Source organism: Capra hircus, chromosome 12, assembly GCF_001704415.2.
Source record: "Capra hircus breed San Clemente chromosome 12, ASM170441v1, whole genome shotgun sequence".
In the NCBI taxonomy this organism is placed as follows: Eukaryota; Metazoa; Chordata; class Mammalia; order Artiodactyla; family Bovidae; genus Capra; species Capra hircus.
The window spans coordinates 50,708,375-50,838,005 of NC_030819.1; the positions used below are offsets into that span (position 1 = coordinate 50,708,375).

General features: G+C 47.8%; 1 protein-coding gene and 1 pseudogene across 1 annotated transcript; one reads left to right on the forward strand and one right to left on the reverse strand.

The window, feature by feature from the left end:
* On the forward strand, positions 18,056–23,817 carry LOC102170989 (annotated as a pseudogene).
* On the reverse strand, positions 56,998–121,445 carry CRYL1 (crystallin lambda 1). Its single transcript, XM_018056536.1, has 8 exons — positions 121,317–121,445; positions 118,388–118,495; positions 103,254–103,380; positions 73,340–73,501; positions 71,330–71,524; positions 61,539–61,644; positions 57,886–57,992; positions 56,998–57,557 (listed from the first exon to the last, which is right to left on the reverse strand). Exons 1-8 carry the CDS (start codon positions 121,364–121,366, stop codon positions 57,447–57,449), a joined length of 966 nt encoding a protein of 321 aa, XP_017912025.1. The 5' UTR covers positions 121,367–121,445; the 3' UTR covers positions 56,998–57,446.

The window sequence follows — 129,631 nt, forward strand, 5'->3', positions numbered from 1 at the left end:
GGCCATCCAGGCAGACAAACATCGGTCTCGCCCGGGAACAAGGCTGTGCCCACTGCTGCTCTGTTTCATCTTTAATGAAAACCTCTGCACGGCTCCAAGGAGAGTCAGGCATGTTGTCCAGCAGCATCTGGAGGCCTGGCATCTGACTGTCTCACAGCCGGTGACTGGTCACGTCCTGGCATTGACGTCCCACTGGGGCCTGGAGCTTCTGGGGCCCCAGCCTCCGCAGGCCCCAGCCTCCGCAGGCCCCAGTCTCATCCCTGGGGGTCCAGCCTCCCCTTACTGGCTTCAGGGTGTCCCCAGGCCTTTCCCTCCCTAGGGGCAGCACATTGATCTTGCCTCTGGTTTCTCTGTTCTCACCTTTCTGCTGACGGCATTCAGGCCCTTGTCACCTTTTTGTTGGCTGATTCTTCTGTTCACTTCGCCTGTTTGAGGGTTCATGCATGTGGGTAGCGGGGCCCTGGGGACACTGGGGCCTGGACCCTCTGTCCAGGACTGGCTAGGGGCTGAGCAGGCGGAGGGCGGGACCACTTTCTGGTGCCAAGGGGCCTCTGGAGGTGAGCGGCTATGGGCCCCAGGGCTGCGTGCTCACGTGGGCACCTCAGGGAGAGTTTCCAGCAGCAGAGCTGCCCCTGAGGGGGCCCCACCATGTCCCCACTGTGTCCCCGCCCCACCTCACCCATCCACCCCCCGACCTCCCACTGGACCTACCCCACTGGCCGCGGGAACACCTGTGGGGGGTGGCCCTCCCTGCACTTGGTGCTGGTCACTTGGCATCTCTGGGTGGAGCTGTCCCTGCAGTCTGGGTTTCACTTTCTTCATCTGGGAAACTCAGTCCTGCTCTCAGAGCTCAGTTGCTTTCCTTGGTTCTAGGAGTGATAGTCATTTCCCTCTGACTGTTCTGTGTGTTGTTCACACAGTTACTCTGCATTGAGGTCATTCAGTGATATGGGATGCCGAGAGTTTACTTACCTGTTTTTATGGGAAAAGACCCCTGAGGACAGAAATATCATTGCCTCTTCTAGTGCCCAGTATCCAGTACTCAGCACCCAGCACCAGCCTCTGCCAGGTCAAGTACCTTGCCCACAGCAGATTTTCAGGGAATTTTGTTCAGTGAGTGCCCACTTCTATAACCGAGTACTAATTTTAGACTCTTCCTTTATTAAGAAAAGTTCTCTGCAGAGTTACCATCTATGGATGGGATGTCACTGCAAATTTTCTTGCATGTAACTAAAATCACATGTCTTATGATAGCTGACATCCAGGTCCACAGAGTTCAGTATGGGATAAGGAGTAACCCTGATGTGGTTTTTACCCTGAGCCAGGGGGACGCGATTCGGCCCCACAGGGGTGCTGCTAACACAAGTAGGCAGGTGTGGTTGAAAGGTGGGCCTATGCGGGCCTCACATGCTGCATGGGCACAGGTGACATTGAGGCAAAGCCTGGGTCTCCCCTGCAGGTGTGATGGCCAACTCCGCTGGCAGCCCCGGGGCCCACTGGCCGGGAGCCCCCCAATGTGGTTTCTCAGGGTCCTCAGCAGTGGAGGGGGGCCATGCGCTCGCACGACCTGCTGTCTTTGCCCATGGATTCTGCAGCGCCTTCACACATGGGAGCTCACTGCAAAACAGTTCCCAGATGAGGTCAATGTTTGCCCTTACACAGGAGAAAACTCAAAGTTCAGAGACGGTCATTCATTTCTTCATTTCACAAGCATTTATTGGATGGCTGAGCCAGACACACAGGCAGGCACTTGCCCAGACAGGGGATGTGTCAGAATCCAGACTCTTCCTGATTCCCCACCCGAGTTCTTCCCACCACCTCATATGCCTGGAATGAAACGCCTGAAGAAATGGGGGTGGCAGGAATTCTCCCTTCTGTGAAGCGGAGCAGAGATGAGATGCTGGGAACGGAGGTGACTGGGAGAACGTGGACATGGACCAGACGTCTGTTGCCTTTGCAGGAGCCCCTGGGAGACTCCGGTTGTATGAGCTCAGCCCTTCTTTTATGAGCTCAGCCCTTCTTCCAGTTTTTCACAAAATCAGGGTACCTCTCTTCTTGGTTCAGCTCATCTATGACATTGTTTCATCAGCTTCCTCAGTTGAGAGGTGCCCAGAAGGACAGCCACCTGTTCACCCTTCATTTCTGTCCTTTACAACCATCCCCACAGACCTGGCTGGGCAGGGCCGCTGGGGTCCATGACCCTGATTCCTCCAGGTACGGTGTTTGTCTCTGACTTGCTCGTGTTTGTGGCGGCCTGTGTTCAGCAGTGACCTGGAAAACCTGGTCTTTCAGCTGAGCCAGCACTTTCTTAGGACTTGCAGACAAGTGTCACCCATGTGTTGTTCAGGCATCGCTTTCGCAGGTGTTTGTGTGCAGATAATGCACTAGCAGGTGAATCTTCTCAACTGATTTTAAGCCTCACTACAAGCTCAACATTCAGAAAACGAAGATCATGGCATCCGGTCCCACCACTTCATGGGAAATAGATGGGGAAACAGCGTCAGCCTTAATTTTTGGGGGGCTCCAAAATCACTGCAGATGGTGATTGCTGCCATGAAATTAAAAGACGCTTACTCCTTGGAAGAAAAGTTATGACCAACCTAGATAGCATATTCAAAAGCAGAGACATTACTTTGCCGACTAAGGTCCATCTAGTCAAGGCTATGGTTTTTCCTGTGGTCATGTATGGATGTGAGAGCTGGACTGTGAAGAAGGCTGAGCACCGAAGAAACGATGCTTTTGAACCGTGGTGTTGGAGAAGACTCTTGAGAGTCCCTTGGACTGCAAGGAGATCCAACCAGTCCATTCTGAAGGAGATCAGTCCTGGGATTTCTTTGCTTCCCGAATGATGCTAAAGCTGAAACTCCAGTACTTTGGCCACCTCATGCAAAGAGTTGACTCATTGGAAAAGACTCTGATGCTGGGAGGGATTGGGGGCAGGAGGAGAAGGGGACAACCGAGGATGAGATGGCTGGATGGCATCACGGACTCGATGGACATGAGTCTGAGTGAACCCTGGGAGTTGGTGATGGACAGGGAGGCCTGGCGTGCTGCGATTCATGGGGTTGCAAAGAGTCGGACACGACTGAGCGACTGAACTGAACTGAACTGAACAATACTTGAGATGTAATGTGATCCCTAGTCTGTGGTTGAGGGTTAAGTGGTGTAGCCATAGCTCATAAATGGCAGAGCAGGATGTGAGCTCTTGTCTCCTGGCCTCGGGGCAGGACCCCAGGCATCACGTGGAAGATTCTTAGTCTGGAGCCCATGCTCTGCCAGCAAAGCCACAAGGATGGGCTTCTGGTTCCTAAGCTCCACGTGACCACACACAAAGCTTGTGGTCATGTGTGTCTTTCTCAGGAAGACTTTGTAGCATTAACTAGATTGTCAGAGAGACCCACGGCCGCAGGGGAATCGGTAGCGGGTCGTGACGCCAGGTCTGTATGACTGCTCTTCTTGTCTGCCCACTGAGCTCCTGGGGAAGACCAGCTCTTTCCTGCCTGTTTCAGGCCTTTTGAGATCTTGGAAATGTAGCATCAGTTTTCACTTACCATGTGAGTAATTCCACCCAAACCCCAGGAGATGGTGGAGGAGCCTGGTGTCCTTCAGTGCTTGGGGTCGCAAAGAGTCAGACACGACTTAGTGACTGAACAACTCTGCCCAATCAACTTCTATGAGGTTGGTCATAAATACTTCTAGTGACAACCGGTTTTTCTCTGTCATCCATGATGTAGTGTGGACCCAGACTCAGGTGAAGGGGATGTAGTAATGCTTGGGGGTAAATGTTGCAGCCATGAAAGATTGTCCCTCTTGGAGGCTTTTTACACCCTCTCCTTGGAAAGCTGACCCTTGACTCCGCTTTCTAAGATGAGCGGCCGCAGTCAGCGTGAAGCCCACCTCTGGTCCCTGTCTCTTCCAGTCACCCCTTGTCCCCCGCCATCCTCTGGGTGCTACTCATGAGACCAGCTCTGACCTGCCCTGTCAGGGCAACGAGAGCCGTGTGGCCCAGGGTCACTGCCCCAGCTCTTGATCACAAAGCTGTGCCGGGCAGACAGCATCTGGGGGCCGATCCCCTGAGGAAACACCGGGGAGGTGGCCAGCTCAGGAAGAGTGACAGGTTGGTGAACGGTCCAAGGGTGACTGGGCAGGGGAAGGACCAGCCCCTGGTGCAGACCTGCTCAAAGCCTGGCTGTAATGCCGGGCCCGATGCCCTCACCCCTCACCCCGGGCAGAGCACCTGGGCCTGGCCGCCCCCTGCTTCATTGGGGTGACACGGGCCCCAGCTCACATCTCCGGGGCTGTTTGCCCTGTTTTTCTGTAGTATGTGGAGCGACTATGTCAGTGGATATTTGAATTTTAAAAGGAGAAATTGAAAAGAGTAATAATCTGCATTTTACTTCTAATAAGCCAACTGTGTGGGCCCCGGGGGAGGGCTGGGGAGGTGGCTGAGCTGGTGGGTTTGGATGACCCTGGTGCCCGGCAGGTGCCCATGTGCCTCCTTGCCACTCCATCTTCCCACCCTAGGACAGAGGCTCTGTTCATGGACATGAACCCAGAGGCATTTAGTCACTCAGTGACGACTTCTTCTTCAGAGTGGTCTGTGGAAGGAATAGAGCTTGTCAAGGAGGGAAACGTCTTTAGAACTTCTATTAGCCTTATTGCTCAAGTTACACGTCCTGAGTAGCAAACACGCCAAACCTTGGTGGCTTAAAAATCCACTGGTTTTTTATTTCTTGTGATTCTGTGGGTTCTGGGCTTCCCCAGTGGCTCAGTGGTAAAGAATCTGCCTACACTGCAGGAGACACCAGAGATGTGGGTTTGAACCCTGGGTCGGGAAGACCCGCTAGAGAAGGGAATGGCAACTCACTCCAGTATTCTTGTGGGGAAATCCCATGGACAGAGGACCCTGGTGGGCTACGGTCCTTGATGTCACAGAATCGGACACAACTGAAATGACTGAGCACACTGTGAGTTCCATCCATCTCCCGTGGGGTGTCCTGTGCAGCTTGTCCAGCAGGAGCTGAGCCAGGGCCAGCCTGCCCAGGCAGCCTCCTCCCCTGTGGGGCTCTCTCCTTGTGGGGTTCATCCTGAGCCCTGTCAGGCCTCCTGGATGCGCAGGCCCGGGTGTTGGTTCTGCTGGACTTGCCTGGCGTGGCCACGGCCCCGCCTTCAGCCCACCGCGGGTCTCTGTCTCCAGAGCCGTGCTGGTGCAGGTGGACGGGGCACAGAGCCCGTCTACACAGTCACCCTGTGTGATTTACACCTGAGGACCCCTATCTGAGACCAGGACAGGGACGAGCCCGATGTCCCTTCAGGAGTGAGAGAGGACCCTGAGCTCTCCCTCCTGACCCGGGCCCCGTGGCCACAGAAGCGGCTCCTGGACGAAGCTTCACCAGCAAGGGACCTAGGTCTTGAAAATGTCTGAAGGTGTCTCTGCATCCAGGCTGCTCATGCAGAAGTGGCTGAGCTGGAAAGGCACCACCCGCTCCAGTGAGGAATTACCTTCCTGCATGGCTCAGAGCCGATGACAAGTAGACATGGACGCGAGTACGGCCCAAGCAGGTGTCCAAGTCCCCAGTTGTGCCCCAGGTCCCTTCATGAGAACAATGGTCTGGGGGTCCCCTCTGGGTCCTGATGCGGTCACCAGCTCCCTGTGGGTAAATTCTGCTGCCTGTTCTGGTTTCTGGTCAAGCTCTGTTCAGAAAGATGCTGGGAAGAGGGAGCTTTGAAATGAAATCTTTTTATCTTTAAATTTTTTCTCCCTGAGCGAGTCTCCCCAGTTTTTCTTTCATTTCCCTCTCACCTTATTCTCCCTGTTAGACACTTTCACCCCCACCATAGAAGCGAGTCATTTCCTTAAATCTGATCCATTTATTCAGTTCCCTTTTCTGCGCTTTCACAGCAGGCAGGTCACCTCTCCCTGGGTGACTCTCAGGATTTTCCTTCTTTTTCTTTTGACATTCGTTCTCATGAAGAGAGTGCTTTCACGGGGCTGAGCTCAGCCTCTCACTTTCACGAGATCAGGGATCTTAAAAACATTTTCTTGGAGCCTCAAAATGTTCTGTGCATTTTTCACAGCAGCGACATTTCTGTAGGATTAAACATTTTGCCCTTTGTTTCTTTCCCTGGAGAGTTTGTTTTTGTTGCTTTGGTTTTTTTTTTTTTTTTCTGTTTTGTTTTTATTGAGGTGTGGTTGACATCTAACATCATATAGGTAACAGGCATACAATATAGTGATTCGATATTTGTACATTCTGTGGAATGATCACCCCAGTTAGTCTAACAAACGTTGATTAGCATCCATATTACAGAATTTTGGTTTTTTCCTCATGAGGAGCACTTTTAGGGTCTATTCTTAGCAGCTTTCACATATGCATACAGAATTATTACCTACAGCCACCATGCTGTATGTGGCATCCTCATGATTTATTTATTATATAACCACAAGTTTGCAGCCTTTGACTCCCTTTTGCTCATGCCCCGACCCCTGCTATCCCCTCTAGCCACCATCCGTCTGTGTTCTATGTCTATGAGCTCGGTGCCTGTCTGCTGTTTGAAGTGAGGTCACACAGTGTTTATCTTTGTCTGACTTACTTCACTGAGCATAATGCCCTTGGGGTCCACCTGCGTGTTGCAAATGACGGGATCTCATTCTTTGTGGCTGAACAAATACTGTCCCATTGTGTGGGGAGCACATCTTTATCCATTCAAACACTGATGGACATTTATGCTATTTCCAGATCTTGGCTGTTGTAAATAATTCTGCAGTGAACATGAGGGTGAAGATCTTTTCAAGTTACTGTTGTGTTTTCTTCCGATAAATATCCAGAAACGGACTTGGAGAATTTTTTATAAGTGTGCTGACTGTTCATTCATTAACTCAGGAATAAGGATTTACCAGTTATCTCTGTTGGCTCAGACATTAAAGAATCTGCCTGCAATGCAGGAGACGCAGGTTCGATCCCTGGGTCAGGAAGATCCCCTGCAGAAGGGAATGGCAACCCACTTCAGTGTTCTTGCCTGGAGAATCCCATGGACAGAGGAGCCTGGTGGGCTATAGTCCTTGGGGTCACAAAGAGTTGGACATGACTGACACTTCCTGTCTCCTGAACACAGGGTTATAGTAGTGACTAGATAGATGAAGCCCATGGAACTCATTATTTTGTATTCCGAAATGGTGAGTAGCCGTTGCCTGAAATCTTACGGTTTCTCAGTTTTCTGACAATCGTGTAGATGTAGCTGGCAGCTCCTGTCCATTTTGCTCTAAGTTGGTGTCGTGAACCACGACCAGGAATGATGAAGTTTTAGACAATGAAAAACAATGGGTCTCTGGGAACCCCAGGCAGCGGTGTGAGGAAGGGTCAGCAGTTTAGTTAAACGACAGTGTTTTAAGTGAATGCTCTGTAACTGCTTCATCACTACCCCCACTTAGAGCCGGATGTCCTCTCGTTCAGCAGATAGACGGCAGGGTGATGGTGGGTGATGGGACAGAGAGCCAGCAGTGGCAGGAAGAGTTGGGATGAGTGGCCGCAGGCACTCCGGCCAGTCTACTAGCCCTGCCTGCTTCCTGAGGTTTTTGCCTGACGGTTTCAGCAGAAAATCACCCCAGCCCCCACCCCCTTCTCCTCAGGCATCTTCTCAAGCTGCCGGCTCTGTTGGTTCACAATGTCCTGGGTGGGTCACAAACCCTCGGGGACACGAATCCTTGTTCTCTCTCTGCTCTGTGCCTGTGACCACGTCCAGTGCTCGCCGGGGTTCATTCGGCCCAGGATTCCACCAGCCCCTGGGAAATGTATCATAGCATCATCTGGACAACAAGAATTGCCCTAAGTGATGGCCTACGGGGAAGCTGGTAACCATGGGCTCTCGGGTGGGGCTCAAAGTCTTAAATTTCATTCAGTTGTTCATACGGGGACAGGATGCTGCTGTGTGAATAAGGAAGATGTGAATTACCATCATGGAGGACTTGACAATCCCAAATTCATAGGGACAAGAGCTCAGGACGAAATCTTCCTGGTTTCCCCAAACCCCTTGTTTTAGGGCCTGTAGACGGGGGAGCCTGGTGGGCTGCCGTCTATGCGGTAGCACAGAGTCGGACACGACTGAAGCGACTTAGCAGTAGCAGCAGCAGCAGATGGGAAAAAGGGAGGAGGGAGAAAATGGCCTGAGCAGTGTAGACAGCTGACCTGGGTGTTTCAGGTCAGAAACCATCCCTTCTTAAGTTTCCCTAAATTCCTAAATGTTGGCTCAAAACTCAACATCCAGAAAACTAAGATTATGGCATCCAGTCCCATTACTTCATGGCAAATAGATGGGGAAACAGTGGAAACAGTGACAGACTTTATTTTGGGGGGCTCCAAAATCACTGCAGATGGTAACTGCAGCCATGAAATTAAAAGACACTTGCTCCTTGGAAGAAAAGTTATGACCAACCTAGATAGCATATTAAAAAGCAGAGACATTACTTTACCAACAAAGGTCCATCTAATCAAAGCTATGGTTTTTCCATTAGTCATATATCGTTGTGAGAGTCGGACTCTAAAGAAAGCAGAGCACAGAAGAATTGATGCTTTTGAACTCTGGGGTTGGAGAAGACTCTTGAGAGTCCCTTGGACAGCAAGGAGATCCAACCAGTCCATCCAAAAGGAATTCAGTCCTGAATATTCATTGGAAGGACTGATGCTAAAGCTGAAACTCCAATACTTTGGCCACCTGATAGGAAGAACCGACTCATTGGAAAAGATCCTGATGCTGGAAAAGATTGAAGGCAGGAGGAGAAGGAGGCGACAGAGGATGAGATAGATGGATGGCATCACCGACTCAATGGACATGAATTTGAGTAAACTCTGGGAGTTGGTGATGGACAGGGAGGCCTGGTGTGCTGCAGTCCGTGGGGTCGCGAAGAGTCAGACACAACTGAGTGACTGAACTGAACTGAATTGAAATTCCTCTCCATCATGAAAACAGGTTAAAGGTGTAGTTGTCAGAGATCTTGTGTTTCAAACCTGTTAGTAAATCAGAAGCCATCAGCAGTGACCCTGCTCCTCGATCCTCGGGGGCTGTGGTGGGCAGGGGGGACTGTGTGCCTGGGAGGTCCCGCTTCCCAGGTCTTTCTCATTTGGGACCGGACCCTTGCCAAGTGTCCTAGTAAATCTACATCCATTATTTAAATTTGTAAAATACAGGGTTTAACTGTATTTCATACTGTTTAACTAAATTCTGACTAAAGTACTATTTTGAAAAATTTATCCAAATAATGTGTACACAGTTTAAGGACTCCAGTGGAACTAAAAGGCTTTCAAGGAAATAACTCAGTCTTCCGCCTGCCCCTCTACTCATGGCAGTGCTGTGCCCCGACGGCAAGCAAAGCCCTCATTTCTGACAGTGACTCCCCCCCCCACCTCACTCCCACCCCTTCTCTGGTCTCTAAACAATGTGCTTCTTCTGCTGTTTCCTGATCTGGGTCTTCTGCCTGCTTCTGTAGTATTTGGAGGGCTGGCTTCTCCTTACACGGGCGGCTCCCACCCAGCACCCATCCCTTCCTCCTTCCTCATAACAAATCCACATTTCATATTTTGGTAAAATAAATACTGGTTCCACAGGGGCTTCCCTGGAAATTCAGTGGTGAAGGCTCTGTGCTTCCGCTGCAGGGAGGCGAGGTTCCATCCCTAATCGAGGGACTAAGATCCCACAAGCCTCTCGACAAAAAACAAAAACAAGACAACAAAACTGGCTCTTGTGTTAACTACAGAGAAAATCACTTCTGGATGGAGTTTGCTGTTTACAGTCCTTCTGCCACCACCCACCCTCAAAGCCACAGGGCCCACACTTCCTTTCGCCAGGTTCTCTGTGTGTCTATTGTTCAGTTTTCCCTGCTCTTCCATGCGCCTGTCACATGCTCGGGAGTAGCCGCTGGAGTGGACATGGTTCTGACCCCTCCGCTCCATTGGCTCCTTGCTCCCCACCCCCATCTGGACGGTCCCGCAGGCCTGCCCGCTGCTCCTCCTGTATTGGGCTCCTGCTTCCTGGAGTCTTGTCTCGTATCTTCTTTGCTTCACCCCCTCATTTTGCTGGAGTTCATCCTCCAGCAGGTTCTTGAGAACGGGGTGGGGGTGCTCCTCAGCCTGACCTATCAGCTGTCACCCCTGTCCTGCTTGCTTTGTTCTCATTCACAGAACTGGCCTTGAGGGTGGAGAGGAGCTGAGCTCTCACCTAGGCACATGTGTGTCAGGACTCCGTCCTCTGGGCCAAGACCCAGAGAGTTTGTCGGGGGCGGGGGTGAGGCAGCCTTGGAATGTAGACATTCGCTGCCTCTGGGAGGTGATGCAACCGGAGTCTGGGCTTAAGTGACGATTGATGATCAGAGCCTGGAAACCAAGTCTGAATTGGACCGTCCGCTCCACCAGCCAATACCCCAGCATCTCCAAACAGACAAACTAGATCCAGGGCCATGGGGCGACTGGGACAGGCTTTGGGGAAGAGGTGAGGACAGGCAGGTGGTAAAGAGAAGGGGAGTTCGGTTCCAGGTAGTGAGTCACGGCTGCAGGTGACGGTGACAGAGACGTGGAGAAGCAGCGGGTGGAACAGCGGGGGTGGGTGGGAGACAAGCTGACCGGGAGGGTGACGATCAGGGTCCCGGCAGGTGCGGGTAGCCCCTCCCCCACTCCCTCTGATCTCAGCCCATGACCCTCCTGAGAAAGGTTGCTGGGCTGAGAGAAGCATCTTCAAAGTGCTATTTGAAGGATTCAATGACTTATCACAAATGAGCAAAGCCCTTGTGTGTGTGTGTGTCTGGTCAGTCTTGTCTGACTCTGCAACCCCGTGGATTGTACCTGCCTGGCTCCTCTGTCCATGAGGATTCTCCAGGCAAGAATTTTAGAGTGGGTTGGCCATTTCCTCCCCCAGGGAATCTTCCTGACTCAGGGATCAAACCCATGTCTCTTGTGTCTCCTGCATTAGCAGGCGGGTTCTCTACCACTGCACCACCTGGGAAGCCTAAGCAAAGCCCTTAATAAAGTACAATTATTTTCAGCCTAGAAAAATCAACCATGATTGCAAAAGACCTTGAATGTCAATCTGAGGAACACTGTTCACAGGCAAAGCAGGAATGTAAGGTCCTTCTGGGGGAGTGGCAGGCAGTCCCAGGACAGAGCCGACCTCCTGGCCTCTGTGGCCGGGCCTGCCCAGTGGCCAGCGGATCCTGCTGCATCTGCGCTGGACCCTGTCAATTCTCAGTGAGGGAGGAGATAGATGGGCTCTAGGTTGGAAATTTACAATCAACCAGCCTCCTCTTTGCATTCCCTGAGATAAGAGGGCTCCAGTTGAAGAAGGAACAGCCAACAAAAACAGGTAAATAGCCAATCTTTGTCTCTTGTTAAACACCTCCAGGGGAGTAATAATGGCAAGGACAAAGAAAGGAAAAAATCCTGTCTGATAAGGAAGACAGGCCCAGAAAGGCTCTTTTGAGTCAAAAGCCAGAGGATAATTCCAGGCCACAACAAGTCTTGCTCCTCCCAGAGCCTTCACTTCAAGATCCATCGTGGCGAGGGTGTGCGTGTGCATCCCAAGGTAGGGTCCTGAGACAGTAGGGACAAAGCAAGGTAATTGGCTTAAGGGAAGACACAGACCCAGAAAACTGACCCTTTATATAGGATTTAAACTTCCCAAAGGCATAACTCTCTCTCTGAACTCACCCATGTGTCTTTTGACAAGTACTTTTCTTTCCAATAAACTTCTTTCTTTACTCTGTACCTTCTGCCTCATTGACTGAGTTCATTCTTAACTAGGCAGGCAAGACTAGGGACCCTAGCCCTAACTGCTGGCACCTGTGGTCCAGTGGTTAGGACTCTTGGTCTAGGAGACTAAGACCCTGCTCCTAGCTACCGCTTGCTGTTGCTAGCTGCAAGCTGCCACTTACTACTGTGTGCGTCCAAAATCACCAGGAGGGAGCCCAGTGGAAAATTTTGAGCTGCAGTGAGAAATCGTGTACGGTCTTGGAAACTAAAGATGTTCCTTTAAAAGAAAAAAATCAGTGCTTTTTAAAGTCAAGTGACAGCATTGACCATTATCTGCTCTTTTCTCCTGCCAGCTCTCAAGTTTTCTTGGGATGTTATCAGGGCAAGGATCAGAACAATGCTTGCTTCTGTTTTGTTTTTAACCTGAATCATGAGTGACCAACTGGGAGATGTAGGCCAAGCAAGAAGGCTTCTCTGATGCTGGACTTTTGCAAAAACGTAGAGACTTGCCAGTGTCCGCGTATTTCCTCGTCTTTCCCCAGGGAAGGTCCTTTCTGCATTTGGTTATCAAGGGCCACCGAAGATTGTTTGGGAACTTGACTGCTGTGGCCACATCCTGGCAGAATTTCTTGCCGACTGTTATTTATTATTCTACAAAAATCAAACAAGCGAAAGCTGTCTCTCTCCAAAACAAACCCCCAAACCCAAACACACACACGTGACCCACAAACACACACAGAGTGACCCACAACACACACACACACACAGAGGGACCCACAACTCTGCTATGGTTGGTGCTGAGGAGGACGTGTCTTAAACAGCAAGCACAGCCTTCACTGGACTGTGGGACCATTGGTACATTTCTCTTCCTGAAAGAGGGACTCCAATTAAAAATGAACATTTTGGGGGTCCCCTTTTATCCAGTTTAGTTTTCAGGGGTCTGGTGGGGTCATCCAGGGACTGGTTCCCGTCTTTGTTGTGTAGAGCTCACGCCCCCTTCCCCTTTGACCTTACACCTGCTTCCTGGCGATTCATCACCCTCTGGTCCCCCCTGGGGGCTGCTGGGGGCCAGGCCGCATGGTCTTCAGCTTTCTGCTGAGGTTGAGGAGCCTGAGTCCATCAATGGGAGACCACCTGCACTATGAAGACCAGTGGAGAAGCATGAACCTGCTGTGGGGCAGAGGGGTAACAAGTTGATGACACCTGACATTTATTCAATGTCTGCTGTGTTTGGGCTGAAGCCTTGTTCATCTTTGTCTCATTTAACCCTCAGCAATCCTATGGTGGCTCAGACGGTAAAGCATCTGCCTACAATGTGAGAGACCTGGGTTCGATCCCTGGGTCGGGAAGATCCCTGGAGAAAAAATGGCAAGCCACTCCAGTACACTTGCCTAGAAAATCCCATGGACTGAGGAGCCTGGTAGGCTACAGTCCATAGGGTCGCGAAGAGTTGGACACGACTGAAGCAACTTAGCACAACCTTGTGAAGTATATCCTGATTCCCACTTTACCAATAAAGTGAGGATCTGAGGCTCAACAACCTGTCCAAGGTCACATGACCCAAAAGTTAGGGAGCCACTACTTTTTAAAAAAACTTTCAGGGACTACCCTGGTGGTCCAGTGGTTAAGACTTTGTCTTCCAATGCTGGGGGTACAGGTTCGATTCCTGGTCAGGGAACTAAGGTCCCATACGCTTTGGGCCTGAAAAATCAAAACATAAAACAGAAGGAACTTCATGCTGATGTTTGGCAGAAACCAACACAATACTGTAAAGCAATTACCCTTCAACGAAAAATAAATTTTAAAAAAAGAAGCAACATTGTAACCGATTTAATAAAGACTTAAAAAATGATCCACATCAAAAGTATCTTTTAAAAAATTCCAACTAAGTCAACATTTTTAACCATCATATTATATAGTCTTCCTGGTGAGACCCACATCTATGGATTCTCCTGGGTTGCTTCCATTCCATGGATAGTTGAATGAAAAAGGCTGTCATTCTCATTTTCACACATAAGAACTCTAAACTGTGCCTTTAAGAGGGTGTGTGACGGCATTTAGTTGTTGATAAATACAGTCTTGTATTTAACACAGATCTTTTCCTCTTTTACATTTTTCTGACCTCTCTGATGACTGTTTTGTTTAGAGAAGCTCTGAGTCAGCAGCATTTCCGGGGACCTGCAGAACGAACTCCAGCTGGAGAGGCAGAAGGAAGACTTACAGGCCTGTTCCTTGCTTGAGCTCGCCATTCCGCATCAGCACGGTGCAGAGACCAGCTCTTCTGCAGGAAACAGCCATCAGGGCTGCTCATCCCAATTCAGGAGCCACTGGCCACGGCGGTTGAGTTACATTTAAATTCGTAAAATAAAATAAAACAGAAACCCAGTTCTCAGCCCCACCAACCACACGGCGAGGCCTGATCCCCCACGTGGCCGGAGGTGCCGCGTGGGCAGCTCGGATGTGGAATGTCCACCTGACAGAGTCTGCTGGACGCCTGCCCATGCCAGCTGCCCCGCACCAGGCCCCACGGCCACGGCCACGGCCACAGCCGCTTACGGAGCCGGGGCAGACCCAGTTTCCAACACCTGGAGTTCATTTTCCTAGAGATAAGTCTACACAACTTCATATTTGAGAATGAGACATGGTCTTTTTTTTCAGGGCGGAGAATCAATTAGCAAGATAGACATGAAACTGGGGCAACTACAGGTGATTTTTATTAATTGCCATAACCATTTCTTCAATTTATTTATTTCTTGGAATTTTATGTAATGCAAGTTATTTTAGATTTTTGTTTAATGAATGTGATTAATTTATTACAGAGGATCTGTTTTTTGCTCCATTTTGTGAGCTCTGTGAATCACTGATTACACTTTAAGTTTCAAAGGTAGATTGTTGCTTTTCTGTATCTAATATTTTTGTTAAAGGAAAACCTTCCTTCTAGTAGGAACACGGAATGACCAGGTCTGGATGATGAGAGGCTTGGCTCATTAAACACGGGAGGCGTCTGCAGCTGGCAAGCCTGGTCTCTCCACTTTCACAAAGTCTGTGCCCAGGGCCCCCATGTGCTCTGCAGTGCCCTGAGGTGGGAACCCCAAAAGGTGCATGGGGGCTCTCTCTAGTTGCAGTAAGTGGGTTACTCTTCACAACATACACTCCTCCCTGGTTGAGTTTCACCAAGATGAATCCACATGCTGGCTACACAGCTTTTTTAAACAATAAAGAGAAGAAAAGTGCGGCCCAGGTTTGTGGGTCACTGGTGGGAAGTCAGTGGCAGGGCCGGGCCTGGACCCACACAGACTCAGAAGGATAAGGAACCAACCGGACAGGAGGACACTGTTGCCCAGGCCAGGAGGTGAGGGGATAGGCCCCATCCTGAACCCCAGATGCCCACCAGTCTAGGTGGCTGCTCAGAGGAGGTGGTATAGCCATGGAGAAGGAAGTGGGCTGATCCAAGGAGGGGAGGTAGGGGGAGGGTCCTGGGAGAACAGAGGGCTCCTGGAGCATGTCTGCCCACTGCAGGCAAGAAGGCACCTCTGTCACCAGCCCCTGTGGCTGTCAGGCTCGGGAGCAGGGGCACGGGCAGCTGCTGGGCAAGGGAGGTGGGGGGTCACGGGCCTGAGGAGAGTCCTGATGGTTCAGGGGGAGGGAGGAGAGGGAGCCCTCCCTAAGAAGGGGCAGCTGGGGACCCTTAGCTCAGTTCCTTAAGCTGAAGGACTGAGTGTACCTCTCCTCCTGTGACCCAGGCAACCTGTGGCAGGATGAGAAAAGAGAGAGGACGAATCAGACCAAGGCCGCCTGAACTCAGGCTGGAGGTGCGGGGAGCAGGGACGGGGCGGAGAGGGGCTGGTGCTGCTGAGAGAGCTGCAGAAACGGGGCTTCTCGGGATCTGGGCCGGGGAGACGAGGGAGGGCAGCAGGGCCCCTGAAGGGAAGGGCATGCAGTGGAGCAGTGGACACGCAGGGAGGAGAGGGATGTGGTCAGGGGTGGAGCGTGGACAGTTACGGGAGCTGGGAAGTGTGGGTGGTACAGAGCGGCCCCACTCGCCATGACTAGAGAAAGCTGCATGCAGCAACGAAGACCCAGGAAGGGCAGCAAAAAGTAAGTGAACAGCATAGTGTTTGCACACAACCCCCGCATACATGCCTGCACACTGTGAGTCATCTCTGCATTTCTTACAATCTTAATACAACGTACACGTTGTGTGGACAGTTGCTGGAGCACAGAAAATTCAAGTTTTGCTTTTTGGAACTTTCTGGAATTTTGGGGGTATATTTATGATTCAGTTAGTCGAACTCAATGATGAGGAACCCATAGATATGAGCACCAACTGCATATTAACACCACTGAACTATATACTTAGAAATGGTGAAGATGGTCAATTTTGTTTTCCATGGTTTTTTTTCTCACCATGCACACAAACCAAAAAAAAAAAAAAAGGCAAAAACAAAAATTCTTAGGGGCCACTGGGATTAAGCACCTTTTGCTCTTACCCTTGGGGATCAAATCTATTATCTTTTTTTTCCTGCACATTTTCCCCAGGTGTTAGTTGATTGAACCTCAGAGCCACAGACTGTCAGGGATCACTACATAAACTTGCTTTATGTGTGTTCTGTTTAAAGACACCTAATTCATACATATTCAACAATATACTGTTAGTTTACTCACAGTCAACAGCACTGTAACTGCAGCCTGAGCAAATCATACCTGACACGGTTTTCTCCCTAAGATACATCATAGCTTTTATTTAGGACACCGTACATTGATTTAACCCTACACGTTGGGACCATTTTAAAAGCAAAATTACTCCTCCCCTCAAAAAAGAATTAACCAGAAATGTAAAAATGTGACTCTAAATAGTCTTTGAAAAGCATACTTGCTACAGTACAAGAGAAGGAACAAGAAGGCAGCACCCAACCTTGTCTGACCGCAGCTGGGAATGTGACTCAAATTTTTTGCCACAAGCATTGATTTTGGAGTCAGAAATTTTAGCAAGTAGGCAAGCTTGAAAATTGCAAAATCCACAAATCAAGGACAATTGACTGTTCTGGGAATGGGTCCAACAAGAGGTGTTCAAGACCCTTTAAACCTTCCTGAAAGGAGGTGAAAATGAGATCTAAGAAGAATATCCCACGATCTTGAGCAGAAAACGCATGATAAAGGTTTCAGTTTTCCCCAGCGGAACACAATGCAAGCCCAACACAGTTTTTCACGGAAATTGAAAGGCTGGTTTTAAAATGTATATGGGAATGCAAAGCATCAAGGAAAACCAGGATCCTCCTGAGGAAGCCACAATTGTGTCAGACATTATAGACTGCTGTATGTATGCTCTCTCAATTAATCCTTATGGCAAAAGAGTCATTCCCTGTTTTACATATGAGAACACTGAGGTTTGCAGAGGTTAGTGACTCACCCGGGGCACACAGGAGGGGCAGGTGGCACCTGCAACACCCTGGTGAGTTCCATATTTCTCACTCACTCACACACACACAGACAACACACTCACACGTACACTTACACACACACACTCACTCACACACACATGGAGATGGGGGGCACCAGCTCACACCTGTTGGGGCTTGTGTGCTGTGATTAGTCACTCAGTCGTGTCTGACTGTTTGCAACCCCATGGACTGTATCCCTCCAGGTTCCTCTGTCCATGGGATTCTCCAGGCAAGAATACTAGAGTGGGTTTCCTTGCCCTCCTCCAAGGGATCTCTCTGACCCAGAGATCGAACCCAGGTCTCCTGCATTGTAGGCGGATTCTTTAACATCTGAGCCACCAGCGAACCCCTTGAGCCCCTTCATTTTAGACCGGAAGCTACAGGAAAAGCGAGTCTGGACCAACCTTGGGGCAGATTTGAGCCTCTAGCCCAGCGTCGGTCCTGGTTCAGTGGGTCTCCGCGGGCTGTCGAGGTCTCAGCGTGATGTGGTCTGCATCCTCCTTGATCTTTCATTGCTTTTCTGATGTATTTTGTTGTGGTCAAGTTCCTTTAACTGCTCTGCCCTTCAATTTCTGTAAAATGGAAAGAATCATTCCTAAACCCATGGGTGGTTTGAAGATTAAATTAAATAACACTGAGATCACAGTGTCTGAACCTGGAGAAGCATTCAACAAATGTCAAGAACTAGTATCATTTATCATTTAAATGCATCATTTAGAACCACGATTGTGTAAGACATTATAGATGGCTGTACATATGCCCTTTCAGTTAATCCTTACAACAAAGGAGTCATTCCCTGTTATACATATGAGAACACTGAGGTTTGCAGAGGTTAGTGACTCACCCGGGGCACACAGTAGCAGCAGGTGCACTTGCAACATGGTGGTGAGTTCTCCTTGGATTCTGCTTTTTTGCCATCTTCTTCGCCTCACAGGAGCCGTCAATCAAGTGTAGCCCTGTGAAGCACGTTGCCCTTGCTTTGGCCCATGGAGGCATTCTGCTGTCTGTCCTACACTCTATTTTGTCTGCGAGTCGGGACTTACCCTATATAGCTCTTTATTCTTGCCTTTTTAATTTAACATTATAATGTTAGCACATTTCAAAATATTTAAAAAACACAGGCATGCCTCATTTTATTGCATTCCACTTTGTTGCACTTTGCAGATATTGTACTTTTTACAGATAAATATTTTAGAAAACTGACAAATAAATATAGGGAAAAAAAACCCCACTGATGAAGACTTATTTCTTCCCCCAATGCATTGAGTGGGTGACCTTGAGACAGTCAGTTGTAATTTTTGAGACAGTTATTAATTTTTGATCAAGAGAAACATGATCTTTGGTGGCTCTGCTTGTCTTCCCAGGTGGTTCAGAGGTAAAGAACCAGCCTGTCAATACAGGAGATGTAAGAAATGTGGGTTAGATCTCTGGGTCAGGAAGGTCCCCTGGAGGAGAGCATGGAAACCCACTCTAGTGTTCTTGCTTGGTGAATCCCCATGGACAGAGGAGCCTGGCAGGCTACAATCCATGGGGTCACAAGGAGTTAGACACTACTGAAGCGACTTAGCGCACACGTGGGCCTGTGAATGTTGGCGCAGGGGTAGGTCAGTGTGACCTCCACCCCAGGATGCAGAGCAGTCCTGCACCCCCCTCCCCCGTGACTCCTCTGTTGCCCCAGCAGGCACCCCACCCTCACCTTAGCAACCACTCATCTGTTCCCCATGACTGGGGTTTTATCTTTGTGAGAGGAAAAGCACAAAGTTTTTCACAATCTGGACTTTGCCTATTGCTTTAACAAATCATTTGTTTTTATCTTAATCTTGTTTTGTTTTTTTTTTGTTCAAAACTTGGTCCAATGTCATTTCTCTGGAAAACATCCTTTGACCTCTCTCACTGTCATCTGGTTCACATACTTTCTGGCTCAGACAGTGAAGAATCCTCCTGCAATGCAGAAGACATGAGTTTGATTCCTGGGTCATGAAGATCCCCTGGAGAAGGAAATGGCAGCCCACTCCAGTATTCGTGCCTGGAGAATTCCATGGACTGAGGAGCCTGGTGGGCTACAGTCCATGGGGTGGCAAAGAGTTGGACATGACTAAGCGTATTAGTCAATACACTTTTCTCTGGGCTTCCATAATTTCTGTGCATATTTCTAATCTCTCAAATGTTTTTTGGATTCTTGGTGGCACAGCCTGTGGGATCTTAGTTCCTCAACCAGGGATTGAACCCTGTCCCTTTGCAGTGAGAACTCAGAGTCCAAACCACTGGATAGCCAGGGAATTCCCTACCATTATCAGTTTTAATCTCTGTTAGATTTCAAGTTTCTTGAGGGCAGAGATTATGCCTATTCCAATTTGTTTCTCAACTGCCTATTAAATATGCATGTATATAAATATATAACGTGCAATTACTTATTATTTGATTCATAGATAAGTAACTAAGAGAGATGCTGAAGAGGGTGACCCGGATTCTCCTAAGACTGAGTGTCTGGTTGCTGGAGTTGAGAAAAAACAAAAGGGACAGCATGTAGTCACTTTGAAATGTAAGAATTTGAGAAAGCTTCTTAGAAAAAAATAATCAGATTCCATATTTGTTAGCTATTGCAACCCCACACACACGCTCAGATATTCCAGGACAAGTGTTTTAGCAAATATCACTGTACGTGGTGACAGGAGCTAGAGGAGCTGGCTCAGGAGAGAGGACCATCTTTCTAGTTCTAGAGATAGGCTTGGCATCACTGCCAAAGTCAGTGGGACTAGGTAGTGGGGTTCCAGACCCCTGACCTCAGTTTTAGTCAGAGTTCTGCTTTCATTTCAATTTGAAGAAGGATTTTTACTGCTTAAAAAAATAAAAGCTGGGAGCATCGCAACCTTAGACCAAATAGCAATGCAGCCCACGTCCAGGCTGATTTGCCAGCTTCACCAAGACTCATTTCCACTGCGGCTTTCTTCAATTAGGCCCTTTTTTCTGGCATTTGATGCTATTCACAGTCAGAATCCACTCTTGTCACACTTGCTTGAGTTTCTGCCATGTTCTAGAAACTCTCGTTTGTTTGGATAGTTCTCTGGTGGGTCATTCTGGGAAGGTGCTTTCAGCCAAGTCCTGAAACTCCCTCATCAGGCGACAGGCACATCATCTCCCTCAGATTCCTGCAGTGAGAACCCTGCTCCATGGATAATTGTGTTAACAATCAATAATCCTTTCACTGAGACTGGTTATTTTTATTTATTTATAGTGTTCATTGTGCAGCACGAAATGATGAGACTTCTAAATAACAGAAATAATACCACCTTGATTCCAAAATCAAGTTTGGGATTAGTGTTATAATTTAGTAGTGTGCTAAGAAATCTCAATAACCTCAGATATGCAGATGACACCACCCTTATGGCAGAAAGTGAAGAGGAACTAAAAAGCCTCTTGATGAAAGTGAGAGGAGAGTGAAAAAGTTGGCTTAAAGCTCAATATTCAGAAAACGAAGATCATGGCATCTGGCCCCATCATTTCATGGCAAATAGATGGGGAACAGTGGAAACAGTGTCAGACTTTATTTTGGGGGGCTCCAAAATCACTGCAGATGGTGACTGCAGCCATGAAATTAAAAGATGCTTACTCCTTGGAAGGAAAGTTATGACCAACTTAGATAGCGTATTAAAAAACAGAGACATTACTTTGCCAACAAAGGTCCATCTATCAAGGCTATGGTTTTTTCGAGTGGTCATGTATGGATGTGAGAGTTGGACTGTGAAGAAAGCTGGGTGATGAAGAATTGATGCTTTTGAACTGTAGTGTTGGAGAAGACTCTTGAGAGTCCTTGGACTGCAAGGAGATCCAACCAGTCCACCCTAAAGGAGATCAGTCCTGGGTGTTCATTGAAAGGACTGATGTTAAAGCTGAAACTCCAGTACTTTGGCCACCTGATGGGAAAAGCTGACTCATTGGAAAAGACTCTGATGCTGGGAGGGATTGGGGGCAGGAGAAGAAGGGGACGACCGAGGATGAGATGGCTGGGTGGCATCACTGACTCGATGGACATGAGTTTGAGTGAACTCTGGGAGTTGGTGATGGACAGGGAGGCCTGGCGTGCTGCGATTCATGGGGTTGCAAACAGTTGGACACGACTGAGCAACTGGACTGAACTGGACTGAACTGAAGTGATGATGAACTCGTCATGTCTTTAACCACAGTGTCTTATTCCAAATGAGAGGAGTGGCAGGTGATGGCCTCAAGGGGAGGGTGATGATGGGATGGGAGGACAGGTTTGGGAGCAGGAGCTCTGGATGAGGAGGAAGAGCAGGTTCCATGGGTACGAGCTGCCAGCAGGCCTCGGGAGAGGCACCCCAGCAGGAAGACTCCGGATGTAGAGCAGGTCTGAGTGATGACAAGACCCAGGAGGAGACACTGCTGGGAGGCGGGTGACAGAGCGCAGTAAGGTCAGTGGAGCTGAGGTCAGCTCTCCCGCAGCTGGTCGGATGGGTGACATGGGGGCTGTGTGGGCCAATGGCTTTCTCCCCCGCCAGGGTGAATCTCTCAGGCTGTAATCGTATCCACCAGTGCCACTTCATTCTTTGTGTTGTTCTTCCTGGAGTGCCTCTGCCTCAGCCCTCCTCTGGCCACTCATCTGTCCACTTTTCGTTCCCACACTTCGTGGATTCAGTCTCATCTGCTACTGTTTCCAGCTGATCTTTATCCTTGGGGAATTAGACCTTTAAAAATACAACTCTGTGGTCATTTGAATGAGGCTTGGGGAGGAGAGGAGATAAAACATGCATTCAATCTGCCATATTCCCCCCTTTTTTTTCAGTATCGTTAGGCTGAAGGAAAGTGATGACACTAAATAGTGAGACAAAATGGGAGACCCCCTAACTTTTTCAGGGGTGGTGGGTTACTCCTCCTTGTTAGAGGTCACTGATTTCTTGTTTTGAAGACAGATTGTAGAGACTACTCTGGTGGCCTAGGGATTAGGAACATGTGCTTCCACTGCTGAGGGCATAGGTTTGATCCCTGGTCAGGGAACTAAGATCCCAAAAGATGTGTGGCATGGAAAAAAAAAAAAAGCAAAAAAAAAACAAGCAGACTCTGAAGAATTGAGATGGACGGAACAAATGTCACAAATGAGATGAGACCAGTCAATGAGGACTCTCTAGACAGGAAATGACTTTAATTATAATTCACTTTGATTATAATTCACTCCTTGTCTTGATGGAAACTCACTACTTACAAAAAAATGATATTGGGAAGAATCTCTCTTCCTTTTTATTATTACTTAATAGTTTATTTTCCATACTTTCCTTCTGATTAACACAAAAGGTATTAATTACTAAATACTTAGCTTCCTCCTCAGCTACCACCAGCAGCTGGACTGCACGTGGCATGCTTCCTTTGTAGACATGGGGCTCCTGTAGACTTGAAGGACGACTTCGAGCCACTGCTCAGCTGCTTCCAGGAGATGGATAGTGTACACTTCGAGGACTTCTCTAAGCTCTAGAGGAGTGTGAAGTTTGGAACCATCTTCTGTGGTAGAATGAGAAATTTAGAAAAGAGCATGTCTGCAAAAGAAGCTTTGGCTTTGGCTTGGTGATATTTTTTACCTCCATACACCTTCCAGATCAGAACTGGTATTTTATATCTGTTATATGGATTATATAACACCCAACTGTGTCAACTAAAACAAAAGATTAGAGTTGCCCTGAAGGATTGGGATGAAATTTTAAAATTTCAGCAACATTTGATAAATGCACAACATTTTGAGGCAGCTTATATTTTTAGGAAGCTACGACTAGACAGAGCATTTCACTTTACAGCAATGCTTAAATTCCTGTCATACAGAATGAAGAAAAAATTTAACGAGCTGAAATTACTGAAGAATTTAAGGACCCAAATGATTGTATAATGAAACTTATCACTTATGATGTATTAGAGGAAATGATGAATGTTCATGACCATTATCAGAGAACAAAACATGTAACTTCAGCTGATAAGTCCAATCTAGAAAAATCCCTCAACTTGATAAAGGATAATTTTTTTAATAATATCAAGAACATAGCTTTGGAGCATCAGCAGTGGCACAAAGACAGAAAGAATCCACCCTTAAAACTGAAAGTTAAAGATGGAGCAGAAAAGAGGGAGAGAAATTCACAACAATCAGAGAGATGTGAAAGGGCAGCATCATTAGTGAAAATAAAATCAAAGGCCTTTTCAGTTGTTACTGAGGCATCGAAGTGAAAAAGGCACCGTCAGGTCAAAGTTGACTGTTCTGATTCTGCACCCAGTCAAGTACAAACCAAAGCAACTAGGAAAAGAAGAAACAAAGAAATGTTGAAACCAGCAGGAAGTGAAGTATCTTCCAGAGCCAGAGGTGACATGCATAAGGAAGATAAATCTTTAAGTCTGAGTATGCCTGTGGTTACAGAAGAGGATGAGGAGAACAAAAGTTTTAGTGAAACAGAGTTCACTGCACCTAAGAGGAGAAGAAAACAGAGAACAAAAAGCCTGTAGAGTACTTAATATTGAAGTCTCTGACAGAAAAAATTTATACAGGTTCATCTCTACCAATATTTTTGGACACCCCATGCAAAGAGCTGACTCATTAGAAAGACCTTGAGGTTGGGAAAGACTGAAGGCAGGAGGAGAAGGCGATGACAGAGGAGATGGTTGGATGGCATCACTGACTCAATGCACATGGATTTGAGCAATTTCTGGGAGATGGTGAAGGACAGGGAGGACAGGCATGCTGCAGTCGATGGGGTTGCAGAGAGTTAGACACGACTGAGCGACTGAACAGCAACAACTACCATTTTTATAGATTCCACATGACCCAGCAATCCTACTCCTGGGCATATACATGGAGAAAACCATGATTCTAAAACATGCATGCACCTCAGTGTTTATTGTAGCGCTATATACAGTAACCAGAACATGGGAGCAACCTGTGTCCATCAACAGAGGAACGGATAGAAAAGATGCAGCACACATATGCACATGGAATATTATTCAGCCATAACAAGGAATGAGATTTTGCCATTTGCAGAGACAGATCCTCTGGTGGCTCAGATGGTATAGAATCTGCCTGCAATGTGAGAGACCTGGGTTCAATCCCTGGGTTGGGAAGATCCTCTGGAGGAGGGCATGGAAACCACTCCAATGTTCTTGCCTGGAGAATCCTCATGGACAGAGAAGTCTGGAGGGCTGCAGTCCATGGGGTCACAAGGAGTTGGACACGACTGAGCGACTAAGCATAGCACAGAGACGTGGATGGACCTAGGGACTGTATACAGAGTGAAGTAAGAAAGAGAAAACCAAATATTGTACATTAACACACATGTGTGTAATCATGACTATATTTTGAAGATAGGGTGTGAAGCACTTGATAAAATTTGCTTCAGATGTGAAATGAAAGCTTATTGGGCAGAGTTCAAAGAGAAAATATTTGTGTTTAACAGTAAAATGTGTCCAAGTACTGGTTACCTATTATATTAAAGTAAGCTATTCGTATTGTTGACTTGATTATGATAAAATAATAGCATTAAGTTGTAAAAATAAAAAATACTTAGCTTCCCTGATAGCCCAGTTGGTACAGAATCCAACTGCAAGGCAGAATATCCCAGTTCAATTCCTGCGTTGAAAAGATCCCCTGGAGAAGAGAAAGGCTGCTGCTGCTGAAGTTGCTTCAGTAGTGTCCGACTCTGTGAGATCCCATAGACGGAAGCCCGCCAGGTTCCCTCGTCCATGGGATTCTCCAGGCAAGAACACTGGAGTGGGTTGCCATTTCCTTCTCCAATACATGAAAGTGAAAAGTGAAAGTGAAGTTGCTCAGTTGTGTCCGACTCTTCACAACCCCATGGACTGTAGCCTACCAGGCTCCTCCGTCCATGGGATTTTCCAGGCAAGAGTACTGGAGTGGGGTGCCATTGCCTTCTCCAGGGAAAGGCTACCCACTCCAGTATTCTGGCCTGGAGAATTCCATGGAGTTTTTAGTCCATGGGGTCACAAACTGAGTTTGTGGACATAACTGAGCAACTTTCACCTAGGATACCAGAAGTAAAATCCTGTGACGCTCAGCTCAGTTTAAGATCAGTTTTGACTGTTTAGAAAAACTGATCTCATACAGGCAGCCACGGGAAAATTCATTTCACTGAGAATTACAGAAACAATTAACTGTTGTTTCAGCTCCCATCACAGGTCAGCTAAAGGAATGAGCCTGTCCTGAGTGAGTGTTCAGTGTGGTGGCCAGATGAGCATTATTCTTCACATAGATGAATACTGCACCAAAATGAAGCTCCGTTCTCTTCAGGAAACACTGATTGAACTGTTGCAGGTTCTATGTCTGCACTGATGAAACAAAGATGAATGAACGGGTCCCTCAAGCCCTTGAGGTCAAGGGGAATGTGGAGATGTGATGGCAAGTGGGCGATAGGCTTCCTGTGGCAGCACAGGCGCCCACAATCGCCCTGATGGAGGCTGTGCACGGGCCCTCCTGCACACCCATCCGCAGAGAGCTGCCGGTCAGATGTTGTCTAGACATGGCGCCACTTCTCTGCTTTCTCGGAACACTCTCTCCCCGAGAAGCTCCTGCCGGTGGCTGCTGCTCATCTCCTGCCCCAGCAACCCCCACCATGCCCTGTGTCTTATCTCTGGGGCAGGGACTAGGTGCTTTCCCAGGTGGGAGATGAGCTGGGATGGGGCCAGCGGCTGCATTTCTCAGCTGGTCTGGACTTTTTCTTTCTCTTTGACACCAAACAGACCCATCAGGAAGAACCAGCCTCTGCTCTGGCCTCCTCATGGTCCAGGCTCCTTTATCTCATCGCCCATCTGCCCGGAGGTTGCCTCCCTGCTCCACACACCAGCCATTGTGGTCCTCTTTTTAGCCAAATCTCCTCATTCATGTACTCAGAACTCTGGAGGGCAGTGGGGAGCTGCCTCTCGCTCGCAGTCAAAGCCCCCGTCCTCACAGGCAGCCGTGGTCTGATCTCCAAGGCTGGCACTTCCGGTGTATCTCCACCTTGCTACAGGGCTTCCCTGGTGGCTCAGACAGTAAAGAATCTGCTTGCAATGCAGGAGACCCAGGTTCGACTCCTGGGTTGGGAAGATCCCCTGGAAGAGGGCATGACAACCCACTCCAATATTCTTGCCTGGTGAATCCCCATGGGCAGAGGAGCCTGGTGGACTCAGTCCATAGATTGCCAAGAGTCAGACACAGTTAAGCGACTGAGCAGCACACATCTTGCTATGTTGGATTAGCCTGTGGGGTGAACCAGGAGAGAAGGCTCCCACCGCATTATTGCTGATTGGTGGGGGCATCCCACTCATATATCCAGTGGTTTTCAGGACAGTTTTCAGGGGCAGGAGGCAGCCTGAGACCTCCTCTGGCAGAGGGAGGTCCGAAGAGGGACCCGGAGTGGGGGCTCTGTGTTCCCAGTAGTTCTGAACCAGACAGGACAAAATCACACACATGTCTCTTGTTAGTGCCAGAGGGTGTTCTTGGGAAACCACAAGCATTTCTTCAAACCCTCAAAAAAACCCTGCAGGACTAGGTGGTGGATTCCCATTGTACATGTGGGGAAATCAAGGCTCAGAGGTGTCATATTACCTGACTCAGCCCCAGGGCTCAGAGAGGCCAGTTTCTGAACAGATCTGTCGGCCCCCTTTTACTCTGCAGCACCAGGCTATCCTCTCCCAGCAAGTTGGGGGTCTCATACAAGGACCTTCTCCTCAAAAGAGGACCTCAGGCATTTGTCAGGCTGCAGAGCTTCAAATACAGAAAGTGGATGTCTCCTCCTTTGTGTTCTTATCCACATTTTCTTGTTTATATTCTCCTTATGTTTGATCCGTCAAATGGAAATATCCCTTCAGGAAGAACCCTGCTGTTGTCTGGGTGGACTAGATGCCGGTGAGAAGAAAATTTAAAGTTCAGTTCAGTTCAGTCGCTCAGTCATGTCCGACTCTCTGCGACCCCATGAACCTCAGCTCCCCAGGCCTCCCTGTCCATCACCAACTTTAACGCCATCCAACCATCTCATCCTCTATCGGCCCCTTCTCCTCCTGCCTTCAATCTTTCTCAGCATCAGGGTCTTTTCAAATGAGTCAGTTCTTTGCATCAGGTGGCCAAAGTATTGGAGTTTCAGCTTCAACATCAGTCCTTCCAATGAACACCCAGGACTGATCTCCTTTAGGATGGACTGATTGGATCTCCTTGCAGTCCAAAGGACCCTGAAGAGTCTTCTCCAACACCACAATTCAAAAGCATCAATTCTTCAGTGCTCAGCTTTCTTTATAGTCTAACTCTGACATCCATACATGACCACTGGAAAAACCATAACCTTGACTAGATGGACCTTTGTTGACAAAGTAATGTCTCTGCTTTTCAATATGCTATCTAGGTTGGTCATAACTTTCCTTCCAAGGAGTAAGCGTCTTTCAATCACCATCTGCAGAGCCCAGATAAATAAAGTCAGCCACTGTTTCCACTGTTTCCCCATCTATTTGCCATGAAGTGATGGGACCAGATGCCATGATCTTCGTTTTCTGAATGTTGAACTTTAAGCCAACTTTTTCACTCTCCTCTTTCACTTTCATCAAGAGGCTCTTTAGTTCTTCTTCACTTTTCTGCCATACGCGTGCAAAACTGACAGCTGTACTGGAGTGTGTCGACCCCAGCTGCTTCATGACGGCTGGTTGTTTCAGCCCTGAAGGTCCGTCCCACACTGGGACTTCTGACACTGACTGATTTTTCTAGCCCCGTTGATGGGCTAGAGAACGTCCTCACGTGAGTTTCAGCAGTTAGTACTCACAGGATCTGGTTAGAGAAGATGGTGATTAGGAAGATGCACATATTGCACCAGGAAGGTGTGTGTGTGACTCAGTCAGTGGTGAGACAGCTTCAGAGTCCAGGCTGAACCCGGAACTCACCTGGCTAGTGGAACTGCTGGGCTCGTACAGGACCCAGCCTTAGGCAAAACCCTTGATGTCATGTACTGCATGTCCTGGGCAATTAGCACAGACTTCAATATCACCGTGGAGAGGAGGTTTCCTGTCTAACAGTTGCTTTTATCAGATCACCTGGGGACTCTGGGAAATAGCGATAAAAATCTGGTTAGTACCTGACACGTAGAACAGTGTTAGAGGATGATACAAACCAGATGGCGCTAGTGGTAAAGAACCCGCCTGCCAATGCAGGAAACATAAGAGATGTGGGTGGGTTCGATCCCTGGGTGGGGAAGATCCCCTGGAGGAGGAAATGGCAACCCACTCCATTGGCAACCCACTCCATTGGCAACTCCATTGCCATTGGAAATGGCAACCCTCTCCAACCCATTCGTGCCTGGAGAATACCCATGGACAGAGAAACCTAGAGGGCTACTATTCATGGAGTTGCAAAGAGTCGGATACAACTGAAGCCAGCAGCCTGTGGGCCTGAGGAGCCTTGAGAATCCCCCTCCATTTTAACACGGTGGTGATGGAACCCATGGCGTGATCCTAGAACCCACAGTGTTGACCCTGGGCCATCACGGGTGAATTTTGGCAGCTGCTGTCTGTTTGAAAGACCTGACTCACATAATAGATGATCAATATTTTTAACAATATGAGTATAATTATTTTCATTGTTCTTAGAGACAAACCAGAATCCTCTCAAAAACACGATTGGGTGGAGCAGCTCCTTCGTCAGGGGCTGTATGTGAGACAGGGGGTCTGTGGCGGGTGGGGTGGGGGCAGCATCATGCTCAGAGCACTGAGACCCCCAGAGATGAGTTATTTTATCATAGTGATCAGTGACATTGTTTCTTATACTTTTACCTTTTAGCAGCTGATTAACAATATTGTGAGAGTTTCCGGTAAATAGTGAAAGGACTCAACCACATATACACATGTGTCCATTCTCCCCAAACTCCCCTCCCGTCCAGGCAGCCAGTTATCTTGAGCAGAATTCCTTGTGCTGTGCAGGGAGGTCCTTGTTGGTTCTCCATTTTAAATATAGCACCATTACACGTCTGTCCCAAACTCCCTAACTCTCTCTTCCCCTCTTCTTCCCCAGTTCCAGCCATGAGCATGTTCTCTGTGAGTGTTTCTGTTTTGTAAGCTCACTTGTATGATCTCTTTTTAGACTTCACATCGAAGGTATGTCATATGATACTTCTCCTTCTCTGTCTGACTTACTTCACTCGGTATGACAATCTCTAGGTCCATGCATGTTGCTCAGAGCTGAGTTTTCAAGAAACCCCCATGGAACAGTGCAGAGGATGGAGGACGGGAAGCTGGAGGAGGCTCCTGTGAGGCTCCAGGAAGGCAGGCCCTGGGGCAGAGTGAGGCTGCGGAGGAGGATGCCTGCTCATGCGGGCACTGCTGGAAAAAGCTGGGTGACTCATTCGATGTGGAGATCAGGGCAGTGTGGTTCTGCTGCCTGGATGAGCAGTGGGTGGAGGCGACATCCCACCCCACGGGCCACACAAGGAGATGGTGGGTCTGTCTGGGTACTGGCTGTGTTGCTTGGACGGGGACAGGTTCAGGAAGAGGTGACAGTGTGCCCCAGTAGGGAGGCGCTTTCTGGGTGTGGACCAGAAGCTCCAAGGGAGAGCACGTGGGATGAGGAAGCAGGTATGGGGAGAGAGGAGAGTTAGGAAGGAAGGTGGGAGACCATCCAATAGCTCCGTCCTCGGCTTAGAAACAGAAGGAAAACTCCCTGTGGGTCTCTCTGCTTCCCCAGAGAGCATTTCACATTTAAGTGACACCTGGGTTGGGAAGATCCCCTAGAGGAGGGCATGGCAACCCACTCCAGCATTCTTGCCTGGAGAATCCCATGGATAGAGGAGCCTGGTGGGTACAGTCCATGGGGTCACAGAGTCTGACCCGACTGAAGTGGCTCAGCATGCACTTTTCCTCATGCTTTCTAACATTTTGTTGTTTAGTGGCGCGGTCGTGTCCAACTATTTTACAACCTCATGTTTTAAGTTACACCAAATGTTTTTTACAAATATGTGAGGTATAAATTATAAGCAAAAAGATCAGTTTCTTGATTCTGCTGGATTTTAGGCCTTCTTTCCTACATATTGTAACTAGAAGAGCTCTGGGCACATTATACACAGAATGTACAACACCAAGAGCTAGTGGACTCGGGTGATGATGACCTGTCAGCGTAGGTTTATCAACTAACATACGCACCATCTGGTGGGCGACATCAATAATTGGGGGTGGGGGCTGTTATGTGGGGGCGGTGGGTACATGGAAAATCTCTCTACCTTCTGCCTAACTTTGCTGCTAACCTGAAACTGCTCTTAGAATAAAGTCTATTGTAAACATGTAAGCCCCAAAATGAGAGGGTCACACCGGCCAAGCTTCGTGTCCTGTGCAGCGCTTGCTGCCACCCTTGATGGCTGGTCTCACTGTGAGTTTGTGCGCCTGCCCCAGCCCCGTCGGTCCCCCAGGTCCTGAAAAGGCTTTGTGTCCTGAGCTCGAGGGACTGGGGAACCTCCACAGACACATGTGAGTGGACACTACATTCTGACCCACAGCCTATCAGAGACGATGGTTCTTCATCTAGGAAGTCATGTGAGTTTCCAAAAACACCCAAGATGGAGACTGAAGCGGGAAGCTGGGAGGGGGAGGGGGTGTCTTTGTATTCATTGTCACCTGAGGGAAGCATTCTGATTTATGAACCACGGCAGACCATCTGCAGGCTTTGAAATCAATTTCATGGGTCACACCCAGAATTTTCTAAATAATAAGAATAATTCAGAAATAAAACATCAGAACCCATGACATTTTGCAAGGTATTGCTTTGTACAGATTTTGTTTTAGATACTTGTGTGTGTGCATGTGTGCGTGAGATGATATAAAACCGATTTCCTCCTGTGAGTCACAGCCAAAAAGGGTGAGGAATATTCAGCTTCAGAAGTTACTGCTGACAGAGGTTGGGTGACCAGGCTCAGACTGCCTGGTTCTGCCTCTGGTCCAGACGGCAGTTTTATGAAGGCGAGTCTTCCTTCCTGCCCTACCTTTGTCTTTCAGGGCCTCTGCCCAGATCTGCCCCGAAGTCAGGAAGGAGTGACGTGAGCACCTCCATAGGAGAGACAGGAATGGAGGGGGCTGGAAGGTCGCTATTGGTCGGTGCCTGGGGACCAGCTTGCGGGCGAGAGCATCTCATGGTCACTGCCCCTCCGCTTATGTCCAAAGAGCTCCCACCCCCACCCCTCAGCCCCCACCCTGTTGCCTGGCTGCAGACTTGGGGATGAAGTTAGTCTTGATGTTGGCTGAGAGGCTTCTGTACTGGTCTGTTTGTGGCCTAATTACTATAATAACCTGGGCAAGGCGTGATGACAGGTGAGACATCTTAAATCCAGGTTTATCTCTGTTCCAGTTGACCATTTGACTCCTACCAGGAAGTTATTCCAGTGATTTATTCTCTGCAGTTTCAATACAAGGATTTTGGCCTTTGACTCCTCCATGTGAAAATATCCAAGATTTATTTGATGGTAAAGGATAAAGGCATTTGAAAGAGTGGACACACCATATTATTACCAAATCCTCAGTCTGAGGGAGGTTCACTAAGGTTTATCCCAGTGTGAATTAAAACAAGTAATGTGGTTTACAAACTCCTTTAAAAAAAAAAAATCAAAAGTCAGAAGTCATCTGAAAATGATTTCTCCTCTGAGTTCTACTGTTAAGGACATATCTTTTAAAGCAGTATCACCTTTATAAGTTTTAATGGAAATCCCAGTGGGAGGAGAAAAAAAGAGAGAGAAAAGAAAAAGACTAGATTTAGTATCAAGGGTTAAACCTAAAAACAAAAACCACCAGTAAGTGGGCGGGAGAGTCTAGGTGCAAAAAGCAGGAGGAAACAATGCAAGAAAAAGAATGAAAACACTTCTTTCTTTTAAATGATCGTTTTTAAGCATCAAAACTGTTCTCCCTTTGTCATGGAACCCCTTTGAGCCTAGCTTGAGAACTCAGTGGAGTGAAGGCTGAGAAGTCGATCTGGGACAAAAGACAGGAGCTTCATTCTGATGCCAGGCTGATAAGAAGTGTAAGCCATTCTTCCAAGACTTCTTGTGTACTGAGGAGTTTGTGAAATCCATCAGTAATTTCAGAGACGGGGCAAATCTTAGTGACCCTATATTTCCTTTCATAGTCACTCTGCTATGGCTGATAGTGAGGTGGAATTTACTGAGCTACTGACTGACATGTGAAGGTTTAAAATACATCAAAGGATGTTACTCAAAAAAACACCCTACTGAATAGGAGGAAATATTTGGAAATTGTATATCTAGTAAGGGATGGATTAAATGGGGCTTCCCTGATAGTTCAGGCAGTAAAGAATCTCCCTGCAACGCAGGAGATCTAGGTTTGATCCCTGGGTTGGGAAGATCCCCTGGAGAAGGGAATGGCAACCCACTCCAGTATTCCTGCCTGGGAAATCCCATGGACAGAGGAGCCTGGCGGGCTACAGTCCATGGGGTTGCAAAGAGTTGGACATGACTGAGCAACTAACACTTTCTTTCAAGGGCTTAAAAATACAGAATGTATAAAGAAGTTCTATGACTCAACAATGAAAGAAAAACCAATTTGAAAATGGGTATAGAACTCAAATAGATGTATATCCAAAGATATACAGATTCTAAGTAGGTATTACGCGTGAAAATGTGCTCAACATCACCAGTTGTTAAAGAAACACAAATCAAAACCTCAGTGAACCTAGAGAGTGTCATACTGAGTGAAGTAAGTCAACAGAGAAGGAGAAATATTAAATGACATTCCTTATATGTGGATTCTAAAAAGAAAAGATACAGATGAACTTACAAAACAGAAAGAGACTCACAGACTTAGAGAATGAATTTATGATTGCTGGTGGGGAAGATGGTAAATACAAGGAGGGACAGGTAGGGAGTTTAGGATGGACATGTACACACTGCTATATTTAAAATGGATAAGCAACAAGGACCTACTTATAGCACAGAGAACTCTGCTCAATGTTATGTGTCAGCCTGGATGGGAGGGGTATTTAGGGGATAATGAATACATTCACAAGTATGGTTGAGTTCCTGAAATGTTCACTTGAAACTATCATAACATTGTTAATCGGCTATATCTCAACATAAAATAAGAAGTTTTTAAAGACCACAATGAGATATCACCTCACACCCATTAGGATAGTTATAATTTTTTTTTTTAGGATGTGGAAAAATTGGAGCCCTTGTACACCGCTGGTGTGTATCAGAATGTGAAATGATGCAGTCACTGTGGAAAACTGCTCAGTGGCTCTTCAGAAAGTTAAACAATCTGAGCACGTGCTCCAGTGACCCCATGCCCAGGGCTATACCTAAAAGAACGGAAAACTGGAGCTCAGAAGATGCTTGTACGTGACTGTCCGCAGCAGCATCCTTTGCTATGACAGTGATGGGAACAAGCCAAGTGTCCACTACAGATGTGAGTATACCCTGAGCATGTGCACTGAGTGGAGTATACCCAAGGCACATGCACAGAGTGGAGTATACACAGGACACGTGCACCGAGCAATGGGCAGCCAACCCTGCAGAGGGAGGAGGCTGGAGGACAGGCCCGGTGAGACCACCCAGACACAAGAAGACTATCCTGCATGAGTCCATTTACACCAACCCTGCAGCAGGCAGCGTCACAGAGACTGAAAGCGCAGGCTGGCTGCCAGGGGCAGGGGCAGGGAGCTGGGAGTTGGTGTTTCAAGGTCGCACAGTCTTTCTGGGGTGATGGAAATGACCTGGAAATAGATAACGGTGCTGGTTGTAAACATTGTGAATGCATTTAAAGCCACTCACTGAATTGTACACCTAAGAAAGGTTAAATAGCATCTTTTATGTTATATGTTTATTTACAATGTTAAAAGTTTACAATGTAATTTTTCCAAAACTACTGTATTGTGAACTTTGAATTGTCTTGTATGTAAGTTAATCTCAATAGAGCTGGGGTTTTTTTTGTTTTGTTTTGTTTTTTGTTTGTTTTTAAAAAGATGTGAAAGCAAAGAGTAGGTACAACAAAGGCTGATCTTTGTAATGTGTGACTGGAGGGGTCCTGAGGTTGGTGGTGGCTCACAGCCCTCACTGGGTGTGGTGTGTGTTGCTGGGGATTCCCTGGTTCCAGCACTTATTTACTTTTAAAGATATTGCCGAGTCAGGCAGAATATTCTACAGCCGTTTGTGTTTTGCTTGTATTCACTTTCTTACAAAAATGGACAGTTGAGACAAAGAAAACGTTCACTCCAGAGCAAAACAAAAAGAGTTTTCAATTTTTCTGAATAGAAAGCAGCACAGTTTCTATATCTCCTCCTTTTCGTAAAGAAGGTCTTAAGATGCCCCAACCACAAGCATTTTCTCCGAGGACAAGGGCCTCACCCGTGCAGTGTTGTGTTGGTTGATGCCCTTCCTGGAGGGGTATGGGACCGGAGCCGGCCCGCTCAGCAGACTCCCCAGCAGGACTCCCCAGGTCCTCGTGATTCTGGGGGCGACAGTAGGGATCTGAATCTCTGATCAGTGACTTCAGTCACTGCTGAGAGCCTGGCGTGAAGGAGTTTGCTTTCCGTCTGGACTGGGCGGCGGCAGTGACTTGGTGACTTGGTGGAGAAATGGGTGGCGGGGGAGCCTTTGGTGACATCTCCCACCTGCCTCCCACCTGCATCTGTGTGCTGGGATCCCTGGTTCCTGCCTGGATCTGGTTAGAACACTGGCAGTGGCCCAAGTCCCACTGCCCTGGGTGGTGGAACAGGACCACATTGGGTGGGGAGAGGGTTGCTAGTGATATCCTCAGGCAGCCAGGAGGGGTGACTGCATGAGGACTCGGGAGAGAACTGCCAGAGGAGGCAGTCTCCAGACCCTGATGTGAAAGCTGACGCAGACTTTAATCCAGATGACCTCAGAGCCAACCCACTCCCAAAGCAGGAGCTCATAAACAGTGCTCTTCAAGACTTTCTTTGCCTTTTCTAAATGAATCATTCACTAAAGACACAAACCACTAGATGGAACCTTACATATTCAAGTATCACTTAGACTAATGAAAACCCAAAACTTGGGAAAGATTGAGGGCAAAAGAAGAAGGGGGTATCAGTGACTCAACAGACGTGAATTTAAGCAAACTCTGGGAGGTAGTGGACAGGGCAGCCTGACATGTGGCAGGCCATGGGGTTGCAAAGAGCTGGACACGATTGAGCAACTGAACAGCAACAATGAAAATATTTCAACAGGTGAGGGATTCACACTCCTGGGATGCCAGAGCTTTACCTAAAAGGGTGCTACTTCCCTTCATGGGGCTGTCATTTTTCTCATCTTTAAAAGAGCAGATGACAGTTGTCTTCATGGTAATGGTTCTAAATGCTTTCTTTTGCTCTTTGTTTTTTTAAGAGAACTGGCCCTCTTAGGACGTTGGACTATTCCCCACCGGTGACATTCTCTCTGGGGAACAGCTTATCCCCTCAGGACATGGAATCCCAGCAGGAAAGTGCATTGGGTCACACACAAGGTCGCTTTCATGGCTGCTCATTGTTTGTGAAGGTTATGTAAGTGGCAACGTCAGAGCTGAGTCCATGATTATTACAAAAACGCACAGAAGTAACAGGCCAAAGACTCTCAAACCCTCTGCAGCAACTTCTCTACAGTGCGCATTTTATTCCCAATGCTCAATAAAAATGGTACAAACAAAGAGACAGAAGAAAACCCGCCACCTTGGCGTCATCGGACACCTTTTATTACACTCCAACTCATCTTCTCTGGTCATCCCTCACACCTCAGCAAACTCAGCTCCTGCCTATCCGTTAACTGGTGACTGCTTCCATGATGTTTGGTCTCCCTGGGTCCTTGCAAGAAGTGAAATCTACTGCCCCGCTTTCCAAGTAGAAAAGCCAAACATTAGGCCCCCTTTTATATAAATGACCACAAAGTACTGAAAACCAGGAAAGTGATGAATCAACACCCACAGTGACACACGGGAAACACAGAACTAGCACAAGCCCACTGGCAATCAATAACGTCAGTCAGCGGGTTCTGTTAGTGAGACAGCTGTTTTCCGTCATGTCGTGTTTGGTTGTGTCAATCTTCCTATCTTAGCTCTGGGGTGAATGAAGCTTGGAACCTTGGAAGCAGCCTTGGAGAGGCAGACGCATTCCTTTAGCACTTCCTGGGTGGCGCTAAGGGTGAGAAACAACCCCCAGCAGCAGTACCCCCACCTCACAGGAGCCCCCCAGGACCGGTCCCAAGTAGGGGAGCCAGCTCCTCCCTCCTGACACCATCCCTATCCGGTGGACACAGGACTTTAAGGCACTTGCTCACATGGCTCCATGCCGGTGCTGCTGTTGAGGGCAGCACACTGAAGTCCTGGCCGGCGATGACACATTCTTTTGACTTTTCTAACAATCCTGTCAAACATGAGTGAGTGAGTGAGTGAGTGAAAGTTGCTCAGTCGTGTCTGACTCTTTGAGACCCCAAGGAATGTTCATGGAATTCTCCAGGCCAGAGTACTGGAGTGGATAGCCTTTCCCCTCTCCAGGGGATCTTCCAGACCCAGGGATTGAACCCATGTCTCCCTCATTGCAGGTGGATTCTTTACCAGCTGAGCCATTACTAACTGGTTTAGGTGCAAAGGACTCTGTTTTTTTTTCTTTTTCCAAACCCCAGATACAAGCTGGCTACTTGTATTCATGATCCTTAGATTTTAGATCCTGGTGTGCATGCTTAGTCGCTCAGTTGTGTCCAACTCTGCAACCCATAGAACCCACCAGGCTCCTCTGTCCATGGGATTCTCCAAGCAAGAATACAGGAGTGGGTTGCCATGTCTTCTTCCAGGGGATCTTCCTGACCTAGGGATAGAACCTAGGTCTCTTATCTTGGCAGATGTGTTCTTCACCACTAGCGCCACCTGGGAAGCCCCAGGTTTGTGATATGAAGTAGAAAAACACAGGACATAGAAGAGTAGTGGTGTTCAGAGCTCCGCTCCCAGAGACGACTGTGTTAACTCCCTGTGAACATTAGACAGGACATCTCCCCTGGCAGAGATGAAGACAGAAGGACAGTTCAGTTCAGTTCAGTTGCTCAGCCGTGTCCGACTCTTTGCGACCCCATGAATCGCAACATGTCAGGCCTCCCTGTCCATCACCATCTCCCAGAGTTCACTCAGACTCACGTCCATTGAGTCAGTGATGCCATCCAGCCATCTCATCCTCTGTTGTCCCCTTCTCCTCCTTCCCCCAATCCCTCCCAGCATCAGAGTCTTTTCTAATGAGTCAGCTCTTCGCATGAGGTGGCCAAAGTACTGGAGCTTCAGCTTTAGCGTTATTCCCTCCAAAGAACACCCAGGGCTGATCTACTTGCAGTCCAAGGGACTCTCAGGAGTCTTCTTCTATCACTAGTCACACCCACAACTTGGTATTGTTTTTGCTTTGGCTTCATCCCTTCATTCTTTCTGGAGCACCTACTAACCTGAGGAGTTCCTCTTTCAGTATCCTATCATTTTGCCTTTTCGTACTGTTCATAGGGTTCTCAAGGCAAGAATACTGAAGTGGTTTGCCATTCCCTTCTCCAGTGGACCACATTCTGTCAGACCTCTCCACCATGACCCGCCCATCTTGGGTGGCCCCACAGGGCACGGCTTAGTTTCATTGAGTTAGACCAGGCTGTGATCCATGTGATTAGATTGACTAGTTTTCTGTGATTATGGTTTCAGTGTGTCTGCCCTCTGATGCCCTCTTGCAACACCTACCATCTTGCTTGGGTTTCTCTTACCTTGGACGAGGTATCTCTTCACCGCCACCCCTCCACAGAAGGAGAGAAATCCTTCCATAAAAATACAGTCGTGCTGAAATGTCATTGTTACTAAAGCTATTAAATTTGTTTTTACTTGAATTTAATAGAAGAAAATTAAACTGAAGGATTTTTGAAATTCAGAACTTACTGCAAGAAATACTATTTCCTAAAAATCACCCTCAGTTTTGTTGTTGTTTTTGTTTTAAAAATATTTATTTATTTGGCTGAGCCGGGTCTTGGTTGTGGCATGTGGTGCCCCCTGCACTGGGAGCACAGTCTCAACCACTGGACCACAGGAAAGTCCCCACTCTTAGTTTAAATGGAGAAGCTGTGAGAAGAATTGGAACAGTGGGTCAGTATTGCTGGTTGTCCAAAGTATGCGCTTCAGGTTTTGAGATTTTGTTGACTCAGCTTCAAGAGACCATGTAGGTCCTTTCACGTTTCCCCTGTCCCATCCCCCCACCGTTTTTGTCCGTCCTATTCTTATTTGTGCAGGGGTGTGGCCTCCACAGCTTGTGGCCCCAGCACCACTCTGTCTTAGCTCACGAGGGCTCTGGAGCCCAGCGCCTCAGCCCTTGGTCTCCTCCCCTCATTGCCCAACCTCTTCCGTGGACTTCAGGCCAGCCCAGGGCCCCCTGGGTCTCCTCGCATGCCCACTGCTGTCCCTGCATCTGTGAGCCATGCCATGGGGAAGTCAGGGATCACATTGAACTGAGGGGGAGGGGCTTGTGTGTTTTGATGTTTCTGCCCCATGTCTGAAGACTCTGTTCTTTGCCTTAAAGTTTGATAGCTTAACTACATGTTTCGTGTGTTGTATAGAGTCAGACATGATTTAGTGACTAAACCACCACCACCAGCATGGAAATTTCCTGAAATGTGGCTCTTTTGACTCAAAGTTCTGTTCCTTTTCTTTCTCTGGACAATGCTCTCGAATTACAACTTTTGGATGCAGTCTCTGTTGTATTTCCTGAGTTTTCCCACCTCGGGTCCCGTGTTGGTCTTCCTTGTTACTCACATCTACTCGCTTCTTCCTAGTTTGATTTTCTCATCTTTCTCATCTTCTAAGGTGATGTCAGACCTCTCCAACTTTCCTGGGTATCCACATCCATCAGCATCCAGCTCTGTCTCTTGTTTTTCTGATCCATCTGTGAGTTAACAGGTTTTGATCCTCAGTGTGTTTCCTTATGTCTGTAAGCTCCATTTTAACCTCTTTCTGTAATTTTTTCCAATTTTGACTGTTTTGTTTACTTCATATTCTTATTAAATGATTTTCTTGAATGAAACAGTTGTGAGGGATCCACATTTACTTGTTGAGTTGAACGACCAGGATGTGAGCACAGGTGGTGTTTGTATTTACACCTCAGAGGTTTGGGGGGCAGGAAGCCCCTCTGCACACACCATCAAAGTGGACGACAAGGTCCTGGAGACGGAGGACCTTTGAGTTCTCCAAGGAGAACCGCAGAGCTGAGAGAGGCAGGAACCTCCAGGCCCAAACCCACTTGTGCTGACCTGGAGGGCTCATTCAGAACTTGATGTGAAGGAGAATTGACTGCAGCCTAAATCTGCACCCAGATCCCACACCGGGAGAAGGATGAGGGGAAGGGACCTAAGAGAGAAAAGTTGAACCTTTTCTGGAAGGAGAGTCCATATTATTTTTATAGACAGAAAACTCAGGGATGTCAGTGTACCTCCCTGCACCTGTCTGGGCTCCTGGTCCTGACAGCCTCCACCAGCTTCCCCGGGGGCTCCTTGTCCTCCCATACCCTGAGTGACGGTGACCGTGTCCTAGCTCAGCCTAGGGGACCCCACCCCAGACAGCAGCGGCAGGTCTTGTGCAGCCCCAGAGGAGGCTCCCCACTTGCCCCAGGGGCGGCTGCCCCTCACTGGATGGATGTTGGCCTTAGTGAGGACGCCCCTGTGCCTGCAGCCTTCTTCCTAGCCCAGGCCCACAGGCTGCTCCTCCACTGTGTCCCTGGTCTGGAATTGGGGACCAGATTATGCAGCTGAGTGGACTGTCAGCTGTGGGAGGGGGACAGCTCTTGGCTGCCAAGCCCCAGGGAGCGGGCTGTCTGACAGCCGGAGGGTGGGGTGTGGGGCACCGGACGTCCCATCAATACAAGACTCCTCCTGGGCCTTTTCTTGAACAGGGACTCACCTTCCTGGTCTCCTCCTTCTCAACGACAGCAGGGACCAGACCCTAGAATCAGAGCTTTTTAACACATTCAGCATAAATACTGATGGTAAATTCCTGAGATGGAAACTCAACAACAAGAACAAACAACCTGATTACTGAGGGGCTGATCCAGGACCCTTCCACTGGGAGTCATGTTTGCAGTAGGTGGCATGTGCCTATGCAAGACTGTGCGTACATATGTGTGTGTGTGTGTGTGTGTGTGTGTGTGTGTGTGTGGACTGTGCCATTCGGAGGGAAACAAGCAGGCCGCAGATGGAGACAGCCCTGAGCTGGCAGGACAGTGGACCGGCCTGGAGCGCACAACAAAGTTGAAGCAGGATACTGCTCAGGCAAATACTTTGCCCTGATTTCCACACCTGGAAACCCTGCCAGGAGCCGGCTTGCACTTCCATGTGCCCAGGACAGAGTGTGTGTGTTCTGACCACAGCGGCCTCCCCTGGAGAAGTGAGTGGGAAGCAGATGCTCCCCTCACCCTGGCCACTTTCTCAATGGGTGACTTGGAGCAAGTCACTTCACTTCTCTGAGCCTTGGATATCTCATCTTTAACTGGGGCTAATTATAACTACCCCACCCACTTCTCAGAGTTGTTGTGAAAGAGTGTTGCTGAAGGTAAGTCACAATAGCAGTGCTGCTGTTATTATTGTGATTAATCCTAATAACAGCCTTGCCGGCCAGGCAGGGCACTAAGTCACTCTGCAAATGGGGACAGAGGGTCAGCAGCATGGGGCTGATTCATGCGGTGTCACAACCTGCCTGGGGAAAATAGAACCAGAACCTGGGCTTCTGAAACTGAGTCCAGTGCTGTCCCCACTGTTATACAGGTGACGTTCAACTCACATTGTATTCACAGTGGATAATGTCAATGTAACTGAGAACTATGATGTTAGATATTTTTTCTCTCCTAAACTATGATATGAGACTTGAAACAATGTGTTGAAGTTCCTGCCCTAATAGTTTTTTTCATCAAAACTGTGTATAGTCCTGTTCTAAATACAGATTCTCACAGCTCAGTGATCAGGAAGAGCACAGGAGAAACGCAAAACTCACAAACAAGACTGCCAGTAGTGGGGCATAATCACCAGTTATCTTATTAGTAATGCTATTAACTTTGCAAACTTCCCTTTGAGAAGTTTTAAATCTCTAGAAAAAGTAAAGCCGTAATATCTGTCTCCCCCCCCTCACCTCCCTCCCTTCTCCCTCCCTCCCTCTCCCCCTGCCCCCACTCTCTCTCCGGTTGAATTCTGATCCAGCCCAGGCTGGGTGGACTAAGGGTCAGTGGTCTGTGAGCCACTTCCTGGCCAGCTGAGGGCACAGTGCCTGGTACACAACAGGCTCTCAAACCTGCTCACTGGATACATGATCAGTGCAGTGGGTCTCATTAGTCCTGCAAGTGTGAGCAGGACGATGACACAAACATGAACTTGAAGGTCAGAGGTCTAGACTCCAGTGCAGGCCCTGCCTCTGACCCGTGGTGAGTTCCTGGGTGCATCCTGGCTTCACCACTTCGTCTCTGTTGGCGTCCACTTCTCTAAAAGGAAAGTGTTGGACTGGATCAGGGACAGGTCACAGGTCTGCAGCTGCGCGCCAACCCCAGCTGCAGTCTACTGTGCTGAAGGAGGGGTGGCTGAGAAGGCCGCGGAGGCGTGGCAGGGCGCCGCCCAAGGAGGGGTGACATCCCCTGGGGACTGGACACTGGGCTGACACCTGCCATCCCTGGATCCCATCGTCCCTGAGACCTTGCAGTTTATGAATCTATAACCAACAAGGGTGCTTGAACTTGGTAGAAACTGAATTTTAGAAATAACTCAGACCACGCTGGGTGATTTCCGTGCTTTATGTGGGAAACCTTCCTCCACTGTGGCCCTAGGGTGTAGGAAATAAAGACTCAGAACTGTACTTGAGGCCGGACCAGGGTTCCGGGTTAAGACAGCTTCTATGAGTTCTCCCGCCATCTCTAGGATATAAAGGGAGTGCGGTACTATTTGTCCCATTTTATAGGGAGAGGATTTGAGTCATAAGAGGTAGAATTATCATCCCTGGGTCATGGGTAGGTCCAGGCATATATTTGGGTCACTTAGCTCACCCATGTTTTCCCCTCCCAGAAAAACGGGTTCCAGTTAATTCCGTGTATGCCCTGCCTTAGCACCACTGGGCGGTTCTCACTGCTCTCCCCTGGACCCTTCATCCTGGCTGCGGTGATGATTTGCGGCTGCTCCAGAGAAGGGCCTGGGTTTGTCCCTGTCACCAACCCGAGGCTCCACACCATCAAAACTCGACTCTGATCAGGAGTTTGGGGACCAAATCCAACAACAACCTACCTCGTTTGACTTTTTTCCTTTCACACCACAGCTTGTGAGGGAACATCTACTGAGCACATCATTGATGCTAACTGGCCACTTTGTAGGTCAAAGGGATGCTTGGTCCCCGGGAAGTGACTGTCACTTGGACAAACTACCCATTAGAATGTGCGAAGGCTTTGTGGTAACATCCCTGGAAACAATAGCATTCACAGTAAAAACATATTAGAGTTAGATCTGAGTTTCAACCTTGGTTTGACTCGTTCACTAGTTCAGTTGTGTCCAACTTTTTGTGACCCCGTGGACTACAGCACACCAGGCTTCCCTTCTTCACCAACTCCTGGAATTTGCTCAAACTCTTGTCCATTGGCTCCTTCTCCTCCTTCCTTAATGTGGTAAAGTGTACACAAAACCAAACATCATAACTGCTTTATGGTTTAAGGGGGCAGCTGAGAAGGCCGCTGAGTCATGGCTGGGTGCCATGGAGGGGTGACGTCTCTTGGGGACTGGACATGGGCCAGACACCTGCCATCGCTAGGCCCCATTGTCCCTGACAACTTTCAGTTTATGAATCTGTAACCAACAAGCGTGTAACCAGCTCAGGGCGTTGAGTGCACTCACACTGTTGCAAACCATCAGCTGCTCCCCCTCAGCAGCCCTCTCATCAGCTTCTAATCAATTCCAGTCCTTTTCTGCCTCCTTTCTGGGCACTCAAGTAATCTCAGTGGAATTTGTTTAAAATTATATTGTTGAATGTACCTAATAAAATTCTTTGCAGTCCTTCACTTTGAAAGCTTCCCCAGAAAGCCCACTAGTGAATTTACTGTAAGTTGCTTGATGGGCTTTTCCCTCAATGGGAGAAGGACCAGACTCTCCCCAGATGTAAACCCAGTTGTTGGAGGGTGGACCCTATCCACTGTACCCCCACATGCTCAAATAGGAGTCTTTCAGAGAACAGACTTCCCTGGAGGCGACACAAGTCTTCCTGAACAGGACCCTGGGCTGGAAAAGGCAAGACCCTGGGCATGTTTAGTGGCTGGACAGGTGGGGGACCTATTGTTTCCTCCTCTGCACTGATGTCCCCTGGCCACACAGGACCATGGAGTTGGCTGATGAACTCGCAAACAGGTTGCTGTGTGTTGAGAACACGTGGACCATACATGCGCCAAGCCATTTGGGTGAATTGTTTTTCAAATGACAAGCTAGTTATTCCAACATCACCAACAGTGTGATCCACTACAATAACTGAATTATCATGTACACCTAATTTTGTTTCGAAATTTCCTCCTCTGGTCTGTTGATCTAACTATTTCTACATGTGCATGCATGAGCACCATCTATTTTATTATGACAGTTTTAATATGTGATTGAAAATATGATTCTTCATTTACATTTTTGGTGGAATTTAAATCTAGATTCACATTACAAAAGCTTCCCATTGGGAATACATTTAACTTCCATAGTTTAATGTGGAATGTCTCTGTTTTTGCAAAATTAAGTTTTTTCATCTAGCCAGTGGCTTCCCAGGTGGCTCAGCTGTAAAGAATCTGCCTGCAATGTGGGAGATGTGGGTTCAATACCTGGGTCGGGAAGATCCCCTGGAGGAGGGCATGGCAATCCATTCCAGTTTTCTTGCCTAGAGAATACCATGTATAGAGGAACCTGATGGGCTACAGTTCATGGGGTTGCAAAGAGTTGTACATGACTGAGGGACTAAACAACAAAGTTTTTTTAGCTAGGAATTGTTGTTGGGATTGTTGGAATTCAGTTGGAATTGTTGTTGCTGTTCAGTCGCTCAGTCATGTCTGACTCTGCGACCCCGTGAACTGTAGCACACCAGGCTTCCCTTCCCTGTCCCTCGCAATCTCCTGGAGATTGCTCAAACTCAGTCCATTGAGTCAGTGATGTCATCCAACCATCTCATTCTCTGTCATCCCCTTCTCCTCCTGCCTTCAGTCTTTCCCAGTATCAGGGTCTTTTCTAATGAGTTGGGTCTTTGCATCAGGTAGCCAAAGTATTGGAGCTTCAGCATCAGTCCTTCCAATGAATATTCAGGCTTGATTTCCTTTAGGATTGACTGGTTGGACCTCCTTGCACTCCAAGGGACTCTTAAGAGTCTTCACCAACACCATAGTACAAAAGCATCAATTCTTTGGTGCAGCCTTCTTCGTGGTCCAGCTCTCACATCCATACATGACTACTGAAAAAAACCATAGCTTTGACTATAAGGACCTTTATCAGCAAAGTAATACAGCTCTCCAGTTATTCAAGTCTTTTTAAGGCTGATCAAATAGAGACGACTTTTACAATCTAATGAGAAGACTGACAATCTTAAAATAACTTATTAAATTGATGAGTGTCCATAGGGGATTGTCCACAGGACTTTACAGATTGCTGACTGATCACTTGAGTAGCCACACACACACACACACACACACACGGGAAGGCTCACTCACGCTCAAGCACCTCAAGACCACCCCTCACTGCCTGAGGCCCTTGCCTGTCCTTCGACTTCGGGTGCTACCTCTCCCTCCCCAACCCCCATGCTGTCCCAGGGTGACTTCCTGTCCTTAAAACCCGGCCATGTCACTCCTGCGGTGCTCCCCTCCCTGTACATAGTTCATCACCTGGGGTGATGGGGTCACCTCTATGCTGGCCATGCCCCCACCAGGCGAGCCTTGGGCAGGCGTGCCTTCCCCGCCCTGATCCTCCGCTGTCTGTGGGCGGGCGGTGGCCAGAGCTCAGCCCCAGCCCGCCACTGCCAGGATCATTGCCGCCCTGGGTGAGATCCCAGAAGAGCCGGCTAAGAGGTGGCCAGACCAAGTGGGCTCTATTTGCTCCTTCCGCCCTCTCTGCGGTGAAGCTGTACATGGCCCAGGCTCCTGGGCCAGTGTTGTCCTTGGCCGAGCCTGGAGGAACCAGCTGTCCTGGGTGGAGAGACAGAGGGTCTCAGAGCCGACGCCCTACACCCTGCTCTACTCTGAACCGCTCCCTTTGCTAAACTCCTCCTGAAACGAGATGAGCACGAGGAGGCCCTGCCCACCCCTCTCCCCAGGTGCCCAGCAAGAGCCCTTTGTCTCTGCTGGGACTGGCCGAGGCCTCGGTGGGTGGGAGGCATGCCTGTGGGCCCATCCAAATATTAGCTGTGGACGCGTTCCTGCTTTGAAAACAGGAGACGCTGCGCGGGAGCCTCGCCTCCCACAGAACACAACCACCTCTGTTTTCCTTTTTCCAGTGGATCGAGGTTGACACCCGCCGTGACCTTCCCTTCACTTTGCCAAAGTTTGGGAGTCACAGTTTTTCTCCGCTGGGGCCCAACAGCAGGAGTGAAGCTGGAGAAACAGGAGATCTCCTGGAGGGTCTACAGGGACCCCTGGAAGACTGACAAACTTCATCATGTCTTGGTGGAGGGGCGGGCTTGCCCTAAACTGATTTTAAATCAGTGCTTTGCCTCCTGCACACCTGGTGTGAAGATGGTTCCAAGAAGCAGCTGTAGCCTGTAACCAAAATCAATATTTTCTATCTCACTATCTGATCACACAACAAAGTCCAATTTATCAAATTAGAAAAATGCTGCACAACGAGGCAACATTGAGTCATGGCTTTAAAAAAAAAAAATTTACTATACCCAGTTGCAACTCTTTGCAATCTCATGGATTATAGTCCACCAGGCTCCTCTGTCCTTGGAGTTCTCCAGGCAAGAATACTGGAGTGGGCAGCCTTTACCTTCTCCAGGGCATCTTCCCGACCCAGGGATCAAACCCACATCTCCTGCACTGCTGGCAGATTTTTTGCCATCTGAGTCACCAGGGAAGCCCCTTCTCTTTTTATAGGAGACCCAGTTGAAGCTAGATGTCGCCTGTCAGGATGGGTCTTCTCAGTGTAGACTGTAAAGGAAATCGACAAGTATGTCAGGAAAAGTGAGGCTGACTTCCGAGTGTGTGCAGTGTTCCTTGGACAAGATCCCTGCAGGCTGGCACTGATGGGACCTAAGGCCACAGGGAGGAGTGGGCATGCGGTCCAGTCAGCACCTCCCCTTGAGTCCAGGCTCCAACCTTGCAAGTCTGCTGTGCAGAGAAACTGTATTTTGTATGGTTTTAAAAACCGCTGTTATCTGAAAGTGGAAACAACTCAAATGACCATTAGCTGATGAACAAATAAACATGACCCCTCTGCACAGTGGAATATTAAGCCACAAAAAGGAATGAGGCGCTGACACACATGGGTGAGCCTTGGAAACGTTATTCTAAGCAGAAGTCAGGAAAGGGCCAGATACTATACAAGTCCCTGGATATGAAGTGTCTCACGTCCAGTAGCCGTGTGCTGGGGATGCATATAGCGCTTGTCTGCCCTCACGCTCTCCTCTCCTTCTTAGGCCAGAGGCTCGCTCGCTGGGTAGCACGGAGGCAGGGTGAAGCCAGACTCTCCTCTTGTGTTTGGAATTCGACTGCTCCCCCAGCCAGAGTCTCAGCCAGAGTGACCCAGGCTCCGATGATGGGAGAGCGAGAGAAGCGTCTTCCTTCAGTGGCTGCATTCAACATGGAAGACAGGACGAGTTACCAGGTGAGGTTCATCTTCCCTCTCTCCTAGGAGCTTGCCTTCTGGGAAGCATTTCATTGTCTTGGCACCAAACCAACTGTGAGAAACCGCAAATAAGGGGGTCACTGTGCCAATTCTACAGACCCTCCAGGTCACGTGTCAAGGGCCTGGCAGGGTGGCTCTGGTTCTGGCCCAGTTTTGCCAGGTCTCAGCCCCCAGGAAGGATTCCACTGGCAGCATCCTCATAAAGCCTCCTTCTCTCTCCTCACGCATACTGGGTTGCTGTGAACCTCACTGCCATCCGTGCGCGAGGCTAGGATTAGACTGAGTCAGGGCTCAGCTCCAGAGCAGCACCCCCACCGACTGCAGCGTGAAGAGGTGGTTGCGGGACATCTGTGGCTTTCAGTGCAATTTAATCAGGGCTGGAGAGATGGGCTCGGGTACAGGGGTGAGTCCCAGAGCCACGCCCAGGCCCGGAGGAGGCTGCATGTCACCTTTGATCTGGACACCTCCAGCCCCAAAGTCGCTCTTCTGCCTCCATTGGGCCCAGAAGCCACAGTTGCTCTCCTGGCTCTGGCCAAGTCACCCTGTAGGGACCAGCAGGAGCATATGGGTGCCCGCCCCCCTCCCCCTCCCAGCCGCAGGCCTGTCCTGGGCTCCCCAGTGAAAGGGCACCCCTCCACCCCAGCCAGGCTTCCCTTGAAGCTCAGTCAGTAAAGAATCTGCCTGCAGTGCAGGAGACCTGAATTCGATCCCTGGGTTGGGAAGATCCCCTGGAGAAGGAAATGGCAACCCACTCCAGTGAGATTTTCCTTGCCTGGAAACTCTCATGGGCAGAGGAGCCTGGTGGGCTGCAGTCCATGGGTCGCAAAGAGTCAGGCACAACGGAGCCACTAACACTTACCCCCACCAGACCTTGGCTGCTGGTGCTCAGAGGGGCTCCCCCTTGCCTAGGCCCCAGCGCCCACAAATTGGACCCAGATCCCTAACTGCATCAGGGCTGGAGAAGGACTCTCACATTTCTTTTGTGCGAGGATGGGTGCCAGGAACCAGGCCTCGGCCCCACACAGGGGCCCAAGATCAGGAGAGAATGCCTCCCAGACGGGGAGCCAGGGGCTCTTCCTTACGACCACGCTGCCCTGGCCTTGGTCTGGCAGATGGTCCTCTGTCTCATTCGGGCTCAACGCCTGTCCTGCACCCAGGCTGGACCCTCTGGGCCTTCACCATGAACTGCGTCTTCAGCCCATCTGTCTCCTGAGACCCCTCTGTCCCCGGAGGCCCGTCCCCACGAGCCATGCCCCACAGGCTCCCCCAGACCACTCAGAGTGTGTGTCCCCCAAGCCTATGAGGACACTGGTTGATGCTGTATAATAATTGAGTCTCTGATAGGATCGCAAAGTCCCGGAGGAGGAACAGGGTCATCTCGTCTCCCTGACAGTTTGCAGCTCAGGATGGAACAGAAAAAACCCTCAACCCCCACCCTCGGGAGGGCCCACTTCCTGTGCTGTGCACCCGGTGTGGTGACAGCCTGCCTTCCACGTGGGCGGCGGGTCAGGACCAGAGCTGAGCTGCAAGCAGAAGCACCAAGGTTGCCCCAAAATGGGGCCAGGCGGAACCTCCCTCTCCCCAAGTCCACTGTCCACAAGTTTGGGATCTTGGCCATGAGGCCTGGCCCTGGGTCTTCCTCTCGGGCCCCCAGCCCCGTGGACACAGACTGGATGGGCACTGTCCTGGGAAGTGAGAGAAAGGAGATGTGGCCCTGGTGCAGCTCTGCATCAGAACTGACCACGGTCTGCGCAAACTTGCTGCCCTCCTGCCTTCCCTGGCACACATGGTGAGAAAGAAGCTTCCCCGAGCTCTGGGACCCAGCTTTCCTTCCTCCTCTCCAGGGGGTCCCACTGCTGCCCGGGGGCGGGGGCGGGGGGTGTGGGCGGGCCAGCCTGGCTATACAGATGCAGGAGCAGGCTGGGGGTTGGGTTCCGACAGGAGAGAAGAGGGCATCACCCTCTCCCCAGAGTGTGCCCCTAAGAAGAGGAAAAGAAAGCAATCTGACTGGGGATAGATCGGCATGTCTGTTTCCAACATAAACCCAAATTCACTCCAAGTCCTTTAAATCTGCTCTGCGTTCTCAACACAAAGTGTTTTCTCTAGAAAAGATGACGTGGTGTTGCACTGAAAAGTACAACAGAAACATGCAGATTCCATTGAGAGCTTGTCCAGTAAGATGCCTGGCCTGAGAGACACTGCGCCTGCCCTGGGCTCTGAGTGCAGACCTGGGGCACAAACAAGGCGCGAACACCAGCCTCATCCCACCCCAACCCACACCTACCCCTTCCCTAATTAATATCTAGTAGCTTGGTAATCTGAGCTACAACAGCCAACTTTCCTCCCATTTGTTTTTATTACTTGTTCATTCTTGCCTTTTCTGGGCAAATTCATGCTTGCAGCAAACATCACCTGTTTTCCAGGCCGCACGTCTGGTCAGTGCAGGAGTAGGTTAGGAGAGGCCGTGTAGGCAGCTCTAAAGTAAAACCTGAAGGGCAGCGACCCTGATGGCCACTCCAGGAAACACCTCCATTCAGGAGGCGGCTTGTGTCCTCCATTCAGGGACATGGTTGGGAGGCTTGTGTCCACTCAGCTCTGAGCGTGAGCGAGAGTACACAGGTTCTAGGAGTTTTAACAAATGTTCTGCAACCAGACTCAGGCCTGTCAGGACTCAAAACCACAGATGTCAGCGTGCACTTTGTCAACTATACATCCATAAAGCCGATGAAAACCACAGAGGCGCCTTCTCAGCTGGTCACCTGGGGAAGGCACCACCTCCTCATGCCTGTGGATGTGACGGACATTGGTTCTGAGCTTAGTAACTGTCAGAATAATATTTACTGGGACACGTTTTTACCCGGCTTTGGTCTGTATTCACGCAGGGAGTCAGGAGGTTCCTCTGACTTTTCAGCGGTTTCCAGGCTTAGGCTTAGAGGCATGTTTTGACTTTAAATGTTCTGTGTAGCGCTGCTCTGCTTTGGAGAAACTGGAAGAACTGCTGATTCTGTGTTAGAGTTCTCCAGAAAAGGACTTCCCTTGGGTCCAGGGGTTAAGAATCCGCCTTCCAATGCCAGGGACGCGGGTTCGATTCCTGATTCTGGAACTAAGATCCCACATGCAACACAGCAGCTTAAGCCACATTCTAGAACCCATGGGCCACAGCTAGAGAGCCCATACCCCGTTATAAGTAAATAATAAAATTAAATTAAAAGGGGAAGGCCCGGATATGTTCCAGTGTCTTGTAGTTTATAGTCTATGGGAACTTGAATAGAATCTGTATCCTACTGTTGTGTGAGAATTGTGTAAGTCTTAATTACATTAAGACTTGGTTCATTGTGCTTTTCAGGTCTAATATAGCCTTCTTCTTTTCTATATATTCTTCTGTTCATTTTTGAGAGTTTAATATTAAACTCCAACTAAAAATCATAATTGATCTAGTTTAAAAAATAGTATATATTATCATATATACTGGAACAATATGTAACTTTGTTCTTTATATTCCAAGTGTCCTGTAAATATGTTATCATAGTTTTGTAATTTAAAAAATAAAAAAGAAAGAGAAAAAAAGGGAAAGGTGCTTCTCTGGTGGTCCACTGGCTAAGACTCTACACTTTCATTTCAGGGGGCATGGGTTTGATCCCTGGTTGGGGAGCTAAGATCCCATATGACTTGCAGTCAAAAATAAAAAGGGGAAAAAAAAAGGGAGGAACATTCAGGATACTGTGTTGCAGAGCTGTGTGTTCTGAAAACTTGCCTGATTTACACTGTATTTTCTACTTGGGTCAGTGCTTTGAAAATATCTATAAATGCTGTGTCATCTGCCTGTCATAAACATGTGTCAAAGGAAGAACTCAGAGCACCAACCAGTTCTCTGATCATGCCCTGGGCACCTCAGACCTGCACACGCCTGCTGTCTGTCTCCCTTCTCTTCCTGCATTTCGCCACCAAACACGGAGGTAGTCAGTCCAGAAAGGGTGGAACTTGTTTTTTTTTTAAATCTCATCTTATTGCTTCACCAACCCTCACAAATCAGTCCAAGGATAAATATGACGAAGAATTTATGGCAAGGCGGCTGTGGCAAGGCACGGATGGCAAGGAAACGCTCAGGCAGCTTAAGGGGACGCCTGGCTCTGGGTGACTCAGCCTCAGCAGACATACCTGCCTGATCCAGGACAGGTGAGTTCACGCCATGGACACAGAAAAACTCTCACCCTCTTCTCCCCACCAGGAAGCCCACGCACCTGCCGATGGGCAGATGTATGTGCTAAATCACTCAGTCATGTCCAACTCTTTGTGATCCCACAGACTGTAGCCTGCCAGGCTCCTCTGTCCATGGAATTCTCCAGGCAAGAACACTGGAGTGGGTTGACAGTCCCTTCTCCAGGGAATTTCCCAGACACAGGGATTGAACCTGGGTCTCTTGCATCTCCTGCATTGGCAAGTGGCTTCTTTACCACTAGCGCCCCCTGGGTAGATGTAGAGTTTAGCAAAATTAAGGTCGTTACAAGGAAGATGTACTGGAAATTAACCCATTGTTTATTTCCCAGTGAAAGATGTGCCTACAGCCTTGGTGCACCCAGCATTTGTGTATACTCAGGGTCCTTGGAAATGTGTACCAAGATTTATAAACCTTTCTATCTAGTGAAAACCTGATTCCACTTCCAATAATCTGTCCTGGGTAAGCAATTAGAGATCTACTTAGCTTTAGGCACAGAATATTCTATGCAGAATAATTTATAAAGTAAAAGTGTTGACCACATCCTGACTCTCCTACAACAGGGAAAACTGCAAGTAAGTTATGGCAACACGACAGAGTGCTATTCATTCAAATCTGAACTTTCAGTCTCCTGCAAGCGTGCCCTCCCCATGTACCGTGATGAAGCGTGGCATTAACGTGCGGGTCTGAGTTCAGACTGGCCACAAGTCCTGGCTCTGGAATTTCCATGTGGCCTTGGAATGCTTGCTCATCTGACTCTTAGTTCCCTTGTATGAAAATAATGAGGCTACCATAGAATTAAGAAAAATAATTCATGAAAAGTAGAGACATACAAGGCTTCCCTTGTGGCTCAGAAGGTAAAGAATCTGCCTGCAATGTGGGAGGCCTGGGTTTAATCCCTGGGTTGGGAAGATTCCCTGGAGAAGGGAATGGCTACCCACTCCAGTACTCTTGCCTGGAGAATTCTGTGGACAGAGGAGCCTGGTGGGCTACAGTCCATGGGGTTGCTGTTAGACATGAATGACTGAGTCACTAACACTTTCACTTTCATGCTGAGACATACAAGGGCTCAAGAAACATTTCCAGTAAGTTTGGTTACACAGAAGTCACCGGGTGCTTTGAATGATACTGACGCTTGGGTTCCACACCTGGAAACTCTGGTGGGTGGTCTGGGGTGTAGACATAGCCTCCAGGCTTCTCAAAGCTGCTCAGGGGGTTCTGATCCCAGCTGTGGAGGGGGCTCGTGTTGGACTAACCACCCTCATGACCATGACAGAGTGGTCAGGCATAAGGACCAGTGGTTTGAAGGGCAGGAGCAGGCGCAGCCTCTTCCCCACAGGAGGACGGGACCCCGGCCAGCTCCACACCGACCAGCCAGCCAGTCACCAGATACAAAGCAAAACAGGTGCTTGAGCAGAAAGTGGCCATCAAATTGGGCTGAAGACAAAGGTGAATGTTCCAGGAGGCAGGGCAGATGGACGGGGAAGCACTGACTCAGTTTGAGTTTTCCCTCTGTCCTCACCAGTCTGTTTAAGAGGTGGAGGCCCAAGCGCCCTGAGCCTGTGCTCAGGGATGGGGCTCAGTGAACCCACAGGCCGTTCCTGACAAATCAGACGGACCACAGCTCAGCCGCGGCTGAAGGCCATGCCCCACGACAGGGACACCTGGAGCCCACAGGCCTGAGGCCCTGCCAGAAACTGACTGCCCCCTCACCCCATGAGCACCTCACTACAGAGGAAGATGAGACAACTCAAAGTCTCCACAGCTTATTCACAATCCCCCAAACAGTCATTTTTGGAAAAGCAATAGACAAGCAAAAAAACCTGGAATGTAGCCCATAATCAAGATGGACCCGACAGAGTTAAGCACCTTCCCACCATGCTGAGCAAGGCAGTTTACTCAGCTGTGTTGAGAGTTTGAGTGGAGTAAGTATTTTTCTGAAGGATTCATTGCTTCAGGCACAGTAACAGCAGTGGCCTTAACACCAGGAAGGGTGCTGAGTTCAGGTGGCCTGTGTTTTCCGACATTACATCAGAAAGTTTCCCCAACTCTTAGTCTTAGAGAAGAATTACTGGCCCTGTTTTCAAAGATATGCTAATATCAGTGTAAGCTTTTCTCATTCCGTCAAGAGCGTTTTCTGAGCTGGCCCGCCATGGACTCTGGCTTCCAGACCCAGTCCGGTGAGGTGCTCCTCCGTTGTTTCTTTCTGGGATCGCGCTGCCCGCGTGGCAGGTGTCTGAGCCTTGGAAGCGTCAAACATCAAACCAGGTCCAGCTGCCTAGGCTTTCACGGGGAGTCTAACACGATGTGCCTGCCGCCAAGTCTCAGGGGCTCAGTTTACTTGCAGCCCACATAATTGGGGATCCCCTTTTTCTTCCTGATGGAAAGTACCATTTTCTTGAAACACAGCTGCCTTTCCAGTTGTATAAGGAGAATCCCATGATCAAGTCAGAGGAGACCCCTGGGGTCTGTTGTACCAGGGGTTCTGGAAAGAGTGGGTCGGAAGTCAGCAGGCCAGGAAGCTGGTTCACAACTGACTGGAAGCCAAGGGTTAGACGGATTGACTAACCAAGGGTTAGTCGAATCCAGGAGGTGGATTCGACTCAGTGTAAAAAAGATCCTCCAAGTCAGGGTCCCCAGGGTCAGACGGGCCCCCAGGGGCCTTGCAGAGATTTCAAGACGGTATCAGGGGTTAGGGGAGCATGGCTACTGGCTGCTTACCTGGAATTCCTGCAAAAACACAGATCCCTGGGCCCTGCTGGGGAGGCCCCGAGTTAGCAGAACTCTGAAAGACCTGGAATCCATCTTTTCACAAGAGCCAGGCAGAGCTGAGTCCCTGTGTGGTGGTTTTGGGATGCCTGGTTCGTCCCTTCCAACCAGGACTCAGCAGGTTGATGCCAGCCTGTCCCAAGCTGGAGAGTGTTTAACCTTCTCTCACACGCATGCACACGCAAGCACACACACATGCACACACACAAACAGGTGCATACCAAACACAGGACTTGATTTTGAGCCTTGGCAAGTTCTTGTATACACATGCATATACACACTGTGATGAACCTGGGGCCGGATTTCAGGCTATGGATCTGACATCAGGGACTTAGAGCTGGGAACTGACCCCCATGATGGGCCTGTAGAGCTGCCCAGCGGTCAGTGGGGCACCTGGGGCCAGTAGATCACCCAGGAAAGGAAACCAAGGACAGAGGAACCAGCCCCGTATCCAGGAGCCCAGGTCCCCAGTGGGCACCACACATGTGAGTGAGGCTCTAAGCACGATTGACAAGGTTTTTTAATTTCTTAGTTTCATTAGGAGCTCACAGACTTTGACACATTGGTTGTGCTTTAGCTCATGGTGGCTGTTTTTCTTACTGACACAGAGAGAGCCCGGCTGGCGGCCCTGATGGTTCAAGAGGTATCCTTGCGTGCATGTCCTTCCTGAGTTTTCAGACTGTGGCTCAGATTCCTCACATCTTGTGTTAGCTCTTCTGTTTGAGAAGACGTTTGTGTACTTGTTGCTTTTTAATTTTTTTGGTTGCACTGGGTCTTCATTACAGTGCACGGGCTTAGTTGCTTTGTTAACACATGGGATCTTAGCTCCTTGACTGGGGATGGAACTCACATCGCCTGCGTTGGAGGGCAGATTCTTAACCACTGGACCTCCAGGAAAGCCCCTGTGGGCTCATTTCTTGTTGTCCTTGGTGGAGAGTTTCTCCAAGTCACCCACCCAGTTGTTACCACAAGAGGCCTGAAGTAGACCATCAAGTCCGTTTGTCTGTGGGGCCAGTTTTGTTGAGAACCTGCTCTGCGTGAGATGCCCCCAGAAACAAGACTTGAATGATTCCTTGGCCCCTGCAGCTGGCTGGGGGTTGGACGTGTGCTGCCGCAGCCACTCGAGGAGGTCTCAAGAGACTGGCAGAGGGCCCAGAGGGCTTCAGGGAGGAGGTGGCCCCTGGACGTTCACGCAGGGCAGAGCTGCTCCTGAGATGGGAGGCGTTACCTTCCTTGGCTCCAGTCTCCACTGGTACAATAGCCCAGGGGAGACTGGGGGACCAGCAGCCCCCCACTAGCTGGACTCGCCCTGCAGCCCCGCTCTTGAGAGGCTCTGGGCCCAGTCCACAGGCCCATGTCTACTCACCCACGCTGCACATTAATCCAGCCTCTACACGATGACACTTAGAGCAACAGAGGAAGTGCTTGGCGTCCACGGTCTCCTCTCTGGGAGACTTGTAGGGTCATCCTCACAGGAGGCCTGAGGTTAGGAGGCAGACTTTGGTCTTTAGCCAGCTTCCGGAAGGAAAGGGGTGGTGGAAGTAAAGTTATTTTGGGAATTATTCAGGTTAAACACCCCACTCCCCCCAAACAAAGAAGAAACAAAAAGAAAAAGCATGGTGTATCTAAGGACACAAAATTAAAAGGCAGTTTTTCCAAAAAAAGTGAAGGGATCATTTGAGATCCTCATGGTAAGCGAAAAAGACTGTGTCGGTCCAGAGGTGGGACTGGGCAGAAACCCAGCAGCCCCAGGGATGGCAGATGGGGTACAGGGAGCGGGGCAGGGGGCCAGGACCAGAGATGTTCTCCAGCCCAGGAGCTGACGGCCAGCAGGAGCGGGGCTGGAGCGGCCGGACTCCAGGGGGAGGTGTGGAATCTGGTGTGTTGGGGGAAGGGCAGTGGCCTTGCTCAGAGATCTGAAAAAAAGTAGAAACCCAAAAAAAGAGCCAGCCCAAAAGGAAGGGAACAGAGTCTTCCCTCAGCAGAATACAAATGACCGCCCTGCCGAGAAGGAAACAAAAGGTCATCACCTCCAGCTGAGGGACGCCTTGGGACAACTTCCCCAAGTCCCAGGGCTGGACTGGCTGCGAAGCCCTTGAAGGATAGGAGTGTCCTTGAGAGGCTGGGAGTCCCTCCCATCTGTCCAGAGTCACCTGGGCAGGTGAACGTTTGCCAGTGGGGGATGCATGTTCCTCTCCCACCAAGAGACCCTCCAGGGACCCCAGCCTGGGTCCAGCAAGCACGGAGCAGGCAGGAGCTGAGCCCCAGGGCCCATCCCAGGAGCAAAAGCTGCAGCTCCTCCAGAGGGTGCAGTGTCCTGCGGGCTCTCTGACGGGAGCCCGGCCCTGGCCACAAGAAGGGATGCTGGTGGGGGTGAGCCGCCTGGGAAGGCCCCCTGGGCCAGAGGGAACCAGGGGAGCAGCCCCAGCTGGGCAGCCTTGGGCTGGCTCAGAGCAACTGAGGGTCCCACAGGAGAGCACGGGACCTCTGTCCTATCTGCTCTCCTCTCAGGCTAGGAGGCTGGGACAGGTCCAGACACGATGCAGTGAGGGCGAGAGCGGGGGTGAGGGGGCGGCCCCGGGGGAAGGTTGTGGGCTCCAGGGCCCCTCCCTGCAGGGTGCTGCTCTGCCTCTCACTCCAGCCTCTGGTCCAGAGCCTCTGTCCTGCATACGGCCTCCACAGCCCAGGGTCACCCTCAGGACCCCCTTTCTGAACTGTCCCCCATGCCAAGCCCTTCTCTAGGCTGAGGCAACACAGGGCCTGGGTAATAGTTACCTTCGTGTGCTCCCTGTGGGGATGTTTGGGGATTGCCCACCACCCTCAGAGGGGGCTTCTCCAACATGCCTGACCCTGGGGCCAACAGCACCATGGGAAACACCAGCCCAAAGTGTGGGTTTTCACCGAACCGCAGACAGGGAGCTCCGAACAAAGCATCTGCTTTATGACCTGACCATCGTGGTCACTTGTTGTCCATCACCAGGACACATCTTTCTCAGAAAGAGCAAAAGAAAAGATGTCTTTATGCAATCAAACACTTTTATTTGGAATAAGGATCAGAAAAATGAAGGGAACTCCTCAAATGTGTAGGACCACAGGGTCCTCAGCAAGAGATCAGAAAATAATTACAAAAACATTTTGCAGTAGATTAAAATGACTTGAAACTACAACCACCGATCATGATATGTAAACACGTGGAATCACATGAAAGTAAGTGGTCAAATCTTCGGATGATTAGCTCTCTTGTCTGCTGGGAGCTGGGGGGCATCCATGGTCCACAGACCCCAGCAGCTGTGATCAACCCCTGCCTGGGGCATGGCCCCCTCAGGCACCTGCCAGGGTGAGGACAGCAAGCAGGGCTCCCTCTGCCGGGCTCCCGCAGCCCCCCTCCCCACCCTGGTGTCTCAAGGCCACGGGACTGGGGGCTGGTGGTCCCCGCTTGGGGGCAGCAGTGGTCACTGCAGCATCACTGGGGCAGTTGGCGCTTCAGCTGGGCAAGTCTCATGAGGCATCCGTCCCGCCACGCCCTCCTGGCAGCCAAGTGCTCTGCGTCATCCGGAACCTTCACGCACATGGCCTGGGAACGAAAAAAAAAAAAAGAGGAGAAAGGGAAAGAAGCGTGAAGGACAACTAATTAAGCAGAAGGAAAACCGCTCCTATTTGTGCACACTCTTGAATCTGCTTTCAGAGACAGAAGAAGCCTGGCAAACCCTCAACTGATGTAACTCCCCAAACCTGGGGGGACTGACAGCTGGGGTGAGCCACCAGATCCCTGGTCACACTGCTCACAGGGTCCCCTGTGACCCTGACAGGGCCGTGGATGGTCAGCAACAGGAACTTGGAGGTCAAGGCAAAGACTCCAGTTGCAGGCGACACCTCGTTTCTGCAGGCAGGAGCTCACATACCTGGTGCACCTTCTCAGCTGTGGCCCCAGAGAACTCGGGAACGGGTCCAAAAGTCTTCAGAACACGCTTCATGCCTTCGCTGTACCTGTCACAGTAGCTTAACATACCTGGAAGCAGAAGGAAACAAGAACACCCCTGGGTCAGTGAGCTCTGTCTCCACCCAAACCTGGGTGTGTCCGCAGGGTCCGGCCACCATGGGTGTCAAGGGCCGGCCAGTGGGACACGCACCCTGCTCAGCCACACCGGGGTCAGAACTCAGCCTCTCCCAGCAGTAAAGCCCTGAGAAGCGACCCGACCTCCAGGCCCCCATGGTGCCTGGGTTAGCATCTCTCAGGGACCTCAGACAGCCCAGGTCAGCTCTGAGTCCTCAAGCGTCAAGTGAGTCCTCTTTGCACCACAAACGTCTCCTTCAACAATGTGCCTACAAGGTCACCTGTGTACACCACTCAAATGCATCCTCTGAGAACCAAAGATGGCAAGTTCAACTGCATCCATTCCCTACTTGCCTCTTACCCATGGGCTCTAGTTGGCTCTTCACCTCCTGGGCGACAGGTTCTCAACACGGGCTATTTACCCCCGAAGGGCAGGCCCGGCTGTGGCCGTCAGGTTAGGGCCCCACCAGCCCCAGGGGGCTGCAGATGATCCCTGACCACACGCCTCCCAACGCGTCCGCCGACACGGCGCCTCAGTGGAGTACGGAGTCCTAGGTCTGTGGTGGAGAAGCACGTGGAGTAGAGGCTGACCCTGAAGGGGCAAAGGGGACGCTGCCCTCAGGGTAGCGTCAGGTGTGCGTGGGGGAGGCTGATTCCAAGAGGAAGCCATCGGCTGCCCGCACACGGGGTGGCCTGCCTGGACCAGCCGCTCCGCGCGCACACACACACAGCCTAGCCCGCCCCTGCCCTCCAGGCAGGGAGGCTAGGCCGGTCTGTGCAGGCCTGCGCTCGGGGCAGGTCTCACAGGAGCCCAGTGCAACCCCTCTCCAAACCTGCTGAGCTGCCCTGGCCCTCAGCCAGCCTCTTTCAGAACCAGGGAGACTCAGCAGTTGGTCAGGCAGGCTAAAAGGATAACAGGGAACAAACAAACTGCAGGATGTGAAGCAACCCAAAGCAGGGCTCGCACCTGCCCCACAGACACTGCATGTGCGTGTATTCTAAGTCCTTTCAGTCGCGTCCGATTCTGTGCGACCCCATGGACTGTAGCCCGCCAGGCTCCTCTGTCCACGGGATTCTCCAGGCAAGAATACTGGAGTGGGTTGCCATGGCCTCCTCCAGGGATCACATACACTGCATGATTCACTTAAAAGTGATCTCCAATGGACACGCCTTAAAAAAGACGCATAACTTCTGTGGGGTTAGTTTTTGTGTATCTACATCTGTGTGAAAGCTTAAATTCACTGATTTCAACTGCATTTGGCTCATATCATTTCGCTTCTCTCTAAGAAGGATGACACCCACTTTGTCTCAGAAGAGAAAGTGGTCCGATGGGTGAAAATTCAAACATACTACTTCTCTGACATCAGCACCTGCACTTAAGCTCTGGACGCTCCCTTTTAAATTGAAGGGTTTTGCTGCATTTACCAGAAGCATGGGGGGCAGTTCAGAGCTTGGGGAGGGCCCCCCGACCTCCGCCAGTTCTCCTGGATATGCAGCATCTCTGCAACGTGGAAAATGCCCCAAACACTTGCTTACTTTTGGAAATTAAATATTTACTTCACTGTGCCTATTTGTAGGTTTATTCAAACTAAAGGTGATATAATCTAAGCACAAATACAGCTTACCCGTTTTGAGGGAGCAGAGACACCCAACAAAAAAAGCTGGAAAGAGAGAGGAGAGAGCAGGCAGGTGTGCTGTAGTTGTGAGCTCACCCACTTTCGGGGAAAACGAGCTGCCCTGCCCCTCCTTCCCCACCATGAGCCTTGGGATGCAATTCAGGTGCCCTGTTTCACCTCCGGCTACTTAATGACTTCTCAACAAGCGCTCCTCTCTTGTGGCCCCAGTGAAGTCATCTGAGAATCCCAGGGGCTTTCTAGTACCTTTTTTCCTACTGCCTTTTATAAAACTTGTAGTTTTAAAAGAGCTTTTCATTTTTTCAGAACAGAATAAAATACAGTAAAACTCTTATACAATTCATAATTTACCCCCAACTTGCTCGAAAGCCAATAAATATTTCTGCCCTACTAACATAAGAACACTTTCTGCAGCAGGCCCTCAGCTCTTGGATAAACGCCTACTGTCTGCTAGGCCAGTAGCCTGCACTCACTGCACATACGGGAAATTTGTGGCGAGTTGGAACCCGTGCTGTGAATGAAAGTCCAGTGAAGGAAAGTTCTCCCCTCCCATTAGGGTCTAAAAGGAGGGTTTTAATTTATTTCCAACTGTAGTTTTGGCTACTATACACCATGAAAGGTGAGTGGTATGGGAATTACTCTAGAATAATGATCTCACTGACGATGGGAAGGAAAAAAGCCACTTCACCTTTTATCCCACTCAGCTGCCCACCCCACCCCCACCCCCCAATCTTCTTTGCATCCATGCCCTCTGCTTGGTCAACAATATCCACTTCCAAAAACTCACAAAGCTTAGCTTTCTGGAAGACCATGAGGGACTTTCCTGGTGGTCCAGTGGTTACAAGTCCATGCTTCCACTGCAGAGAGCCCAGGTTTGAGCCCTGGTCAGGGAACTAAGATCTCTCATGCTGTGTGGCACAGGCCCCCTCCCCCTCCAAAGAGAAGACTTTGAACCTAACTGCTTAAGAGCTGCTTATACAAAATAAGAAAAGATGGGGGGAAAACAGATTCTCATGAGATTAGATTTAGCTCATCTCACTGTTTTTGACTCAAGCCCAGTGTCTCCATCTGGCTTACTCTCATACCACCCCTGTGAAGGTCACGGCTGCTATACCAGTTTTACAGGTGGGTAAACTGAGGGGCAGTGAACTGACCTGCACCAGGTCATCTAGCTTGCAAGTCCAGCAGGGCCCCGCCAGCCAAACCCACCACTCACAGCTGGCACTTCATGGCAGAGTAAGCACGCTGGCCCCCTCTTTCTCAGGCACTATTTTATTAGATTAAAAACACATCCTAAAATATCTCTGCCACTTCCAGATAAACCGTAGCTTTTAAGACTAGTAACCAGCCTTAACCTGAGATGCTGGCTTTACGAAAAACTACACCCCAAAGGAGGCGTTCCCGATATGTTCTGGTGGCACGGTGAGGAATCACGCACATGTCCACGGTCCTGAGCCAGATCTCAGAACTGACTCCCTCTGCTCCCCGGAATGCTCTGAAGTTGAAAGCTACATCTGTCCACCACTATCACAGTCAGCCAATTAGGTTTTCTTATCAGCTGCTTTGTTTGAAAAATTGTCGCGGGCCTCCTTCCTGTCTGCACGCTGTTTGTTCTCGAGTTTCATCAACTTCTGTTTCTATTTGTTTGAGAATTAACTGTTCTCAGTCTCTCCCTATCAATTTCTCATGATACCTGAATTATTTTTCTCAAGAAAAAAAAAAAGGAAGAAAGAAAAAGAAAAACATGAGACATATCTCCAGGCAGCGTCTCCTACATGGTGCTGCTTCTCCTCAGTTGTAAGAAAAGGCAAGCCTGTTTACAAACCACGAAAGCAGCAACCGGCACAGACCCCTCGGCAGCCCCTACCTTCCGCATTGAGGTGCATGGTCTCCAGGGGCCCAATGAACGCGTACCGCAGGCCCAGGCCGTCTGACATGACGAGGTCAAGGTCACCCGGAGACACCACACCTTCCTGAGAGGAGAGAATGGGGTCCAAAGGTGAGCTCATAGGGAGGGCAATTCGTTACCATTGCTCTCATCCTCACTTCCCTAAACAGGACCCCAAACACCCCAGAAGCCCTAGAACAGGCTTCGTCAGATGTGGCATCACACGGCAATCATACACGAATGAACCCTGAGAAGAGATCAGCTCGTGAAATGGTTGGACACCAATTCAGTTCCTGTCCCTATGGTCCCCACCTCTAGTGTCCTGGCTTCTCTAGCTCCCATTACAGCTTCAGGGAAGGGGAGGAGGGGGCACAGGGGATGGGGGCACGGGGGATGGGGCGTCAGAGGAAACAGCCAGAAGTGTCCCCTGACACCTAAGATCTGGGGCCATATCGGAGGAGCAGGAAAGCCATCCTCAGGCTCTGCCGGCCTGCAAGCCTGGCCTTGCCCGGCTTTTAACGAGTTTGTAGAAGAGTGCTTCCCTGATGAAACGCAGCTCAGAGCTGTGTGTTTGCAGAGGTGGGGCTGCCGTTCACAGGGCCTCCACCACCCATGCGTTCTGTTGGGAAGGCCCAGGGACACGTGCTGACAACCTGCATGACCGCCGGTGGCCCAAGGATGTCCTGGCACGTCCTCTACCAAGAGCCGATGCCCCCAGCAGCCTGGGCTCCCTGCCCCTGGTGCCAACACCGGGGTATCAAGCACCTCATCAGCAGGAGGAGTCCTCCAAGTTTCCTATTAGTCCTAAACCATCCTCGGGTTCATGTGACCACTGATGAGAGCAGATCCACTCAGGTCACTCAAATGCTCAGTCTACTGGCCTCCGCTCCTGGCGACAGCACTGGGGGTGAGGGGGGTGTCAGGAGGAAACAGTGCACACGAGGCCGGTGGGGCTGCCCAGAACCACCAGAAACGACTGCTGGATGGCAAGGTGCCCCACCTCCCACATTGTGTCCGGCCCGGTCTTCTCCCAGGGCCACCCTGGCCCCTGGGGATGCTGTGAGAGGCAGCTGGGTGGGGATGGCTGATTCCCAACCCCCTAGCCCTGGTCCCTGGGTCAACATTCCAACAGCCTGGTGTTTTCATTCCAGCACCAAACTGTGAGGGACGTGGACCGGGAGGCCAGCCTGACCTGTGATGCTGTTTGCCTTGGCTCTCTTTTTCCACAATTATGTTCTGCACTTTCAGAGCTGACTTCCAAAGATTTCAAAACACCCACAAAGTGAGCCACCCCAGAGCAGTTAATTCTTGATTTGTAAGTGTCGTGAGCAGGGACAGTGACCTGACTAGACAAAGGGTCAGAGGGCTTCCCACCACCCAACACTGTCAGGTCCGGAGGACCCACACCTCCTCTGGGCTTCTGGTCCTTCCCTCCTCCTTCATCCACGGAGGGCGGTCAGGTTTTTATCAGTTGCTATTCATTAGCTGAACAAGTTAGAAAAGGGAAAAGTCTTCATATCTCCTCTTCCTAACTGCTTCTTTCTGCTCCATATGGATTTTCTGAGGTAGACTTCTTTGTGTGTTAGTCGCTCAGTTGTGTCTGGCTCTCTTTGCAACCCCATGGATTGCAGCACACCAGGCTTCCCTGGCTTTTACCATCTCCTGAAGCTTGCTGAAACTCATGTCCATTGAATTGGTGATGCCATCAACCATCTCATCCTCTGTCGTCCTCTTCTCTTCCCACCTTCAATCTTTCCAAGTATCAGGGTCTTTTCCAATGAGTCAGTTCTTCGCATCAGGTGGCCAAAGTACTGGAGCTTCAGCTTCAGCATCAGTCCTTCCAGTGAATATTCAGGGTTGATTTCCTTTAGGATTGACTGGTGGAAACCTCAGCTCTGCCCTGAAGGTCATTCAATTGATTGGATGAAGTCTGCCCAGATTATTGAGAACAATCTCCTTACTTGAGTCAGCTGACTAGATGCTAATCACATGTATCAAACACCGTCAGCACTGTGTGTGACAGAATGACCGGCCCTCTGCTTGGCCGACCCTCACAGGGGACCCTCGGGCATCCTGGGTCTGGCACTCTGTGGGCAGGGAGAGGAGGCGGGAAGACATCTCCAGAATACCCACCATAGGACTTGGCCTGGACCTGGGGAGACGAGGAAGAAGGGGGGTTGTGTACAGTTCAGGGATGCAAAATGTGTTGAGTGAGGCAAGCCTGGGGACTATCTCCTCTATTGATCACCAGCTACAGAAATAGTCTTCCTTCTAATCAGCCCATTTTCCTACTAAATTCTGTCATTTAATTCATGTATTTGGGCTGCCCTCATATTCACTTGCTTTTCTCATGTTTCTCTCGCCATCTTTCCTGGTCTCTCTCTCTCTTCTTTTTTATCCTTTTCTAGAAATTACTAACTCCCAGCTCTTGATCTTCTTCTACTTTGTTTTGCTCTATTTTTCACCACATGTGGTCCTGAATTTTCAAGTTTTTCTTGTGCAAACACTTCTCCACCTCAGCCAGCACCACCACCACCAGAACAGACTTGGCCCCCAGGAATTGGGACAAAGTTATATACAAGTTTCCCAGCCCACAACCAGAGCCGTCCAGGCTTCAATCCAGTGTCTTGACCAAGGGAAAAAACATTTTACTCGGTTACGTGTTAGACAATGAAATGTATCTGAGGGTGAGAATGAGTGAATCCTGAGATGGTCCAGCATCACCCCCGTCAGAGGCTCAGGACAAGGGGTCTCAGGGAAAGAGGCCCCTTGAGACTTAACCCCAGATTCCCAGAGACGGTCAAGCTCGAGCCAGATAGGAATGACCCTAATGCGAGATGGTAAAGCCCAACTAGGGGCGCCGGGCCCACCTTTAGAAAGTCCAACCCCACAGCCCATGCAGACCCAGGATTCGGAGTAAGGCAGTTACAGATAGTGGAGCTTAAACTAAGAACTGCCACGGTGACGAGGAGGCCGGCTTTTCTCATGAGGAAGCACATGGAGCCATGAATTCGTTCCCTCCACGCACACACACTTGCGTGTTTCCTCTCTATACTTGTTGACAGGCACCACGTGTCCGACGTGCACCACGAAACTGGCTCCAGAGCAAGACCGAAAGAGGCCCCCTCCGCCTGTCCCCACCCACAGTTCCTTCCTGGAGGAGGTGGGGCAAGGACAGGACAGGACTTCACAGAGAGGACTGCCCCGTGCTGCCAGCCAGCTCTCGTCACCCCAAGACTGGCGGTCCATGAGCTGTGCGTTTTCTGGGAAGCGGGGCGGGGCCATTCCTTCAGGATGACCAGGCTCCGAGCACCTTGGAGACGAGCTGACTGAACACGCTTAGCTGATGCAACAGGGTACTGGATCACAACCCTCCCTCCCCTGCGTCAAGAGCCTCAGACAGGATCCTGGGTCGGGGGAGGTGATGGGAGATGCAGGGAGGACTATTTCGGCTGGCAGGGCCCCTGGGATGTGTGGCCCCAGGTGGGCCCAACCTCCGGTAAGGTATCCCTTCGGACAGGGCGACTCCGCTGCCCGAGTCATTCTGGGAGAGGGAGCCAGAGGAAGAGTCTGAACGTGCAAAGAGGCACCTGCAATGACCTTAAAACATCCTACAACAGGGGAAAGGTTAGATTTTTTTCAAAAAGATCAATGAAACAAAATATCACGAGCCGTTAAAAATGAACAAAAACTTGAGGAAAGTATTCTTAACACAGACTAGACAAGAACGCAGAAAAATAAAAGCACTCTAACTCAGGGTAGGGAATAGAAGTGGTATTTTCCCTGTGAGTATTTTTGAGAATAAAGCCTTCAGTGGAAATAAACCAAAAAATGAAAGGGAAGGAGAGGAAAGACTTAGTGCTGATCCAAGGGACAGTCTTATAGGAAATCAGTCCTGAATATTCATTGTAAGGACTGATGCTAATGCTGAAGCTCCAATACTTTGGCCACCTTATGCAAAGAACTGACTCACTGGGAAACATTGAAGACAGGAGGAAAAGGGGATGACTGAGGATGAGATAGTTGGGTGGCATCACAGACTCAATGGACATGAACTTGAGCAGACTCCAGGAGAAGGCGAAGGATAGGGAAGCCTGGTGTGCTGCAGTCCATGGAGTTGCAAAGAGTTGGACACAACTGAGCAACTGAACAACAACCAGAGCTGTTTGGGCCACAGCGGTGTTACTCACTTCTCTCGTGACAAAGCTCTCAGGAAGAAAAACACCAGTGGTAAAGAGGCCAATAGAAACAAAAAGTCTGAACCTTAAAACCATTCACAGCAAAATCCCTTGTTTGTGCAAATATAAGTGCACCGGGGCTCGGTGAGGCCAGGACTGAGGGTCCTCGGGAACAAAGCTCTTTACAGAGAGGTTTGATGGCAACCCACCCCAGTGATCCTGCCTGGGGAATTCCAAGGTCCATGGGGTCGCAAAGAGTCAGGAACGACTGAGGGACTAACACTTTCACTTTGAATCAAGCAGTGAAAGCCCCACCCCTTAGCACATACAACTCAGTTTGGCACACACAACCCAGTCTGCCCCTCTGACCTCCAGGGCCAGCTCCCGCCTGCACTGGGGGCGGGATGAACAGGCTCCTGTCCAGCTGTTACCTGTGGCCCCCTTCTCTGCTTCCTCTCCTGGGGACACATTCCCACCCCACCCTGCACTTCCATCAGGGGCCCCAGGCCTGCCTATCAGCTCACACCAGAGGAGCTGAAACCTCTCACTGCCCGAGCACCTGTGGAAGAGGACAGGCGGTCAGGTGTTAGAGTAACAGCACCTCACTTTTCTTTTTTTTCAGAGCTGTTAGAACACTAGCATAAATGTTTTTGCTTTAAACACTGTTAGAGTAACCCAGGCATGCCAGACAGGTTTTTTTTTTTTTTTTTAACTGAATGTGTGGTTGGTGTTTTCATTATGTTTATCTGTTAATGGGGCTGGAGTTGTCTCTAAAATAATACATCAGCAGCATGTCTCCTTTGAATAGGGCTTTACTGCTCGCCACTGTGGCTACTCAGAAAGTCACCTCCCATAAAACAGTAAACACTGTTATAAAAATGGTCTACTTCTTACAGATCATCGCTGCTGGAAGAGTTCTAATTAACTGATGTGGGATCGAACCTGCGTCTCCTGCACTGCAGGCAGATTGTTTACCATCTGAGCCACCCAGGAAGCCCGAGTCTGCGCAAAACCACCACTGGCCTTAGAAAAGCTCCTGCAGCCTTCCGGCTCCACAGTTTGTTACATGTGGAGTAACTCAGGTCAGCTATGAGTGGCCTCTAGTTTCTCTGATGGCTCCCAGTGGTCAGTGCAAGACATTAAACACCTGCTGAGCCATGGGTGTGCTTCTGATATAGTTCTGGGGCTTCTTAAAAATGCTGAGACCATGGGGTCCTTCCAGACCTGTCCTGTAACAAAAAACATCTCCTGTTCCATTGACCTCTGAATGAAAGGCCACTGACAGGAGGCTCTTCCAACTAACAGCTGAGAAAGCAGGTGTCGGTTAATCTGCAGGTTGGTAGGAGTCCCCTGGTGGTCCAGTGGTTAGGACTCTGAATGTTCACTGCTGGGGGTGCAGGTTCAATCCCTGGTTGGGGAACTAAGATCCCACAAGCTGTATGGCATAGCCAAATAAATAAATAGATAATAAATTTATTTTTTTTAATCCTTAAACTTTTTCTTGAGGGGGAGGAGGGGGCATGTGGCTTGTAGGATCTTAGTTCCCAGACCACGGATGGAAAACCAGGCCCTCAGCAGTGGAGCCCTAACCACTGGGCAACCAAGGAATTCCCAACCCCTAAACCTTCACGTTTAAATTTTAGACAACATAAAATGTAGAGAGTCCTACAGCGGAGGGCGTGGTGGCTTGGAGGCAGGAGCCCGGCTCCTTCTTGGCTCCTCTGACTTCCCTTCACGTCCTTCTATACGAATCTCTCTGCCAAATACACAGACGGGTGTCGCCAAGGTCTGTTCAGCAGCACTTCACTCAAGCCTCTGCTTTTCCCTTCTGGCCATGTGCCAGGGGAGCCAAGCTGAAGCAGCCCTGCTAATTCCAGCACCTTCCTCTGAAGAAACCTTCTAACCAGCCCCACACCCACCACCTGGAGCCAGGCTTTGAACTTGCTTCCTCCTGTTGGGGCTGCAGCCTCCCTGATCCAGTGCCGGGGAGCGTGTGGCTCAGCCTGGGCCTGTGCTTTCCTTCGCCTCCTCGCTGTCCATTTGTTTTGGTTTCATTCCAGAACAGCTAGGAGGGCCCGCACTTACTGGGCTTCAGGGAACCCACTCAGGGTGATATTCGTGGAAAAAACTCCCTCTGCCACCCCTGGACTCAGTAAAGGTCCTTCTCAGAGGCCGCGTGTGTGAGTAGTAAACTTCTTGGATGAACTTGGGCTTAGGGAACTAGGGGCACGCACGCTAACCTTGGCTCTGAAAGGAGAGAAGAAAGCCAAGGACCTCCTGCCTCCAGGCGATCGCAGCCCAAGCGAGAGCAGTGTGAGTGCTCCTCAGGCATCCACAACCTCGGGTCCTCTCATCCCCAGACTCCCTGGGCTGCACCATCTCCCCCAGCCACCCTCTCTGGCAAGGAGCTGCTGTTCCCCCCAGTCTAAGAACACTCTCAGGACAAGGCCAGGAGCTCACCACCCAGCGGCAGGTCTGACCCAGGAGCACCGGACTCGCGGTGACCGGAGAAGGGACTTCCTCTCAGGCCTGAGGAGTTGCCCTATCTGGCCGCCACCTTTGGAGGGACCCTCTGTTCACACAACGGAGATGAGGAAAAGCAGACTGCCATCTGCACCTCCGCTCCTGAAATCAAAGGCTGTACGACAATGCCAAGATGCCAAGCAGGAGGACAGCGGGATGAGGGAGACGCCGTCTGGCGGATGGGGTAGGATGGAGGGAGCAGCGAAAACCTAGTGTTCGTTGTTTAGACATGTTTGTGTTCTAAGTGAAAGCGAATTAAATCGTTTTAAAAAAATCAACGTTGGGCTTCCCTGGTGGCTGAGAGGTAAAGAATTTACCTGCTGATGCAGGAGACACCTGTTTGATCCCTGGTCTGGGAAATCCCACATACTGAGGAGCAACTAAGGCCGTGTTCCACAACTACTGGAGCCCAAATACTCGAGAGCCTTTCTCCACAGCAAGGGAAGCCACCAAGATGAGAAGCTCCTGCAGCGCAACTAGAGAAAAGCCTGAGCGGGAACAGAGACCCAGCACAGTCAATAATAGAAAAATAAATGAAAACATTTATTAGACAAAGACCCAGCACAGCCAAAAGTAGAAAAATAAAACATGTATTTAAAAAAAAGCTGTATTCACAGCTGTATGTAAGCAATTAGACTTGATTAAAGTTAGCTGCAGGGAAACACTGCACTGTCCTAAACTACACTCAACAGAAACACTTGATGGAGTTTACCACAGAAAGCCTGGTCTGCTCATTTTACCACGTAACTTTGACATGCACCTTAGTAGCTGAAAGCAGTGCTCACAGTGGCTGCATCCATGTCCAGAATAAAGCTGGGCCACAGAGGCCTGCACTCTCTCCAAGGGTCCTGTACGGACCACAGATACTACGTCCCGAACTGGACACCAGAAAGGAAGCCCTGGAAGCCCCGCAGCTCAGGGCCCACAGGCAGATACCCACTTGGAGGTTCTGTTTCTCAGAAGCGTGAACAACACCTGAGCTCAGCAGTCTGAAGCTCATTACCACCCACACATTCCAACGAGCTGAGAATCCTCAGCGGCTCTGTGATTCACCCCCGCTCGCCTCCACGACCCTCTTGTAACAGGACAGGAATTTATGGGCAGTGCAAGCTCCGCCACTGTCTGGGCAAGAGTCTATCATCTCAGCACTTCTTCCCTCATCATGCGCATCAGCTTAAGAGGATGGGCTGAAAAGCACTTTCCCAGCAACAGGATCCGTCACCCACGGACCTAACATTGGGCCCCTAGGCTGCGGTCATCAGCGTTTCCCGGCCAACCAGGGCTGCTCCAGCCTGATTCCGCAGCCAAATGGGCCACAGTAAAAGGACTGAGCGGTTGTGAGTGCCCACCAGCCCCCATGCAGTTATAGCCGGGGGTGGGACCGTGTGCCCCGTGGAGCCCTTTCCTGCCCATCCCCCCACACCTGGTCATGTCCCCCCTTGTTTCCCACTACAACAGGCCCGCAGTAGCGGCCCCCACCCTCCGACCCCATCTCCTCTAGAATTTCTCTCTCCTGCTTGGCTGCAAGGATGAAGGGACAGACACCCTCCCTCCAGAGTTGGTGAGATGAAAAACAGGAAAATCATAAGGGGGGAAAAAAAATCAATGAAACAAAAAGCCTTCCCTTCAAGAAAGTGACAAACCTCTGTGTGCTAAGTCACTTCAGGCGTGTCTGACTCTTTGCAACCCCATGGACTGTAGCCTGCCAGGCTCCTCTGTTCATGGGATTTTCGGGGCAAGGATACTGGAGTGGGTTGCCATGCTCTCCTCCAGGGGGTCTTCCTGACCCAGGGATCGAACCACTGTCTCCTGCATTGGCAGGTGGGTTCTTTACCACTAGAACTACCTGGGAAGTCCATATGTAGATATATTTTTTAGTTTAGTTCAGTCACTCAGTCGTATCCGACTCTTTGTGACCCCATGAATTGCAGCACGCCAGGCCTCCCTGTCCATCACCAACTCCCGGAGTTCACTCAAACTCATGTCCATCGAGTCAGTGATGCCATCCAGCCATCTCATCCTCTGTCGTTCCCTTTTCCTCCTGCCCTCAATCCCTCCCAGCATCAGAGTCTTTTCCAATGAGTCAACTCTTCACATGAGGTGGCCAAAGTACTGGAGTTTCAGCTTTGGGCTGCTCTCCTTCAGAACGGACTGGTTGGATCTCCTTGCAGTCCAAGGGACTCTCAAGAGTCTTCTCCAACACCATAGTTCAAAAGCATAAATTCTTCGGCACTCAGCCTTCTTCACAGTCCAACTCTCACATCCATACATGACCACTGGAAAAATCATAGCCTTGACTAGACGGACCTTAGTCGGCAAAGTAATGTCTCTGCTTTTGAATATACTATCTAGGTTGGTCATAACTTTCCTTCAAAGGAGTAAGCATCTTTTAATTTCATGGCTGCAGTTACCATCTGCAGTGATTTTGGAGCCCCCTAAAATAAAGTCTGACACTGTTTCCACTGTTTCCCCATCTATTTCCCATGAAGTAATGGGACCAGATGCAGTGGATGGTTTTTAAACTTGTTAGTTCTATGCTTGTTTCCCATATAGAGAGGAGTTTATTTATATATATATATAAATAAACTCACATATAGAGAGTTTATATGGGAGTCTTTATATAGAGTCTCTCTATATGGGAGACAAGCATAGAACTAACAAGTTTAAAAACCATCCACTGTTTCTTCCTCAAGCTCGTGAAATAAATGGGGTTCCTTTAAAGGACACAAGTTTACTCAAAATATAATTCCTTTTTCCTCTTGAAAAACAGTACCACTGGGGGTGGGGAGCAGTCTGAGACCGTGAGGAAACTGAGCACATCACAGAGAAAATGGTGTGGAAATGACAGGAAAGGGCAAGAATAGAAGTCTTCATCACGTGCAAGTATCAGGTGACTGATGGTACAGAGGAATCTCTGAGAGGAAGGGGTGCCCCTGGTCTCTGGAACAGATCGGGCACCTGGTTCTCTGCCCACCCCTCCAGCCTCCTGTCCCTCCCATCCCCCCCACCCCCACCCCCAGCCCACCCACCCGTCCCCGCTCAGCCACGGGCCACAGCCCAACCACACACCTCCACAAGCCGCCAGGCCTCAGCGATGACCGCATACTGGAGGCGGTTCAGGGCGAAGCCGTCGACCTCCCTCAGGAGCCTGACTGGGGACTGTCCAACCCTCCGCATCAGGGCATAGGTCCTGTCCACGGTGGCGGGGGCCGTCTCTGGGTGTGGGACCAGCTCCACCAGCGGCACGTAATATGGTGGGTTGACCTTGGGAGAGAGTTGAGAAGATGGCTCTGGCATGTGGGGTATCACTCACAATCCTGAACAATCGGGGTGGGTTGGGAGCAGGTTCAACACAGGAATGAGGGGCCCATCCAATGACAAGAAACTGGAGGAATAAAGTCGTTCGCAAAGACGGGAGACAAAGAACTTGGGCGCAGAACTGCAGGAATTGTAACCAGCCCTGAGGTTCTAGCTCACGGGTGCCAGTGGGCCTCCTACATGTTTACTGCTGACCTCCCGGGGCTCTGCCACCAGCTGTCCAGCCCTCACGGGCTTCTCCCCACCTTCGCCCAGCCTCCTCTTCCCACATGAATCACTGCCATTCTACCACATCGGTGCTATGGGCAGTATCTTCCTCAAACCTGGAACTCCCTTAATGTCTCCATGCTGAGCCTCAAACATTGGCTCCCCTGATCAAATCTCACCCATGAGTCACAGAGGCAACGCCCGAGAGCCTCAGCACCAAGTGTCATCTGAGACAGGAAGAGAGTCTGCCCGTGGTGGGACGGCTTGCCTGCCCAGCATTGGTTTTCTTGTGGTTTCTTGGCTCTGGTTTTCTTGGTTTACTTTGAGAAATCCTTCTTGAAGATTCTTAGAGAGAGTTCTCCTACCTCTAAAGAAAATGCTATTTGACAAAAGGCTGCTAATGACCCTCACCACTAAGCAGATACATGCTCGCTAAACTCTTTCTCCAAACGATACTGTATTTTAAGTTGTTTTTCCTCTGAGTATGGGTGAAAACGGGTAAAAATCTCACATTTACCAAAAAGTACAAGAGGCATCCATTTTAAAATGACTTCCACAGGAGAGAGAAGAACGTATTTCCCCTTGAACAGCCTGGAGGGGCAGCTGCCCTCACACCTTGGAGGTTTCCTCTGCTCCCAGCCTGTCCTGGGGGAGCACCTATTTCAAATAAACTATAAATCAATTCTCAGCTGAATCACTGGCCCCCTTCCTGGAGTCACTGAGTTCCTACAGAGATGTGTGACCTCTGGCCTTTTTAAACATCAGAATTATAAGAACTGGGAGCATGTCTGTCCGTGATGAACTTCTCTTTATGGCAAGACAGGGGTGTTGGGCTTGGGGTCTCTGCAGGGCTGTGAGCCTTGTAAGGGCAGAACACAGGTCAGGACAAACAGGTAAAAGGCATCTTTCTGTGCATCTGGCTCACTCCTGTCTCAGTCTCGCTCGCAGGCTGCCTTGCAGACTTCCTGCCCACACTTCCTTTAAGCCCTGCTGCCCCCGGGCCATCCTGGCAGCCGCCCTCCCTCTGCCCACTCAGCCCCCACCCGCCCCCCCAGGAGACATGGCACCACAGGCACGCTGAGACCACATGTGGCCTCCCCGTTCCCCGGGTCATAGTTGTAACTATGCCCTGGTTGCTCCCCCTCCGGCAGCCACACTCTCACACCCACCCCAAGCACACACCCCACCCGAGCACATGCCCCACCTGTCCTAAATCAACTCAGGTGGTGGGAGCCAACCTCACCACAGCACCCCAGGCCTGTGACAGTGAGTGACTTGAGGCCAGAAGTCTGTAGAATTTGTTCATTCTTTCTTACAACGCATGAGATACAAGATACAATTCAAGGAAATCTGGATAAAATTCTTTTTTTAAATGATGATAACATCCAACTTGCTAAATATACTAAAAAGCTACGAGACTGTACAAGTTGAATTGTGTGATATATGAATTACATCTCAGGAAAGCAGTTAAAAAGCACAAGCAGGTTCGTCGAGATGAATTGCTCCTGGAAACCCAAATGAGACTCGCTGGGTTTCCAGGCTGGACATACTCACGGGGTGGGCCACCAGGCACTGCTTCACGTGTGCCAAGCCAGCGAACAGCTTGGAGGGCAGGAGGCATGAGCTGGAGCTGCTTAAGACAACGTGGTCATTGGCGATTTTGTCCAGCTGAGCGAACAGCTTCCGCTTCAGCTCCAGGTTCTCCGGGACACATTCCTAAAAAGGACAACCTCACGTTACCACACAGGCTTGCCACACTCAGGCCCAAGCAAAGCATCTCGTGTTTGCGTCCTTCCCAAAATGAACCATTTAGAGAACCACCAGCAACATTCAAGAACAGGTAGGGCACGGACTTGTGAACAGAGCGGGGAACTGAGAGAGCAGCACTGACACACATACAGGGTGTGTGCTTGGTCGCTTCAGTCGTGTCCGACTCTTTGTGACTCTGCAGGCTGCCATGCTCCTCTGGGCATGGGATTCTCCAAGGAAGAATACAGGAGTGGGTTGCCATTCCCTGTCCAGGGGATCTTCCCGACCCAGGGACAGAACCCATGTCTCCTGCATTACAGGTGGATTCTTTACCATCTGAGCCACTGGGGAAGCCCCCATTTATATACTACTCTGTGTAAAACAGAGAGCTAGTGGGAAGCTGCTGTGTAACACAGGAAGCTCAGCTCAGTGGTCTGTGATGACCTAGAGGGGTGGGATGAGGGGTGGGAGGAAGGCTCAAGAGAGAGCTGACTCACTTCATTGTACAGCAGAAACCAACACAACATAGTAAAGCCATTATACTCCAATTAAAAATAAATTTAAAAAGAACTATATAAAACACAAAAATAAAATTTTTTTAAATATTTAAGGACAGGAAAAAAAAATAGCTGTCAAAAAGTATGACAGATCTTGGTAACTCTGGGAACTGGGTGATGCATATATGGGAACTGTATTTTCTAGTTCTGTGTCAGGCTGAAAATTCTCATAATAAAAAAGCCCTCCAACTGTATGGGGATGGATTCTACAAACAGAACACACAACAGCAGTGCAGGTGAAGTGTATGAATATCAACAATAGTCACCACCACTTGTGTGTCCTGATCATCAGATCGACTTATCTTCAAGGAAAAATCTTATCTTCATGAAATGAGCAAGCACATGCTACATCCATAATTCCCAAAAGCCTTCTTGAGAGTCCACTTCTAATCAGAAATCCTTTGAAAAAGACCTTTGTTACTAAAACTCTAAAATTATTTTAATAAGGGGGTAACGGAGGAGGGTAGAGAAGCGAATTTGGATTAAATACCACAGATAATGACTGTTTGGAAATTCAGATTATGTGCAGAGCGGGCTGGGGGGTGGGGGTGGGGGTGGGTGGTGTGGGAAGCCGTTCTCAGACACCCAAACACAGGCCCACAGGCAGGTCCCTGGGAACTGGATGCTCAGGGCAGCTGCTGCCCTGCTGTGGAGAGACAGGGAACAGAAAGGGATGCTAGCTGGACCTTCAGGTGTGCCCTCCCCTCCCAGCATTGCCCCAGGAAATCCCACCAGGAGTCACTCCTACTAACAAGGGTCCCTGAGTTCCCACAGTCCCCGGTGAATCTGGGGTAATGGTTCCTAGTGGGGTCTGATAACAGAATCAACTGTGCTCGTTAACCATGCAAATCCTCAGACCCCCACCGCAGATGTATTGAGTCAGACTCAGCATAAGGCCCAGGCACCTGCATGCTTTATCCATCACTCTGATGACTTGTGTTCACTGAAGTCTGAGACCCACAGTTCTGAGGTGCAATGGGGGCCAACCGCACTCCTAATGGTTTGTGGCCAAATACATTCATTCCTGATGGTCTCCCACCCTGAAATCAGGCTGCCCACCGCCCTCCCCACCAGGAAATTGCTGAGGGTGCCCTGGTCCATCTACCAGCACTGTGGAGGCAGAAACTGCACAAACCAGAAGACAACCAGCAGCCTGCAAAAGTCAACAAAAAATGCAGAAGTACTGCCTGTAACTTTATCAAATCACCCCCAAAATAAAATATTTTCAAGTTTAATAATATCTAATAATCTAATAGAGTGAAGTTAGCTGGGTAAATATTATGACATGAATTTCATTTCTATACCATCTACAAGGTTTTAAAAGCTTTCCTCCATGGGTAAGGCGTCAATATTGTGTCTGCTAGTAGTTTTAAAAAATATAGTCACACCACGTGAAATTTTATTCAGAACAAAAGGTCACATAAGCATCACATCTCAAAGACAGGGTGAAAAAAGTGGAGTCATTTAAGAACTGTGAAGCCCATTGTGTTAAACCCCTTATCAAAGGGGAAAAGCTACAGTAGCTGGCGGGCTGTATTGAGTAATTCCTGGATCAGTTAAGTCTGCGAGTTGGGTTGGGTTTAAATGGAGCCTTGTAGTGAAGCCAGAGATGAATCGTGATGCCGATACTGTGCAGGCTAATGAAAGAGCCCTGTGAATGGCCTCATTGTGAGCCTGGCCTGCAGATTCTCCCCTTGAAATTCTATGCCTTTCTTTAGATCGTCTGATTATCAAAGAGGCAAGAACACTTGAAGCAGAGGAAATCCAAGCCTGCTACAATTATGTAAGGGTTTTAACAGTCATTTGCTTGAAGTTTCATTGTTGCCATCGTTGTTAACCCACTTGTGTTCCGTGTGCTGGGCCAGGGTTAAGACGCCTCTGTCTATGTCAAGCCTTGAGTTTATCATCTTGCTGTTGCTCACTGCTTGTCTGAGAACCTGGGTCTGCAGACTGTTACTCGGGATGGTCATCTCTTGGGTGCATCGCGAAGCTGAGAGCGGCTACTCTTGCTCGGTGACCATGGACAGCTGGGAGGAAGTGACAGCAAACAGCTAGACATACATCTTGCTCCCAGTAGGTGAGAGTGCCCCGGGGCTCACCGAGCCTTTCCAGGGCCCATCCAGGGAAAGCCACAAGATGTTGAGTGTCAGCGAAAATTCTCTTTCACTGCTGAAGGTAACTAGCTTGACTTTGCTTCATTAAACTCTGACAACATTTTCTAAGCAATGGCTATTATTTGTGTTTTGTTTGTTTTGAAGTGGGAGAGATGTATCTATAACAAGTGATAATCTCACACACAACCACTAGCTCAGATTCTGAGGACAAGGAAAGTGTAAGGAACTTTCCAAGTAAAACAACTGTTATCGGCACATCAGAAGATTACTCGGCAGTAGCAGAAAAGATGTAAAAGGACACTGGATGACGGTATTATTATAGGTCTAACTTTTTGTTCTCTCTCATTTACTTATAATTTTTTAAAGTAAAGAATTTATATACTTTAGTGTTTTATTCACAAAGAGTCAGACGAGACTGAAGTGACTTAGCACACAGATCAGTAGAATTCACCAAGGACAGCACTCAGACCCTGCAGGGTGGTTTTGGGGAGGGGGCGTGGCCACGAGGAGGGGTTCTGGACAATCCCCAGGCAAAGGCGGGACTGGTTGAGAGGGTGCTGACTTCTGCAGATGACCCACTCGCTGTGTGACCCTGTGCAGCTTCCAAAAGAAATACTTTCATGGGGAAAATGAAACTTCATTGATTTTTTTTAAAAGGCAAGTCATGCATCTTAGATAGGCATCCTGTTGCTAGAAAAATCTACATTTGCCAGTGCGAAATATCTGGAAACAGTCTTCAATGTTCTTTACAGATAGAAAGAAAAACTAAACTAGAAGACTTTGGTGCTGAAGATATTTTACATGCAAAGAAGTTCTATTTACCAATTTTAGCGGGAAGGAGATGGCAAGAAAGGAAATTTGAGCTAAAATCCTACTGTAACCATGGCAGAAGGGAATCCATTCTCAACTTGAGGATGGAAGTGATCTACATCATAAGTTCTGTCTCTCTGCACTAAATACATCTCTTACTTCAACCTCTTTAATCATCAGCAATTTCTTGCTTCAACCTGTTTCAGTTCAGTTCAGTTGCTCAGTCATGTCCAACTCTTTGTGATCCCATGAACTGCAGCACACCAGGCCTCCCTGTCCATCACCAACTCCCGGAGCTTGCTCAACTCCTGTCCATTGAGTCAGTGATGCCATCCAATCATCTCATCCTCTGTCATCCCCTTCTCCTCCTGCTTTCAATCTTTCCCAGCATCAGGGTCTTTTCCAATGAATCAGTTCTTCGAATTAGGTGGCCAAAGTTTTGGAGCTTCAGCTTCAGCATCAGTCCTTCCAGTGAATATTCAGGACTGATTTCCTTTAGGATGGACTGGTTGGATCTCCTTGTAGTCCAAGGGACTCTCAAAAGTCTTCTCCAACACCACAGTTCAAAAGCATCAATTCTTTGGCACTCAGCTTTCTTTCTTTTTTTTTTTTTGAAATGTAACATTCTATGACATTCTTTTATTTTTTTTTATTTTTTTTTTAAATTTTAAAATCTTTAATTCTTACATGCGTTCCCAAACATGAACCCCCCTCCCACCTCCCTCCCCACAACATCTCTCTGGGTCATCCCCATGCACCAGCCCCAAGCAAGCTGCACCCTACGTCAGACATGGACTGGCGATTCAATTCTTACATGACAGTATACATGTTATAATTCCCATTCTCCCAAATCATCCCACCCTCTCCCTCTCCCTCTGAGTCCAAAAGTCTGGTATATACATCTGTGTCTTTTTTCCTGTCTTGCATACAGGGTCGTCATTGCCATCTTCCTAAATTCCATATATATGTGTTAGTATACTGTATTGGTGTTTTTCTTTCTGGCTTACTTCACTCTGTATAATTGGCTCCAGTTTCACCCATCTCATCAGAACTGATTCAAATGAATTCTTTTTAACGGCTGAGTAATACTCCATTGTGTATATGTACCACAGCTTTCTTATCCATTCATCTGCTGATGGACATCTAGGTTGTTTCCATGTCCTGGCTATTGTAAACAGTGCTGCGATGAACATTGGGGTACATGTGTCTCTTTCAATTCTGGTTTCCTCGGTGTGTATGCCCAGAAGTGGGATTGCTGGGTCATAAGGTAGTTCTATTTGCAATTTTTTAAGGAATCTCCACACTGTTCTCCATAGTGGCTGTACTAGTTTGCATTCCCACCAACAGTGTAGGAGGGTTCCCTTTTCTCCACACCCTCTCCAGCATTTATTGCTTGCAGATTTTTGGATCGCAGCCATTCTGACTGGTGTGAAGTGGTACCTCATTGTGGTTTTGATTTGCATTTCTCTAATAATGAGTGATGTTGAGCATCTTTTCATGTGTTTGTTAGCCATCCGTATGTCTTCTTTGGAGAAATGTCTACTTAGTTCTTTGGCCCATTTTTTGATTGGGTCGTTTATTTTTCTGGAATTGAGCTGCAGAAGTTGCTTGTATATTTTTGAGATTAGTTGTTTGTCAGTTGTTTCAGTTGCTATTATTTTCTCCCATTCAGAAGGCTGTCTTTTCACCTTGCTTATATTTTCCTTTGTTGTACAGAAGCTTTTAATTTTAATTAGATCCCATTTGTTTATTTTTGCTTTTATTTCCAGAATTCTGGGAGGTGGATCATAGAGGATCCTGCTGTGATTTATGTCTGAGAGTGTTTTGCCTATGTTCTCCTCTAGGAGTTTTATAGTTTCTGATCTTACATTTAGATCTTTAATCCATTTTGAGTTTATTTTTGTGTACGGTGATAGAAAGTGATCTAGTTTCATTCTTTTACAAGTGGTTGACCAGTTTTCCCAGCACCACTTGTTAAAGAGATTGTCTTTACTCCATTGTATATTCTTGCCTCCTTTGTCAAAGATAAGGTGTCCATATGTGTGTGGATTTATCTCTGGGCTTTCTATTTTGTTCCATTGATCTATATGTCTGTCTTTGTGCCAGTACCATACTGTCTTGATGACTGTGGCTTTGTAGTAGAGCCTGAAGTCAGGCAAGTTGATTCCTCCAGTTCCATTCTTCTTTCTCAAGATTGCTTTGGCTATTCGAGGTTTTTTGTATTTCCATACAAATCTTGAAATTATTTGTTCTAGTTCTGTGAAAAATGTGGCTGGTAGCTTGATAGGGATTGCATTGAATTTGTAAATTGCTTTGGGTAGTATACTCATTTTCACTATATTGATTCTTCCGATCCATGAGCATGGTATATTTCTCCATCTATTAGTGTCCTCTTTGATTTCTTTCATCAGTGTTTTATAGTTTTCTATATATAGGTCTTTAGTTTCTTTAGGTAGATATATTCCTAAGTATTTTATTCTTTTCGTTGCAATGGTGAATGGAATTGTTTCCTGAATTTCTTTTTCTACTTTCTCATTATTCGTGTATAGGAATGCAAGGGATTTCTGTGTGTTGATTTTATATCCTGCAACTTTACTATATTCATTGATTAGCTCTAGTAATTTTCTGGTGGAGTCTTTAGGGTTTTCCATGTAGAGGATCATGTCATCTGCAAACAGTGAGAGTTTTACTTCTTCTTTTCCAATTTGGATTCCTTTGATTTCTTTTTCTGCTCTGATTGCTGTGGCCAAAACTTCCAGAACTATGTTGAATAGTAGCGGTGAAAGTGGACACCCTTGTCTTGTTCCTGACTTTAGGGGAAATGCTTTCAATTTTTCACCATTGAGGATAATGTTTGCTGTGGGTTTGTCATATATAGCTTTTATTATGTTGAGGTATGTTCCTTCTATTCCTGCTTTCTGGAGAGTTTTTATCATAAATGGATGTTGAATTTTGTCAAAGGCCTTCTCTGCATCTATTGAGATAATCATATGGTTTTTATTTTTCAATTTGTTAATGTGGTGAATTACATTGATTGATTTGCGGATATTGAAGAATCCTTGCATCCCTGGGATAAAGCCCACTTGGTCATGGTGTATGATCTTTTTAATGTGTTGTTGGATTCTGATTGCTAGAATTTTGTTGAGGATTTTTGCATCTATGTTCATCAGTGATATTGGCCTGTAGTTTTCCTTTTTTGTGACATCTTTGTCAGGTTTTGGTATTAGGGTGATGGTGGCCTCATAGAATGAGTTTGGAAGTTTACCTTCCTCTGCAATTTTCTGGAAGAGTTTGAGGAGGATAGGTGTTAGCTCTTCTCGAAATTTTTGGTAGATTTCAGCTGTGAAGCCGTCTGGACCTGGGCTTTTGTTTGCTGGAAGATTTCTGATTACCATTTCAATTTCTGTGCTTGTGATGGGTCTGTTAAGATTTTCTATTTCTTCCTGGTTCAGTTTTGGAAAATTGTACTTTTCTAAGAATTTGTCCATTTCTTCCACGTTGTCCATTTTATTGGCATACAACTGCTGATAGTAGTCTCTTATGATCCTTTGTATTTCTGTGTTGTCTGTTGTGATCTCTCCATTTTCATTTCTAATTTTATTGATTTGATTTTTCTCTCTTTGCTTCTTGATGAGTCTGGCTAATGGTTTGTCAATTTTATTTATCCTTTCAAAGAACCAGCTTTTGGCTTTGTTGATTTTTGCTATGGTCTCTTTTGTTTCTTTTGCATTTATTTCTGCCCTAATTTTTAAGATTTCTTTCCTTCTACTAACTCTGGGGTTTTCCAACTCTTCCTTTTCTAGTTGCTTTAGTTGCAGAGTTAGGTTATTTATTTGACTTTTTTCTTGTTTCTTGAGGTATGCCTGTATTGCTATGAACTTTCCTCTTAGCACTGCTTTTATAGTGTCCCACAGGTTTTGGGTTGTTGTGTTTTCATTTTCATTAGTTTCTATGCATATTTTGATTTCTTTTTTGATTTCTTCTGTGATTTGTTGGTTATTCAGAAGTGTGTTGTTCAACCTCCATATGTTGGAATTTTTAATAGTTTTTCTCCTGTAATTGAGATCTAATCTTAATGCATTATGGTCAGAAAAGATGCTTGGAATGATTTCGATTTTTTTGAATTTATCAAGTTTAGATTTATGGCCCAGGATGTGATCTATCCTGGAGAAGGTTCCATGAGCACTTGAAAAAAAAGTGAAATTCATTGTTTTGGGGTGAAATGTCCTATAGATATCAATTAGGTCTAACTGATCTAATGTATCATTTAAAGTTTGCGTTTCTTTGTTAATTTTCTGTTTAGTTGATCTGTCCATAGGTGTGAGTGGGGTATTAAAGTCTCCCACTATTATTGTGTTATTGTTGATTTCCCCTTTCATACTTGTTAGCATTTGTCTTACATATTGCGGGGCTCCTATATTGGGGGCATATATATTTATAATTGTTATATCTTCTTCTTGGATTGTTCCTTTGATCATTATGTAGTGGCCTTCTTTGTCTCTTTTCACAGCCTTTGTTTTAAAGTCTATTTTATCGGATATGAGTATTGCCACTCCTGCTTTCTTTTGGTCTCTATTTGCGTGGTATATCTTTTTCCAGCCCTTCACTTTCAGTCTGTATGTGTCCCTTGTTTTGAGGTGGGTCTCTTGTAAGCAGCATATAGAGGGGTCTTGTTTTGGTATCCATTCGGCCAGTCTTTGTCTTTTGGTTGGGGCGTTCAACCCATTTACGTTTAAGGTAATTATTGATAAGTGTGATCCCGTTACCATTTACTTTATTGTTTTGGGTTCAAGTTTATACTCCCTTTTCGTGTTTCCTGTCTAGAGAATATCCTTTAGAATTTGTTGGAGAGCTGGTTTGGTGGTGCTGAATTCTCTCAGCTTTTGCTTGTCTGTAAAGCTTTTTATTTCTCCTTCATATTTGAATGAGATCCTTGCTGGGTACAGTATTCTGGGCTGTAGGTTATTGTCTTTCATCACTTTAAGTATGTCTTGCCATTCCCTCCTGGCCTGAAGAGTTTCTATTGAAAGATCAGCTGTTATCCTAATGGGAATCCCCTTGTGTGTTATTTGTTGTTTTTCCCTTGCTGCTTTTAATATTTGTTCTTTGTGTTTGATCTTTGTTAATTTGATTAATATGTGTCTTGGGGTGTTTCGCCTTGGGTTTATCCTATTTGGAACTCTCTGTGTTTCTTGGACTTGGGTGATTATTTCCTTCCCCATTTTAGGGAAGTTTTCAACTATTATCTCCTCAAGGATTTTCTCATGATCTTTCTTTCTGTCTTCTTCTTCTGGGACTCCTATAATTCGAATGTTGGAGCGTTTCATATTGTCCTGGAGGTCTCTGAGATTGTCCTCATTTCTTTTAATTCGTTGTTCTTGTTTCCTCTCTGATTCATTTATTTCTACCATTCTATCTTCTATTTCACTAATCCTATCTTCTGCCTCCGTTATTCTACTAATTGTTGCCTCCAGAGTGTTTCTGATCTCATTTATTGCATTATTCATTATATTTTGACTCTTTTTTATTTCTTCTAGGTCCTTGTTAAACCTTTCTTGCATCTTCTCAATCCTTGTCTCTAGGCTATTTATCTGTGATTCCATTTTGATTTCAAGATTTTGGATCATTTTCACTATCAATATTTGGAATTCCTTCTCCGGTAGATTCCCTACTTCTTCCACTTTTGTTTGGTTTGGTGGGCAACTCTCCTGTTCCTTTATCTGCTGTGTATTCCTCTGTCTCTTCATCTTGGTTATATTGCTGCGTTTGGGGTGGCCTTTTTATATTCTGGGAATTTGTGGAGTTCTCTTTATTATGGAGCTTCCTCACTTTGGGTGGGGTTCTATCAGTGGCTTGTCAAGGTTTCCTGGTTAGGGAGGCTTGTGTTGGAGTTTTGGTGGGTGGAGCTGGGTTTCTTCTCTCTGGAGTGCAATGGAGTGACCCGTAATGGGTTATGAGACATCAAAGGTTTTGGGATAATTTTGAGCTGCCTGTATATTGAAGCTCAGGGGAGTGTTCCTGTGTTGCTGGAGAATTTGCGTGGTATGTCTTGTTTTGGAATTTGTTGGCCCTTGGGTGGAACTTGGTTTCGGTGTAGGTATGAAGGCATTAGATGGGCTCCTATTGCTTAATGTTCCCTGAATTCAAGAGTTCTCTAATGTTTTCAGGCTTTGGATTTAAGCTTCCTGCTTCTGGTTTTCAGTTTTATTTTTACAGTAGCCTCTAGACTTCTCCATCTATACAGCACCGATGATAGAACATCTAGGTTAAAGATGAAAAGTTTCTCCACATTGAGGGACACTCAGAGAGGTTCACTGAGTTATAAGGAGAAGAGAAGATGGAGGGGGTAGTTAGAGGTAACTGGAATGAGATGCGGTGAGATCAAAACAGAAGAGAGCAAGCTAGCCAGTAGTCACTTCCTTATGTGCGCTCTATAGCCTGGACCGCTCAGAGGTATTTACAGAGTTATACGGGGAAGAGGAGAGGGAGGAAGTAGACAGAGGTGACCAGGAGGATCAGAGAGAGGAATGAGTAGGAGCGAGACAAATCCTGCCAGTAACCTGTTCCTTAGGTGTTCTCCACCGTCTGGAACACACAGAGATTCACAGAGTTGGATAGAGGAGAGATGGGGGAGAAAAGAGACAGAGGTCACCTGGTGGAGAAAAAGGAGAGTCCAGAGGAGGAGAGAGTGGTCAAGCCAGTAATCTCGCTCTCAGGTAAACTGGGATAGTGAAGTTTGGGTTTTTAAATGTACAAAATTGACCACAAAAACCTAAGAGCAAAGATTAAAAATCTAGAGTAGAGGTTGGATTTTCAAAGATACAATATTAGAGAGAAGCAGAAGGAAAAAGGAAGAAAGAAAGAAAGAAAAAAAAGAAAGAAAAAGAATTATTAAAAAACAAACAAACAAACAAACAATCAAAAAAAAAAAAAAAGCCATCAACAACCATCCAAAGACTGTATATGGTGTTTGCCTTAAAAAAAAAAAAAAAAAAAGTCTTTTTAAAAAACAAACAAAAAAAATATAGTAATAATAGGTTATAGATATAAAAATTAGAGGAGAAATAGAAGACTTAACAATTAAAAAAAAGTTAGAAAAAAAAAGCAAAAAAAAAAAAAAAGGGAATGATTCTATAAATATTAAAAATATCTGGCCCTTTCTGGTGTAATGGGCCGTGTGGGATCACTTCCAAGGTGGTTCCCTCTGTTTAACTTCTTCTGTTTGCTGGCTTTTTAGGCTCACAGTTGCGCTGTGGGGAGGGGGGCTGCTGCTAACAAATAGCACTGTCGTGTGCACGCAGTATCTCTGCCCGGCTTGACCTGTCCTTTTTCGCGGCGCACAAATCGCTCCGGCTCTAGGATGCTCAGCCGGGAACCGTCTGGGGCCGGCCCTAGGCTGCGTGCACTTCCCCGGTCCAAGCCGCTCAGGTTCGGCGCTCAGGCAGCCCTCAGAGTGGCACTCAGCTTTCTTTATGACTCAACTCTCACATCCATACATGAATACTGGGAAATTTGTTTAACCATCAGCAATTTCTTTTTTTATTAACTATTTCTTTATTTTATTTCTAAAAATTATTTATCAATTTATTTATTTTAGGCTGCACTAGGTCTTTGTGCTTTGTGGGGGCTTCCTCTAGTTGCATCAAGTGGGGCTACTCTCTAGGTGCAGTGCACAGGCTTCACATTGAGGTGGCTTCTCTTGTTGTAGAGCATGGGCTCTAGGCACATGGGCTTCAGAGGTTGCAAGTCATGGGCTCTAGAGGGTGGACTCAGTAGTTGTGGCTCATGGGCTTAGCTGCTCTGCACATGTGAAATCTTCCTGGACCAGGAACTAACCCGTGTTCCCTGCATTGGCAGGCCAGTTCTTATCCACTGCACCACTAGGGAAGTCCCACTATTTCTTGAAAGTGCACAATTGTTAAAAATCTATCAGATTAATAGACTACTATGACTAGACTTCTCAAGAGGTAGATGTTATAATTACAAAAAAAAAAAAAAAAGCCATAAACCTTCTTACTCTAGAACAAATAGCATGTGTTAAAGAAAAGTACAGGTTTTCAATATCACAGATAATAAACTGCACTGTGCTCTAACCAAAGCCTCACATTTTTCCTTAAAAATCAAAATACTTTTAAAGCATATTATAAATCCTAAACAATGTTCTATAGTAATCTAGAATAAACTATACTCAATTAGAGACTTTTCTAAAGTAGAAAGCAGAGCAGGCTGTCCTGAGGAATGTCCTGGGGATTGGGTGTCGAGGTGACCAGGGTGGCTGTGGTCTGCTTCCAGCAGAGGTCTTTCCTCAAGTAACCACAGCGGATGGAAGTGAGAGAACAGACATAGGTGACAACTGCTGGCCTGATGGTGTTTCTATCCCCATCTCATTCCAACAATTTTTAAAATACCTTTTAGGAAATCACTTATTTACAATTAAGTTAAAATGTTTAACATGAAAAAATATTATAATTTAAAATATTCTAGGACTTCCCTGGTGGTGGCTAAGAGGCTGCCTGCCAATGCAGGAGACACAGGTTCAATCCCTGGTCCAGGAAGATCTCACATGCTTTAGAGTAATAAGCCTGTGTGCCACAACTAGTGAGCCCACACATTGCAACTACTAAAGCCCCTGTGCCCAGGGCCTGTGCTCCACAACCAGAGAAGCCACCACAATGAGAGGCCCCTGCACTTGGTCCCCACCAAACTAGACGGCGGCCCCCACCAAACTAGAGGGTGGCCCCCACTTGGGCAACTGGAGAAAAGCCCATGCAGCAAGTGATGACTCAGCACACCCAAAAGTTAATTAATTAATTAAATTATAAAAAATAAAAAGAAATATTTTTTTAAAAGATTTTTAAAAAACATGTAGAAATGTTAAAACGTTCTAACATACAGGTAAACTGTGGTCCAATATCTGACTCCTTCAGCATGTGACATAAATACATCTTAATTCACTGAAGTGGATGCAGACAAAAGCACAAAACCTACCATTACTGAAAACTCACTCTAGGTGGGGGAAGGGAACTGAAATAAAAACCCTTATCCCTAGGGGAGGAAGAGAGTCATGTCCAACTCTTTGTGACCCCATGGACGGTAGCCCACCAGGCTCCTCTTTTCAGGGATTTCCCAGGCAAGAATACTGGAATGAGTTGCCATTTTCTTCTCCAGGGGAATCTTCCCAACCCATGTATCGAAACTGGGTCTCTTGCATTGTAGGCAGATTCTTTGCCATCTGAGCCACCAGGGAAGCCTGCCTGAGACAAGGCTTAATCAGAATCCCAAGAGAAGACCCTTCCTAGGCCAGCAAGTGTTAAGTAACTAGTGAGAAAAGAACACTTCTGGAAAGGGACAGAGCAAGAACATGGAAAGAGACTCTCTCTCTGAGAGCACTGCAAAGGGAAGACTGAAAACTGAGGGTGGAGAACATATTGAGGGAGAAAACCCTCTGGCAGCCAGTCCTCACCCTAAACACAAGTATTGCTTAAGGATTTGAAACTCGTATGCACCAAGGGTGACTACAGGAACTTGCAAACCTTAAAACTTGCCCAACTCCTAACTAGATCAACTCAAATCCTTACAATAAAAGCCTTTCAGGAAGAAAGGCGTGTCAAATCCCAGGCGTAAATCTGCTGTCCTGCTCAAGATGTCCGGATTTCAAAAACAAAAAATTATGAGGCATACAAAAAAGTGCACACCCAAGAGACAGAGGGATCACAGGACTAGATCCTGGTATGATTCAGATGCTGGTACAATCTGACATTGAATTTTAAGTAGCCATGATTAAAAATATTAAAGGCTCTGGGGTGAAAAATGTGGACCACATCATATGGGTGATTTCAGCAGAGAAATAGAAACTGGAAGACAATATCAAAGAGAATGCTAAAAATGAAAAACAAAGGAGCAAAGATGAAGAATGCCTTTGACTGACTCATCAATAGACTCAACACAGTTGGGAAAGAATCAGTGAACTTGAAGATCAGTCAATGGAAACTAGCCAAAGTGAAAAACAAAGAGCAAAAAGATTGAGGAGCATATACAGAGCATCCAGGACCTGTAGGAAAATTATCAAGTGATCTAACACATGTGTGACTGAAATCCAAACATTTCTAGGGACAGGGAATGGGGCAGAAGACGACATTCAAGGAAATAATGGCTGAGAATATTCCAAAACTAAATAAAATCCTAAATTACACAAGCATGAAGCTCAGAGAACACAATGCAGGATAAATACCCTTCTTTACCCCCAGTTCACACACATGGATGTGGATTTGGGGATAAAGAGGTATGTTATGTTCAAACTGCTGAGTAAGGCGGACAAAGAAATACTGAACGCAGTCAGAGAAAGAATCACATAATATATACAAGAATGAAATTAAGACTTTTTGAGAGATCATAGAAGATGGAAAGTAATGGAGTGACATTTTTAAGTGCTCAAAGAAAAAATATCTGTCAACTCATAGTTCTATAGCCAGTAAAAACATCTTTCAAAAATAAAGAAACAAAAACTTTTCTGAGAAAAACAGTAAGTTTGGGAATTCATTGCAAGCCAACCTGAGAATCTACGAATAGGAATAAATTTTAAGGGAAAGTCTGCAGGCAGAAGGAAAAAAAACTAACCAGAGAGAAAACTGGATCTATATAAAGAAATGAAGAACACTGGAAATGGAGTAAATGAAGATAAAATAGATGTTTTGTTTTCAATTGCTCTAAAATATAAGTAAACATCCAAAGCAAAAATAACAGCAGTGCATTGTAATGGATTACATTAATTTGTTTTCAAGTATTGAACCAGCCTTGTATAACTTCGATAAATCCTACTTGGTCACGATATATAATTATCTATGTATATTTTTAGATCTGATTTGCTAATATTCTGTTAAGTATTTTTACATCAATGTCAAGCCTTTATTAGACCTCCTCCTCCTACCAAAATGTGTTTTGTAATGAAGACTGGATATAAAACGCTAACACTCGCTAAGTCACCATTGAAACAACAGGGTTGTATACATATCCACCAGCCTGAGAGAAATGTCTTTGAAGGAAGTAAAACGGAAGTGGTCAAGAAGAAAATACTCATGGAAGTTCTCAAAGGGAACAGTAGTGTCAAGCAGAATTAATAGACCAGATTGCGGCCAGAGGTCACACATGGTCACAATGTGATTAGGAAAGACTCCACATTCCCAGTGCAGAGTGATCCCTGGTCAGGGAACTAGATCCCACGTGCCACAACTGAGTTTGCATGCCACAGCTGAGTTTGCATACTACAGCTAAAAGATCCCACGTGCTACAACTGAGACCCGGCGCAGTCAAATAAGTAATGACATAAATATGAAAAAGAAAAAAAGAAAACCTGAACCAAGATTTAAAAATCAGAAATAAAAATTCCAACTTCTCACTTGCTAATGTGAAAAATCTGAAGGTTCGGGCAATTCCAGGTGTTTTCCCTGGGGCTGAGCGCCCACCTGCCCAGTCTCTCTAACTCTGAGAATAGCTGATGTGGGAAAGAGTTCACATGAGATGCAACATTCATCCAGTTTCAGGTTTGTGAGGGAAAATGCATCACTGAGCCAGAAATCTTACGTTCACTTCTGGCTCAGAAACCCAATCTGATAAGAGAAGATAAACACTGACCTACCACTGACTACGTGTTTAACCTTGGTCAGTTTGGTTCCCTTGTCGTAAATGGGGATACCAAGGGGCTGAAGGGTGAGCCCACTTTGCCGACTTCTTCTGAGCCAGGCCCTGCTCGGGTGCTCATAAAAAGGAGCTCGTTTAATTCACAGACACCCGCTCAGTTCTCATGACAATGGAGCAGCCCCATGATCGCCTCATTTTACAGTGGAGGGGGCTGAGGCAGAGAGACTGGGTAAGGAGCCCCCCTCCAAAGCCAGACTCCTCCAACTCACTGACACCAAGTCCGTAATTCTAAAGGACTTTGCAAAACATTACAAAGCATTTTGATTTATCATTTACAAATTAACTAAAGGAAGAAACTCAAAACACCAAATAGGTCAAAGGTTAGAGAATATTGTGGGTCACCTTCTAAGATGCATTTGTTTTCCTTAGCGTTTCTCACATTGGAAGACACCTTACAATCAACAGCATCGTCGATATGGTGTCATACAGTACAGTCACAGATAATTCACTCAGAATATTCCCAGACATCTGAAGACAAATGTGCTAGCAGAATCATAGCGCACAGCTCCAGGCAGAGGCTTGATCAAATGCGCAGAGATGAGTAAAACAAGCGGTTACTTCCCTTTAAACAGTAACCAAAAGGGCAGGCCCTGGCCAGGGGAACAGCAGGGACCACAATTAACTGATAAAGCGGGGCCAAGGAGACCTCACGCTCCAGACCAGCCGCCCGACGAAACACAACGTGAGTCACATACGCAATGCTGTTTTCTAGCCACATTAAGAAAGCAGGAAGAAACAAATGGACTTAGTTATACAACAAATTTTATTTAACTCAATATATCAAAATATTGTCATTTTATTCATTGGAAGGACTGATGTTGAAACCAAAGCTCCAATACTTTGACCACCTGGTGCAAAGAGCCAACTCATTGGAAAAGACCCTGAGGCTGGGAAAGATGCAGGAGAAGGGGGTGACAGAGGATGAGATGGTTGGATGGCATCACTGACTCAATGGACATGAGTTTGAATAAACTCTGGGAGTTGGTGATGGACAGGGACACCCGGTGTGCTGTGGTCCATGCAGTCATAAAGAGTCGAAAACGACTGAGCAACTAAACAACAACCCAATATACCCAAACATTGTCATTTTAATATGTAATCGGTGTTAAAAACTATTGAGATATTTTACATCCTTTTCTTTTTTCCTTAGTAAGTCACTGAAATCCAGTGGGGATTTTACACCTGTGTCAGTTTGCAGCACCTATCTAGTGCTCAAGTCTCACTGGGCCTGTGGCAACCACAACCACACAGGGCAGGCAGTTCTGGGCCGAAGGACACCTGTTAACCAAGGAGCCACCAGCATCCATTCTGCCAGAAATTACAGCCCAGAATCACAGTGTGGATCTCTTAAAGCCACTAAAAATATGTATTGAATGTCACTCTTAAAACAAAAACCCAAAAACTATTAAAGAAACAGGGACTTTCCTTGCTGTCCAGTGGATAAGACTTGGATAAGACTTCTCACTTCCAAGGCAGGGGCACAGGTTCAATTTCTGGTCAGGGAACTAAGATTCCAAATGCCATGCAGTATAGCAAAAAAAAAAAAAAAGTAAACAAAAATAAATGTGATGGGGACCACATTAAAAGAACAAACAAAACTATTAAAGAAACAAGAGCTCAGGGTGCTGAGAGGGGAGGGAGGCAGGGAGCAGGGTCCGTGAACCACCCCAACCTGTGGGCAGCAGTGGGTGACTGCATGGGGGGTAGTGGGGGTGGAGAGGATACTGCTTAGAACAGCCCACTAGACAGAATCTAAAGCAAACAAAAGCCGGACCCCAAACTGTCCAAAGGAGCACGATCAGGTGCTGATGCCAAGGAGCAGCCTGGGGGTGGGAGGTGACGGGGGTGAGTGAGGCACCAGGAAACGTCTGGAGAATCAGGGTACAGACACGGTCTCTGTCTAGAGCATCTAGGATGCCCTTCCAGCACCCACAGAGCAAGCGATGACCACATATGCTGCCGGAAACCAGCAACAAGACCAACCCTGACACGTGAGCACCACAGAGGGTCCTGGGGCCCAGCCAGGCCTCCCAGGAAGAGGTGGGAACCTTTTCCTGGCAGCTGCAGGAGCTGAGATGCATCACTTACTCACACAGGCCATTTAACATAATAACTAAGTGCTTGTTTCCCTCTCGGCAGGCCTGGCAGGTGTTACCGGCCGGCTCTGGGGAGGCCCAGCCACCGCCCCATGCCAAGCTTCTCAGTGTGCAGGAGGCTGGACAAGCCCTGGTCGGGCAGCCTCCCTGGGCCTGGGCAAGCTCCCGGAGGAGCTACCAACACCTCATGCGAAGAGTTGACTCATTGGAAAAGACCCTGATGCTGGGAGGGATTGGGGGCAGGAGGAGAAGGGGATGACAGAAGATGAGATGGCTGGATGGCATCACCGATTTGATGGACATGAGTTTGGGTAAACTCCAGGAGTTGGTGATGGACAGGGAGGCCTGGAGTGCTTCAATTCATGGGGTTGCAAAGAGTCAGACACGACTGAGTGACTGAACTGAACTGAACTGAACTGAAAGCAACAGGCTGCCAGTTCAGGAGACGCTGGACACGTGGGTTTGATTCCTGAGTCAGGAAGATCCCCTGGAGGAGGAAACAGCAACCCACTCAAGTATTCTTGGCTGGAGAATTCCATGGACATTCCCCTGGCTCCACAAGAGGAGCCTGGTGGGCTATAGTCCATGGGGATCACAAAGAGTCAGACATGACTGAGCAACTGAGCACACAAAGCCACAGACATGATTCTTCTAATGCTTGCAGGAAACGTACATTCACGCTCGGTTCACAACCAGAAATCAAGCCAAAATTGCCCAGCTCAAACTTAGGTATAAAAAAACTTAAGCTGTTGGCATAAGAAACTCTGGTGTTTCCTGAGCATTTCAAGAGCAGCTGGTATGTGGTATGTACTTTGTACACCTTTTCATTTAATTCTTGATAATCATTTTGTGTATGACCCACGTCTTAGAAAAGAGACAGCTGTTTCCTGCACAGCTGAGAACGCGCTGAAACTTGGTGTGTACTGAGGGAGAGATGCACCAGGCCGTGGATCCTGCATCTGTCTGTCTCCCAAGTCCGGGTCTTGACCACCACAGGCTCAGCTGCTCCCAGAGCACCTGCCAGGGGGTCCGTGTGCTTTTTACCACTGAAGTAATACACATTCATTGCGGAAAATCTAGAAAATATGGCCAAGGAAAAGGACAAACCTCACAAAACTCCACCTCCAAGATACTTGTGTCTTTTCCCAGCATTTCCCTCTGAAAAATCAGATCACCCCACAGATGGACTCCCATTCTACAACTTTCTGGTCATTGCAGAAGTTTCCTTAAGACACATAGTGCTTCATTTCACTCGAGAAGGACATGTAGGAAGACTCCCCACCACCTCGTGCAGAAGCTGCCCGGCCCCAAGATCGTTCGCACCCTCCCCTCGTCCCTCCCTGCTCTGAGCTGTGTGTTCAATTTACTTCCAGTCCCGCTTACTTCCCAAAGGTGTAAGCTTCTGACAGGCAGAAGTGCCCTGTGGCCTTGCCAGGGCGCCAGCCTTTCTCATCCTTTTCTTGACCAAAAACAGGTGACAACTCGAGCAGACAGGGGTGCACTCCATGCCCCAAACCATCTCACCCAGACTGGAGGCTTCCAGAGCACCTTCTCCCCATCTCCCCTGCATGAGAGTCAGGCCCCAGAATATTACACAAAATGGGCATTCCCTCCAGAGAGTCCTTTCCAGCCAGAATCGTGCTTCGTCCCCAGGCACAGCTCTCACACCTCTAGGACACACGCACTTGGTCCCAGCTGAACGCTTGGACCAAGGATGCGAAAGAAAACGCACCAGGGAGACGCCAAGGCAGCTGCAGCTTGACGCTGTCGGCGACAACTGACCATAGCTTTTGCCATATTCTGTGTCTTCTTTAGGCCAGTGATGAAAAAATCTACCCCAAATAGGCTAGAAAATACATTACCAAAATCAGTACCATGGGATTCCCCTGGTGACCCAGTGGCTAAGAATTGGCCTTGCAATACAGGGGACATGGCTTTGATCCCTGGTCGGGGAATTAAGATCCCACACGCTGAGGGGCAACAAAGCCCAAGGAAAGGCTGGTATGTGGTATGTGCTTTGTCTCAATTAGTGGGTCCATGCGCCTCAACTAGGGGGTCTGCATGCCACGACTAGGGGGTCCCTGCGCCATGACTAAGGGATCCGTGAGCCACGACTGGGGGACTATGAGTCACAACTTGGGGGTCGGTGAACCATGACTAGGGGTCCATGAGTCGCAACTAGGGAGCGTCCCTGAGCTGCGACTAGGGGGTCCGTGAGCTGCAACTAGGGGATCTGTGAGCCGCAAAGAAGGTCCCAAGTGCCGCAATTAAGACCCAACACAGCCAAATAAATAAATAAAAAGAAAAGCAGGTCTTTTGTGAGGGTGGCAGGACTCAAGATAACTGGTTTCTCATTTCTCATTTTTAAATGACTCTCCCCTATTCTAACATTTCAGGAATAATGTCTCAGGAAAGTACCTCAAATGTATCAGGTTAACTGGGTCCAAGTAACAGGGTAATTCCGTTGTACCACGATGCTTTTAATAAAGGACATCCGTTTCCAACTCTTCATCTCTAAAGAAGGGGATTCCCTACTTAGGGGTTAGGGAGGCAGCAGACAGTTAATAAAAACGTCAGCCTGTGGAAAATTCTGAAAGAGATGGGAATACTAGACCACCTGACCTACCTGTTGAGAAACCTATATGCAGGTCAGGAAGCAACAGTTAGAACTGGACATGGAACAACAGACTGGTTCCAAATAGGAAAAGGAGTATGTCAAGGCTGTATATTGTCACCTTGCGTATTTAACTTCGATGCAGAGTACATCATGAGAAACGCTGGGCTGGAAGAAGCACAAGCTGGAATCAAGATTGCCGGGAAAAATATCAATAACCTCAGATATGCAGATGACACCACCCTTATGGCAGAAAGTTGAGAGGGACTAAAAAGCCTCTTGATGAAAGTGAAAAAGGAGAGTGAAAAAGTTGGCTTAAAGCTCAACATTCAGAAAACGAAGATCATGGCATCTGGTCCCATCACTTCATGGGAAATAGATGGGGAAACAGTGGAATCAGTGTCAGACTTTATTTTTTCGGGCTCCAAAATCACTGCAGATGGTGACTGCAGCCATGAAATTAAAAGACGCTTACTCCTTGGAAGAAAAGTTATGACCAACCTAGATAGCATATTGAAAAGCAGAGACATTACTTTGCCAACAAAGGTCCATCTAGTCAAGGCTATGGTTTTTCCAGTGGTCATGTATGGATGTGAGAGTTGGACTGTGAAGAAAGCTGAGTGATGAAGAATTTATGCTTTTGAACTGTGGTGTTGGAGAAGACTCTTGAGAGTGCCTTGGACTGCAAGGAGATCCAACCAGTCCATTCTGAAGATCAGCCTGGGATTTCTTTGGAGGGAATGATGCTGAAGCTGAAACTCCAGTACTCTGGCCACCTCATGCGAAGAGTTGACTCATTGGAAAAGACTCTGATGCTGGGAGGGATTGGGGGCAGGAGCAGAAGGGGACGACAGAGGATGAGATGGCTGGATGGCATCACTGACTCAATGGACGTGAGTCTGAGTGAACTCCGGGAGTTGGTGATGGACAGGGAGGCCTGTCCTGAATCGTGTGCTGCGATTCATGGGGTCGCAAAGAGTCGGACACGACTGAGCCACTGAATTGAACTGAACTGAACTGAACACCCAGGAAAGTGTGGGTGTGGGCCCTGAATCTATAAGGAGAAGCAGCTGGATCTCAACCACTGCTTCAGAGAGCCATTCTGTTTCAGGACAGAAACCAGTTGGAGTTTTAAAGCAGGGACAACACGTGTTTCATATTTTCTGGCACTTTCAGCTGTTAACAGCTGGCTTTATGCAGGATCACTTCGTGGAACCCCACTCACGTAAGTAACTGTCACTAGTGACACATTGTCAGAGCCGAACTGAGCTTTCCGAGGGTCAATTCAGGAAAGAACAAGAGGACCACCTGGAACAAGGTGGTCCTCAAAGGGTTCTAAGTTAGAGTGAAAGCACCTCCTCGAGGAAGGCCTCCATGCCCAACACAGACCATCCGTCAGGGCTGTGCTGGTGACCAGGCTTCCATGTGTCAGGCAGGCAGCTCTCCCCTGGGCAACTGGTCTGAACCCAATCCTAAAAGGGGACAGTCACCAACTTAAAAGAAACCTCCTTATGTTTTCCCCCAATTGTTCAAACAGATATGCTGGGCAGCAAGTCTTGGAATATTGACTTTCAAATGAAAATAAACATCAGGGTGGCTCAGAGTAAGCAGATCTGAATGCCGGGTGCCTGTGCCACCAGGAACAGCCAGAGTGAGAGAGCTGGCGGGAAAACAAACACCACCCCAGGCCTCCACGGCTCTCGCTGCGGGACACGGGGCCCTCGAACTTTCACTAGCAAGGAGTTTTGCCCCAGGTGGTTTTTATTAATATTAAATTCCCAGATTCCTCATATGCCTTAAAATATATCTCTTAAAAAGGAAGGACTTCATGATGTACAGTATGATACCTAAGGTTCTTGGTTAACACCCACCACCAAGAGCAAAAAAGGGGAAGTAATATTACAATTGCAAGAGTTTTTACTATTTGTTGTTGTTGTTCAGTCACTAAGCCATGTCCGACTCTTTGCAATCCCATGGACTGCAGCACGCTAGCCTTCCCTGTCCTTTACCATCACCTGGAATTTGCTCAAACTTATGTCCACTGAGTCAGTTATGCTATCGAACCACCTCATCCTCTGCTGCCCTCTTCTCCTTTTGCCTTCAATCCTTTCCAGCATCAGGGTCTTTTCTAATGAGTTGGCTCTTCCCATCAGGTGGTCAGAGTATTGGAGCCTCAGCAACACTGAATATTCAGGGTTAATTTCCTTTAGGATTGACTGGTTTTCATTTCCTTGCAGTCTAGGAGAACTCTCAAAAGTCTTCTTCAACAGCACAGTTCAAAAACGTCAGTTCCTATGCACTAAGCCTTCTTTATGGTCCAACTCTCACATCCCAAGCACTAAATATGCATGCCATGGCTACTTTTAAATGGACTTACCACATTTTCAACTAAATGATAAGATTAAAAATAATTTCCTTGGTTGGTGTCTATACATTCCATTTAACAGATTTCATAAAATAAAAATGTTTATATTAGATACTTGTTTATTTTTACTTTGAGCATTAACTTAGCAACCTACAATTCCTAAGGCATAAGGGATAATTAAGTTCCTAACTATAGGAAGAAAGGTTTAGATACGCAGAGATATCTAGATTTCTATCTGTATTTATATTATATACAATCAATGTTATGTCACCATGCCAGGATTTGTTACAATGTCACCCCTTCTTTCCAAAAGAGTGGTACTGTGCTTTTTTAAAAGAGAGATCTGAGCTTCTATTTTGTAAAGTTTAGGGGGAAGTAGGGTTGCTCATTCAGTTTCACAGTAACTTTAGAACCAAATTACAAATGTCAGTGTTGGGACAAGGACATGTTTGTTGCTACAAATTTGGCTAGTGAAATACCTGTTTTCATTTATCAATTTAATAAGCATCTTAAAGATCAATGTACCCCACACTGGAGATCAATGTACCCCACACTGGTGATCCTGAAATCCTCCGTCTTAATTGGCCGCACTTACAAGGGTAAGGAGAACTCACAAGACCAGCAACAAGCCACCAAGGGCCAGATGGGTCTAATCCTCGAGGTTGCATTTTCAATGAACCTGACCTTAAAAACACAACTCAAAATACAGAAGAATGATACACAGCGATCATCAACCAGGTGTCATTTGTAAAAACACTGAGAATGATCACGTTGATTTTGACTGACCGAATCCCATCTGCGCAGGGGCCTTGCAGAGAAGGCAAGAGATGGACATGGACAGACGGGCTCACCTGTGGCCACAGCCCAGGAGGCGGCGGGGCCAGGCGGGAGCACAGACAAGAATGAGTGCGTGAAGGTGGGTGTCATCCACGAGCGCCTCCCCTAAGCCAGCCCGCCAGGACCGGGAGAGAAAGCCCGGCCCACAGCCTCTCCCCGGGAGAAGCGGCACATCCACTGGCATGCCTCGGGGGTGCGAGGTGCTACTTTCCATCTCCCTGACCCCACGCGGATGGGACTCAGTCCGGCTCGGTGATCCTGCAGTGCAGCACACGGAGGCCAGGGGGAGCAAGAGAGCGCGCGGCAAACGCAGACCCGGAAACTGCCGCGGAGACGCGCCCCCAAGGAAGAGCCGGAAAGGCCCACAGGCTAGACGCGCTAATGGTGGACTCCTTTCCGTAAGTCGTGGGGAGGAAACCACCTCAACAAACTGGAGCAGGGCCAGCAGGCTGGGATCCAGGCCAAACAGTTTACGGCCCCCAGCCAAGTACAGCTTTTAGATTTCTGAAGGGCTGTAAAGTATGCAAGAGGCTGTACTCAGCTCTCAAAGCCTGAAACATTTCCTATCTGGCCTTTATTTATTTTTTTAAATTTGTGGACCATATATTAGAGTAATGGAAAAGAAAAATGCGACCCACTTCAGTATTCTTGACTGGAAAACCCCATGGACAGAGGAGCCTGGCGGGCTACAGTCCATGTGGTCACAGAGTTGCACAGGGCTGAGCACACACAGGCACTTTAGAGTAGGCTTTATTAGCACACAAACTCTCAGAGGCTGAAATACTATGTATAATGCCTTTTTAAAAAATTTATAATATTTTTTAATTGGAGGATAATTGATTTACAATAGTGTATTGGCTTCTGCCATACAAGGTAAATCAGCCATAAGTATAATATGTGTCCCCTCCCTCTTGAACCTCCCCTCTACTTCCTACCCCATCCTACCCCTCTAGATGGTCACAGAGTTCTGTGTTGAGCTCCCTGTGTCATATAGCAACTTCCCACTAGGTAGCTATTTTACATATGGTAACGTAAATGTATCAATGCTACTCTCTCAATTCAGTCCACCTTCTCCTTCCTCTGCTGTGTCCAAAGTCTGTTCTCTATGTCTATGTCTCTATTCCTGCCCTGCAAATTGTACATTTTTCTAAATTCCAGATATATGTCCTAATACGTGATATTTGTTCTTCTCTTTCTGACTTACTTCACTCTGTACAACAGGCTCCAGGTTCATCCATCTCACTAGAATTGACTCAAGTGTGTTTCTTTTTATGGCTGATCAATGCTACTCTCTCAATTCAGTCCACCTTCTCCTTCCTCTGCTGTGTCCAAAGTCTGTTCTCTATGTCTATGTCTCTATTCCTGCCCTGCAAATTGTACATTTTTCTAAATTCCAGATACATGTCCTAATACGTGATATTTGTTCTTCTCTTTCTGACTTACTTCACTCTGTACAACAGGCTCCAGGTTCATCCATCTCACTAGAATTGACTCAAGTGTGTTTCTTTTTATGGCTGAGAAATATTTCATTTTATATATGTACCACAACTTATTTATCTATTCATCTGTTGATGGACATCTAGGTTGCTTCCATGTCCTGGCTATAGTAAATAGTGCTGCAATGAACATTGTGGTACGTGTGTCTTTTTCAATTATGGTTTCTTCACGGTATATGCCCAGTAGTGGGATTGCTGGGTCATATGGTAAGGTAGTCTTCAAACCATAAAGATTATTTCAATGTGTTAAACTGTTTTATTTCTAAACATTAATGGCCAATGGTTAAAAACACATTATTTAGTTAATAATTGGATAGTGTACAAGTAAATGATTTCCCAACCTATTAAAAAACGCTAATAGGTAGATCATTATGTAAGGACATGGGGGGAAAAGTCATAATATATTACTAACTACAAAAATCAAGTCAAAAACATTACACCATTATAGGATTCATGTTATTAAAATGTTAAGTCTGTAATATATGATAACAAGAGTTGTAGAACTCTGGATAAATAAACTTCAGACTCTCCACACAATATTCACCCCCAGAGGTGGGAAGATGAAGGAAGAGGGATTTCACTTTTTACTTTATAATGTCTTTATGCTTCTTTTCTTTCCTCTACAAGTGTAAGCCATTTGTGTGTATGTGTGTGTGTGTGTACCACTTTTGAAATTTTCAGAGGGCACATGTTTCATCCCTGGTCAGGAACTAAGATCCCGCATGCTGCTTGCTGTGCCAATAAATAAATAAATAAATAAATAATATTTAATAATAAATATAAATAAAATTGAAAAAAATTCAGGAGAAATTGAATTTACACAAAGAAATGAAGAACGCTGAAATGGTGAAAATGCAGGTAAATATAAAGTTTAATTTTAATTGCCCTACATGTTAGTTGACTGTACAAAGAAAAGGCAGCAGCTGTACGTGCTAAGACAGGATGTGTAAAAGGAAAACCTGTGACAACAGCAGAAAAGCGGAAAGGTGCTGGGAGTGTGCTGCTATAACACATGAAGGTAGACCATGACTAGTTAGAAAAAACTTCATAAACCCTATGCTGCTGCTGCTGCTGCTGCTGCTGCTACTGTCGCTTCAGTCGTGTCCGACTCTGTGCGACCCCATAGACGGCAGCCCACCAGGCTCCCCCGTCCCTGGGATTCTCCAGGCAAGAACACTGGAGTGGGTTGCCATGTCCTTCTCCAATGCAGGAAAGTGAAAAGTGAAAGTGAAGTCGCTCAGTCGTGTCCGACTCTTCGAGACCCTGTGGACTGCAGCCCAGCAGGCTCCTCCGTCCATGGGAGTTTCCAGGCAAGAGTACTGGAGTGGGGTGCCATTAATCGCCAAAAAAAAATTTCTAAGAGGTATAAATGAACAATCATGGAGATAAATGAAATGATAAGAAATGCTCCATCTGTAAGCCAGCCAAAAAGCAGGGTAGGGAAGAAGAACACAAAACAAATGGAACAAATGGAAAAGAACAAGCAAGACAGTCGAGTTTAATCCAACCCTATCAATAATGTAAATGTAATGGACCAAAACATGCTAATTAAAAGGGTCTGTCACAGGGGACAGAAGCTCAGTACCCAACTATATGCCTGGTTTGAACTGAGAAATGAATCCACAATTATAGATGTCAATACTTTTCTCTCATTGATGGAGGGTCCGAAATATATTGATCTCAACTGCACATGGAATATTCACCAAAATAGACTATATTCTGAGTTATAAAACATGCCTCAACAAAATAAAAGAATTGAAATAACGTCAAGTTTGTTTTGAGACTAGAACAGATTTAAACTCAAAATCAATAACAAAGATATATGGAAAACCCTCCCAATTTAAATAAATCAAACAACCCACTTTTAACTATATTACTATGTGCTAGCAATGAACAAGCAGAAGTTAAAATTTTGTGAAGGTACTATTTACAGTAGCATCTTAATCGGGACATGTTTATGTATAAATCTAACAAAGCACGTGCAGTCCTGGTGAGTCCACATTGTACCACAATACAGAAAAGGCAAAGCTGCAGGGACAAAACCAGACCAGCGGCTTCAGCCCAGGCCAGACCACAATGGGAGGAGGGGACTTTGTGGGGTGGCAGAATTGCTCTGAAGCTGGGGAGAGCGGGGGGAGACGGGGGAAGGTGGTGACATGACCACATGCAATTGTCAGAACACACAGACCTGAACACTAAAACTGCCAGCTTTTATTATATGTGAATAATAATCCGATTTTACAAATTAATACACACATGGAACAGGAAAAATGAAATTCAGGATTCAACATGCACTCCTGGGCACACTCAGTGCTGCCACCCTCCCTCTCCCCCGACTCCCACCAAAAGGAAGATCACTCTGAGTCTCAGTCAGTGGAAGAAGACCAAAAAAGGCCGACCTTGCAAACGTATAAATTTTAAACCTTAGTGTTTATTACGAACACTGGTTCCTGTAATTACTAACAATCTCAAAGTCCTTACCAAAATGACTAAGCATTTTCCCAGTTTTAGAGGTAAAGGTTCAAATGCAAATTCTCATATTGACATGGAAAAACACATCTGAATTGTCTGTGCTGACTATAAGGAAAGTCCATTTACAGCTCACAATTCCATGACCAAAATTCCCATGGCTCCTACCAGCTAACTACCTGGATCTTAGGTAAAAAGTTGCAGAGATGAGATAAAGCCTCTGTGTCATAGCTAATGACCCTTAATGCTCTGCAACAGTCAATGCTTTAGAAACTTTTCAGAATGCACTTATTTCTCCAGCACGCTAGATTTTCTTGCCAGGCCAGATTTGATTTCAAAATTGCACTAAGTGCTAGAAATTCAGGTTCCATTCTCACTCCCTGCCACGTTTCAGCAGAGGAAACCTTCTGACCCAGCCGTCCACCCACTGGGACTTGGGTGGAAGATAAATCGACCACTCGCATTTCTAGGGCGGTGATTCCCAGGGCTCAGTAACTCGCACTACTGGAAGGTTTGTGATTAAAGAAGTGTTTGTGTTAATTCACATGCTCTCCTCCTGCCTCTGGGCAATTCCCTAAAGTAACAATTGTTTTCTTTTTATAAACAAAAAATGTCTCCAAAAAGCCTAGGTGAATTTTTCTACGATGAGAATTTGTCCTTAAACGGGAAAGAGGGAGCCATACAGAGTTGCTCAGAGGAGGCGGCTAGCAGGAGGTCTCTGAGCACTAAGACTGGAGGTGCTGTGAGGCCCCAGGAGAGCAAGTGCAGCCCTAAGCCTTGATTCTTTAGGTTCAAGGTCTTTTTTTTCTTTTTCTCCATGTGGCATTTGTGATCTTAGTTCCCAGACCAGGGATCAAACCTGGGCTCCAGGCCATGGAAGCACTGAGTCCCAACCACTGGACCACCAGGGAAGACCCAGAATCCTTTTTTTTTTTTTAATTTTTATGGGATCAGGAGAGAAAGAAATTTAACACAGACATGTTAATTATACCTGGGGCATGACTTTGCAATAGCTGCATGTGTGCATGCCCAATTGCTTAGTCATGTCCCACTCTTTTCGACTCCATCCAGGCTCCTCTGTCCATGGGATTCTCCAGGCAAGAATACTGGAGTGGGTTTCCATTTCCTCCTCCAGGGGATCATCCTGACCCAGGGATTCAAACCCACGTCTGCTGCATTGGCAGGTGGATTCTTTACCACTAAGCCACAGGGCTTCCCTTGCAATGGCTAGTGCTGGAAAATTTATAATAAGCCTTATAAAGATTGCTTTTGGAGGAGGAAATGGCAACCCACTCGGGTGTTCTTGCCTGGAGAATTCCATGGATAGAAGAGCCTGGTGGGCTGCAGTCCTTGGAGTCAACGAGAGTTGGACACGACTGAGAGACTAACACAAACACACACAAAGATTGCTTTAGAAAAATAACACTGCCAGTTAACTGTGTGGATCATACCATACCACTGCAAGGAAGAAAAGAAACAACAGAAGGCTTGACAGTTAGTACCTGAGGCTGGAGATGAAACTTTCTAGCCATCATCACACACAGATTACAAAGTACAGCAAACGTCTCAGAGGAAAAAGCAAAGGGCACTGGAAACTGTTCAGAAAAGAAGCCAAGTTACTCTAGTGGAGACAGACCCAAGTGGACACCACTGTTCTGGGAAACGTGGTGACACGTCACATGCTCACCTGTCAGGTCACATCGTACACGTCATTGTAAGCATTCACTTCCATCATGTAAATATCATGTATCAAATTGATCCCCAAAGGGGTTTCCTACTGTTCTCATTGGAAGCAAGGGAGCCTGGCCTGGAATAAGAGTCACTTGAGGTGACCACAACCACCGAGAACGGGAATGGAGGCCTCAGCGGGCCAGGACAAGGGGCTCAGAGCTCAGGGCCGGGTTGGCATCCATCCTGGACCCTTTACTGAGCAGGACACAGGATGCGGTAGAAAGAGCGGGAGGAGACTAGGAAGTCTACCATGTGGACTGGAGGAGTGTCAGGCCTGAGGCCTCTGCACCAGGAGCCCCGCTCAGGCCTGGCTTTGCTCCCAGCTCAACCAGCGTCACAGACCAGACGAGACACCAGCAGTGGCTGGACATGGGGCGAGGAGGGGCTCAGGAGCAAGGCCCCGTCAACCCCGGGCAGCTTAAGTGTCACGTTTTGGAAGCCGGGAGACACCAGGTCTTCATGGGGCAGTAGCTGCATTCAGGCCCTGGCAGGCTGGAGCCTGTGTGGCCACTGAGCTGCCGCCAGTCCACTAGGCCTGGAGTGTCCTCAGCAGTGGGGATGGCCTGATTCTCTGAGTGAAGTTGTTGGAAAAAGTAAATGCAAACGTTGCAAAACACTAAAGGGTTTCTCTTAGGCGATCTCTTATATCTCAGAACAACAACATAGTCTCCCATCCAGTTAGACGAAAATAGGAAAGTATTAGCTGGCCAGAAGACATTCTTTTTGCTCAACATTGTAACACCCCAAGAGAGAACTCCATCCTGGGGAAGGGGTAGTGGGTGACGGGTGGGGGGGGGGTGGGAGACAGTGTTTCTGGTTGCGTGAACGCCATCTGCACCTGCGGGCTCACGATCCTCACGTCTTCCCCTGCCTTTGACCCAAGGACCCAGGGGACAGGCCCTGCCAGCCGGGCGGGCAGGTGTCCCCACTCACCTGCACGTGCAGGGCGCCCTCTACTGCCTCCTGCAGGTCAGAGCAGCCGCTGATGAGTGACAGCTGCTCCTCCGCGCCCAGCTGGCCTTTCAGGTACCCCGACAGCTCCAGCATCTTCATCTCCTTCCTGGAACGCAGTGGAGAGTGAGCCATGAGCATTCCAAACAACTCAGGGTCAGAGGTCTGCTTCACCCATCAGCAGGAAATGCGAAGCAGAGCATGGTGCGGCCTTTAGCAGTGAAAGAGCAGAGGAGAAACCAAGTGCAGTGAGAACCTGGAGCAATGAACCCCAGCACTGCTGGCCCGGCCTTAACAGCTACATCCAGTGTGGCCAACATCAGGTGCTTTCTCAGAAAATAAAAAACAAGACTATTGTGAGCCAGCGATCCCACTTCTGGGCCTACATCCCGAAGGTAAAAGTGGAGACTCAGATATTTGTACCCTCATTTCCACAGCAGCATTGTTCACAGTTGTCAAAAGATGGGGACAACTCCATATCCACAGGCAGATGAATGGATACACAATGGAATGCTGTTGTTCAGTCACTCAGTCATGTCTGACTCTTTGTGACCCCATGGATATCAGTACGCCAGGCTTCCCTGTCTGTCACTATCTCTTGGAATTTGCTCAAACTTACGCCCAACATCTCATCCTCTGTTGCCCACTTCTCCTCCTGCCTTCAATCTTTCCCAGCATCAGAGTCTTTTCCAATGAGTCAGTTCTTCGTATCAGGTGGCCAGAGTATTGGAGCTTCAGCATCAGTCCTCCCAGTGAATATTCAGGGTTGATTTCCTTTAGGATTGACTGGTTTGATCTCCTTGCCGTCCAAGGGATTCTCAAGAGTCTTCTCCAACACTGCTGTTCAAAAGCATCAATTCTTTGGTGCTCAGCTTTCTTTATGGTCCAACTCCCACATCTGTATGTGACTACTGAAAAACCATAGCTTTGACTACACAGATTTTTGTCGCAATGACAATGTAATGTTACTCAGCCCTAAAAGGGAAGGGAATTCTGATACCTGCTACTCCACAGACGAACCTTGAGGACATGATGCTGAGTGAAATAAGCCATCACAAAGGGACAGATTCCATGTGATTCCACTTATATGAGGGAACTGTAGTGACAGAATCCACAGAGATGGAGAGAATGGGGGTTGTGGGAGGGGAGTCGTTCTTCAATGGGAACAGTGTTTCAGTTTTTTAAGAAGACAAGAGTTGTGCGGATAGATGGTTGTACAACACTATGAATGTACTTAACACTGCCAAAATGGACACAACAGTTATTAAGATAGGGGACTTCTCAGTGCTGAAGACTGAGCTTAACGACTGCCAGGGGCACAGGTTTTGTCCCTAGTCAGGGAACTAAGATTCCAATACCTCAAGGCACAGCCTCCTCCCCCAACCCCCCAGCAATGCCTGTGGGACATAGAAGCAGAAAGCAGGGCTTCTTGGGCCTCAGTTCAGTGCCTCTGGGGAGAGGGCTGAGAGCAGGTGCCTGGAGATATGAACCAGGCAGGGTGAAGACTCCTGAGCTGGGCCGACATTCCCATCTCGGCCTGGCAGACGGTGCAGTGTGTCCTGCCTGTAACTCAGGACACATTAAATACACAGATGAGCAAACACACACAGGCTCCAGAACATTCTCTGGATTCCTGTGCCAGTGACTCAATCACTCTCACATAGTTTTAGGCTGTAGGTTTATCATTAAGCTGTTGGAGTTCTTGGCAGCAAGCTGGGTTTACGCTCAGGGGTGAGGGGTATCAGCCAAGGTCGGGGAGGCCCTGGGATGGGGTGATGGCTCAAGCATGGCCAGTGACCTGAGGGGTCTGGGTCTCAGGTCACTGGGCTGGGGACTGTAAGGAATGCCGGGCAGTGACACAGCTGAGTGTGGGAACATTGACTGGGAGGGACAGGCGTGGGTCAAGGATCTGCAGGTGACCCCTGAGCCCAGGCACCCAAGGGGCCCCTGCTTGTCCTGTCCTCCCCTGGGAAGCTGGCACTCCTGGGACGCCAGGGCCCACTTGGGTCAGCAGCTCCCTTGTCCTGTTTCTTCCTTAAAGCTGTGCATTTCAAACTTTTTGTTTTAGCCACAAATAGAGGAAGGGAAATTCTTTTGCTACTGTTACTGTGAAAAAAAAAAAAAAACCCACCAGAAAGATGCACTGAAATACAGATTTCTTACTATCTTCAACCAAAAGCAGCTTCATGGCAAAGAGAAGGAGTCCAAGACCCCTTAGGCAGGTATGGCCTCTCCTGATACCAGATAGCTGGGTGAAGAAGCCATCACAAACCATCACACCAAGGAGGACTTGGATTTAAATTTTTTTTTTTAAGGTTTTTGTCATACACAATACCCAGTTGTGGATATGACTGGTGATAGAAGCAAGGTCCAATGCTGTAAAGAGCAATATTGCATAGGAACCTGGAATGTTAGGTCCATGAATCAAGGCAAATTGGAAGTGGTCAAACAGGAGATGGCAAGAGTGAACGTTGACATTCTAGGAATCAGTGAACTAAAATGGACTACAATGGGTGAATTTAACTCAGATGACCACTATACCTACTACTGTGGGCAGGAACCCCTTAGAAAAAATGGAGTAGCCATCATGGTCAACAAGAGAGTCTGAAATGCAGTATTTGGATGCAATCTCAAAAACAACAGAATGATCTCTGTTTGTTTCCAAGGCAAATAATTCAATATCACAGTAATCCAAGTCTATGCTCCAACCAGTAACGCTGAAGAAGCTGAAGTTGAACGGTTTTATGAAGACCTACAAGACCTTTTAGAACTAACAGCCAAAAAAGATGTCCTTTTTCATTATAGGGGACTGGAATGCAAAAGTAGGAAGTCAAGAAACACCTGGGGTAACAGGTAAATTTGGCCTTGGAATACAGAATGAAGCAGGGCAAAGGCTAATAGAGTTTTGCCAAGAGAATGCACTGGTCATAGCAAACACCCGCTTTCAACAACACAAGAGAAGACTCTACACATGGAAATCACCAGATGGTCAACACCAAAATCAGACTGATTATATTCTTTGCAGCCAAAGATGGACAAGCTCTATACAGTCAGCAAAAACAAGACTGGGAACTGACTGTGGCTCAGATCATGAACTCCTTATTGCCAAATTCAGACTTAAATTGAAGAAAGTAGGGAAAACCACTAGACCATTCAGGTATGACCTAAATCAAATCCCTTATGATTATACAGTGGAAGTGAGAAATAGATTTAAGGGACTAGATCTGATAGATAGAGTGCCTGATGAACTATGGCCAGAGGTTTGGGACATTGTACAGGAGACAGGGATCAAGACTATCCCCATGGAAAAGAAACGCAAAAAAGCAAAATGGCTGTCTGGGGAGGCCTTACAAATAGCTGTGAAAAGAAGAGAAGCAAAAAGCAAAGGAGAAAAAGAAAGATATAAGCATCTGAATGCAGAATTCCAAAGAATAGCAAGGAGAGATAAGAAAGCCTTCCTCAGTGATCAATGCAAAGAAATAGAGGAAAACAACAGAATGGGAAAGACTAGAGATCTCTTCAAGAAAATTAGAGATACCAAGGGAACATTTCATGCAAAGATGGGCTCGATAAAGGACAGAAATGGTATGGACCTAACAGAAGCAGAAGATATTAAGAAGAGGTGGCAAGAATACACGGAAGAACTGTACAAGAAAGACCTTCATGACCCAGATAATCACAATGGTGTGATCACTCACCTAGAGCCAGACATCCTGGAATGTGAAGTCAAGTGGGCCTTAGAAAGCATCACTATGAACAAAACTAGTAGAGGTGATGGAATTCCAGTTGAACTATTTCATATCCTGAAAGATGATGCTGTGAAAGTACTGCACTCAATATGCCAGCAAATTTGGAAAACTCAGCAGTGGCCACAGGACTGGAAAAGGTCAGTTTTCATTCCAATACCAAAGAAAGGCAATGCCAAAGAATGCTCACCGCACAATTGCACTCATCTCACATGCTAGTAAAGTAATGCTCAAAATTCTCCAAGCCAGGCTTTAGCAATATGTGAACCATGAACTTCCAGATGTTCAAGCTGGTTTTAGAAAAGGCAGAGGAACCAGAGATCAAATTGCCAACATCTGCTGGATCATGGAAAAAGCAAGAGAGTTCCAGAAAAACATCTATTTCTGCTTTATTGACTATGCAAAAGCCTTTGACTATGTGGATCACAACAAATTATGGAAAATTCTGAAAGTGATGGGACTACCAGACCACCTGACCTGCCTCTTGAGAAACCTATATGCAGGTCAGGAAGCAACAGTTAGAACTGGACATAGAACAACAGACTGGTTCCAAATAGGAAAAGGAGTACGTCAAGGTTGTATATTGTCACCTTGCTTATTTAACTTCGATGCAGAGTACATCATGAGAAACACTGGGCTGAAGAAGCACAAGCTGGAATCAAGATTGCCAGGAGAAATATCAATAACCTCAGATATGCAGATAACACCACCCTTATGGCAGAAAGTGAAGAGGGACTAAAAAGCCTCTTGATGAAAGTGAACGAGGAGAGTGAAAAAGTTGGCTTAAAGCTCAACATTCAGAAAACAAAGATCATGGCATCTGGTCCCATCACTTCATGGCAAATAGATGGGGAAACAGTGTCAGACTTTATTATTTTGGGCTCCAAAATCACTGCAGATGGTGATTGCAGCCATGAAATTAAAAGACGCTTACTTGGAAAGAAAGTTATGACCAACCTAGATAGCATATTAAAAACCAGAGACATTACTTTGTCAACAAAGGTCCCTCTAGTCAAGCCTATGGTTTTTCCAGTGGTCATGTATGGGTGTGAGAGTTGGACTGTGAAGAAAGCTGAGCGCTGAAGAATTGATGCTTTTGAACTGTGGTGTTGGAGAAGACTCTTGAGAGTCCCTTGGACTGCAAGGAAATCCAACCAGTCCATTCTGAAGGAGATCAGTCCTGGGTGTTCTTTGGAAGGACTGATGCTAAGGGTGAAACTCCAATACTTTGGCCACCTGATGTGAAGAGGTGACTCATTGGAAAAGACTCTGATGCTGGGAGGGATTGGGGGCAGGAGGAGAAGGGGATGACAGAGGACGAGATGGCTGGATAGGATCACTGACTTGATGGACATGAGTTTAAGTGAACTCCAGGAGTTGGTGATGGACAGGGAGGCCTGGCGTGCTGCAATTCATGGGGTCGCAAAGAGTCGGACACGACTGAGCCACTGAATTGAACTGAACTGAACTGAAATGATTTGGAAGAGTTATAGTATATTAGCCAAGAAAACCACAAAACACTAGTTCCAATATTTTACGCTGAGTATTTTAGGACTTCTGCCTCAAGCTTTGCAGGGAATGAACATAAACACCTGGGAAAGGTGAGATGCTCAGCCAGCTTCTCAGCTTCATTCACTACCTGGTCAGGTGACTGCAGTGAACCAGTTTCACCTCTAGAGGGCAGTGGAGCACCACCCAGGACTCAAAAGACATTTCCCTCCTAACGAGCAAAATTATGTTTTGAATTAGGAGAAAGAGAAATGTTAACACTGATCAGTATAGGGTACATATGGTGATTTTTTAAAAATATATTTGTTTTTGAGATTTTATTCAAAAGCAGCATTTACTCATTTAAGAAGATAAGAACTTCTCAAAACAACAACAAGAACAACAACAACACAAATATTTCCCAAACAGAAGACTGTGTTCCCAGGTCAGATCAGGACAGCAGACTGGAGACTAAGGGATTGGGTTATACACTCTGTAGTGACAGTTGTCATTATGCATGTTTTTCCGTAATAAAAAATTTTAAACTACAACAGCATAGGCTTTTAGCTATTTCAGGGTATTCCTGGCACCTCACTGTCATCCTGTCGTGGAGTCCCCAGGAGGGTTTCTGGCAGGATTCTCCACTCCCCACCTCTTCCCTGAGGTCTGAGGTGCAGAGATAGCTGCTGATGGCGGGAAAGAGTTGGGAGGTCAGAACCAGGAGGGCCAAGCTCACAAATGTGACATGACCTGGCCTCTGCCACTGAAAATCCTAACCCACAAAGGCCCAGGGCAGAGGCCAGCCAGGAGACAAGAGGCCAGCCCGGGAAGGGGAGGGGGGTCCTAGCCCAGGACCCTGTCAAGGGGCCCTGTTGGCTCCTGCAGTGGAACACTGTGGACACTCTTTTTTCATTCATTCATCTCATTTTTATTATTTTTAATGTCTTTGAAGTGTGTGGGGGGCAGGGGGAGAGGCAGAATACCAAGCCTTTTATTAAAAACAGGAGCTCCAGACCTGCTTTTTCATACTGAGTTCATGGGGTTCTCAAGGCAAGAATACTGAAGTGGTTTGCCATTCCCTTCTCCAGAGGACCACATTTTGTCAGAACTCTCCATTATGACCCATCTATCTTGGGTGGCCCTACACGGCATGGCTCATAGTTTCATCCAGCTAGACAAAGCTGTGGTCCATGTGATCAGTTTGGTCAGTAAGCTGAAGCTCTAATACTTTAGTCCTACCTGATGAGAAGAACTGGCTCACTGGAAAAGACCCTGATGCTGGGAAAGATTGAAGGCAGGAGAAGGGGACAACAGAGGATGAGATGGTTGGATGGCATCAGCAACTCAATGGACATGAGTTTGAGCAAGCTTCAGGAGATGGTGATGGACTGGGAGGCCTGGCATGCTGCAGTCCATGGGGTCGCAGAGTTGGACACACTGAGTGAACTGAACTGAGACTTCTGCTTGACAGCACAGAGCCCGGTCCCCAGTCTGCCGATGGACCCCCCAACACACCACTTACTCATGAGGGTGACCGGCCCAGCACCTGCCTCCCCAGAGGCAGATAAAGGCCAGTATGCTGCAGGCAGACCATCCCTCTGTCTGTGCCACAGGAGACCTGGGGATCTGCGTGCCCAGACCCACTGCCCGAGGGAAACCTCACAGGGAGAAGCGACCAGAACTCATATTCCTGTGTCCACACCCTACTTAATCCTATGTGAGCCTTCACAGCTCTCCTGCCCAGGGAACACATGTGTCCACACGCCTGGAGCCCACAGGACGGGGACGTCGGTGTGACTCCCCGAACCCAAGAGCAGTCACTCCTCACCCTACCAGCCAGAGACAGTCAAAGTACTCTGGCTTCTCCCCAGTTTTAAGTGTACAATTAGGATATGTGAGAGTCGGACCATAAAGAAGGCTGAGCACTGAAGAACTGATGCAGCAAGATCCAACCAGTCCATCCTAAAGGAAATCAGTCCTGAATATTCACTGGAAGGACTGAGACTGAAGCTGAAGCTCCAATACTTTGGCCACCTGATACAAAGAACTGATTCATTGGAAAAGACCCTGATGCTGGGAAAGATTGAAGGCAGGAGGAGAAGGGGGCAACAGAGGATAAGATGGTTGGATGGCATCACCTACTCAATGGGCATGAGTTTGAGCAAATTCTAGGAGATGGTGAAGGACAGGGTAGCCTGGCATGCTGTAGTCCATGGGATCGAAAAGAGTCAGACCTGACTTAGCAACTGAACAACAATAACAACTTTCACAAATCAGAAAAGGGGAAACCATTCCTGTTTGGGAAGAAGAGTCAATAAGTGACGTGAAGCAATCATTTGGACTGTCCTAGTGACAGCCAAGGGACAGCATGACCTGTGAATACACAGATACGTCAGGTTCAATGACCCACAGAACCCACGGCCCCTTGGAGTCAGCTTCTGGCGACAGCACTCAGGTCACTTGGGAACTTCTCAGCCCAGGGAGGTCCGGTCACCCAATGCCCTGCACCCTCCTGGTTACATCCCTGCAGACAGGCTCCTGCCGGCCAACTTATTTCTTCTTTACTGGCCTTCATACAGCTGAAAAAAATCTCTCGGTGATGGCTTCCCTGGTGGCTCAGTGATAAAGAATCTGTCTGCCAATGAAGGAGACTTGGCTTGGATCCCTGGTGCAGGAAGATCTTACACGCTATGGGATGACTAAGCCTGTGCGCCACAACTACTGAGCCTGTGCTCTTGAGCCCGGGACCCACCACTACTGAGCCTGTGCACCTAGAGTGCCCGAAACAAGAGAAGCCCGCGCACCGCAACTGGAGAGCAGCCCCCACGCGCCACAACTAGGGAAAAGCCTGTGCTGCAATGGAGACCCAGCACAGCCAAAAATAAAAATTAATTAATAAAATTAAAAAAAATTTCTCCATGAATGTCTTGTGCATGTTTCTTATGGTTACACCCAGATTGCATACATTTTTCAGTGACTGTAGCAAGACTTGGATGGGAGCCATGGGAGGCCATTCTGTGATCTATTAACCTCAATTATTCCAACCAAAGCCACGTGGACAACTAAAAGGCAGCTTCAAACCAGACCAGTCCAGAGGAATCCAGATCAAATCCAGGTTCAAGATGTTGAAGCAAATGCACAGATCTGAGTGGCAAGTTAACCGACTCAGAGACCCAGCTGTCGGGATAGGAAGTTCAGCTACCGAGGCAACAGAGCCCAGGGCAGCCACCCAGTTTTCAGAGACCGCTTCTGCTGGTCTACTAAATCCATGTCCACGTGGAAAAGCAGATCCATTTTCAGTGACTCAAGTTCAGAATGACCATCGCCACATGAGAGAGATGGCAGTTGACACACAAGCAGAGTTCACCCAAAGATGGCAATTTCAGCCAGGGCTCCAGGCAGACGGGCAGCTGGCCCTCCGCCCCCACGTGGGGCTGTCACTCAGATGTCACCACGGCCCAGGCTGGGGTCCTGGTCCCGAGAGGCGAGCCCGGCATGTCACCACATGGAAATGAAACTGAACACAAGTCATAAGAAACAAAACACTCCCAATCCGAGTCCACATTTCAACTTTGTTTACTCGACCTGTGTTTTTCTTCTGGAAATACAACCACCCTCTCAAATTCTTGAGCCCTAACACAGGCCAAGCATTGAGCATTTGCTGGAGAACAAAAGCCAAGCAGTGAAGTATCTGCTAATAGGCTTTTCCAAGGTCAAGTTCCCTGTTACGAGTTTAAATACTTGAGGTTTTAAGAGACTCGTTTTCCCATTCTGTTAGAAAAAGATGATGTGGACAGCAATGGGACTCAGCCACACATATACATATATCCATTCTCCCCAAACACCAGTCAGTTCAATCTAGTCAGGAAGATACACTGTTTATACTGCTGCTGCTGCTTCTTTTTAAAAATATTTATTTGGCTGTGCTGGGTCTTAGTTGTGGCATGAGAGATCTTTTAGTTCCCTAATTTAAAAAAAAAAAAGGGATGTAGGTGGACTTACACAAGTCATAAGACCTAAAAGTGAGTGTACCTCTCCCCTATCAGTACAGTGAGGAGACACGACTCACAGTTGATCCTCCTGGCGGCTTTGCCAGCAAACTTGAGCAGAGGTGTCACAAGATACCCTGAAATCCTGCTTCCTGCCAGAGAAGCACAACCAGTTCTGCACATTAAAGTGCAGTCAGCTTACACGTGGTGAGGGGAGAGGGGTGGGACTAGAAAGAAAGCCACTCATGAGCAAAGACACATAATTCAGGACATTTGCTTTTCCTAAATAAGGCTGCTAACTGATTTTTGGAAGGGGTGTTGCTTGTTTGTTCCTTGGTTAAAAAATCTTAGGCTGATCTCCAAAAGCTCAATTTAACTGGCCACCAATAATACTTAAAATATTAGCTCTTAATTAAGCAAAGTAGTAGGAAAATATTATAGGAAAGCCTTTAATCTAGCCTAAGAAAAAGAAAACCTTATTTACAGTTTCCCTATGTCCTCCTTGATGCCTGAAAGGACTTTAAAAAGTGGCCAAACTCTTTCATGATACACTTAAACAATAAAGTCTATCAATATAAAGACCCCAAGAGATAGGGCAAAGAACTTTTCAATTAGGGATCTTAGTTTTCTCTTGGTTACAGGTGCAGTGGAACTGGATCTACAACATAAGAGATGAAACTATAATGGAACTGAAAAGTACATCAGTCAGCAAACCAGAGTCCACTATTGCCCTGTGGCCTGAGAGATAAGGGTGATTTTTACATTTTTAAATGCTTGGGAGTACTTTGTGATGTGTGAAAATTATATGAACTGCACAGCTAGGAAGAAAAGCCATGACAAACCTAGACAGTTTATTAAAAAGCAGAGACGTTACTTTGCCAACAAATGTCCATATATCAAAGCTATGGTTTCCCCAATAGTCATATACAGATGTGAGAGTTGGACCATGAAGAAGGCTAAGCACCAAAGAATTGATGCTTTTGGACTGTGGTGTTCAAGAAGACTCTTGAGAGTCCCTTGTACAGCAAGGAGATCAAACCAGTCAATCCTAAAGGAAATCAGTCCTGAATATTCACTGGAAGGACTGATGCTGAAGCTGAAGCTCCAATACTTTGGCCACCTGAAGCTGAAGCTCCAATACTTTGTGAAGAACTGACTCACTGGAAAAGACCCTGATGCTGGGAAAGATTGCAGGCAGGAGGAGAAGGGGGCAACAGAGTATGAGATGGTTGGATGGTATCACTGACTCAGTGGACGTGAGTCTGAGCAAACTCCGGGAGACTATGAAGGACAGGGAAGCCTGGCATGCTGCAGTCCAGGCAGTAGCAAGAGTCAGACAATACCGAGCAACTGAATAACAATTTTAAAAAGAAAAAACCTAAAAATTGAAAAGGAGTTGTTTCATTAGAAAATATTTATCAACTAAAAAAATGAAAGAACTGAAACCAGCAAAAGGCAGGGCTGCCCTGAGGGTACATGTAGGGGGGACCTGGGCCTGAGACCCCAGGTCAGGCGTGAAGAAGACAATGTAAGACCCCAGTCTGTCCCAGACAGAAAACCCCCCGTGGGGCATTCACCAGGACCGGTGCAGGCCCTGGGTTTCCACAGATTAGAGCCAATGCATGTGAGCTCAGAGATCACCAAACACACAAGGCAACGAAGGGGAGTGGGTTTTTTCACCCCAAAAGATGCCACCGTGGCACAAGGACTATTCTGACCTAAAGGCAAGCAAAACCCAGCAGGTTCAAGAGCTTCTCCTAAACTTGCCTTCAACTGCCTATGTTTATACTTTGGGGTGGGGTGGGGGGGGTTGGGGGTTGGGGGTGGGCTTGGATCAGAAAAGTGTTTCACCCGAAAAACACCCACACAGCAGGCCAGGTCTCCTCTCCCTCCTGGGAAAGGCCTCCTCTGCCTCCCCACATCCTGACCGCCCCTCCACCCACCAGGCCTTACAGAAGCCTCAGCCCCTCGCTTCCATGTGGGCTCCCACTGCTTCACGGGGCTCCCATCCACGTAGAATAACATTTGTTTTTCTCCTATTAATCTGCCTTGCTGCTGCTGCTGCAGCTAAGTCACTTCAGTCGTGTCCGACTCTGTGCGACCCCATAGACGGCAGCCCATCAGGCTCCCCTGTCCCTAGGATTCTCCAGGCAAGGACACTGGAGTGGGTTGCCATTTCCTTCTCCAATGCATGAAAGTGAAGAGTGAAAGTGAAGTCCTTCAGTCGTGTCTGACCCTCAGCGACCCCATGGACTGCAGCCTACCAGGCTCCTCCGTCCATGGGATTTTCCAGGCAATCTGCCTTACATCAGTTTAATTCTCAGATCACCCAAAGAACCTAGAAGCAAAGAAAGGACCATTTCTCCATGCCTACAGTGATAAACCTGGTGGCTCAGCAGTAATGCAGGAGACGTGGGTTTGATCCCTGGCTCAGGAAGATCCCCTAGAGAAGAAAGTGGCAATCCACTCCAGTGTTCTTGCGTGGAGAATCCCATGGACAGAAGAGCTACAGTCCATGGGGTCGCAGAGTTGGACACAACTTAGTGACTAAACAATAGGGATAAAACACCGCAAAATGTGTTAATATTAATATTTTCATCTTCGCATCTATTACTATTGTGATGTTGTGACATACATCTTTGAACTGGTGTTCAAAGAGCTGACACAGAGCTCCTAAAACTCCTTGGAACATCCTGTGAAGGGGAGCGATAAAGTGTCTTTTGTTATGTTAATGAGGTGACTTTTGAAAGCACCTCAGGACAGGGCTGGTTGCTTGTGTCACCAACCCAGTAATTTCAGGGCCAACACTTGAAGTCCTGCCCCTGACTTCAGGAGAGGGAGAGGAGCTGGAGGCTGAGTACAATCACCAGTGATTTAATCAATAGTGTCTAAGTGTCAGAGCCACCAAAAAACTCAAAGAGGGAGTTCAGAGAGCCTCCAGGTTGAACAGGTGGATATACAGGGAGGGGGGACACCAGAGGGCAGGAAAGCTCCCCGCCTCCCACGTGTCTCCTGTGTATTTCTTCATCCTGCTGTTGACTGGAAGTGAAACAGGAAGGAAGGGCACAACCTTTAAAACAGTGACACAGCCCCAGGACACGACATAAACAGATCAGAACCAAGCCAGGCAAGTTGACTCCCACTAGACCCTGAGCCTCAATGTGTGAAAGTCAGTCACTCAGTTGTGTCCGCCTCTTTGCAACCCCATGGACTATATAGTCCATGGAATTCTCTTGGCCAGAATACTGGAGTGGGTAGCCTTTCCCTTCTTCAGGGGATCTTCCCAACCCAGGGATCGAACCCAGGTCTCCCACATTGCAGGCAATCACTCTTAACACATCAGCATGCTAAGTGACACACCCCCAGGCACCATGACAGTCCCCATCCCTTCACCAAAAGAACTGGAATACTCTTCCCACTCATTAAGCCTATGAAATTGACTTCCCTGGTGGCTCAGATGATAAAACGTCTGCCTACAATGCCAGAGACACGGGTTTAATCCCTGGGTCGGGAAGATCTCCTGGAGAAGGAAATGGCAACCCACTCCAGTATTCTTGCCTGGAAAATCCCATGGACAGAGGAGCCTGGCAGCCTATGAAATTACCTACCCCTATAAAATAAGTAAGGTGTTACAGTAGTAAAGAATCTGCCTGCAATGCAGGAGACCAGAGTTTGATCCTTGGGTCCAGAAGATGCCCTAGAGAAGGAAATGGCAACTGGCTCCAGTATTCTTGCCTAGAGAATTTCACAGACAGAGGAGCCTGGCGGGCTACAGACCGTGAGGTTGCAAAGAGTCGGACATGACTGAGCACATGAAAGCTAACAACCCTCTACTCTGGGGTGGCTCTCGCCTTCTGAGATGGCCCCCACTCTGTCTGTGAAGTGTGTTTCTCTCTAAGTAAATCCACTTCCCTGTCGCTTTGTCTCTCACTGAATTCTCAAGGAGACATAAAGAACCTGAGCTTCTTAAGTCTCGAGACCAGGTATGTGATCTCAGTTAAAAGACCATGGGTTCAAGTCCCAAGCTTGAGTTGCTTGGTTGCAGTAGCCCTAATTCCATTTGTGAAAAACCAGTAATCTACTGAGTAACTGGTCTCCTGAGTCTGGGAGCCACTCTAGCCAGTAAAGCAAACCCAAGAAGGGATGGTAGGAACCACAGCCAGGAGGTTGGGAGCACAGATGACAACTGGACTGAGCTGGAGTCTGAAGTGTGAGGGGTGGGGCAGTCCTGTAGGATGGAGACCCCCACCTGCCGGACATGATGCTGTCTCAGGGCTGAGCTGAGTTGCAGGACAGGCACTGGGGTCAGAGAACAGCTTGATTTAGGGAAGTCCACACATCAGGAGTGGAGACCAGAATCTCAACTTTTAAACATGTGGGTTGAGAATCTTTTGTAAAGAGCCACATTGTAGTATTTTAGGCTTTGTGGCCACATGAGGTCTTGCCTTGTGGGGGTCACTATGAGAATTCATATGGTAGGATCACCAGGCTGAACTTGTCCTGATGTGTAGGACTAGCTCTGTCTTGTTCATCCACGTGTTCCTGGTGAGTGGCACATGCCTGGAAACAGAGGTCCATGTGCCAAGTCCCCCTCCTTCCCTAATGGCACAGAACAAAGCATTGGGGAGTGTTTAGCTTTATGGTGGTTGTTTCATTTTTTGCTTTTTGCTTCTTTCAATTGATGTTTCATCAGTTGTTGTTTAGTCGTTCAGTTGTGTCTGACTGTTCACGACCCCATGGACTGCAGCACACCAGGCTTCCTTGTCCTTGACTATCTCCCAGAGTTTGCTTAAACTCCTGTCCATTGTGTTGGTGATATCATCCAACCATCTCATCCCCTTCTCCTCCTGCCTTCAATCTTTCCCAGCATCAGGGTCTTTCCACTGAGTTGGCTCTTTACATCACATGGCCAACATGTTGGCGCTTCAGCTTCAGCTTCAGCATCAGTCCTTCCAATGAATATTCAGGACTGATTTCCTTTAGGATTGACAGGTTTGATCTCCTTGCCATCCCAGGGACTTTCAGAAGTTTCCAGCATCACAATTTGAAAGCTGTTTCACCTAGTCACCAGCTACCTGTTACTCTACGTAAGAAGCAACTTTACTTCTCTGGGTTTTGGGTTCTTATCTGCTACACAACAAAGTTGGCCTAAGATATGTAATTTCTTGAGGCCTAGAGCCTGACATCATGTCCTATATATTTGTCTTCTCAAAGAGCCAATGATAAAGCATCATCTGTTACACAAAATGCACATTCAAATTAATGCTCACAGCTATGCCCCCAACCAGGAGAGTAACTACCTGACAAGGCCTGAGATGATCAGAGCCGTGATCAGTGATGGCATCATAGCGGGGGCAACCCATGAATTAGTTTGTCCTTCTGTCTTTGGCCTCCCTGTCTCAGCCTTTTTCCTTTGGTTCTTATTCTTTTTGTTCCTGAGGTGGTCCCTAAAACACCACCCTCTGTGGGCTCAACACTCAGCATCTGCTAAGTACGCATACTCTCACACCAGACAACACTCATCCCAGTTAATCCCGGTCCTGCCATACAAAGCAACAGGTAAGAACACAGCTGAGGACTTCAGGACCTCTGTGCCTGCAGGGGAGGGCCAGTGGAGCTCCCGGGCATGTGGCACAGACCCATTCACCTGCTCACTCACTTGGGCCGCAAGTTGAGGGCCTACACTGGGTTCCTCCAGCCCCCTTGCAAATCTCTCCCCCCAGAAGTCTGTCCTCACAGTTTGAGCCCCTGCTGTGGGATGGATCCACATCTCATTCAGCCTTGCTTCACCGGCTCCGAGGCTACAACCCCACAGGAGAAGGAGGACCCCAGCCTCAAGGGCTTGAACAGATGGGCTGAGGCCGCAGGGCCTCCGCGTGCGCAGGGGACTCACCTGAGGCTGACCAGTGCGTCGGTCACCTGCCGAGGCTCAATGTCGAACAGTTTCACCCTGAAGCCTGCGCTGGCGAACAGCATGGCCCAGCTCCGCCCGATGAGCCCGCTGCAGGGAAAGAAGGCAGAGGTGCAGGTCAGCTGGAAAGTGGAGCCACTCCGCACCAGCCCAGTGTCAGAGCACACAGCATCCTGTTACTGAAACACCTCATGGCTTACAACTCCATGTTTTGACAGCAGTATCCACTTAAAATGTTGCTTCCACACAAGAGGTCCTGGGTCCTCACTGCAGTGCCCTCCAGACCTGGGGGGCACCAGGGACCCCCAACTGACCAGTGTTGGCTGAGTCCCAGACTCGGAGAAAAGAGACAGCATCTCCCCCACCTCCTCAGTTTTTCCTACCACCACTTGAGATGATGATGTTAAAACTGTACACGTCTTACCTCTATTAATCTGAAAACAATCCCACAAGGGAGACACTATTTTATATATATATATTTATTCATGTACTTGACTGCACCAGGTATTAGTTGAGGCATGCAGGATCTAGTTCCCTGACCAAGGGTGGAACCCGGGCCCCTGCATTGGTTTGTTGAAACCCAAGAATGAAATACAAAAACTTTACCAGGTTTTAGCAGTTAATTCACACTCCCCAGCCACCTATAGGGTTGAGAGAGAGAAAGACAAGAGGTACAGGAGGGGAGACAGGAGAGAGAAAGAGGCCAGAGGGGACAGGAGGGGAGAGGGAGGGGGGAGGGAGAAGGAAAGGGAAGCAGGGACACCCCAGAAGTGGAGATGGCTGCTTCCTGAGGTGTTAAAGGTGTGGGAGGTTCAGTCAGTCAGTTCAGTTGCTCAGTCATGTCCAACTTTTTGCCACCCTAGGGACTGCTGCACGCCAGGCCTCCCTGTCCATCACCAACTCCAAGAGCTTACTTAAACTCATGTCCATAGAGTCGGTGATGCCATCCAACTATCTCATCCTCTGTTGGCCCCTTCTCCTCCTGCCTTCAATCTTTCCCAGCATCAGGGTCTTTTCAAATGAGTCAGTTCTTTGCATCAGGTGGCCAAAGTATTGGAGTTTCAGCTTCAACATCAGTCCTCCCAATGAATATTCAGGACTGATTTCCTTTAGGATGGACTGGTTGGATCTCCTTGCAGTCCAAGGGACTCTCAAGAGTCTTCTTCAATGCTACAGTTCAAAAGCACCAATTCTTTGGCACTCAGCTTACTTTATATTCCAACTCTCACATCCATACATGATACTGGAAAAACCATAGCCTTGACTAGATGGACCTTTGTTGGCAAAGTAATGTCTCTGCTTTTGAATATGCTGTCTAGGTTGGTGATAGATTTTCTTCCAAGGAGAAAGCGTCTTTAATTTCATGGCTACAGTCACCATCTGCAGTGATTTTGGAGACCAAAAAAATAAAAGTCTGTCACTGTTTCCACTGTTTCCCCATCTATTTGCCATGAAGTGATGGGACCAGATGCCATGATTTTAGTTTTTTGAATGTTGAGTTTTAAGCCAACTTTTTCATTCTCCTTTCACTTTCATCGAGGATTTTTAGTTCCTCTTCGCTTTCTGCAATTTCTTGCAGTCAATCAACTTAGGGAATTGGCAATAAACTGACTCCCAGAGCACGGCTCCTTTGCACAACAGTTAGAGCTGGAGAAAGGCATAGGGACCCTGGAACAACAGGAGCTGGACTCTCGGGGCCCACCTATAAGCAAGTTTCTTTAAATGGTAAATCCTACAAAACTTGGGATCTGCAGTTGGGTACGACTGATGCAGAGGAACCGAGGGTAAATTACCCTGGCTTCTCTGGTGGGAATGGATAGGTGGGTATCCTCCACCTGCCAGTGGTCCAAGGGTCCCCTGTACTGTCAACTCTAGACTCCACTGAACACTGTTGGGTGCCAGCAAGCAGGCCAGTCTCAGCCTGTGGTTGATACACACTTGACCATGACAAAGGCTGCAAAGCAAGCAAGGTCACCACGCCCAGGACAAAGTGCACTTTCTTCTATATTTTATATCCCTTCAGGAGGCAGGCAGTAGCCCTCGTGCCTGGAAAGCACACGGGCACAGGTAAAGCCACTGCTCCCTGCAAGGGAAGCTGACAGAAAGCACCCTGACCCCTTCCTCGAAGGGGCTTCAAGGAGGGGCCCGGACACAACTTATTTCAGGACGCGCTGTGACTGGTCAGGCAGGCCAGCCCCTGGGCAGCGTAACCCAACACCGAGCCTCCCAGAAGGTGTGCCTGATGACCAACAAGAAGTACCGACCAGTGGGTAGTTCGCTATGCCAGCTTACCAACGGAGAGGTGCACGTGGACGCCTTTAAAAAATGAAAACTGCAGGAGTTTTAAAAGAGAATGGAGCACCAACCAGGAAACCGTGGATGGGAACTGAGCTGCTAACCCGACACCCAAGTCCCGGAGAACCCGGATGCCCCGGGGATAGGGCGCCCTCGCCATGCAGGAGGCATGGCTCTGGATCCGGATCGCACAGTGGGTCCCCACCCCTCCCAGGCCAGGCGGGGTCGCCCAGCCACAGCCTCAGGCCCGAGCGCGCAAGACCCTCCCGCCGCGCCCGCGCCCCGCCTGACCCAGATCGCGGCCCCGCCGCCCCTCTGCGCGCCCATCCCTCGGACGGGAAAGGAGGCAACACACCTGTGCGGATCCGCGGCCCGACAGCCCTATGTCCGCTCGCAGCGCCCACTGCCACCGTCCCCGCCCGGGCCGCATCACCCAACTCAGCCCGCAACCTCATCGCGCAGCAACCGGGCTGCAGCGGGGCCCGAAGGACCGGCCCGGCCCGGCCCAGTCCTGGGGAGGCGCGCTGGGGTCATCGGAGCAGCGCCGCCAGCCCCCAGGGCGATGACGACCGCGCCCACCTGCCACCCTCCCGAGCACGCTGGTTCGAGCCCTCACCTGCCGACCACCGCCACCCCGCCGGGCGCCGAGAACCCTGGGGACGCCATGGCCCGCGCGGTGCCAGAAGAGACAGTTGCGGCGCGCGCCACCCGGGCACTGGCTCCGCCCGCCCCGCGGCCGCGGCAGGGCCCCGGGGCCTGGCCCGTGGGTGGGGCGCGGGCGGAGCCTCCACCTCTCCACGCCCCGCGGGCGCGCAGGGCTCCTGGCGGGGCTGTGGGGCCAGCGGGACTGTGGGCGGGGCGGGCGGGGAGCTCAGGACTGGGCGGGGTAGGGGGAGCGGCTGGGACCATCGGGCGTGCGGAGCACTCGCCTCCCTCTCCCCGGAGCGCGCACGGAGGAGGTGCCGGGAGCGTCACGTGGATGGGAGCCCGGTGGGAGAGCTACCCCTTCGGACTCTAGTGACTCACTTTGTTTTGGTCAGTTCCTTACTGAACCCCCAAAGTCCGTGCACAAGGAGGGGGACACCTCCAGACCAGGACAAGGCGCCACCGCTAAAGGAACCTCCAAATTTACCCCTGGAATTCCCTTCCCGTGTGAAGACAGCACCACGTCCGGGCGCACGAGCTCAGGCCCCACTGCTGGGTTCACACTGTCGTCAGTTCCGAGGAAGACCTGCCTTTCTCCACAGAGGAGGCCAAGGCCCGGGAGCCCTGGGACGGCAGACAGGAGGGCTGGGGGCGGGAGGGGGTGTCCACCACACTGGAAGGCCTGGAGCCCCCTCCCAGAGGCCGAGCTGGTCTCTCCTCCAGGAGGAGGAAGTGTCCCCGCGCCGCCCCGGGCTCTTTTCAGAAACAGAGCGGAGGAACGGGCCGCACGTGCCTGGAACCACGCCGTCAGCGCAGCACCAGAGCGGGGCCACGCCAGCCATCCAGGTCAAGGCAGCGCTCCAGCGGAAACGCGTGACCCTGACCGGCAGGGCCCTTCCTCTGTCTTCCCAAGACCAAACGGAAAGAGGAATGTCAGAGCCAGAGCAGTTTCACAAGGTATCGGTCAGCATTTGAAAAGGCACTCAACTCACTTAAGAGAAAAGTGACACAGCAAAGATGTCCCCAAGATAAGGCTTTAAATGTTGAAATAACTATGCATGGGGGCTTAGTTGCTCAGTCCTGTCCGCCTCTTTGCGACCCCATGGACTGTAGCCCACCAGGCCCCACTGTCCATGGGATTCTCCATACTGGAATGGAGAATACAGAAGACTAGAGTGGGTTTCCATTTCCTTCTCCAAGGGATCTTCCCCACCGAGGGATCCAACCCATGTTTCCTGCATCACAGGCAGATTCTTCACTGGCTGAGCCACCAGGGAAGCCCTCACAAAGCTATTTGGATTTATAATGAAGCCCCAGCTCCTATGGTGCCTTCACCACAAATTACCCGAAAATTTTTCTTCATTTAAATAGGCAAGCCCCACTTCCTCTCTGAAACTGTGACTACTTGACCCGGTGATGGGTGACTGCCCTTTTCCTAAAGCATCTGAACTTCCTGCAAGCACCTTTTGGTCCACTGAGTCATTCATTCACTCAAGTTTCTATCATAAGAGCCACTGAGTCATTCATTCACTCAAGTTTCTATCATAAGAGCCACTGTGTTCTGGTCAGCTTAATGTTTAGTCTTCAATTAAATTGCAAACTTAAGGTTAAGAACCAAACCTCTTTTTCTCCTTACTAAGCACATACTCTTTTTTCTTTTTAATATGTATTTGTTTATTTGGCTGTGTCAGGTCTTAGTTGCGTCATATGGGATCTTCGTTCAGGGCACAGACTCTCTGGTTGTGGCATGCAGGCTCAGTAGTTGGCCTCCATCACTACCACTTTCTCCTTGCTTTGCCCCATAATGAACCTTGTCTGCTACAAACTCCAGCCGTGTGGAATTGTTTGGCCTCACTTGCTTTCAGTAATACAGGGAGGGCAGGTGGGCCTGGGGGGTGGGGAGAGCCCCACTGCTCTTAGGGGGTCCTCCTGCTCTGCAGCCACGGAGCACCCTATCTCTCCCACTTGGGCCATGTCGGACTCCAACGTAACAGCCATCTCCTGGCTTCTATTCAATCCGTGACTTTTTCCTGGCTCCTTAGATTCCCCAGCAGGAGTCAAATCAGCTCAGTTCAGTTCAGTCACTCAGTCGTGTCCAACTGTTTGTGACACCATGCACTGCAGCACACCAGGCCTCCCTGTCCATCACCAACTCCCGGAGTTCACTAAAACTTATGTCCATCATGTCAGTGATGCCATCCAACCATCTCATCCTCTGTTGTCCCCTTCTCCTCCTGCCTTCGATCTTTCCCAGCATCAGGGTCTTTTCAAATGAGTCAGCTCTTCACATCAGGTGGCCAAAATATTGGAGTTTCAGCTTCAACATCAGTCCTTCCAATGAACACCCAGGACTGATCTCCTTTAGGATGGACTGGTTGGATCTCCTTGTAGTCCAAGGGACTCTCAAGAGTCTTCTCCAACACCACACTTCAAAAGGAGTCAAATATTCTTCCTCTATCTCCAAACTCTCAGTTCTCTGGGTGGTCTTTTTCTGCCCACTTTTCCCTCTGTCCACCCACAGTCCTCATGGCAGGTAGAAGAGCACAGATGGCTTCTCACCCCCACCCTCACCATCCCTCCTCTGCCTCCTTTGAGTCCAGCTTCCATCCTTTACCCCAAGGCCAGTTAGGGAACCAAAGATCTAAACTCTCCTGACAGCTTACTCTGGAAAAAGTGATCTGTGGTGAGGATTAGGGTTAGTTAGCAATTCACCTTTACAAATTTGATGTCTGATGTCTTACTGACTGTAATTCCCAACAAAACATCTTGCTATAAAGACCATAGTTATAGGTCAGCATCAGAAAGGCTCAATGGTACTACAGTCAGTGGTGGGGCTCCAGAGTTGGCCTGCAAGGGCTTCTGTCTCAGATTCTCCATTCCATACTGTGTGATCTGGGCCAGTTAATTCATTCCTCAAAATTTAATTTCTTTTTCTTTTTTTGGACACACTGTGTGGCTTGTGGGATATTGCTTCCCTGACCAGGGATTGAACCTGTGCCCTCAGTAGTGAGAACATGGAGTACTATGTTCAGACCACTGGACCACCAGGGAAGTCCAAAACTTAGTTTCTTCCCCAGTAGAATGGGCACAATAAGAGCTCCTTCTGAAGGTGGTTACTGTATTCATTGACGTAATGCCTTTTAAAACACGGGCAGTGTTGGCTGACATGTGTCCACACAGTTCTCCATGGCAGGTCTGTTGTGTACTTTCCCCATGGCCCTCGGAGCCTCCTTGCAGAGCTGGGAAGTCATTCTACCCTCACCCTAACAGAGCGCCTGGGACTCCCAGAGGCTGAGGGAGATACTGAGAATCTTGGATCAGAACTTTTCTTTCCAGTTAAGCTGCCCTGAGTTTTATATTTATCCTAAGATTGAACAATGTTTCTCAAAAGATTTGAAATTTGAATTTCAACTCCGAATTTATAACCTCAGGGGCAGTCTCCAGGAACATCCACAGGAATTGCAAGATCCTCGCAAAAAAAGTACCTCAAAATTAAAGATTCCTCTCTGTTTCCATAAATCACATTTATACCCATGGTCCCATGAGGCCTAGGAAAGCTTAAACTATGCTATATTATCCATACTATATAGCACGTGTAATATATTGAAACTGTTATCTTAACAAGGAGTCGACATTTTACAAGCTAGAATTTCAAAATATACCCTAGATAATTCTTTTTCCTTTTCTCTACCTATTAAACTGCATTAGTTCATTTTCACCAATAATAGAGGGCTGACATTATACAGGACCTAGAGCAAGTAATGAGCTATTTCACACCTTTGTGTAAGTGAGAAAAAGGCACTTCCTCCTCAGGCCACTATATTCCCATCTGCTTAAAATTGTCGTACTATATTGATTTTTTAGAACAAGATACTTTATTGCCATCTTCTGGGAAATCATTTTTATTATTATTATATTTCCTGCTTATTTAACTTATATACAGAGTACATCATGAGAAACGCTGAGCTGGATGAAGCACAAGCTGGAATCAAGATTGCCAGGAGAAATATCAATAACCTCAGATATGCAGATGATACCACCCTATGGCAGAAAGTGAAGAACTAAAGAGCTTCTTGATGAAAGCGAAAGAGGAGAGTGAAAAAGTTGGCTTAAGGCTCAACATTCAGAAAACTAAGATCATGGCATCCGGTCCCATCACTTCATGGGAAATAGATGGGGAAACAGTGGAAAGAGTGGCTGACTTTATTTTTCTGGGTTCCAAAATCACTGCAGATGGTGATTGCAGCCAATAAATTAAAAGACGCTTACTCCTTGGAAGGAAAGTTATGACCAACCTAGACAGCATATTAAAAAGCAGAGACATTACTTTGTCAACAAAGGTCCCTCTAGTCAAGCCTATGGTTTTTCCAGTGGTCATGTATGGGTGTGAGAGTTGGACTATAAAGAAAGCTGAGTGATGAAGAATTGATGCTTTTGAACTGTGGTGTTGGAGAAGACTCTTGAGAGTGCCTTGGACTGTAAGGAGATCCAACCAGTCCATCCTAAAGGAGATCAGTCCTGGGTGTTCACTGGAAGGACTGATGTTGAAGCTGAAGCTCCAGTACTTTGGCCACCTGATGTGAAGAGGTGACTCTTTGGAAAAGACTCTGATGCTGGGAAAGATTCAAGTCAGGAGGAGAAGGGGATGATGGAGGATGAGATGGTTGGATGGCATCACCGACTCAATGGACATGGGTTTGGGTGGACTCTGGGAGTTGGTGATGGACAGGGAGGCCTGGTGTGCTGTGGTTCATGTGGTCGCAAAGTCATACACGGCTGAGCGACTGAACTGAACTGACTGAACTGATAAGCGCCAAATCTGTGATACCCAATATGCGATGTATCCCCTCCTTGTGCAGTGCCCAGCCTGTACAATCATATGTGACAGAGGCTGCGAGGAGTAAAATATTGTCTAGAGAAATTCATGTGCTTGAATGTAGCTCTGTCCGGAGAGATTGTAACTCCTTGTCAGAAAGGTAGGATTTCATAAACATTATAATCACTATGACTTGTTTCCAAATGATTTCTGAGTTTACCCAGAGAAGATGTCATTCAAGGATTTTATCTTTGGGCTCAGGATTCTTGGGGGTGGCAGGAGGCTCAGAAAACTGAAGATAAGGGGCTCAATCAATTAGGACCCTCACCCTGAGTGACCCTTGACTTTACTGGGGTTTTAGAGAAAGGTCTTTAATCTGTGTTCCAAAGGCATTACTGGATAGAGACACATTTGCAATAAAAAAGGAGAGATTCCTCTTGCATTTTGGCTCAGTTCAACAATTCTATGTACAAACCACCTCAAAGAGACAAAAGCCTGGGAATTACCTGGTGGCCCAGTGGTTAGGACCCAGAGCTCCCACTGCCCTGTCCTGGTTCAATCTCTGGTCAGGGAACTAAGATCCCACAAGCCACATGGCTTAAAACACACACACACACACACACACACACACACACACACACACACACACACCCCATCTTCCCCCAAATCGCTCCCACTTCCCCCTGGAATTAAACAGACTCACCCAAAACATGAGCCAAATGAATGTGATGACTAACAATGTTTCTGTGAAGTGATATTTGTTCTTCACACAAAATTTTGAAGAGCACGCGTCAATACAACAGTAATTCATTTCTCAACATTCTGTATTGTATTGTTATAGGTATTTAGCAGAATTTACTGACCAGGTCACTGGTGATTCTTTAGGCCATATTTTGGGCTTACAAACATCTGTAGTTTATTCCAGTTGATCTTGGTGGTACATGAGGTGAGTTTAATGATCTCTGCATCCTGTACAGGTATAGAGTCTATGGGCAGGTCCTCCTGTGATGATGGAAAAGTTCTGCACGTGTGTCTCCAGTACACACCTGCTGAACTCAGCCAATGAGACTAAGGAACTAAACTTTATATTCGATTTAATGCTGCTTACCCATCCTGCTCCATCTTCCAGGAATGCCTTATTTCTCAAGACTCTCCTACACTTGAACGAATGAATGAAAGAATGAACAAATGTTACTATTAAACCCTGAACACAATTGACACAGAGCAATGAAAATATTTATGCTGGCAATAGAAAACACTTAATTTCACTGTTTCAGGTCATTAAAAATATCCTTGTACAATATTCTAAAGGAGTTTTCGTTATTTGAGCATATTTGGGTTTGTGTGTGTGTGTGTATGTGTGTGATTTTGGATGAAAGAATGAGTGTTTATTTTGGATTGGATAAAAAGTTATAGGTTTTTTTCCAAGCCACATTCCAGCCTTCACTGATCCTACTTTGGAGCTAGAAAGCTAAATTCCAGTCTGTTATTATGAAACTGACTTAATTACGGAGTCATGCAAGTAGAAAAAATTGACATGTTCTACTAGGGAATAAGGCTTTCTATAAGCAAGCTGTTATGCAAGCAGAAAGGGAAAGTCAATGTGAAGGGAGTTTACTTTGCACACATACTGCACAAGCCGCCCTTTCAGAGCAGGGCCTTGGTGAAGCCTGAGCATCTTGAGTGCATGGTGCGTGCGGCTCCAGCAAGGGCTTTCTGAAGAGACCCTTTCACCCCAGCCCTCTTTGCTCCAAGCTCAGCCTGGACCACGGGGGCAGTGATCAGAGGCACCTCAGTTTGCCTGTAACTAGTTTCCATCCATAAATGTTGTCTGAACATTTATTAGTATTTTGCCACTTTTTTCTCTCTGCCCTACTCCCCTGTGTTAATCAACAATCTCCTTTCATACTGAACACAGATTTGTTACCTTAAAACTAGGGCACTCTACCGACTTAAAAGTGAGAGATTCATGTAAAGGAAAATCTTATTTTTGAATTTAAATATTCACCAATACTATGGAACTTTTCCTTAACAATAGTTACGTAGGTATTATACACACACACACACACACACACATATATATAGTTAGATGTGTGAGTGTGTGTGTAAGTGGCTTCAGTTGTGTCCAACTCTTTGTGACCCTACAGACTGTAGCCCACCAGGCTCCTCTGTCCATGGGATTCTCCAGGCAAGAATGCTGGAATGGGTTGCCATGCTCTCCTTTAGGAGATCTTGCTGACCCAGGGATTGAACCCACATTTCTTATGTCTCCTGCATTGGCTGGCAGGTTCTTTACCACTAGCACCACCTGAGAAGCCCCATAGTTACGTAGGTATTCTTAATAATGTCATGGTTATTGGCAGTTATTATACTCAGTATAACTGGATGTGAATTATTAAATGTGTTTGAACTCAGATAAACAAGCTTTATGCGTTAGATGAAAGAGTGTGCATCTCCAAATATTTTATCGATGCTGTCTGCAATCCTTTACAAGTAAATATTTTTATCTGAGTATTTTTTTAACTTCTAATTTTCTTTTTATACCACTTATTATACCACTTCAGTATTCTCACCTTGAGAACCCCATGAACAGTATGAAAAGGCAAAATGATAGGATACTGAAAGAGGAACTCCCCAGGTTGGTAGGTGCCCAATATGCTATTGGAGATCAGTGGAGAAATAACTCCAGAAAGAATGAAGGGATGGAGCCAAAGCAAAACACCACCCAACTGTGGATGTGACTGGTGATGGAAGCAAGGTCCGATGCTGTAAAAACCAATATTGCATAGGAACCTGGAATGTTAGGTCCATGAATCAAGGCAAATTGGAAGTGGTCAAACAAGAGATGACAAGAGTGAACGTCGACATCCTAGGAATCAGTGAACTAAAATGGACTGGAATGGGTGAATTTAACTCAGATGACCATTATATCTACTACTGTGGGCAGGAATCCCTTAGAAGAAATGGAATAGCCATCATGATCAACAAAAGAGTCTGAAATGCAGTACTTGGATGCAATCTCAAAAATGACAGAATGATCTCTGTTCGTTTCCAAGGCAAATCATTCAATAGCATGGTAAAAGTTTGCCATTTCCTTCTCTACCCCACCCCCCTTTGATGAAAATAATAAACAATTTATAATAGGAACAGAAAAGAATTTTATTTAAGCCAAGCTGGAAGACTATAACCTAGAAGAAACAGATTCAAGAAGTACCTGTGGGCAGGTAAAGGTTATAGGTACAACCTGAAGTGTCTCATACTGCTTTGTATATTACCTTTTGATATCAACTAGTTAATGAGCCTAGTTTCTGTGGTGTGAATGGACAGAGGGTAATTCACAGTCCGATGTCCATTTATTTTAGAACAGATTGAAGTTATTGGCAGGTTCAAGTTAATTTGTAACTTCCAGGTAAGAAATCTTTTGAGCCTGAGCACAAACCGTCCATCCAGAATTTAGGGTCTAACAATCC

Coding starts and splice junctions, on each gene's coding strand:
- CRYL1 (XM_018056536.1), bottom strand. CDS start 121,366: ATGGCGTCCCCAGGGTTCTCGGCGCCCGGCGGGGTGGCGGTGGTCGGC. Junction 71,525..73,339: donor AGTGCCTGGTGGCCCACCCC/GTGAGTATGTCC, acceptor CTCTCTCCCAAG/GTCAACCCACCATATTACGT. Junction 57,993..61,538: donor CATGCACCTCAATGCGGAAG/GTAGGGGCTGCC, acceptor TTCTGCTTCCAG/GTATGTTAAGCTACTGTGAC.